The sequence below is a fragment of the Rhyacophila brunnea genome, unplaced genomic scaffold (assembly GCF_057557595.1).
Source record: "Rhyacophila brunnea isolate RB1 unplaced genomic scaffold, BYU_Rbru_1.0 scaffold_14, whole genome shotgun sequence".
NCBI classification, from domain to species: domain Eukaryota; kingdom Metazoa; phylum Arthropoda; class Insecta; order Trichoptera; family Rhyacophilidae; genus Rhyacophila; species Rhyacophila brunnea.
In genome coordinates, this window is record NW_028232796.1 from 29,118,712 (window position 1) to 29,262,890 (window position 144,179).

The following is a 144,179-nucleotide window of genomic DNA, read 5'->3' on the forward strand; positions in this document are numbered from 1 at the left end:
TTTAGACATGAATTTTATCTAAGTACTATAAGACCCAAAAAGGTTGGACGTTCTTTAATATACGACCATATATTTCCGACAAAACATTTCACGGTGAAGTGTGATACGGTGAACTGCATACGTACAAATTTCCGGATACGAGTCGTAAAGCATCGGCTATTCGGCAATCTTCGGTATTGACGAGTGAACCGAACGTGTTTAATGTGAATAAAATAAGAAACGGGACATGTGCATACACAAAAGTACCTTAAGTAGTCCAGTGGCGAAAGGTGGAGGTAGACCGTTAAGATTCGACATAAATATTGCGCACTAAACTTTGTCAGTCATACTTATTTGTTTTCGTTGAACTAAGAATACAATTTGCAGATAGTGCTGCTTAGTTTTAATTAGCTAAGTTTAAATTATTGTATTTTAAAAACTAACATACACTATCTATATAGGTATAACATACACATAGTAAAAAAATATTTACAGTTTGACTGACACTGATTAGTGCGCATCATTTATGTCGGATCTTAACAGTCTACTTCCACCCTTCGCCACTGCTAGGTACCTACATCAATATTAAAACACTAAAAAACACAGATCTACCTACCTACATATTTCTAATAGGTAGGTATATAAATTATGTTCATCTTTTCAAATGTAATTTATCGAACAAATTCCATCATAGAGAGCTGTCACTATTAGGGACGTCTAGCATATTCACTACATAACGCGTTATTCATATTAATTATTATGAAATTTATCACCTCCGATAGATCGCTTAAGACTTTCTTGGTGTCCATAATATAATCATTTTCACACGTTATTGCATGACTACATACTTTTGACCATTCTTCAGCTGTAACGATTCATTGCTGTCTCAATCCACTGTTTTTATTGCATTCTATGAATATTTTATAGTTGCCTTTATATTTAAATATATAATTTATAATATATCTACCTACTAGGGGTTTCTAGATGTAAAAGTTTATACTGTGTCAACCAAGGGCGACTATATTCAGGCCGTGGCACAAAGCTTTGAATTTTGATCGAATGGAACATGTTAAACTGTTCGTAAAAAATGGTAATACCTACGTTAATTATATTATTAATGTGCAAAAAAATCTTGATTTACTGCAAACAGGTTATCATTATACTCAAAGATAACCAATAACTAGCACCACCATTGTAACTCACAATTCAGTGCTCCGGCCGCCTGATAGTCAGCCTTGTTTGGTACCATCAGTGGCGAAGGGTGGAGGTAGGCTGTTAACATTCGCTATAAATAGTGCACACTTAACTTTTTTAGTCATATATATTTGTGTTTATTGAACTAAGACTACAATTTACAGATGGTGTTAGCTAGTTTTTAAAAATCAATTAAACCGTGCCTAAACGAAACAATAATAGTTTTGGTGTAATTTGGGCACTACGACAAAATTGTGCACACTTTTTCATTCACAGTTATTTGTTTTCGTTGGATTAAAAATACATATTACACATATTGTTGGTTAATTTTTTTAATTCATTAAGCCCTGACTAAACCAAATTATAATAAATAAAAAAAATTATTCTATTTATAAAATATTCAAAGTTATGTATGATTTAATTGCATAATTTTAGATATTTTATAGATAAACATGTATTTTTGGACTATTATTTATTATGGCTTGGTTTCTCAAGGTTTAATTGAATTTTAACAACTCACCAGCACTATCTGTAAATTGTAGTCTTATTTCAATGAAAACAAATATCTATATATGTCTGAAAAAGTTTAATGTGCACTGTTTATGAGGGATCTTAACAGCCTACCTCTACCCTTCGCCACTCCCATATACCATTACTAAAATGCCGAGTGGAAGGTTTGAGTATGTGGAGTCATAATGATCTGACTGATTTTGAGGTCCCCACGATAATATATAATAAAATAAAATTTTAAATTCCACTGTCAACGTACCTACTGCCTAATTAACATATCAATGCATTTCTCCTCGAATCACATCCTGTAACTATAAGTAGGTAATTACCTAGGTATTATTGTATGTAAACGACAATTATGATAGGTATACTTAATAGGTACATATTAGGTAGGTAGTGATTTGTCTTTTGTGTAGGTACAAGAAGGTATCTATATTGATTCTGTTTGAGTGATCATTAACCTATTCCATGCTAGTTGCTGGGCTTTTATTATGCTTTAGTTTAGCTGATAATATTTTATTATCAATTTTATGCAATATTACGGTTTTTTTAGATTTTGGTGTAATTTAATATTTAAATATCTTCTGACACTGATTAATCGGTCAATCGGCTTCAAATAAAATCGTCGCTGACAATGACTGTTTCAATCTAGGGGCGGCAGGTTATATGAAAGTATGGTGAAGCAGGCAAGTATGGTGAAAAAGTATGGTGACGCAGGTTGGTAATCAATTTGCGGCAAAATTTCCACGTTAACATATGGGTACCGTTAGAATGACCGAAGTAAATCCTTCGACATGCCCTTCATTTTTTTTATCGCGTCGCTATTTCTCGTAAATTGTTGGCTATTGTTGGCCTGCTTCATTCAGTTGTATGAGAAATCCAATTCCTTGCCCCTCTTTTAATTTAATACCTGTATGGTTTCAATGCTAGCAAATGATACCATGCCACTATAAAAGAATTGCATAGAAAAACCCTCATGACCTTCCATCGTGTAGTAGTTTGGGAACCAGTGTAGCTACTAAGTAAATGTTAATATAGCCAATATTTCTTAGTAGTAATAACTGCTCACCTGTTGAAATCTTTATTATAGGTAGATACTTATCTACCTAAGTAATACAAGGTGATGTTATAATAACATCTACCGAAACGAATAAACAAATCAATTTAATTCCATAATGATAGGTACCTACCTACAAGATGAAATTTTCACAGAGACACGGTTGGTTAATTATTTCGTGGGAAAATATCTTTTTTACTAAGCAGTTGTGGTTCATAGTAAATGGGTGAGCTGTTCAAAAATACATAGGTGCCGAATTAACAGATTATAAAACCACAATATTATAGGTACCCAGGTGAAATAAACAAATTGAACATTGGTAAATACATATTAATTTTATGTTTAGCCGAGTGTCCACACTAATTGCAGCATATTATTTACTCACTACTGACTCATAAGTATATTATAATATTCAGGTTATTCTTTTCGTTCAGGAATAGAACCGGATATAAGGGACAGGAAATAAAAATGTACAGCTTATTACGTAGGTAGGTATGTAGATCTATTATTTTCGAAGTGACGGAAGTATAAGAAGGTGTTCTTTTGACAGAATGCTATTAATCTTTTCAGATAAACTGGTATCAAGATACCCATATTTTGTGGTTTGTGAAAATACTTAGTTCACTATTAGGCATAGTATGTTAGAATAGGAATTGTTTAGGATGTGTATCGGACAATATTCCGAAAGCCAGAAGGCCGAAATCCCGGAAAATGAACATGATATTAATTATTAAATAGTGTACTTACAATTAATAAAGTCATATACCTACTTATATGAAAAGCTACTAATTTTCTTTTTTGTCTTCTGTAAAATTGACATAGCTATTGGCGCGTGTCGCGTACTGTAGGTAAATAATCATATTTCACAAGGATAAAATATTATCCTAATTATGTCCTTTTTAATAATTTTACAGAAAATTAAGACATTAGTTATTATGGATGATTGATTTATTTTCTTTTTTTAAAAGTACCTACCTAGTATTTTTTGCAATTGCAAATTTAAGCGGCGTTTAAACTATTTATCATATACCTACTTCCTATAAGAATCGTACCCTGGTACTTAGGCACTTCCATATCCAGAAGGCAATCATTATTTTTGTGTTTCTGAAGTGTAACAAATCAATTCTAGTAATTATAAGTATCTACCTACCTACACGGTGGAAAAATGCCTATATCCTATCCTTTAAATATTATTTTAATACTTATACCTACATACGTTATTCATTTTTCTACAAAAAAAACTAACGTATGTAGCTATTAACTTAACAATAATTAAAATAGGTATATATAAGCTATGCAGTGACCTCCCTAGGCAAAGTATCGACCTCAAGCAGAAGTAGAATACGATCCCCTATTTTTAGTCTAAATAGTATGAAAATTCGATAGGCTAGGTAGGAAGGTACATACATTTTATTTTTTATTTATTTCGGCAATTTTAAACAAACTTACAACAAAAATAAATAGACATCACTGAGGATTAGAACATTTCTACTAAGCTTACTCTCGGACAGCAGGTCTGAGACGGAGACAGATTTGGAGGTCTCCATTTTGAAATGTTTGTTTTAGCAATAAACCATCATTGGCCCATACAATCCAAAAATATGATGGGTTTCCATGACTTCTCATGCTTCCATTGTGTCTTAACTTATTAATATGTCGACACTTACGTCGTGAAAAATCGCCACCGACCTCAAAAGTTATACTATTCGTTCCTTCACTTACCGCCCTTTTTTATGTGTCGCCCCTAAACAATGCATATCCTGCCTACCTCCATGGGACGGCACTAAAGTTGCCGATTGTATAGTTCTAGGGACGTCAGATTTGCAATAAACGTTACATGATTTAACTAATAATTGTTGATTGACAATTAAAAATGTACCATATATGTCTCATTCATTACATAGTTTTGTTTGTCCGTATTGTTTTTTATATCTTATATTATATTGGATATTAAATTCATTTAGTTCTGTTAAGGCTCTGTGCTTTTCTCTATCATGGTACTTTTTATTAAATTAGGTATGTACGTCTTTCAGTAAACTCAGTCAAAGCTCACTTGAAAACGTTGCAATCTTAGTCTTGGGTATCTGCTCCTGAGACATTTCTACGCGTAAATAACTGATGATGCTTCACATCCAAATGTAGGGTGTCATAATACGCTCGATTAAGACCGAGTGTGGTTTGGGGCGGGTTGGTTTGAAGGGTCTATGTTTGTGTTGAAAATGTACTGACAAAACAAAATCTGATCGTTGTTAAATTTTTACGGATTAAGAACCTACCAGTAGCGAAGGGTGGGGGTAGGCTGTTAAGAATCGTCATAAATAGTACACATTAAACTTTGTTAGTCACGCGTATTTGTTTTTATTTAGCTAAGACTACAATTTACAGATGGTATTAGTTAGTTTTTAAAAATCAATTAAATCCTGCCTAAACCAAACCGTAATAGTTTTGGTACGATACAATAAAATTGTGCACACTTTTTCATTCATTATTAGGTATTTATTTTCGTTGGATTAAGAATACGTAATTCACACATATTTTTGATTATTTTTTTAAAATTTATTAAGCCTTGCCTAAACCAAACTATAATAGATAAAAATATTATTCTATCTATAAATATCCAAAGTTATGTTTGATTTAATTACATAATTTTAGATATTTTATAGATATAGGTACCTACAAGTATTTTTTGACAATTATCTATTATGTCATGGTTTTCGCAGGGTTTAATTGAATTTTAAAAACTAACCAACACCATATGTAAATTGTAGTATTATTTCAATGAAAACAAATAGTTACGTTTAACTGACAAATTTTAGTGTGCACTATTTATGGCAGATCTTAACAGCCTACCTCCATCCTTCGCCACTGGTACCTACCATAAAATTCTCTTATTTTAGTGTACTTCAATAAATCATTTTTTATTTTAGAGTTAGGTAAGTAGGTACCTATATACTATTTACCCACGCATGCTTTGTAGAAAGAAATCCGGGCGACGACTGAACTTCTAGCTCTAATAAGTGGCATTGTTCGAATCCGCCCGATGTGGATGTTTCAAACCTGGAAACGCAAAACAGACTGAATTGAAGGGCGGTTTTATCGATCGCCGCCCTACCGAGGGGAAAATGAGAGAGCTACACACAAACACAGGCAGCCGGCCGCCCACCGCCAACTATTGTATCGTATAATGCCAGGCCCTAGACAGATTGTCACACGAATCCCGATAGCTACTGTAACCAGGCCCGTCGTCATGCATTTACGCGACCTCGACTTCAAAATGATACGTTGATACACTTTCGGGATTAATAAAATCAATTTAACGATTGAATGCAAAGTTTATAAAAAGAAAACCATAAGGCCTTATCCACATGGCGCGTTTTGACTCGCCGGTGCATGTGACCTTATTGACCCGTCCACAAGCACTCGCGTCGTGATGACTATCGCGCGCGATCGAGATACAGGTGACCTCATTGAGGTGTCTACATTTACTTGCGGCGAATCGCGACGAGACACGCGCCATGTGGACAAACCATAATAATAAAGAGGAAAATAATTCCAAAATTATTTAGAAATCAAAACAACATACCTACCTACGTACGAATGTGTACGAATTTTATGCGTACGATTCTTTTTATTTTAAAAGTCGATAACGAATAAACAAAATAAATGAAAATAACGCTGCTATCATTCACATTATGCATTTTTTTTAATTATTGGTACATACACAATATTTTAGGTACTCATATCAATTTATTGTGATCGTATCCAAAAATAATAGGTAATATTTTACAAAGCATGAAAAAGATTTATTGGATGGTTTTAGAAAACGTTTTACTATTTGGGTGACTTCATTAATTATAAATAGCAGTAATAATTAAAGTAGACAACTACCTATTTTTTTTTTTAGAAAATGAGTGAATATAAATATAAAATTCCATTGAAAGAAGCTCCGTATTACTTACCTATAAAATAAATGACATACAATTTTCATCATGATGAATATTTTTTCAGTGAAAGATTCAGTACATGAGTAGATATATCATATTGTACTGCATTTGACCATTTTTAATTCATCTGAGAAAATACCCGTTCGGTATATCAATATTAGATGTTGGTATGCTTAAAATAAATGAAAAAAAACTCAAAGATTTTGTCTTAATGCCAAAAATATTTTTTTTCCAACTAAGTAGGCATCTGATTCACTTTGCCTCATGGTTCTAGAATCTAGATATTGTCTGTACTCTACAGGTATCCACCAAATATAGAAATTTTATTCATATCTATATAATGATAATTAATGAATACGTGTATTAAATAAGGCTCTAAGTACCAAAAAGTAGTATTGCCTGTAGTTACAAAATACCGAGACATTGCAGTAAAATTTCATGAAGGAGACCTTTTGAAAAATGAAGTTTTACAGTGTAAAGCAATCACGGCAGCTTCTATAATTTTAAGTATTAAGAACTCGCAAGTGTCAACACACCATCGTCAGCTATTTTATATTGAATGCCGTTGACTACTGCAGTGCTACTTACACCATTATAAATAAAACACGCCAACGGACTTACAACGTCGACAGGTTTAATTATTTTGCTGTATTTTTTTGACTTGCTTGAGGCACTTGACTATAGTTGAAGTTATTGGCGTTGGTATGTAGAACATTTTTCTATAAAAATGTCAGTTTTTATTATATTGGTACTTAGAGCCTTAATTAATACATGTATTCTTGTATCTGCTTATTAGGGAAATAAGTAGGTATGTGCATTTTTAAGTGAGTTACTCTAAAAAATGCAAGACATGTCCTATTTAAATAAAATCTTCAGTTTAAAGGGTTAATAATGTTGACATAGTTTAAGGCAGATTATGCATCTACTAAAATAACATTAGCTTAGTGAGAAATGTCTTTCCACTCCGGTGGTCAGGATACTCGGGACTCTAATCCTTACCCTGGCGCCTTATTTTCTACCCACAAGAGGGGTGAAGAATTTCGTAGTTGTTGAGGTAACTAAGTATCTATAAAAGGGTAGTAAGTGTGTACATCATATTTATTATTAAGCTCGTTTTGGAAAGGGGTGTCTAATAGGTACAGTGGTGGTTTTTTGAGAAGAATCATCGGGTGGTTGTTTCGTCAGAATGTTTGAAAATCTTAACGTTACTAAAGCATAAAATACTTAATAAAAAACCCATTTACTATTACCTACTGTAGTTATGTGTGTTTTTCAAAGTGTCGTTTAAACATGTCAGTGTCTTGGGCCTCCAGACAAAATTCATTCAAAAAATCATAATTCATCAGGTTTTCACGCGCCGTATATCCAAAATAATTATACGTATGTTCTAATATCTTCAATTTTCACAAAATTTAACAGATTGTAGTCAACTATAGGTACTGGATAAATTATTCAATAGAGTTATACACATTTATATTTTATATAAAAATCGATGTTTTTTAAAATAGATATAAAAAATATTTAAACTATGAATTAGTCAAAAATCTCTTAAGTGATGCTTAGAAAACTTAATAAACTAAATTTTAATAATAAATATGACCATAAAATATATGTAATAATAGGGTGCGGTCCGATTGAACAAATTCACATTTTATTACATTTTTCACAATTGTAAGTTTATCTTTGACTTAAAATAAAAAATATTTTTTTTTTTAATGTTTTCAGATACATAATATTATGTATTCATTAATACAGTTGAAATTGTAAATTATCAAAAAATGTGCCTCTTTAAAAAGGCTCAGTGAAGACTTCGCCTTAAGTTCCAACGAGAAGAGAGCCTCATGCATATTTTCAAGCCGCCAAAAAAGAAACATTTTATTCAAGAGCAAATTGAATTAAAACTACTAAGTAGTAGATAGAAACTCGTCTACTTTCTGTATAAAATTGTAACAAACGTCTATCTATTTCATTCGATTGTGCGGCGTCCAATTGTCCTAGTGCCAGTTGTCCCATTTCCACGCAAATATACTATTATATTTCATAACAGAAATGGGCATACATGAGGTCAACGAGAGCCATATTCTGGATTTTCATAAAAGTATGTAAAGAGCCATACCATAGTCACGTTCTCACGTAGTATTAAATAAGCACACAAATTTAATACGAGTCAAATCTTGTCACTTACCACATTTAGAAAGAAAAACTCGAGAAAATACAAGTATAATGGGGAAAAAAATACCTAAGTATATTTTTATCAAGAGATATTGGGAACCGTACCTACTTAACGGCCCACGTTCACTCCAGCAAAAGCCCAATTCCAAAAAACGTTTTTTTTCGGTTCGGTAAAATGCCAATAGAATAATGGCGTAAGTATTTGAAAAAAATACTACCTTATTATTGTGTCAATAATTATTATAAAAAATCAACATTCGTATGATATTTTATCACATTTTAATGGTCAAAGACATAGCTTATAATCAGTATCTTTATAATTATCTTCAAATGTGTCAATCGTGTCCATTTTTTGAATAATAAAATGTCTTATTCTTGTCAAATTTGGGATCACAGAAATTATAAATAAGTATAATTTTTTATCGTAAATATTTCAGTATAATATAATGTTAACAATTTTATTAATGGTTTCATAAATGCGTTTAAAAATAAATACATCTAAAAAATCTTAACACCACTGCACATGGATGTACTGAAATATGACTATATTCTAGAACATTAGATCGAGAGGTTTAAAATAATACTATTTTATGTAATAAAAATACTTTATGCAGTCATCAAATGTTAAATATAAAGGATAATAAGGCTTCAAAATTATATAAATAGATAATCTACAACGTTTAAGGAATGTCCAGGCTCTATTTTGTATTTTTTATTTACCATAAAATCTCTATTTTGACCTACGTGGGGCATGTGGGCCCTTAACCTATCGAAGAGCGTCATTTGTCCACGTCTGTTCTATAACATTGAATTTCTCAATTAGGATCCGGATTGTGTTTGTTATTAAGTGCTATATGTGGTAAAACTGAATTTAGTGATTGAAAATAATATATTGCAGTAAAATAGTATCTAGTAATAGAAGTACCTACCTATTACCTAACCTACATACAATGAATTAGGGTCCCAAGTCGCACGCGGCGTATTAAATTCAACCCTTCCGCTCGGAAACCGAATAAATTTCGATTCGTTACGCCATTATAGATAATATATAATAGGCACATTGAGCTACGAGTACAAGAAGGTGTACGTTTGTGAGAGTTTTTTTGTTTTTATAAAATTAATGGTCAAAAAACCGCGTTTCGAAATTGGCGCCGAAAAGGAACGATAAATAAAAATAATAAGACAGGCCCTCACACGAAATGATTAACTCCGATTAGTTTCTCTTCTATATTAGAAATATTTTGGATTTTTTTATTTTTCTTTACTTTATTTTTATTTCTATATCTTAGGTAAAACATATAGATACCACGCGGTTTGGTTCAAATGTTAATATTGATTATGGTTTTAAAACAATATGTAGTTATGCAATGTAATTTTTGATGTATCGATACTCGACAATTCAATAATTCAAGTGTAGTTATTAAAAAAATACTAAATACTCTTAATTTTGCTTCGAGCGCCAACCATTTGGAAAAAGTTACTGTAGAGCACCACACTGCCTTTAATCTTAGTGATAGGTAGGGAGCCTACCAAAGATTCTGGCTTGGGGCCCGCTTCGGGGTGTGGGGGCCAGGACACTGATGCTTACCATTAGGTTGCTGTCGAAATAACAATAATATTCACCTAAGCAGTGCATGGACTGCTTCCTTCTAATGTACGTCATAGCAGTGGCGAAGGGTGGAGGTGGGCTGTTAAGACCCGCCATAAATAGTGCACACTAAGCTTTGTCAGTCATACGTATTTGTTATCATTGAAACAAGACTACAATTTATAGATAGTGTTGGTTAGTTTTAAAAATTCAATTAAACCCTGCGAAACCGAGCCATCTCCATATATATAAAAATCTCGTGTCACGATGTTTGTGGTCGCACTCCTCCAAAACGGCTCGGCCGATTTTTATGATTTTTTTTTATGTATATTTGTTAGAGCCCTACCGGCATAAGAAGACCCGCCAGATGAAGCGGGGGGAAAAGAAAGAAAAATATTGCCAGGTTCAATACGTATTTTGCCTCGTTAAATAATTAATAATAGTTAATATAATAATAATAGTTTTATAGAAGTCCATTTGTGTAATAATTAAATTATAATACATGGAATTTTAACGAAATCATGTGTAGGTATTGAACGTATAAAATATTTTGAACGTATAATGCATTATTAATTATTGATGAATGAACTCATTCAAAAACTCAGAACATTACATCACCTTAAAAATGTATGTGTCCGAAAGATTTAAGACAGTACTTACATAAAAAATATACTTACCTAATTGTTTCCAAAAATTTAAGTAGGTATGAGCTTCGCCCAAGACAATATTTATATTTTACAACCCCATGTGGCATCCATGTGTATGGGACTTTGGGCAGTTTGGAAGTATTTTAGGCGATTTAAAAGGCAGCAAGGCCTCTTGTTTATTTAATTGGTATGCCGGTCTTTGTTATTGATTTGAAACATGAATTTGGTAGGTATATAATAATATGCTTTGAAATAAGTAGGTATATAATATTTATAAAAAATACTTATTTATTTGACACTCCTAAAACAATGAAAAAATAATAGCGTACATAAAAGAAATGGATATTAAGTGTATATAGGCGGGTACATTTTGTAGTTATAAGTGTAGATATTATAATTTGCGCAAGAAAAAGAAAATAGTTGGTCTGAGTGGGTACTAATACAAAATGCAATAGTCATATTAAAATACACCTTTTCAAACACTACTTAGAAATCAATGTCTTTTTGAAACTATTACAAGAAATAAAAATAACGCTTCATTTTTTTCTTTAAAAAATATCAAACTAAATTTTAAATTATTGAGTATATTTTATCGGCGTATGGCAACATTAACATATAGCAAGACCGTACATGTCATCATGGACGCTCTAAGGACAGTCTAAGAATTGAATTTTGCAAAGTGATAATGACTTGCTTAATCTCTTTTTCTTCATCGCAAAATTTTGCAACGTTATGAAACAATCTCCTTGGCAGGTTCGGGTATTGGTTTTCCAGACTTTGAAGTCATTTTGTATGAGATATTGTTAAAATACTGGAGATGTTCGCGGTATGTGTTTACTGAATGGAATGTGTCGCTGGACATGAGTGGACCTACCACTACCCCCACCTTTCGCAAGTGTTTCCTCTCACCCCGCATCATCTCGCGGGTCTTCTTATGCCGGTAGGGCTTTAGGTATGAGAATAGGTATCTCTATCCAGAAAAAAATTTCTTTTATTTTTTTGACAATTTTTTTTTGTTTTTTTTTATTATTTGGCATCAAAAAATACCTATAATACCAAATTTTCACCTTCCTACGCCCACCCTCCCATTTTTTAATCGCGGTTTTATTATTTTTGTATGAACAAATTTAACCGTCGTTCGTATTTCAAACAGAACGAAATTATTTATGTTGTTGAATGACAGATGGCGCTACGTCCGAGAAGAATTTAAGAGAAACGTCGCGTCATTTTGACATTTCATTCGGCATATCACAACCCAGTGCGTGCAAAATTTTGTACGATTTATTTTAATTTATCTATTTTTGTGTGCGTGTATTACAGTGCACAATGCCAGCAAGACGCAAGGGGGCCTTGGGACGCATTTGGGCCATCGAACGAATAAAACAACAAACATGCAAAATAGTAGAGTAGAAAAAACAGAAGAACAAATCCAACAAGATAACAAAAACGTGCGTGTGAGCATGTCGCAATTGCGTGCATCTAATCACAAGAGGCACGAGCTGAACGAAATCAACAACGACGATTGGAACGGAGCCAAGCGCGCTGGTTCGTAGTTAACACACGCAGAGCAAATGACTGACAACGCCAACAAGTACATCAAACATTTACATCCGCTTCGTTCCTTCGTCTTGCATTCGAGTACGAGCCAGATATTGAATATTCCACTCATCCGAAAGTGCTGATTGGTGCTATGTCTCCATTGTCATGCGCTAACATTCAAACATGAGTCAGCCGGGATGTGTTGCGCATCAGGAAAAGTTCAACTACCAGAAATTGAGATACCACCAAAACCATTGAACAGCTTGCTCATCGGCACGGTTCCAGATTCAAACCTGTTCCTGAAGTCTATTCGCACATTCAATTCATGCTTCCAAATGACTTCGTTCGGAGCAACAGAAATATTTCACAATACTGCGGAAAATGGTCAACAATTCCATTCTACGTTCAAAATAAAAGGCCAAGTATACCACAAAGTAGGCTTATTGCTGCCAATGCCAAATGAACCACATAAATTTTTATAAATCTACTTCATGGGCGGTGAGGACATCAATCGTGTGGATGCACGTTGCGGCTACAATAACCTCAATTTGCCTAATGCCAGGCGCATCGTCGGCAAACTGGACGCCCTATTGAATGAGCACAATGAATTATTGAAATTCTTCAAAGCACACATGCACGAATTGCAAAGTGATAATCACGCTATTGTCATCAATCCTGATAAAACACCAGCTGAAGAGCACGTGCGTCGATTCAATGCGCCTGTTGTTGACGACATTGCATGAATCATGGTCGGCGACCGCACATCGATGCGAGAAATCGTGATTCGAAGAAGAAACAATAATCTGGAGTTCATCGCTGACACACACCATTCATACGACGCTCTCCAATATCCGCTAATTTTCTGGAAGGGGCAAGACGGATATTGCATAAACATTAAACAACGAGATCCTGTCACAGGTAATTCATTCATTATGCACATCATTACTCATTTTGAACTGAGAAAATGAATGGTTGGTGTTTTTTTTGTTTTTATCGGCGGTCATCGTCTACAGCGCTCCATTCCTCTTTCTGTCGTAGATACTAGATCCCCACATACTTACGATACATTCGTTATTTTTTATTTAACAACCAAAATATTCACTAGAAATTATTTATATGGCAGAACAACGTTTGCCGGGTCAGCTAGTAAAAGATAATAGTCAAAAAATACTCGTCTACTTATCTATAAAATATTTAAAATTATACAAATAAATCATACATAACTTTGGATATTTTATGGAAAAAATAATATTTTTAATTTATTAGAGTTTGGTTAGGCATGGCTTAATGAATTAAAAAAAATGAACCGACAGTATGTGTAATACGTATTCTCAATCCAACGAAAACAAATAAGTATGCACAATTTTGTCGTATTGCCTAAAATATACCAAAACAATTATGGTTTGACTTATGCAGGGTTTGATTGATTTTTAAAAACTAACCAACACCATATGTAAATAAATTGTAGTCTAAGTTCAATAAAAAAAAAACGTATCTCTAACAAAGTTTCATGTGCACTATTTGGCTGTTGCATCGATGTTTACGCCCTTAAGCGGCTTAAGTGTTGGACTAATACGCCATGGGTCCCAGGTTCAATTCCTGGGTCTGGCAATTACACATATTGTTTTTCAATTTGTGTGTGAGTCAGGGTATGGACCTAATAGGTTGTGCAAGTGGCTGACATCCATTTCTCGTAAAAAAACAAAATCTGTTAATACAAACCTCTACTCTGTGGAGCCCCATATGATCCTACTAGGATCGGACATGGTCCAAGAGAAGAAAGAGATTTGGCTGTTGCATCGCTTTATATGTTATTCAGGGTATTTATATAGTGCCTAAAGATTCCTTGGTTGGACAATGCGTAGATATGTATCAATCATCATACAAATACCTTTTCATAATCAATGAAACCCATGTAGAATAGTATTCTATATTCTTATTGTCTTTCTATAACTTTATTATTTCGTCATAGGTATATGATTATTAAGTTTTTCATCAGCAGCCATAACAGCCTACTTCCACCCTTCGCAACTGCGTCATAGTTTTATCTCACAAATTGCTGAAGCGATAGCCTCTTGCACCTACAATATTAAGTCGCCAATGGAACAAGGTAGGTCATAACTTACACCTTAAACAGCGGTTATGTTCGTAAGAATTCAAATATGTACACCATAAACATTACCTAGTATCTGAAGGTAAATAGATAATGAAGGTGTTCACTGGAGCGAGTCAGAGAGCGAGGCAAGTGTCCGTGACGACTCGGCGTCTTCCTACTGGCTGCCCACTTGCCACATTACTGTCTGCCTATCATTAAATTATTACTACGGCGGCCATCTTGAAAAAATATTCACACGTTAGCGGCAATAAGGTAACAGTTATAATCTACCCGCGTGTTGCAATTACCTATTGCTATTGCAAACCGAAACAATTTAAAGTCATTATCGTTTCAAAACGGTGTTTGTGCAATAGCAACGATTCTAACATTATATGAAAGATTTTAAATGCCCGTTTTCAAAACGTATGAAATTTGCTGGTAGGCATCTGACTAATATTTTACATAGGTAGGTAGGTACTGTCCGACAAGAATATCTAGGCAGTAACCGGAAGTCGCTGGAGTCGAAGTGCGATTAACTAAATAGGAGGGACTTGTTAGTTCACAGTTTTAATACGTGGACAACTCGTCGATAACCGAAAGTCGTTGCAGTCGAATTGCTGTTAAAAACAGGAGGGGCTTATTAGTTCAGTTTTAACACATTGACAAGAAGATCTTGTTTGACAGTACCAGATTTAAGTGCTATCACATTGCATCACCATATTTAATCCTAAGATATCAAAATGGTCCTCTACAGGGTAGTGTGTAGTTAATATTATTATTAACAGATTTTTGTTTTTTTGTACGATAATTGGATGTTGTTCATATAGAGTTCATACTCTGGGTCCAAACACAAAGTGAAAAACAACATGTAAATTTTCCAGATCCGGGATTAGAATCAGGGACCGACGCCGTTATAAGACGGCACGCTACCCCTCGGCCATCGTGGGCATACTATACTCGATCTTAATTATGATGGCATATATATAGTTAGTGGCGATTTTCTTTGAAGTAGGTCGCAGATGACGCACACTATTTGTTATTAAATTTAAAAAGTGGCCTCTGAACAGTTCAAACCAGCTATACCTATACCGAATTATTATTTAATATATACACTTTTTAAATGATGCGCATTTCTCGCAAATTTAGTATAAAATACCTACTACCCAGTACCCAAAGAATAAAAAAATCCTTGCAACTAAATGTAATATTGTGAACGTCTTAAATTTGTAATTTGTAATATTTACGGTATGTAAAAAAAAAAATGAATTTGAATTTGAAAACCAAAGGGGCCTATACATAACCACTCAAACACATACCTACGTACCTACCTGTGCTTATACACAAATAAACCACTAATATTACTAGTTATTACGTGTCATCGCTGCCACCTTCAATAAAAAATATTTTTACTTACTTACTAATATTCTAGGAAAGGACATCCATTGGTATTTTTATTATGTATCTACATTGGTTGTTAGAATTTATGTTTTAAATATTTTTTTTAGTATCATGGGTGACTTTAACAATCAAAATCTGTTAGTGCTTAGGTCTACGTGTCCCTAAGCCCGCGACTGCATTTATCTAGAATATAATATTATATTATTATGGTGTCCGACATTGACATTTCTCCCGCGCATCCGCGTATCAAATATCAACATTTTATCAATACCTATGATATAACGTTTTACAAAGTATCAGTAGGATTTCATATTTTTAAGCTGTGTTCGTGTTCCGCTAATGACATCAATTAAGAAAAAAAAACAACTCATCAAAGACATTGTCGTTAATTGTAAAGTTAATAATTGATTTGATTGATTGATTTATGAATGTTAGATATGTAAAATATACGTAGATACATTGTGACGTATGTCAAAAATCAGTGACAGTATGTTAGAGTTTTTATGGCGTACAGAGTATACCTACCTATACTATAAATTTAATAATAAAGCAAGAATTATGTACGACACGTTTGAACAACAATATATATATATATATATATTATCTACTACAATATTATATTTGCCTACATACAACCTGAATTATTTACATCATATATGTCGCTATATTTCAAAATCAGCCTTTAGGTATTTTTTTACTGTTTTGTGAATTACTGAAGAACTACTGCTTTCTAACATTTCTGCATTATAAGAATGTCGACTTTCTTAATTTTAAATATTCTATACTCGAAATAATATAAACTTTCACCCTTCTGACTGTGTATTTGAGAAAACAAAAAGCTGTTTTTCTCCTATTCATATATTATGGACTTGGCTGATTTTGAAATCAAGCGACACATATACAATTACACGTTTGAATGTATTTTAGGATTAAAACTGTCTTTTACACTAATTTATTTAATTTGAAAACGTACCTAAGTCGGAAAAAACCTAAGATTATCATGTTTTGGGGGTAGTTATCTTTTTGCAAGTATAAGGACCATGGCCCCCACAAAGGGGGGCTGACAGGGCTCTAGCCTGGGGGCCCGGGCTCAGGAAGGGCCGGGCGCCGGCGTGGCGAATCGACCATGTAAGTGATTTAAAGACATCACATATCCTCGCAAATAGTAAAAAAAGTCGCCTGCGGTGCTATTTATCTTCAATATTATTATCATTTTAAATTATGTAGTTGTATGATACAATTTTTAATTGTGTATCGATACTCGACAACTCTGTAATTCAAATAGATGAATTCAAATATACAAAAAACACTAAATATAGGTACCTACACATTAATTTTACCGCGTACACCATTTGGAAAACGCTACTATAGAGCGTCACACTGATTTTATCTTTAGCAATAGGTAGAGGGCCCGTCAAAGATCCTAGCCTGGTGGCCCGCTTCAGGATGTGGGGGCCATGATGAAGACCCTCTATCAGTCGCGAAGTTTGGGAGGGTAGGCTGTTAAGATCCGATATAAATAGTGCACACTAAACTTTGTCAAGTCAAATGTATTTGTTTTCATTGAACTAATGTTACACTGTGTAGATAGTGTGTGTTATTTCATAAAATTCATTTAAACCCTGCCTAATCTAAGCCATTGTAGAAAAAAAAATCGTTTATCTATGAAATAGGTATCTAAAACTATGCTATTAAACCATATATAACTTTAGATATTTTATTGATATAAGAATATCTTTTATCTAATATGTTTTTGGTTAAGTAGGGCTAAATGAATTTAAAAAAGTAACCAATACTATTTGTAATAATTTGTATTTTTAATTCAACGAAAACAAATAAATATGACTGAAATAGTGTGGACTATTTTTGTCGGATCGTCCATAGCATACCTAAACTATTATGGTTTGGTTTAGGCATGGCTTAATTTAATTTTAAAAACCATCATTTTTATTCTTAGTTCAATGAAAATAAATAAGTACAACTGACTAAGTTTAGTGTTCTCTATTTATATCGAATCTTAACAGCCTACCTCCACCCCTCGCCACTACCCTCTATCCATATCTTTTGGTTCTTAGGACGGAAATATTATATGTTGCTGAAAATTCACGTAAACAAAAACAATACCTACGCCATATTAATGGCTGTACGTATTGTACAATTGAAAATCGAACACACATTCCATTCCGAGCAATGAATAATAGGTTTAGTATACCTATACCAATTGGTAAAAGTATAATTGAATCTTAAAAGCCTACCTCCACCCGTCGCCACTGCCCTCTATCCATATAATTTGATTCTTAGGATCAAGGCACATATTGCTGAAAATTCACATAAACAAAAACAATACCTACGCTATATTGTTGACAATAAGTATTGTACAATTGAAAATCGAACACATACCTATTATTCCATTTCAAGCAATGAAAAATATGTACCTAATATTATGTAGTATAGGTAAAGGTATTGCTATTATATAATACCTACACGACATTCTTATTTGTCTAATAATAATTATTACTAAAACAATAATTCGTTTTCTGTTTCTATTTTTTATATGGTAACATCAACCTTACGTGATGCGTATCGCTCCACCAGGATCTCAATACAATATTGATTGAGTCGGGTGGTTGTCATTAGTGACGTTTATTTGTGAAAACACACGTCATTCAAAATGAAAATACATATAATATAATATGCAGGCATCGATGGTTTTATAAAAGCGGCGGCTGGACGACTGGCGCGCCATCTGACGCCATGATATGTTTTCGTTGTCATCACTCGACGACAGGGGCGCTCAACTCAATTAATAATTAATTATTTCAACCCTACAAATGAAAAAAGAGCATATTTACAAATCACAGCAATCAGAAAGACCGGCAAATTTGGCCGACATTGCGTGATACACAAAATTACAAACACATACAAAGTTTATACGCACACGTGCAGACCACGTGATATTTGTTTACAAAATATCGTCCCTTTCCAAAATGGCAAATTTTGGTGCCCGTTTTTATACTGCAATGAATCAGTATGTTCCTTCCTTTTTTATTCGTTGTTTCAACCAGTTGTGACAATTTGCGAGATGTCTGTCAGCGGCAATATTTTTTTACTTTGACGCAGATTACGCAATAAATTCGTCAAAAGATTTAAAAAGTGGCCTTGAAACAGTTCAAACCAGTCACACACTTATTAAATTATACCAAAACCGTATACATATACGTATTTCTCACACTTCGAGTATTACCCAAACTATAACAAAATCTCTGCAAACAACATCTAAAGGGCCTATCTATAATATAACTACTCAAGCATAAATAAGCCAATATTATTATTATGTCATATCAGTTTCTTTTTTAATACATATTACCTAATTGTTGTTAGATATACTTAGGTGCAGGATGTAACTATAGGAAAGAGATGATATTTTCATTGTGTTGGTTTGAATTGGTTTTTATTTTTTTATCGTGATGGCATCAAAATTACTCAGTGCGTCGATACTCCACGTGCCTATGCCCAACACTTGCCGGTTAAGACCAAAATAAGGTAAATTGTCTACCGGTTAAAAACAGGTGAATCTATTACATAATAATATGATACCCACTTTAAATTCCAGAGAGTTATAATATCTAAATTTAATATATATATATAAATATTAAGATATTATTTCAGATCATAATTTATCACCACCATTCAGGTCAGGCGAAGTTTCTATATAAGTCTATTAATTTGGGTTTAGGTTTTTTTAGATAATTGTAGGTACCTATATAATAATAACGCAATAAAAATCAAAACATGGTAAAAATATTCAATATAGCACATTATAATATTACATTTGTCATATTGCAGAATTTATGAAGTAGATATTTCTTCGATAGATATCTATTTTACCTGTTCTTTTCAATGACATTATTAATGGACAACGCACTCAATACGCTAGCAAGTAAATTCGTGCAAAGCGATATTCGCACACGTATAAGTAGACGTCACGCATTTTCCATTATGCGATATCACGCATTGGGAATTTATAGCAATATCACCTTTATTGTAATGGCGTTAGAACAGTGTTTATAGTGTCAATGTTCAATTGAGCCAACCCGTTCGAACCGAACCACTCGGCAGACCCGACAAAAAAGTGAGTGTCATTTTTTTTCCAGATGCTTCGTCCATATTAATGACATTGGTTCTTCTATTCAAATGCAAGAAATACTTAATCTGCCATATAAAGTGGAATATTAATGTATGGCGTTTTCCTTCTATAGTTAACCTAAATACGAGCCTGTAACTACATCGAATGTATTTATAAAATATTTTTTAGGTATTCAGTTTTACTGGAATTAATAATTTTAATTCCGACTACTCTGCTTCCAAACATTATTTAAATATTGTGTTTGGTTGAATATCCCTAGCATAAAGCTACTACATTCAGTTAATAGTGGCAGGTATTGAAAAGTATGTTTTGTTGGTAGCCCTCTCTAATATAATACGACGGCCTCCTTCCTAAATACCCGAGTTATTAATAATATTTTAACTCGGAAAACAAATATAAATATGACCCACATCAATGTTATTATTATTTATTTATTTTTGATGTATTTTGTTAGTTTTTTTCGATATTTTGTTAACGGACGAACACCTTTTATCGACTGGATTAGATTCCAATGGACAACGAACTAGTTATGAGCAGGCAAAACAACAAATAACATGAATAGGTGCTTATTAATATAATAAATTCAGATCCAATAATAATAATTACAAGATAAAAAGAACTTTTTATATACTTACAACGTTTTTTTAATTTTCTGTTGCATCATATAAACTTGACTTGACTAGCTTAAACGATCAAAAAAAATTGTACTTGCTAGAAATAATACTGAAATGTCATATTGATTTCCATAGTAACGCACGTATATACTAATATTAATAATTTAGTTGCTAGTACCCACTTAGCAACCAATAATAGTTTTAATTTTTACGGATTTCTTCCGAAATAACTTTTCATACAAAACAGAATTAACTGAAAATGAAATCAATTCTACTTAAAGATGGCTAAAAGTATTAAAAAATGTATTTGCATCGTGTTCTGATACATTCTAAAAGTTTCAAATGTCTAGCTAGTCGGGAAGTTAGTTAAAAATCGATTGCAAGATTTGTACCGGACAAAAAACCACCGGACAAATAAGAATACGAGCTAAGTAAAACGTTGTAAAAATAGGTACGTACGATACATGCAATGCGTGGGCAGATTCACATGATTATCCACAAATATATGACCCCCTCACTGTGATAATGAAGGAATTGATAATCAGCAAAAATAATGAAAATTGACCATTTTTGATGAACAATTTGAGCTTACCGCAGATATGTTAGAAAACACAACTTTTAAAAAGGTTCTGTCTGAGTGGCTCTAGTCATGGTTTATCTAACAAAATTTCAATATATTGTATTTATTTACTAAAACCTGATTTTTGTAAATTTCTATCATAGGGGTCTCAAATCAGTTAGCGCCTACGGCATCTACGTACTTTAAACCACCGCCAATTCTAGTTAGTTAATTTGTCAAAACTCTCGAAAGAAATTGACAGAAAAATTGGATCCATGGTGGCAGTGGCCGTTTCTCATGTAGGAGACGAGAATTACCATAACCTTAAAAAGATGCATATTTTTCATAGGTGTAGAGTAGACTTTAGAGTTTAGAGTGTAGATAATCAATAAAATATTTAAAAATCAATATAATATTTTAACACTCATTGGCGTTTTATCTCATGATCAAAATTATCACAAAGGTGAGTGCCTCAGGCATCTTACTTCACCATGTTCGATCCTAAGAGAATCATATGGGCCTCCACAAAGTGGAGGTTATATTAAATGATTTTTTTTTACGATAAATGAATGTTAGCCACTTGCTCAACCTATTAGGTCCATACTCTGACTCTAAACACAAATTATTATAAAACAGATGTGTATTTGCCAGACACAGGATTCGAAACTAGGACCCACGACATTAGAAGCTGACGTTTAAGTCGCTCGGCCTTCGTGGGCGTTCACGATCAGGCATTCACGTACTTTAAATTATTACCAATGTCTCAAAGTACCAGATATCCAGGTAGCTATCATCTATGAATACAATTAGTCTGTACAAAATTTCTAACGTTATAAATGTTACATATTCCCATTGTATGTGTTATGACACTCATGCACTCATGGGAATAATATCTTGAAGAATTTCAATACAATTGATGTTTTTAACGATCTTGTACGAAGGTACCTCCTATTGAAATTACATTACATTGTGTATGATGATGCTTTGGTATCTATTTTAACGGTGAAAAATAGTCACGACCGTGTATCACTTAAAACGGTACGTCACATTTTGCGTTTATACGCTGTCAGAGTTAAATTCAGGATATTTTTCGCCCGCTATTATTTTTAATACACGCAAAAAGATACAATTTGTTGAGTCTTGGACAGATGATATTACAGAATTCAGATAATGAACAACCAAATATAGATCTAAAGGTTTTTATTACACACAATAAATCCAGGAATGTTTTAAACACGGTGATGCCCACTGATAAATAGCATATTCTACAATTTATTAGATATGTATGAGATAACTTCAGAGAAAAGAACCCATGTCACACCAATAATAAGGGAGTAATTGTAATTTGAAGCTTGGCTTTGCCTCTAAAATCAGGCATAATGCTAATTTCTTTGTACCTAATTTGATCTCGGGTTGTTTTCTAAAATACGTATTATTTATATCATCATCAGCCTGAAACTATCCACTACTGAATGAAGGCCTCTTCAAGCTGAGTCCACTTATCTCGGTCCTGTGCGTTGCGTTGCTACGTACTGCTGCAGAATTTTATCATTTCATCGATCCAGCGGTCTCTAGGTCTACCTTGCGGATGTTTTGTACCTCTTGGATACCACTGGATGATTAAATTTGTCCAAAGATTGTCCCTTCTTCGAGCTATGTGTCCAGTTCATTTTCATTTGAGGTTTTTATCAAACTCTATTACATCCCAAATCCTTGTCTGTTCCCTTATCCACTTATTCCTCTTTTGTCCTGTCGCGTTATGGCCAGCACGCACCTCTCCATACCACGTTGTGCTACTCTAAGTTTCTGGACACATAATCCGTTGTCAACTTTAAATACCTGAATTTTCGAATTACCAACTTTAGCCAGTAACAATGGCGGAAGATTCTAATGACTTTCAACCTTCGTACTTACGTGAAGAAAGTTGGAAAGACAGTCAGCACGTGAGGTGTGTACCCATAGCCCCTACAAGGGGGGGGCTGACAGGGCTCCAGCCTGGGGGCCCTGGCTTAAGGGGGCCCCGGCCTGGCAAATTTACCAGCCAAAATAAACACACATCACAAAATTGCACTAATAGTAAAAAAAATGTCGCCTGCAGCGCTATTTAACTTAAAGCAAGATTAAAAGCACAAGGTTGTGCGACGCAATTTTTGATTATTGTTTGTCAATATTCTATAACTCCATAATTCAAGTAAGTGTATTAGAAATACAAAAAAATCGCTGAAAATACCCTAATTTTTACCTCGAACACTATTTGAAATACACAACTGTAGATAGTCACACTGCCTTTACTTTTAACGATAGGTAGGGGGGCCCGCCAAAGATTCTAGTCTGGGGGGCCGTTTCAGGATGTGGGGCCATGTGTGTACCTACTGGTTTAAGCGGGTTTAAGGGGTAAGCGAATAAGTTCTTAAAGTGATATTATAATTCGTAATTCGAAAAATGTTAATATGTTGTCTTTAAGTTTGGTTCTGTATAGTGCGAGTCAATTATACGCAAGCAACGCACAGTGGTAACGAGAAGATGCTGGTTGAAGACTTTCCTCCACGTTCGTCATCGTGACGGACGATTAAGTGGATGACTCCTTTTCAATTCTCGCATAGGTACATGGGGCAATTCAATATTAACATTCAATTAAACACGCCAAGGTAAAATTAATCATATTACGTATAATTACAATGTATGGTAATAAGTAAAATGAAATATTGAAGTTATACTTCTTTAGGCGCGTTTAGAAAATCAGATCAGAGCGTATTTTTGGCGTGTGACATGTAACACATAATTTTTATTTTTTCACACAAAAAACACACTCGATTGGATTCGAACCAACGATTGTTCTGTTATCAGCCGAACGCACAACCATTACTCCACAGAATGATACTGCAATAGTGACGATTATACAGTATAATTTATTATAGTTTAGAATTATTCCGTTGCTAGGCAGCAAATTTATTATTGTCGGCCATTTGCAATTCCTTACGTAAACAAACTATTAAAGTCGTAGTGGCAGTTGTTACTTTAAAAATAAAAAAAGATAAATAATTATATAATTTAGTAATATTAGTTAAAGCGTATAGAAATAAACCAACGGCGTTCCAATAAGCGGTTCTTTTTCTTGAGTGTGTAATTTAACAAGATAATTAAGAACTAGTCGAAGAATCTAGTTTATCACAAGTTTTGTTACGCCAAAGAAGTATAACTTCTAACGCGCGTACATAAGTACACACACCGATTTTTTTATTTGTTATTGAACATCGTCAAATGTTTTTTTAATAACAACTTTAACGTTCCAATTTCCTTGTTCCTTATGTGCCTACCTATATATGTAGGCATGTAATATATAGCCATTGACGAGAACATAGGGAACATAGAATTAATGGGAACTAAAATTTTTCGGGTGTGAAGTAACGGGCAACCAATCTCGAGTGTGAAAGAATATGGGATAAACTTAAACACGTGTCAAAATACGTAATTCTAAAGTTGTACTTGTTCTGACAAAAAATGCTCCCGGTTTATGCACTGATGGTCATTGAATATTGGTGTATTTGAAGATTACAACACACAGTATTGCACGTCTGTAATGTGTGGTTCATTTTTGTATGACACTCATGCATTCAAAACCCTGCTTCAAAATGTAGTGTATTAAGGTATAATAGCCTTCCTGGATTTTATTTATTAATATGTTCTGTGATTAAATCATTAGATACTCCATTAGGTTCCCTTCCAAATATGACATCACACTATTTTTGGTACTGTTTCAACCCCTCTTCTACTATCGTCACAATATTTTCTACCCCCTGTCTAAATTATTAACGCCATTCATTAAATAATACATTTATTGAAAATTATGTACTCATTATGACGTCACATTTTCTACAGCAACTTTTCACCTTATATCAGAATCCCCCACCAGTTAGCGTGTGACGCCATATTAGGTAGTATATCAATGCAAATAGCATCAGGTTCTTCTGCGTTCCAAATGTCTCCACTTCCCATTTAATTTAATGAGACTTATTTGTGTACTGTGTACAATTTCACCATTTAAGACTCAGATAAATAGAACTCGACTACTGTGGAATTGGTATATATGAGGGATTTGACACCGCGATAAACAGAATTATTAGAAACTGGCTTTCTGCGATTCGGAAGACGGACATATTTTCCAGGACTATCCCACAGTGGCGAAGGGTGACTTTTGGAAAGAGGTAAGCTGTGGAGATCTGATAAAAAAACACACTTGTCAGGTATACTTACGAGAAATAAGAAGATAATACGATATTACTACTAATGAATAGGTACACACTAATGACAACGACACACTAATTTAATGAAAGTTCAAAAACTCACTGACGACATAAAATTAAGCGATCAGCTGTTTAAATTTCGTATTTTTTAAAACATTTATACACATCAAAAATCATTAGATAAAAGTTCTTTTTATTTAAAAAAACAGTCTATATTTGTTAATATTCGATTAAAAAAAATGTAAACTATTTTTTTAAATTATCTAATTATTAATTATTTAGTTTTAGGCTCTGAGATCGGAGCTTATCTTAGTTCATACAATTCGATAGATTGGGCAGGGCTACGTGACGTAAAGTCCATATGAAAAAAATTGAGAATTATTTTAGACATAATCCGACCTTTATTTACGTCAAAACAGATGTCGCGCTGTGGTATATTTTTTAAAACCTTTGCAGATTGTTTTGTAATTATCTATGTAATACATTCCTACACATACGGCATCTCTCGTTGGCAAAACAAATTATTTTATAGAATATATAATCAAGTGATTATATAATAAGTCAATATGCAATTATAAAATATTTTTCTTAAGAAGGTAGGCTTCAAATAATCGCCTAGTATGGAGTCGTTGTCACTGCTATCCCACTTAAATAGGTATAATATACAATTCTTTCGTATCAGCAGAAGTTTATTACTTCTGCACTTTTGCATTTAAATGGAGTTATTATAATTCTCAATAGTGAATAACACGACAGCAAAGAACTGCTTACTTAAAAGAATAAACTAGGTAAGCACCTATTTTGTTTTAATATTACTGCTAATGAATCTGAACCACCCCATTGATATATCGTTATACCGTAAGCACAAGAAGAAGAGAAATAAGCTGAGCAGTAATCTCTCACTCACTAATGATCCGTCATTAAACACTCCTCACTAACAATACACACAGAGGTAAAAAAAATAACAAATCCACTTGAGACTTGTGGCTACCTCACCTGGTGCCCTTTTCTCTGCTCTTCCCCTGCCTCACTTGCATACTAATAGGTTTATTTATTATAAAGGTAAGAGGAAAATATTAATTATTTTTTATATATTATCTACATAGTAAGTATGTAGGTATGTAAGTAAATAATATAATCCTTACCTTTATGATGACATCATTGTCAAACGTAGGCAGATCAATCCACTATTAGATGAGCTGTTTAATTAGTGATAAAGGCTCTGTTCCAATATACTCTCTATCACGACCCTCACAAAAAATAGTTATAATAAATGATCCTAAATGTCATTGCGGAAGCAACAATGGTGCTCAGGAGTCAGGACCAGTAGGTTTTAGAAAAAAAAATATAACTTACATACTGTAAATTAGTGTAAAAGGTTTGTGTTATAAATTTTGAATAGTATAGTAATTATTTAATTATAAAATCCCGTGTAAAATAATTAATTATAATTTATGTGGGTTCGGACTTTCACCCAAGTGCCAACTATTCTTGGAGTGACTCTGTCAACTCTGTGTTTAACAATAATTAATCGTAGAAAAAAAACTTCATGAGGAAGTGGCCACTGGACTATATCTACACTGGATCGGTGAGTTAAACATCTAGCTGCCCAGAAACTTGGATGTAGAGAAGAATCAAAACAATCGATAACAAGATATTATATAAACAGGGCTTTTTTGTCATGTAACGTGGTGGAACGGCGTTCCGGTACCCTTTTTCACAGTATTTTTAATGTTTCAAAAGAAATAAGACGAAACAATGTTTGCGCTTACATAGAACAAGTTAATTTTCCTGAATCATCTCACATGAAAAGACATATCCTGAAAAACTATCGCTTTTGATATATGCATTGAATTCTATTACCATTTTTTCAAGTGAAAGTGAACGGGAATTTTCGCAAATAAATCTAAATATTACCCCAATAAGAGATCCGTTGAAGACCAAAACAATTTCGGCACCTTTGACACTTTTCGATCCTTCAAAATGTTGAGTGTTGATTACTCAGTAGAAAACATTCGGCCATAGACTCTTATCACTAAGAAAAGGAATCGAGACGATTTGTGAGACGAGAATTGGACTGAACTTTGGAAATCACCATGGCCCCGAAAAATAATATCGGGGATCGACCATATAAGTGAGATAAACGCACATCACAAATTTGCTCTAATCGTAAAAAATAAATCGCTAATTTCCTTCAAGCTTATTGACATTTTTATTTAAATATTTAGTTGTGTAATTGCATTTTTTGATTGATGTTTGTTGATACACTGAATATCTTTAATTTTACCTCGAACGCCATTTGAAAAACGCTACTATAGAGCGTCACACTACCTTTAATATGTAGGGGGGCCGCTTCAGAATGTGGGGACCATGGAAATAACTATATACTTTTATTCAAATATATGATGTGAGTGAATTAAGTTCCGGCACCTTTTTTTTTAGGAAATCCCTGTATATAACTATATATATAAAGCAAAAATTAAATCAATTCGTTTGAATTATTCTTCTTCGTAGTCTTTTCTTGTAGGTGAGAATCTTGACCACCTTGAAATGCTGTCATCTTGTGAGCAACCAAGATTTTCCATACATCTCAATCTTCTCAGCGCAGAGTGAAGGTTGCCACCAGTCAGCTCATTCATTTGGTCACTCCTGCACGATGACGCTCTTCCTCTGCTTTGCCTTCCCCGAAGACTACCCAAAACTACCAGTCTCTCTTGGTTATCCAGTCCGCGCCGAAAAATATTTCAACAAAAACTGCAGAATGTATCTCAAACATATTATTGTCAAGAGCTGTTCCTTTATCTGTAGTCCCTGAATGATTGACTGTATTCTGATCAAGAAACACTTCATTTGGCGCCAACACCATACTTCGAAGGTATATATTGCCTTCCACTTCATTGTCCTCAGGGTCCATAACTCGAGACCGTACAAAAATATGGAGAACAAATGTTTGCACACGCATCATTTTCGTGCCAATTGAAATTCGCCGATCCTTATATATAGTGGTAAGACGTGTCATTAAATTTTTCGCAATCTGTGTGCGCCCTCTTATCTATGCTTCACATCCACCTTTTCCACTAATGTTTGATTCCAGACATATAAACTCGACCACTGTTTCTAGGGTTTGGAATATACTCGTTTGAATAAGGATGATAATAATATTATAATTGATAAAATGTTTTTGTCAGATAGGTGAAAAATTCTCAATTTCAAAAGATAAAAAAACGACGGTATCAAATAATTATCATGAAGTAGCAACTTATATGTTATTTATTATCTTGTAGGCGAGGAAAATACAAGTCATTTAATTTAAATGACACGGTGACTGTGTGACCCTCTCATTGCCATTGTAAACTACCTATAAAAAGTCATGAAGTTACAATACAGGAATATATTATTATGATACAATAGGTAGTAACTATAATACAAATACACAATATAAGACTAGGTAAAGCAAACCCTACAATGTTAATATTACTGACAGTAATACTGACATGGAAATGGCATCGATGTTTTATTGACATTACCCGTTCAATACCTAATACTGTCAGTCAGTGGCGAAGGGTGGACGTAGGCTATTAAGATTCGCCATAAATAGTACACACTATACGTCTTTGTCAGTCATACGTATTTGTTTTCATTGAAATAAGACTAAAATTTACAGATGGTGTTGGTTAGTTTTTAAAATTCAATTAAACTCTGCGAAAACCTAGCCAAAATAGATAATTGTAACAAAATACTCGTAAAAGTAAAATTTTAAAATGCACAGTTTTTTACAGTACATTATTAAGTTTGCTATAAACCAATCTGAAATGGAATACGACTAATAGTTAGTCTAATTATTACCATAGTTACATAATATATATGTACCTAGTGTACATATAGCTAGTCAAAGAAGTCGTGTTAAAGAAACTGTCATTATTATTTAAATAAATATACCTATCTACCCAATGTTTTCTTGATCGCATGGCCACGAGGATTTCATTGGAATCATCAATAATTCATCAGAGATATATTGTTAGAACAACAATAAAAATTCAATGACTTGCCCATTAGACGCCTAAGTAATAAAAAACTGAGTTCATTAGTGAAAAAATCAGCAAACGGTCTGATCGTCATCACAATATAATATCTTTTGTATAAAAAATGCTTTCAAACAGTAGCTTCTGTTTTTCCACTATTACAGCGGTGCCCAATCTTTACATGCTGAGAAATTTTCATCATAGTCATTCCAGATAATTTTATAAGGCATGAGCAGTAAAATTTTTATTTTCAATCGATCGGCTTGGTAGTTACTAAATTCTTATTAGTTTTTGCACATATTTCATTATGACAAGTAAGTTTAAGACAAGTGAGGTATTTTAATAATCATTTCTGTAAATATTTGACGGACTCGATGAGTGAGTGAGGATTCATATATTGTCCTTCCAATTTATAAAAATGTAGTACATATATTACAAAAGATATTGTCGCAATTAATAAATAATAACAGACCCTACTGATCTAGTTATGATTGAAGAAATATCGACAATCATTATCGCTCTTTTGTTTTGTTTTGACTACAAAACATATATACAGTGCGTCACTCATAAAATACTGAGAGGTATGATTGCTACAAATATATTATGTAAATGTAATTGATACTGTAAAATAAATTGTATGAACATAATAATATATGGCCGTATATTGAAGACCGTCTAACCTCTTTGGGTCGTATAATAGTACTGACATAATATTCATGTTCAAATAAAATATGGTTCTTGCTTGTTTACACTTTACAGGAAGCAAGCAGCGAAACATTTTGCAAATAGTCAATATACTGGATTATTTGTTAGGTTAGGTTAGGTTTCCATTTATGAATTTTGCCAAAATCAGCTATGAAAATTGAATTAATTTTCATATTGAAAATAAAATTGGAGACAATTGTAGTGTATACGGTCATCTCTCACGGCGAATTGTGCCACGGTGAAATATTTACGTACAATTTACATGTAACCAATGATATTATGTAATATTGTGTTTTTTTAAACTTAAGGGGGGACATGCTCAGCGTAGGTCAAAATGCAGCTTTTATTCCTTATGACATTATATACATGCTAACGCGCGTGTTTGATCATGTACCTAACCGAAAAAAAAACTTTTTTTTAAACGGTACATGTTCAAACACGCGCATTATCATGATCTTACTCCCTACTTAAATTATAGTTTGTGAATATATGGCTACGGCCGTATGTTGTAGCTTAACCACTGGGGAATGCCAAAAGAAATGGCGTATTTCAAAAAAACACTACCTTATTCTTAGGTCAATAGTTATTATAAAGCAATCATTATTTGTAGGATGTTTATCATACTTGAATGCTCAAAAACATAGCTTATAATCAGTATCTTTAGATTTATCTTCAAATGTGTTAATCTTGCCCATTTTTTGAATAATAAAATGCCTAATTCTTGTCAAATTTGGGATCACAGAGATTATCAATATAATTTTTATCGTAAATATTTCACTATAATAATGTCGACATAAATTAAATTGATGATTTTATAAATGCGTTTAAAAATTAATAAATGTAAAGAATCTTAACACCACTGCACATTTATGGACTGAAATATGACTATATTCTAAAACATTAGAGCGAGAGGTTTAAAAAAATACTATGTTATGTAATAAAAATACTTTATGCAGTCAGAAAATGTTTATAATAAATATAAAGGATAATAAGGCTTCAAAATTATATAAATAGATTATCTACAACGTTTAAGGAATGTCCAGGATCATGCTTTGAATATAGAAAAAAAAGCTCCATTTTGACCCACGCTGAGCACGTCCGCCCTTAACAATGTCATACTATGCAATAGGTCACTATGAATTTTTGATTTAAAAAAACAATATTATTATAATTTGAACAAAAGATTGAGAAATATTCTTTATTGAGAATAACTCTAGTTTACCTATTAGATATAAGACAACGACCACGATTATTTCGAGCAGAGGCGTAGAAATACAGTAGGTGGATTTATTTATTTATTTATCGCGTCTAAGTAGGTAGGTACATGCTTTAATTATAAAAGTGAATCTGAAGAATACGTCAATTTAAGTTTGTCCTTCGCTCTGACAACTTCTCTCGATTTATGTACTGACGCTCATTTAATATTGGTGTATTTGAAAGTTGCTAAACCTACTATTATACACGTCTATAATATTGTGTGTTTTATTTTCGTAGAACACTCAAACATTTAAAACTCTGCTTCAAAATGTAGTTGGGTATAAGCTTGTCGGAATTCTATTTATTAATCTGTTCTGTGGTTTTTTTTTAGTAATTTATCCAGATTTTATTTAATATGGCAATTGTTTTATAATTGTATTTTAGTTATGAGTAGAAAGTCGTTAAATAAAACAAATAAATATACTTAATCTGGACTATTTACATAATTTTATTTATCAGACTGTTGTGAGCATCTCGTACCTTCTTCACGACGATTATTGGTTTTTATTTATGTGTTTTTTTAGAATTTTTAACAACCATGTCCTTGCTTTTTCGTACAAGGTGGTTGTTAGTAACAACAATCACAAACACCCAGGCTTTGAGAATAATATTTTGTGAATTGTGTCCTCGCCGAATCGAACCCAGAACTCTCGGGTGGAAGGCCAGCGCCTTACGCACTGCACCGCGAGAGCAAATATTTATGTTGTTATCTACATCTACAATACAGTAAGAATGTATCTAAACTCAACAACTCACCCAACCCATGAATATGATTAACAGTTTCCTGTCAGAGGCCAAAAATCACCTTGTTCCTTTCATTCAATCATGTCGTTGTCTTTGATATAAATAAAAATAACATCAAGTAAAGTAATTCATATATTTTTTTAAATACCTACAAAATACACTAAAACTACCTTAAATATTTTTGCTGTATGAGAGAAACTTAATTATATACTTTTTAATGATATATTTTTCTTTTTATTGTTTTTATGTACGTATTGATTGACTTAACACATTTAAATTGTCAATAGATTTCAAACTTTATATTTTCCCGCTAAGTGCCTTTGGTGGGCTGAGCGAGCATTCTTCCGGATATCTAAATATTTTGAAATAATAAATTCTTTAAAAAAAACTATGTGCTTTTTATACATCCCTTTCACGAGTCGTTTCTGTCAAACCAGCAGTGCTTAAAAGGTGCTCCGTCATGGTGAATAAGAGGGCACTCTGGTTCGAGTCCGGGAAACGAATTAAAATGGCTATCACAACAACTCTTCACTCATTCGCGGATCACAATTGTCTAGACGAGCTCATCGTGACGCCTCCACCATCGCCGTCTCCAATTATTACGAATTACACCACCAAACAGTTTTAGAACATTTTTTTCTTTCTGTAATTTACTATAATATACATAGGTACACTTTTCATGATGTTTTTGAGGGTTCTATTTTTGGTTGATGACATCCCAATTTGTACGACTCTAGAATGTATGTCTCTGAGAGCTCCGGTTATTCCACATGACCGTCTGAGCCAGGTAAGTATATATCACAAAAAATATATAAATACTACTTATTTGTACACAATATATAAAATTAAATAAATATGTTAATATTTAAAAAAAAAAAAAAAAAATTGTCGAGCGCTCCGGTTCGTACAATAATTTTCCATTTCGATTGCCGCATTTAACGTTCTCCCTGACTTATAAAAAAATGTTCGATGTAGCTATGCGAAAATATGATAACGCAAAACGACATTATATATTTATAATTTAAAATTACTTACAGTGGAATTTAAGCTTATTTCACGAGTTATTATATAAATTAAAATATAGAAACGTGTGGTTACGTCAAACTGGTCTTTAATAAGTATGCACTAATTCATATATAAAAAAAACAAGCGGTTTGAATTCAGCCTACTAATGACCAATAAAAAATGTTTGAAAATAAAGATAATATTATTATATGAAGAATAATCTACCGACGGCGGTTTTATATTTCTGCTAGTTTAGTCTCTCGGTTTTGGTATATCTTCTTCTAGGTCGTTGAAGTTACATTTTTAATAGAATATTTGTTTGTGTTCACAAGGGTGCCTACCACCTATCTGAAACAATATTTGAAATTGAAGCTGTGCTTGTTAGTTTTCGCCGTAACGTAAACTCGTCTTCCTAAAAACGTGTCAATTTCAAATAAAATCAAACTGCCTCCGTCTTAGTCAATTCATTCACGTGTTGCTGATATATTATTATAATGGTAACAATATGTATATAGTTTGGTTTAAATGTCTTTATCTCACAAACTCTACATTTATTGTACTCATGGTTGTCAAATTTGAATAACACACAATATAATGCCGTGGGTAGCAAGATCAATTCCGCGACTGGACTAATGAAAATATATAATTATTGTTTTCTTTTTATGAGAAAAAAATGAATATCAAACTGAATTCAACTTTAAGTATGACTGATCTCGGACACTTTTTGGTTACAGTTTACAGGCTCCCTTCGACACTGGAATCTAATAGTTATTAAATCGCAAATGTCATTATTTGGTAGCAAAAATAAAGGAAGAAACACTACCTACATATACCTACCATTAAAATCACCATTGAAAATATTCACCCTAACTTCGTTTAATAATTGTAACAAAAATGTTTTTGACTTTTCATTTGTTCTTTCCCCTTGACTGTGAAACGTAGTGGTGGTGGTGCCGAAAACAATGACGTGCACACTAAAATTAAAAGTGGGGACAAAAAATTCTAATGTCAAATGATCGCATTCTTTATATTCAAAAAGAGATCAATGAAAAAGTCATAATTGCACTTGAATTAGTTAGAAATTTAATTAATTCTATAGAAATATATTATGGATTATTTGAATATGCCTAATACGTAGGTATTGTGTTATGTCAAATAAAATACATTTGAATTTATCATCAAATTTGTTTATAATATTAGTACACATAGGTAGGTACTACGAAAAACAGAAAAAACAATGAAAAGCACAGCGTGGGTTGAAAATAGGGGTGGATTTACCACTAAGCTAAAAGGGCTATAAATAGCCCTGGGCTTCCAAATTGGTAGAATCCTCGGGTCTGTAAAATTAAATTTAGATGAAAAGCTTTGAAACGGACGAAACAGTTGGGCCCGGTTTTGAATTTTCAAGAATTAAAAGCTCGATAAAAGTAGGTGAGTAAAGTACGTTAAATAAAATATTCTATTATCGAATAATCAATTTAATATAAGAATATGCTACTATTATACATAAATTTATATAATATCAAAAGCCATTGAATTAATAATTAACCGTTATTGAAATGCAAAATCATCATTTTTGCTAACATAAGCTAAAATCTTCGATAATTAATAGACAAGCTATAAATACAAGAAAAGATTATTTTTTGTTTACTAAATAAAATATACCTATTTAACATTTTGTAAACTGCCTTTTATTAGTATTTTTTCTTAGGCCTCCAATATGTATTAGCCCAGAGCCCCTTTAAGCGTAAATTCAGCCCTGGGTGAAGAGTTGTATTATACTGGACACAATGCGTGGAGAAGGATAAAAACGGAATAATAACACTAGGAAATAAAATATAAATTAGAAATAAACAATAAACATAGTTTGAAGAATAGACAATCGCTGGAAAAATTTGGTCACTTAAGAGGTAGAGCAATATAACAATAATTATAAAGATATAAATGCAAAGCCAGACAGACAGAGAAACATAAAATTAATAAGAACTAGTTTATCGTACCGGGTATGGTATAACAGGATATTGATCTTGGGTATGTATAAATATCGGATAAACTTAAACACTTGTTAAAGAATATGGCATTTTCAACTATATCATAATATCAATTCAAATTAATCAGGTAAACAGAACACGCATTTAATATTTGAAGACAATCAGCGCGCTTTTTATTGCTTGCAATATTTATGGTCTGACTATAATAAAGTACCCGGCTTTAAAACCTCGGTTAATGACGATTGTTTTTATATCTTATTAACCTGTTATGTGTCTCAAACCAACATTTTGAAGGTAGATTTAGTTTATAAATTAATGACGGTCAGGCGATCATAAAACCTAATATATTTCCAATATTTAATGCGGGTTTTGTTTACTTGACACACTCTTTATTGCAAATTATGATACCGACGGAATTACTGAAAATAACATATAAACACCTGTTTAAGTTTATTTCATATTTCTCTACACTCTTGCTATCCAAATGGATCTTCCCCATATCTTTTTTTGTGATTACGTCTTGATAAGAACGAGGTGGTTACGTTTTTCGAAACTACAACCGATACAAGTGATAAACGCTCGGAGAGACAGTCGATTAAGCTGAGGATGATTATGAAATCAGACCTCAGAGAAATATATGAACACTTTAACAGTCACTCTTCTCCCCGTAATCGTGCACCAATGCTGAGCACTCACTGAATAAAATGAAGTGTATTGAAGTGGTGTGAAGTGACCTGGAGAGGCGGCTGTAGAAACGAAGAGAGGTGCGCGCGTAGCACTCGACGCTCGCGGGAGCTTTTTGATTGGCGTCGCGATACCGGCGTCGCTTGCTATCCTTACACAGTCGGCTGTAAACTAACGGCTAACTCCGCGAGCTTTTTTTACTGTCTTAGCATTGGGTATTATGTACCTCTTTTTATAAAGTTCAACCTCTTCAGTTTAGGAATCCCGACTCTTATTTTTGTTTTTGATCTATTATAATTGAATATGTATCATATTAATATTATTGACCGAAGGTACTTGATGGGATTTGGATTTTAATTTTAATGGATTTAAGTTTTGAACTATTCCATTTGAGTCGTTTTTTGCGACCCAGTTTTTGCCTTTCGGCATCTTCAGACACTGTATACACTCGCTAAAAGGCAAACACACTCTGGCAACGAACACTATGAACTCTAACTTGTATAACAAATCAATGCAATAAAGTAGGTATAAAACTTTATCACCTACCTATTAAGTCAAGGGTCCAATAAAAAATATAACAAACAAATTATGAATAGTCGAAGTGTTTATAAAAAAACCCCTACCTTATCAATAATAAAACATTCGATAAGCGTATAATAAATCGTCAAAACCTAATAACAGATCATAAGTAATTATAAATAATAAAAATACTATACTCGAGAGGTGTAAAATCGTCCATTCGGGAACAATGGTAACGTGTTGGGAATTATTGGAGTTAACTAATAATGACTAATGAGATATAATATCTATGATATCAGTATTAATTTAGGTTCCTATTATAGATGTGTCGTATAATATTAGAATCTACCACCAAAGTATTCACACCCGTTAATAATCAGTAGGTACCTATGTTAAATTGTTTCCCAACAATAAAGCAGATTATACAAGAATATAAGGTATTTATTGATATATCAAGAAAATATATTAAAATTAAATACCTAATCTATTTTCATGTCTTTTTTATAGGATTTAATTGAAATTAAAAATTAACTAACACCATTGTTTCTAATAATAGCACGTTATAATTTTATAATGCCGTTAATATGTATCCATTTAACGGCTGTAAGTGTGTACTATAATATTTTAGATGCCCATTGCTTACTTCCTTCTAAGGCGTAAAACCCACTTAACGGAGCGAGTGGGGCTCTCGCGCAAAATTTCACAAGTGGCGTGTAAATCATTGAAAATACAACGTAATAAAATATTCCAGCGCACACTAGATTTGACGACGCATTGTGCCCGCCTGCCCCATGATTCATCGTTTTTTGGCTTCTCAGCGATACAAATTAACGAAAATACAACATAGTCCATTCATTCAACACGGCAAACAAAATTACGGAAGCGTCGTCGATAGACGGGCGAGAAGCCATTATTTATTAACAGTGAACTCTTTGTTTAGTTATTGCGTGTCCAATATTTCGCTGGTATAATGATGTCATCGTGAATATTAATTACAAGCCCCGAGAAATTTAATATTTTTATTGCTTTGTTATGAGAGACGCTGATAATAATAATTATTTTGTACTCCTTGAGCCCCTTACATAGGTGAAGGGTAATGCACGGGTGGGAGGGGGCCTACTTCATAGAGAGCGCACCGAGCGCCGCTTTGGTGGGATTTATGCCTAAAAGTCACTCTTTACTATGTATAACTACTTGGCTAGAAAAATCGGCGTATATGTTGTATATACCAGGGATCTCAGACATACTGGGAACTGAAATACCTTACGGGTGTGGAGAAGCAGGCAACCGATCTCGAGTGCGGAAGAATACGTGATAAAATTAAGCACGTGTCAAGAATACGTCACACGTCGAATACTGACAACTGCTCTCGGTTTATACAATGACGCTCATTTAATATTGGTGTATTAAAGGTTGCAACACACACTATTGCAAGTCTATGATGCGTAGCTCATTTTTGTAGAACACTCATACATTCAAAACCCTGCATTTAATTATTAATCTTTATTTTCTGTTCAAAAAAGGGTTTGTTGTCTAACGTGGCTTTCTCCTACATCATAATGTGTGGCTGTATGAATGAAAATAAAGCAAAAGCTTTGTGATTTTAAATAACAAGCCGCTATCGATATAGTTAATATTATTTATAATCGAAAAAATCATAATAAAAGACAACATTGAATCGATGTGCTATCATTGGACTCTTTCTTCAAAAACACTCAATTTTTGCATTCATATCTCTGATGCTTCCGTTTCAACAGAATTAAATGGCAAACGTTGATACGAAAAATCCAATTCACTGTCGGCTGGAAAACCCTCGTATTTCCATGCTAGTCATTTCCCTTACCTCACTCTGGGTAGAATATGGTGTGAGGTTTTTAACGATTCACAGCAATTGAGCGTAAAGGTTTTAATATTTTAAATATTATTTTCTTATTTCTTACAATATTTATTATTAGTGAAAATCAACTATACAGAGTAAAATAAGATAAATTTGATATAAACACACCACATAAACGTGAAGTTCGTAGTAGTTAGACCAACACTGAGCGAGATAAAACTATGTAATATGCTTTATGTATGTAAGAAGCAGTCACAAATTTAATAATAACGCTAAAAATAATTAAAATTACTCTATATAATTCAGTTGCAGTAGAAGAAATCGCAATCTGTGCAATTTCAAGGTTAAATTGTTCCACTATTGACTCTTAGTAAGTAAATAATTAGTTGATAGTTTACATTACATTTTTATTATGATTAAATAATGCTATTTCTTATTTTAATATTATCGACTACCTATATTATATTTACTAAATATTCTTCTTCTTCTTCCACAGCACTACATCCTGGGGTGGGATTTGGCCTCCTCCACATCCGCTCTCCACTCACTCCGGTCCGGTCTCTCACCACACTTCTCCAGTTACCGGGTCTTCCTATATGAAGCCAGTCCTCTTCTACGGCGTCAGCCCATCTCCTTCTTGGTCGGCCGCTTGGTCTCTTCCGTTGGGGTAGCCACTTCGTCATGATCGTTGGCGCTCTAACTTCAAGCATTCTCTCCACATGTCCCGCCCATAGTAGTCTTTGGGACTTACAGTATCTTATGATTGTTTGTTATTCAATCAGCTCTTCCAACTCGTGGTTCATTTTTATTCTGTGGTTCCCATTTTCCAACGTGAGTTTACGTGTACATATTTATTATTGCGATAGATTAATTTACACACTATTGATGCCAGTAAATCCATGCACGTGTACAGGCGCTATTATGCTCAGAAAATTATTGTTGTATCTGTTTCAATTATTTTATTGAGACTTTTCCACGTATGTATAGGTATATGACACTTGTACTCAAGGAACTTAGAAATAATGGGCACTGAAATACCTAAAAAAGTAGCAGACTACCGATCTCGAGTATGGAGAATCCAGGATAAACTTAAACACGTCTCAAGAATACGTCATACGTCGAATACGGACAACTGCTCTCGGTTTATACATTGAGGCTCATTTAATATAGGTATATTACACACACTGTTGAACGTGCAATTGGAGAGTGTTGGCGCTGGGTCATCCAGGATGGAGGAAGTTTTTGAAGGAGGCCAAGACCCACCAAGGGTTGTGGTGCCATAAATGATTATGATTGCACGTGCGTAATGAGTGTTTCATTTTCGTAGGACACTCACACATTCAAAACCGGAATTATATTTATTAATCTGTTCTGTGCCTATGTACAAATAGCTTATAAAAAGCTTTTTGACAAATTTGATGCTTTTTACTTGCTCACATCTTGTATTACTCGCATTCAACGGGATAACATATGCATATCTACCAATGATCACCTTACTGGAGCTTTCCACCCTCAAATTTTCCGCCTATATGTTATATATGCATACTTTTATATCTGACAGTTAGTTTCATTAGTATTCCGCTTTGACTTAATGACTTTTACAAAGAAGAAACATTTTATTAACTATATAGTTAAATGACTTATGGTTGCAGGTAAAAAACAGTGTAATGTATATTTTTTTTACGCATCCCTCGTGTACAATTTTCGGATTATAGTTTATAAGCCGTAAATCGGACATGCTGTCCCTATCTTTTGACGTATGTAACATTATATAGTTCGGCAACAAGAAATCGACGACAGCAGGAGGTCACAGTAGTCGCACATAAAAGATTTCTCAGTGATGTACCTGTCATGGCGGCAACGCGCGCACGACATGCGTGTTTAATTACTGTATAAGCTTATTTTTAGATGCGACTCCTTTTCTTCTTTGCAATAAACCAAAAATATACTAATAAAAATTCTAACATCACTCCTGATCGTTTTAGATAAGTATATTTTTGTTATAAAAAGCTTCAAATTACGTAAATTAATAGATCTGTACACCACGACAACGTAAAATGAAATGATAAATTTGGGGGCTTTCCTTATTTGAAAACGTAAGTGCAATTTGCTGCACTGAAGAGGATTGTTAATTTACAGTTTTAACACGTGGACAAGAAGTTCTAGTTCGACAATATCTACGTATATTTAACGTGTGGACAACAGCTGGACAAATGCCGTCATTCTGTGGTACCCAAGGGGCACTAACCGTCCTCATATAACCAATAAGATGCGTGGGAGCTAGAGCAGGCCTTCATCCAGCAGTGGATCTACCCTGACCGATGATTATAATGATGATATTTAACATATGTTACCAATGGCGGGTTTAGAGACTTAAGGGTCACATTTTTTAACAAATAAAATAAAAATCATAGTTAAATTTCACTGAACTACCAACGTACCTAGTAAAAAAAACATTGTATCTTTTCCCTAATGACAAGCTGACATAATATATCTAATATATCTAATAATATTAGTGTTTTATTTTTAAGTGTATAATTACATATCTATTTTATTAGGTGGTTATTTTATTGGCTCTTTTGACGTCAGTTTCGGGGATTATTTATGATTTGCGGAATATTTTATACACTTGAAACACACCATACCAGATTGTGGTATTATTGTGTGAATGGTTTGAACTCTTTCGAGGCCCCCTATTAAATTTTCTGGCAAATCTTGCGCCATTTACATCAAATAAAATCGCCACTGTGTTTTGCATCCATACATCAGTCAGTCACGTGAGTCACGTGGTTTAACTATAAAATTTATGACACTTTTTAATAACCTGTTTTTACTTAATTATTGATGTCAATATCAGAACACAGCTCAAGAACGCTATAAAACTATTGTTTTATAAATCGTTAAAATTAGAATGCAGCCGATGTAAAACGCTTGTAAAATTTTACAACGTATTGACAAATTTTGTAATTAGATACCAAGTGTGCTAAATTCTATCAACCACTGCGCAGGAGAAATGTCAAAGTGGGACAGCATGTAGATATATTCCAACTATAATACGCCATCCTAATTTAGATCGGTACGTATAGTCTCAAATTCTCGATGTAATCCAATAAAATAAAAAATGAGTTTATTCAGTGATGTACTCAGAATTGTATTATAGTTTATAATAATAAATGATCATTTATATTGATTATCATAATTAGCTGTGATTAAATAGATCTGGGTCCTAAGACATTAAAAATATTACTAACTTCTAAATGATAATACGCCTTACCAATAAAAAAATGTTTTAAGATGAAAATCCAGTGTCCAAAACATTGTTTTATACTAATCCTTCACGAAAATTGTTCCTGTAATCATCAGGCATGTCCAGGTTTAATTTGGATGTGATCTCCTATCCAATCTCGTATTAAAACTAGAAGTGATTTTAAATAATAATATTTTTTTAAATTTTTAATATTACATATATATTTAATACTACAACATGCCCATAAGTCCAATGACAGTAGTAGTGTATTTAGTAATAGATGTGAAACAATTGCAAAAACACCCAGGTTTTGAGAAAATCACATAAATATTTTATTATGTCCTCATCGGCAATCGATCCCGGGACTCCCGGATGAAAGGCCAGCGCCTAACGCACTGCACCACGAGACATGCACTCCTCCAGTCTCATTCTTCAACTTTAACGAAAGAGGAATTACAAATTAAACAAAAGCATACGTTTTTCATCATCACAAACAATACTAAATTTCCCACTAGTCGTGAAAATAATAAGCTTTTGGTCTTCTTTTGGACACTCAATTCAACTCATTGTCCAACTAGTCTCCTACTAAGTGACTATAAGATTTAACTATGTCTCAATTTAAGATACGGGGGTTCACTTATTCTCTTTCTCTTACAACGTGTTAGCAATGATGTTATATACAAAAATGTGTGTTAGGCTGCGAATAATGCAATACGAATTCCGTGATACGATGAGGTCACATGGGGTTTCTCATGGTTAATTTGAAAACAACTTCTATGTAACCTATTCAAGTAGATAAAAATAATTACAAGATAAAAAGAACTTTTTAAATACAACATTTTTAAATTCTGTTGAACCATATAAACTTGGATTGACTAGCTTAAACGAACAAAAAAATTTGTACTTGACATGTCATTGATTTCTATAGTAACGCACGTATATATTAATAATTTAGTTGCTAGGACCCCAGACCCCTAGCAACCGAGAATGGTGTCGAAATAAGTTTTCATACAAAACAGAATTAACTGAAAATGAATTCAATTCTACTTAAAGATGGCTAAAAGTATTAAAAATGCATTGGCATCGTGTTCAGTAAATATCAGAAAAAAAACTGAAAGTTTCAGATGTCTAGCTAGTCGGAAAATTAGTTAAAAATCGATTGAAAGATTTGTACCGGACAAATAAGAATACGAGCTAAGAAAAACATTGTAATAAGAAAATTTAGCGCTAAATATACACCCTTTTTACATTTCCACGAATCAATTTTCATAGGTATAATATTATTATCGTGCGAACGAAAAAAGTCTATTCGATGCGTTGGACGTGCAAACATGCATGCTGTAATTTAACTCATGTTGATGAATAAAAGAACCAAATGGAAAACAATTTTGATTACAAAATGAAAAAAACATACATACAAATGGGTAAATATAATCCTCTTAAATAAAAATATTGTGTGATATTTGATTATCCTTCAGCTGGTTGGCGAGACCTTGGAGTTAGCAACAATGTTCGGGTAAAATCGAAAGTTGTGGATGTGAATTACCAGTTGAATACTTCAGAATGATGTTACCAAGTCTTCACAGTGATAAGAATATCTCGGTAAATAATAGGGATTGCAATACCAAATTATTTTTTTCCGGGATTTTGAGAATAATACCTAGTGATGATTTCTGAAATTGATTAAAACAGAGTTCAGCAGACTCTTCAGAGGGGAGTAGAAAGGTATTTTAGCGACTGAGGCATTGACGGAAAATGTGTTCCTTACGTAACACAAAACTTGTGACTACTTATGCACACTAAGGTGCTATCAACCTATATACCTACAAGTTTTATATTTTATGGTTAACATTAACAGAACTAAATAACTATTGAAAGTATTTTTTAAATTATACGACCTAAAATATATTATTACGCCACTTAGGTAATATAATATAATAGCGGCTCTCGTGGTGCAGTGCAAAAGGCGCTTGTCTTCCACCCGAGAGTTCTGGGTTCGATTCCCGGTCAGGACACAATATTTATGTGTTTTTCTCAAAGCCTGGGTGTTTGTGATTGTTCAAAATTACTATCAACTACCTTGTACGAAAAAGCAAGGACATGGTTATTAATAATTCAAAAAAAAAATACTTACAATCATTAAATTAAAAATACTTGTAGGTACAATCTATGCTCCCAATATATAATATAATGGGAGGATAGATTGTACAAGAAGTATGGATATTTTGGAGACCGTGGTGCTAATTCAAACTGAAACACATCGATGACCATTATCGAGTGATACCAACATCTTGAAAACATGCATATCTTTACATAAACGGTAAGTGAAAAATAGTCAAAGCATCAAAAAAATCTTAGAAACATACCTACTGCTGTCACACTCAATAGGCGAAATTATGTTAATTTGGCCTGCAAACCTGTCAGTTCTCTAGGGAGCTCCGAATTTGTAAGTGGTTTCAAAGTAAGTAGGTATTATTCTTGAATAGTCCCAGTGAGAGTGAGAGAGATCATGCACATTTCAGGTGTAGATAAGTCGTTTATTTTTGTAGTCTTGATATATCCAAAATATCTATCGATTTTTATGAATAATTGTTTTAATTTAATATAATTAATGTATTTTTAATAAACCATCTCTTTTATTCAACGAATAATTCACAAGGTTTGAGAATGGAACATTCCATATTATATAGAACATATATAGCTTGAAAACACCCGTAGGTATATCCACTGATATCGGGCCAATATGCTTTAACCAATTAAACTACAGGCATCTTACTTAATTACGATAATTTAAATAAGTAGGTCCTACACGAAATGTTTATAAAATTGTATTATTATTGAGTAAGTTATTTCAGGTGACAATCATAATAAAAAAGTTTACCTGAAAAAATCGTGGATTTCTGGATAAATAAAATATTATGTTGGATTTTGAGATTTAGGATTCGGGATTGCAAACCCTAGTAAGTATCAACTGCAATCCAATTTGGTTGGCAATTTGAGGCGGCGTTTTGTGATCACCGTGTCTCGCTGTGCAATATTGCCCATCAATCAGAGCTTTCATTTGACATAGCGCTGCTCAAACTTTATCATATTTTATTTCATGTACCTATCATTCAAAGCATTATTTAATTTTTTAATAGTAATATTACGCGTTTAATATATTGTTGGAACCCATAATTTTTAGCAGGGACCAATTTAACCAGCCGGAGGGCCTACTAAAGGGCACTAATTTAATTGCCTCAATTTATATTAGGCATATTATGATTTTACATTTTCTAAAAAAAATAAGCCTCTAATAAACACGGGTCTTCTGCATAGTTCTAATTTCAAAAACATTATTTTGTAGTCAATGACAGATAAACAAAACAAAAGAACAAATAGCACCTAATTAATTAAACTATTTTTTTATTCATCAATAATTCACAAGATTTATGAATCTAACATTCTTTTTATTGAACATACGTAATTTATGAGAAAACCAATAAAAAAAATTTGAAATACGACACACAGCAGGATCGAACCTGCGTGTTTCGGGTTTCACGCCCACACACATTGGCAACAGTGCTACAAATTTTAACCAATGGCTCTTATAATACCCTCTGAAGCGCTTTCCAAATTGAGTTACTTACTAGCTTATTTTTCACTAAGCGCTTGGCCACAGTGGACGGGTGGGCTGCGGCGTGTAAAACTCAAACTTATAACCGTGTACGATATGCCCAAACAAAAGGCACTGTCTACGAACATTTCACATACGGTTATACGTTTGAGTTACGCAAGCCGCTGCCGCGCCGACGCTCTCCCGTGCGTTCTAGCACTAACCACTGCGTTCTAGCACTAACGTTTGCCTATAAAAATACAAACCCGTTGGTTGCGCAATCGGGACCCCATTGCGTCACACGGAGATCGAACTTCCCTCGAGTATAAACTAAATATTAAAAGATGGTGGTCAGTCTGATCCTTGACTTAAGTGCAAGCCTCAGAACCCATCCACCCTAGGTAGTAAAAAATAAGAAATACCAAATCACTGAGATCAAGGGCCTAGCAAAAAAGATAAATTGCTAACTCGAGGGAACTGGATCGAACATCCAAGCGCCGAGACCAGGACGAGGAGACGGAAGGAAGAATTCTGCAACGCCGAAAGCCGAGAAGAGGAATAACTGCGCGGCGGGAAGAACTGCGCGGTGGCCTGTGTCGACGGACGTCCTCGTTTTGTTTGTTCGAAGAAACACTTTTTTTAAACTTAGAGATCCATTAATTCAGACCTCCAACCTGGCATCGGTCGGTCGCGAAGCCGCCGAAGCCAGGTTACTTTCATCCGAAATGCTTAAACTACAGACAGCCACTCGATATAAAGGGAATAGGCCATAAAAATCGCCTAGGTGGCCCAATTAAATAGAACAATACCCTAAGTAAGTAAGTAGCAGATTAAAAATTGCGGTTTGTGAAAAAAGAAAATATTTATTCAACGTGTACCTAAGTGCATGGACTCAATGAGTGCGGCGTATAGCTAAGTAATAACTTACTATTCCTCGTAAACCAATTTGTTGTGATAACATGACGTTACCTAATTTACTATTTTTATTTTTCACTCACGTACTTACATTTATAAGCAGACATAGATGTCTATAAGCAAGGCTTATATCCGCATAGTCAACTTCAAGTCCAAAAAAATATCGAGGTGCATTTATCCATCACAGTATGAGAATCATCAGTCATCATCGCACAGGTAGTTTTATCTCTGTGTGTGGCAACACTGAATAATATAAAAGAGGCAATATAAGTGAATAGGGGGAGGGGAGGGGGGCAAATGTTACAATGAAGCAATTTATTTAAACGGGTAACACTGATAGAGCAGTATTGAAGCTGTGTGCATAATATCCTACTAAATTTGCAATCAAAATGGGAAAAATTATGCATTGTGTCGTTGATCATTTTCATGTTGTATTATTTACGATTGCTCACCTACCTACAAGTGGATTCATTTGAATACACACATATTTACCTATACTTATTATATACTTAATATAATAAACATACCCATATGTTTGGAATCTAAAAATGAAAAGCAATTTGCTAAGAACAGGACACACAATGGGTAAAAGATTTTATGTCCTCATAGGAAGAATCGATTCGCAGCTCTGCGATGAATGTGATGTTTTGAAAGACATTGTACATATAACAGTACAATGCCCTAAATATGAACGACACAGAGTACAGATGCGAATTGTGGATATCTTTGAAAATGTCGACGAATTTATTGAAAGGTGCCCTGGCGGTAAGACGGAAAAAGCGCTTGGCAAAATTGTAAAGTTTTTTTTAACAGAATTGGAGTGAGTACCTACCTGATCGGTGGATCCTTCTCTAGATGAGAATAGACGATATGACAGCAAGTCGCAGTCAAAGCTTCGATAAAATCATAAAAAAGTAATTTGCCGACTTGTTACGATAATTTGCTGTTATATATCACGATATTCTATTAAAAATAAAATGATTTATTTACCTAGAGATTATTACAGCCTTTGAACGCACGGGAATTTAACGTAGCACACGTGTACGTAGTAATAATAATATATTATGACAACTGTAACATTCAGGGAACTCATAAATATTGGGAACAGAAATACCTTACGGTTGTGGAGAAGCAAGACACCCATCTCGAGTGTGGAAGAATACGGGATAAACTTAAACACGTATCAAGAATACGTCATTTGTCGAATACTGACAGCTTCTCTCGGTTTATGGATTGACGCTCATTTAATATTGGTGTATTGAAGGTTGCAACACAATATTGCTCGTCCATAATGCGTGTTTCATTTTCAAAGGACACACACATTCAAAATTGATTCAAAGCTATTCTGTGGTAACATTATATTACATATCAATGCCTCTGTTAGTAGTTTAATGTATTATACAATTTAATTATGTAACGGTATGTTATCAATAATTGGCATTGCTATCTGTGTGCGAAAGTAAAAATGGGATAAGTCTAAAATTATTACTTTTCAAGAGAGCCAAGTGAAGATTGAGTTTTTTACAACTTTTTATTGGAATCCCTAGGCATCCACAAAACTTGTCTCATAATAAGTAGCAACGGAACCGGGATAGCATTAATCCATGCAACAGCCTACGGCTTGGTGCGTATGGCTGAAACTCTTCCTGGAAAATCATACAAGTTGCAGGACTCCACGATATGTTCCATTGATAGAGTATCATCACCATAGATGTATTAAAAGTAATACATAATAATATACATATACATAAAATACATAATAACCACAGTACTCACAGAGTGATTGAATTATGTTAAAAAATTGTGATTTCTCGAGTTTTTTAATCCTTGAATTCAAGAATATTAGATCCTGATTAGTTTATTGATTACCTACTGTAGATCTCAAAAAAATCTCGAGATTTTTTTTATTTAAGGTAGATTACGCGACAAAATTTTTGTGATTGTTCGTCGAGAGCTGTTCTTGTTCTTCCAGTTTTTCAGTAAAATTTAATCCGGAAATAACATAATTTTTCATACTTAGAGATTCTCATTTCTCGAGAATATAATATAAAATATGTTCATTATCTTGATTTCCCGACCACTTGATCTAGATCAGGGGTAGTCAACCTGGACCCTACCGTCCACTAGTGGGCGTTCCTAGTGGGCGGTGGTAGGGGTTTTAAAACATTTTCATTATGTTTTCATCAGACTTATGCTTTTAATGTGTACACAGTATAAATAAAAAGATAGATTTAACTGCAGTAAGTTGTTTCATAAAGATTTATTCTGCCAAACTTAGCGAAAATCTTACATAAAGTATTTAGTAAGTAATTATTATGTGCTTTAACTTGTTGTAACTCTGCTTTATAAATTGTATAAAGTAATGTTACTTCCCTACTTTATAAATCGCCATTACTGTGGAACCGGTGGGTGGTTAGAAAATGTTACTACCAACAGAGATACAAAATTGGGCGGTAGGTATAAAAAGGTTGACTACCCCTGGTCTAGATAATTTCTTTTAAATTTTCATTACAAGTGTACTTCTTACTTTATTTAAATAATATTATGTTCTATACCTACAGGATATATTATAATATAAATAAAGTACTTACGAGTAGGTAAACGATTTATTACAATGGCGGTATCTACTTCCACCAAATGAATGAGAAACAATGTATGTAACACCTCACTAATCACCCGCACCGTCTTTTATTCGCACCAACACAGTTGCAAAAAAATACAATTCATCAAAAACATGATTAATGCGATTTTTTTCTAGAAAAAACTTGCAGGTGAAAGTCATCAAAGTCATTAGTCAAGAAATGTTTGTTTCTTTTATGTCGCAACTGATATCTACTGACTTTTTGTTTGTAATTGAACATTGTATTTTATACTTCATACGCTAGGTATTTCATATTATAACGGTCAGCGCCCGCACTATCGCTAATTTGCACGTGATCGTCTATTGTTATGTTCAATATCACCATTACATAACAATATTGGTTTTCAATAAATTATTAAACTTTTTGTGTGTACCTACATGATAAGAGAATTTAAATCTGGCTCACTAATTATTCTTCAAGCCAACTGGATTCCATGCTTTTTATAAATATATATAAATAATAGTGGGAAGGGTCGAGGTACCGAGGTAGTCTGTTAAGATCCAATATAAATAGTGCACATTAAACTTTGTCAGTCAAACGTAAGTGTGTAGATAATGTTTGTTAGTTTTTAAATTCAATTAAATCCAAGCCACAATGGATCATGGTTTATCTATCTATAAAATAGCTAAAATTATGACAACTATACATTATATTAGATATTTTATTGATAGAAGAATATTTTTTATCTCTTATGGTTTGGTTTAGACAGGGCTTAAATTTTGTAAAACTGACCAACAATTAATATGTATTATTAATTCAACGAAAACAAATATGTATGTCTGGAAAAGTACGCAATATTTTTGTCGGATCGGCCATAGCATGCCTAAACTATTATGGTTTAGGCAAGGTTTAATTTATTTAAAAAAAAAAATGAAATAAATACTTATGACTAACGAAATTTAATGTGCTCTATATTTATGCCCAATCTTAATAACAGCCTGCCTCCACCCTTCGCTACCGCAAGAAGTCTCACTCGACTTACCAACTTCGCGGAGATTGGAACAGCTGATAGTTCACAATCTACATACGCATACTTATTCGTTTCTTTACAATGAAGAGAGATCATAAAAGAATTTTACAGCTGATTGTTCGCGGGAAATATCAACGTCATTTTAAGCTCAGGTGTCGTTTTCGTCAATGACGGATGCATGTAAATGGGGTAGGTCAAAGTAGAAGTTTATATTATTCGATTAAAATATTGAAATATTTACAAAACTGACAACTTACAACTAGACGTAGTGTTAACATATTTTAAGATGGGGCAGTTAATAGCTATACGTTAAACTCATTAAGTCCATACCTACATTGAATCAAAATATACAATAAAAAAACAGAAAATGAATTTGGTTAACCTGCAAGATACCATCAGTGACCTACAGATTTAGTTCCGACTATTCTATATTTTGTCAGTCATACGTATTTGTTTTCATTGAAATAAGACTACAATAATTTACAGATGGTGTTGGTTAGTTTTTAAAATTCAATTAAACCTCGCGAAAACCAAGCCATAATAGAAAATATTGAAAAAATACTCGCCTATCTAATGCGAATTATTCAATTAAATAATACATAGCTTTGAATATTTTATAGATAGTTTTATATAGATTTTATATATGTATATTATAGTTTGGTTTAGGCTGGGCTTAATGAATTAAAAAAATAATCAACAATATGTGTAATATATATTCTTAATCCAACAAATATAAATAACAATGAATGAAAAAGTGTGCATAATTTTGTCGTATCGCCCAAGGTATACCAAAACTATTATGGTTTGGTTTAAACAGGGTTTAATTGATTTTTAAAAACTAACCAACACCATTTGAAAATTGTAGTCTTAGTTCAATAAAAACAAATATGTATGACTAACGAAGTTTAGTGTAAGCTATTTATGTCGAATATTAACAGCCTATCTCCACCCTTCGCCACTGGTATTGAATGTACAATTATATTTTACTTACAAACGATAACTAGATTTTGTGTTATTTTGTAACATAATAAATTGTTTGTTACTTATCCGATCCTAATATAACATACAATTGTATTAATGAAAGTCAATGATAGAGAAACATGCCCAGAAAAATCTTTGAAACAAAATACAATGCCGGGCAGGACTTGAACCCGCATCCATTAGATTCCAGCCAAAAGAGATCCCGTCGTCGGATAGCTATTATTGGTACCTTGATTCAAACTACAAAACCCGATTGCCAAAATATTAACGCATTTTAATAAGCGCTTCATTATACTTCATTATATTGGTATACCATCATAAATCGTCCAGTGTTCGAATTTAGCACTAAACTTATCATAATATAAAAAAAAGTATTGTAACAAAGACATTGCACGGTGCCTATGACATGACGTTGGAGAGTAAACATTTTGACGTTTGACATAATTGTTGTTGTAACAGATGTTTTAGGAAAAACTATCAATGTATAATTAATAATATGCATATATTGTTCCGAAATGCTGTTACTCCTTTGTATTATTCCATTAATAAACACTTTTTTAGCCGAATAACATCTGAAACTTTTGTAAAATACAATACTCAACATACAACAATATCCGCCATGTTTTTTTACAACACAAAAGCTAACGATAGTGAAGTAGCAGCTTACAGTAATACCATCAGACTCTTTTTCTATTTCGTATTGCTTCGTACGTGTTCGTACGAAAATTATGATATGTTCACTCTCCAGAGTCTAATCTCTTTGTATTGAATGATATCTCAAATATTAGCATATGGCGCCCTCACTCTGCGGACAACTTATACTGCTCAATCTTTAATAGTTACCAGCAATTGTGTGAAAATAGCTGTGTTCAACCAAATTGCTTTGGATATGTATATATTTCATCTACGTGAGGATAAGTGAAGGTGGACGTAGTTTCATAACGAATTAAAATAGTGTTTATTTAGCCCATTCGGCATACTTCCATGTACTTCATAATTTTTGTATTTCGCCGTGGTAAATGCAATAGGTCGTATGTCAAAAAAATCTCAATTTTGTTTTATTTCACCATAGTGACCAGCTCAGTCATCTACACTACCTCCAATAGGTCTTATGTCGTTAGACCAATAAGCTGTCGACTATCCGAACTCTTGCAAAAAGACGAACCGACACGTCATTGATATTGGTCACGCCAAACAGTCGTACATCAGAGCTCATCATAATGATAGTAATGTTTTTGTTTGTTTTTATTCCTCGTTCTTGACTTTATACTAAAGAGTTCGTCAAATAATACGATGAAAATAATTTACCAATCACTGTTTTTTTTTAAATCTACTTTTTAATTTCATTATTGTTATTAGTTTTAGTAAAATTTTCAAGATTATTTCTACAGATAATCTAACATTACTTTTTGTCTCATTTATTTATTGCCAAAGTAATTATTTTTTACCAATCACGATTGATAGTTTTAATAAGACTCTGTTAATTTAGTTAAAAATTATTTAGTGAAAAGCTATCAAAATGATTAATGGAAGTCGTGGGCGGTACTTGGTATCTTTAGCAGTCAGCAACATTACTTCACCGGATAATAATGGTAAGAATAAATTAGATTATGTCGCCACAAACAATACGATGTGGAGTGGAGATGATATTTTGCTGAGATGCATTAACGCTTATGAAATTTAAAAATCATTATTGTCTTCAGGACCTCAAATAGCCTATGGAGTAGTAGGAACCCCTGATGATATGGCGTTACAAGTTGAACCTGCGAATGCAGTGAAACTTGAACTCTTGGTCTTAGAGCATCCATTAGAAGTCACATTTCAAAATATTGGTTCAGAAATAGAACTCGATTTTGCTGAGGTTAATAATACTTTGACTGTCAAAACTCCAATTTTAGAACAAGTAGAATCATTGTTGATGCAACCTTTGGACATAGAGATAGCAGAGAACATTGTATCAACACAATCAGCCCCGGGAGAAAATATAGATTATGATATGACGATGACTGAATATAAGTGGCCCTGAACATTCACTATCTGACATCAGTAGTGACTCTGAAGCTCTGTATCAACCTGAATCAAATCAGTCAAGCTAATCAGAAGATTGCTATGCAGTCTGACACCTATGGTGACTTACTGAGCAAGTTAATCAAATAAAACGAAAAGGGCAAAGCAATAATTGTAAAGAGTGGAAGAGGCAAAAAAAACTCTTAATTTCGACTGCTAGGCAAGTCTTATGTAGGTTTTGAGAAGTGTGAAGAGTCCGACAAGACGTATATACAGACGTCTAAAAAAGAATCTAAGACCATAGGTCCACGTTGTGGTGGGCATAGTGACATGCTCAAAATAGTGGGCCAAAAACAAACTTTAAGTGCGATACAATCAGTGATGAACAACGCAGCTTGCTATTCACATATTTTTGGAAGAAAACAAAATAAAACTACCTACCTACAAATTATTTTTCTAAAAAAGTATTCTTTTAAAACTGTTCTTTTTTCTTTTAAGTAAGTATTTACCTGCTCTATTTTTATGCAAATACTTAATTAAACTATGATATTTTCAAATAAATCTTTAAAAAAAATATTGTATGTTTTGAATATTAACTATTAATCTTTTCTTTTAAACATTGAAATTGTTTCTATACAAGTGCCTAATTAAACTGAGATTTTTAAACATATCTCCAATTTATAGAAAAAAAAGATGTTTTCATTAGTCTAAGCTTACTTTTTAAACGTTTATGTACAAGTTTATAATAATATGTCTATATTAATATAATATTATATTTTGTTTCATTCTAAATACCTAATTGTGGTGTTTTCAATTTAGGTATGTTTATATAACAATTGGACTTATGTCAACAAAAGTGGCCAACATTGACGAGCAAATAGTCGTATGTCAACCTAACTTTCTAAATATTCATCTTACGTCAAAATGATGATAACAGTCTTAACAGGGAACAAATTCAACTAAGTAAATAAATTTGTGAAAAAAAATCGGTGCAATGGGGTTAAGATGGGATAGTTTTTTGTCTCTCCTGAAAAGTTTGGTATCTTTGACATACGACCGATTGCATTTACTATGACGATTTACTCCTTTACTAATAACATTACTGTGTGGGCCAATTATAGAAGCGCTAATCCCATACTAATTCATTACCTACTTCCCACAATCATTGTTGTGCTTCCAGGTATGTTATAAACAATTCAGTTACCTTTAGAACATAAATGCGTCAACTTCTTTGACTCCATCATACAAGCATTGCGAGTGACAATTATATAGTTCGCCTCGCCTATCAATTTAACTCAATAAATTCAAACTATCTAGCCACCATAAGTACTGCGTAATCGTGAGAATGTTCGTATTAGCTGTGTAAGTGCGGGAACACATAGTCACCTCAGCGTGCCCGTCTTATCAACATCAAAGGTTAGCGCCTGGATTGAGTCCATGTAGCCCCCCAGCACCCAAATCAACTTCTTCTTACAGTTTACTAAAAAGCGTCGCCATTGGTTTAATATTATTGCGTTTTTCATGTCATGTTGTAGACGTCTTGAATATATAATTTGTAAAGTTCATTACCTATATATGGGAGGTTCACAATAATTTATGGATCCTCTATATCATATATATATATATATATATGGATATGGATATCTATAATATATGGATAGTCTATCAAAATGGATCCTGAGATACTATATTTAATTTTAATTTAATATTTTCGCTGTATATAGGTAGGTACTTACCATATTTTGATAGTACATGGATCAATTCAAATAAATAGTCGAAATGTAAGGTATATTGAGGCTTTATTAATATAAGCAAATTAGTGTTAGCAAATACCTCTTTATATCTACTGCTGAAGGAACTGTCAAAATGGACATCATTCACGTTCAATTTGATGTCTTATCAATACTAAGTATTGCCATTTATGCGGAAAATTGTAGAGCTACGATTGTAATATTAACACAATATAGAAATCTGTTTTATCTTGCCACTGAAACAAAAAAATCTAATTTTATGAAAATTGGACTTGATCCATAATTATTGTGAACCAGCCATATTATATATATTATTTATTTAGAAAAAGAGTATTACGGCATTACAGCGATTGGCCAATGCGCCATAATACATAATAAATACAAAATTATAAAAATGTCTTAATTACAAATAACAACTAATATAACAAGAAAGTAGAAAATACAGCATGTGTTTATATAATATTAAAGAAACATGATAATATACAATTATAAATTGAACCTATTTAACACGTCCGCAAACATTATATAGTTAATAAAAAACAAATAAACCTTTATGGTGCCATCAAATAAGTTAATCGCACGATACACAGCATCATGAAACATAACATCTGTTCTTCGACGAGGTATCATGAAGACCATAGAAGAGTAATATTGGTGGGAACATGAAAATTAATATATGCCAATATATTATACGGATTGTAAATGAACCCACGAAGAAGTAAAAAAAAATGCTTTAAAAGAGCAATCACTCTACTGGTGGACAAGGATTGCATCGATAGCATACCCAGAAGAAAACAAGTCGGAAAATTCATTTTATTATCATTATCATAAGGATATGTAATATATAAATAAATTAAATGAATCTAATTTTGTCGCAATTTGGCTGGACGCATGTGGCTCAATTGGAATACTACATTGACAGAATCCTTTGGATTTTAAAGATGTTTTTCAATAATAAATCTATATTTTAAAATTGAACCGCCTTCGCGTAATAATTTACATATACCTATAACTATGTAATACTGCACATTGTGCACTGCGATTCGCTTCTGAAAATTTCAAAGTGATCTCAAAATACCATTGAACGATAATATCATATTTTTTTACGACCGCACATTTGAATTTTATTACAAATTGACAAGAGCACTGTTTGCCGTAATAAGATAGCATTTATTGTAATAAGTATATAATACGAGTATTATTACGACTCTTACTTACTTAGGAGCTAATGCGAAAAACCACAAAACTGCTGCCAAATAACCCATATTATAATGTATTACTTATTGTTCTGTGTCTATCAACTTTTACTGAGGAATGCAAACCACGACATCTTACACACCAGTCTTTGATTTGTGTCCATATTTATGAAGGTTTTATGTCGTTTTAACGTAGAATACGTTCATTGGTAGGCAGTGACGTCCCGTAGGGGTAGGCAGATTGAGCGTCGCTTGGGGGCGGCAGTTACTCGAAGGGCGGCAAATCGAGGAGAATTATTTGGTATATATAGAAATAGCTACTCGTACCTAAACTGTGTACTTAATAAAGAAAATATATTTCCTTTAAAAAATCAGCTCACTGGTTGGAAAAAAAATGTATTAATTAACATAAAAGGTTAAACAGGTCTGTAATTTTTTGTCGGATTCGCGAAGTCTTGTTTACTTCCGTTGTCATTAGACGTCCTTGGTGACCAGAAATGACACTAGCACGAATGATAAAAAATATTGTACTTATAAAAAATGGGGCGGCATTATGGCGCTTCCAAGGGGTGGCATTTTGTCTAGGAACGTCACTGTTGGTAGGATCTACATTGAAAAACCGTAACGCAACGGCACACATTTTTTGTCAGTGTAGCAGCACTCGAAATGGACTGGAACGCACCGGAGCTCAACTTGCGTTCGTGAAACCCACGAGACTACCGTTCCATCTCGTGGAGAGAAAATGGCTTTATTATGACAATCATTACGTTATGTAATTTATATGTTTTATAAAAGTTATTTAGTTTTTTTAAAAACACCCACGGTGGCCGCGCGGCTTAAGCGTTGGACTATACAGCCGTGGGTCCCAGGTTCGAATCCTGGGTCTGGCAAGTACACATATTGTTTTTTTTAAATTTGTGTGTGTCAGGGTATGGACCTAATAGGTTGAGTAAGTGGCTGACATCCATTTCCCGTAAAAAAACAAAAAATCTGTCAATACAAACCTCCACTCTGTGGAGGCCCATATGATCCTATCAGGATCGGACATGGTCGAAAAAAAACAAAGTTTAATAAAAAACTTGAGATGTCGTACACATATTACTACAAATACTAATATGATTTTGTGTTGTTTTATTATAAAGTTTTTATGGGATCTTAATATGACATTATTATTATGATCAGTGAGAGTTTGGGCTTAGTATTTCAGGATTCACCTTTTGACATCTTCAATGTCTGTGGATATTGTATTATATTAGTAATTTAACTAATCAAACTATCTGAAATAATACATTATTTATAAATACAAGACAGTGACCTCTCACGAGGGCACACAAACCACACCCCGCTTTCGTGTGGCAGATAAAGTTAAAAAAAAAATATCATTTCTGACAACATATTTCATAAAAAAAATAGTTTTTATTCATCTGCGGGGCTAAAAAAACATTCCCTGTTCAAATCTTTAGTACTCTTCTGCAACAACTTTTTGGCTACGTTTCTAGGCGCTGTTTTCTACTAAATGGGAGGAGTTGGTTAGTTTATAATGGGAGTGCGGTTAAAAATGGGCGGAGCATGTAAGTTCACAGTTTAGTAGTAGTGCATATTCTATTATTACATTTGTCAATCAAAGATTCTAAGGTAATTTGGTAAGTATATAAGGTATAGGCATAACAAAAAAAAACTCGCACACTTATATTTTCGAAAAACTTTCAAGCACTCCGGTTCATAAACTCTTCTTTTTCGAGCGCTACAGTATAAGTTAGATAGGTACTATATAAATATATCATGTTCATTGCAAGCATAATTTCCGCAGTCCCATTAAATTTAATGCTTTACCTTTCGGCTACCAGCATTGTTTAACAGAGCGGGATAAATAACTAGTATACTAGGACGGATGCTAACCAAAATACGTAATATTTTCTTGTAAACAAAATGGCAACATTATTGTAGGTATATTTTTCTTATTTTGGTGCCGTCTCATATCGAAGGGTGGCGATCAACTTTTTCAGAACACCTCCTAGGTCATTGAAGTTAACGACACCACTAAACCACAACTGCCCCGCTCTAAATCAGGCGTTCACTGGGACCCTACGTTTAGTCGTACCAGTATTTTTATGACTGGGAATATCTCAGGTCAAACTGAGGTCACCATGCACTCAAGTGTGTTTTAACTGAATTTAGATGACCTCAAGTTAAGAGCCATGGGAGAGAAGAACATATATAACCAAAGTTACAAATTAGATCTTATCCTGTGTCGGTCGTATCAGATCCGTATCGACATGAACATTGATCCGCTTACGTAGGTTGAGTACCTAATCATGAAAATTTTCCTCTATCTACACTTATGTTGCTTTCTACCTTTATCTGCATTATTCCAGCAACTGCCTGCAGAAAATATGGCCGATGTATGAAGTTTTTATGTACTTGATAGTGTATAAGTCATCTTGGCTTATTGGCATGTCCATTGCCATTTGTAATGTGATATCATCATATTAAAGAATTGCATTTCTTAAAGCTCTTCTTTTTCTTAAATGATTCCCTAATTATTATTGTAATCCAGATTGATAGCAGTTGATGCGTACAATGTGGCAAACCAGGGGCGGCGTGTCGATAAAATATCATTGTACTGTCACATAAACTAATCAATCTGGGAATAACCATGACGCGCCGCTAATGGCCTTTTGTTCGGAAGCGATGCTGCGAATATATGAAGGGGTCCGAAAAGTGAGAAGGGTGAGGGAGAGGTTACGTTTTCGAAGAGTTCGGAGGTCGTCAAAATTACCAGTGTTTTACCAAATTTGTGCCAATATTGTTATAAACTTAAAATTCATGTATTTTCTGATGTTTTTGCAAGAATAGCATATACCTATAAGACATATGAGTACAATCTTTATTATTAAAATAGTGAAACTTTTAAAGAGTTAGAATGTGTTTACGCAAAATCGTCGCTTTTCAAAATGCTGCAATGAATCAGTATGTTCCTTCCCTTCTTTTTTTATTCGTTGGTACTGACATTATTATATTATGACATTTCATATCTAAATAAAACACGGTTCTTGTCGGTTTACATGAAACCAGTGGCAAACAATTTTTGAATATAGCCGATAGGTACACTGTATTATTTGTTAGATTAGGTTAGGTTAGTTAGGTTTTCATTATTGAATAATTCATGAATTTTGCCAAAATCGGATTGAATCATATTGAATCTAATAAAATTTGAAACTGTATAGTAAACGGTCATCTCTTTCCGATAGAGAGCTCACGACGAGCTTTGTTACGGTGGAATGTTTTACGTACAATTTACATGACGTAACCTTCCACTTTATAAACATACATACACACACAACTTGGCGATGTCTATCAAAATGCGTCCTCGATGTTATAGAAGTTTCTTCTCCGTTAAAATAATAATATTATGAATTCCCAAATCTTTGGAAACCTTTGAATTTTATTCTGTACGTCTATACTGTATTTACAGACTTCGTCCTCTTTTATCAATATTATTTCTAAGAGCGTAAGGAATTGTTGGAAACCACCAACTAAGCATCATTGATATTGGGTATTACGTATTTCAATCCCAGTCTCCACACACTAGTTCCAACACAACATATTATGTACAACATGAGGCAAGCTGTTAATTATTGTACGTATCCCTGTACACTGTGAGGAAAGAGATGGGTGTACAGCACTGAGATCAAAACATGACGCGTTCTTCGTAGACCATTTAGGCCACGGATAGTCAACCCAGTCCCTACCGCCCACTAGTGGGGGTTCCAGCTTTCATAGTGGGCGGTAGGGGTTTTAAAACAATTTCATTATGTTTACATAAAATTCCCCGTGACAATTTAAATTTCAGAAAATACACTATTTGTATCGCCCTGGCATGTAATTTAAACAGATTTCTTGCATATATGTATGGAAAGTATTAATAAAAAGATAGATTTTACTACAGTAAGTTGTTTTATAAAGATTTACTTAGTGAAAGTCTGACATAAAGTATTTGATAATTATTATTATATGCTGTAACTTGCTATAAATCTGCTTTATAAATTTTATAAAGTAAAGTTTCTTCCCTACTTTATAATAATAATTAATCACCATTACTGTGGAACCGGTGGGCGGTTAGAAAAATTTACTACTGACAGAGATACAAAAGTGGGCGGAAGGTATAAAAATGTTGACTACTAAAACAATAATTTGGTATTGATTGGTATCAAATATCTTATTATAACGCTGACACTATTGTCAGATATTCTATAGCTACCTACACCTTGATACTTACGAGCACCTATCAGAATTTTATATAAACATATATTTTTTGTATACCATGTCCGATCCTAATAAGATCATACGGGCCTCCATAGAAGTGAGGTTTGTATTTTTTTTTTTTTTTTTTTTTTCTAGATGCCTTTATGGATACCTCGCATTTACTATCGAGGTTTCTTAAGGACTTTGGCACGCAAACTACTCTACTTGATGCTAGTCAAATGAAAATTGTGCCGGCTGAGAGAATATGCCTTATTGAAAACTGTTCTTCTACCCGCATCGGGTATTGCTGATTTGAATTCGGCCAGGGCCTATGATACCGCCTTGCAAAAACCCTGGAAAATTCTTAGTAGCGCAAGGCGGAGGTGATTCTGATGAATATTTTGTCATATTCATTGGGAACTGAGGACTGCGATTTGTAGTCGAGTTTTTTCCCGTGGTAAAAGAAATGTCGCATTGGACTAATGTTCTAAGTATATACTTATCCTATCTTATATGATTGCAGTCACTGGATCTGAAAGGCATGAATCATCTTTACATGTCACCATTTATTATTTTTATTCTTTTTATTACATCAATACAGAAATTAAAAAGGGCATCTCTTCCGGCCTCGTTTGCCATGGTCCCCGGAAGGTCTCGAATGTCCGCATCTGCCATCTGTAATAAAAAGTTCAGGTTGTGCCGCTCCTTGCTAAAGATTTGACAATCTAGGAGTAAATGTAAGACGTCCTGGTCGCTTCCGTCGTCGCATGGACACTTTCCATCAGATGTTATTTTAAACCGGTGCAGGTATGCTCGCATGACTCCGTGACCTGTAAGAATCTGAGTCATCTCAAAACACAGTCCCTTATGCACCCTGACGTCTCGTGCTGCTAAAATTGAAGGTAAAAACTTTCGGGTCAACTCCCCTGTCGATGAGTTTATGTATCGTGAGTTCCATTCGTTTTTCACCATGTCTGAAATTGTAATTTTCGCGTAGCTCAGAGGAAATTTGTCATAAGCTACCGCGGTCTTGGGTTCAGAGGCACCATGCCGAGCCAATTTGTCAGCTCTTTCATTTCCTTCTATCCCGGTGTGTCCCCTTATCCACTTGAAGTGCACCTCGGGGTGGCGCCGTCTCAGTAGAGCGGACTCGCTGTGAATAGAAAAGACAATCGGATTAGTAGACAACGGATTTCCAATTGCTTGGATTGAGCTTTTGGAGTCCGAATAAATACAAATACTATGGTTTTCGGTGAGCTTTCGCTGAATTGGATCTGAGCCTGCCCACTCCAGAGCGCATCGGATGGCATAGAGTTCGGCCTGCATTACCGTACAATAGCTGGCAAGGCGGTACTTACGAGCCGCTATCTCACCGCCATTAATGTATGCCACAAACCCTGCACCAGTACCGCCATCAATTTTGCTCCCATCCGTGAAAATCGGCATGTTATTGCATTCGTTGCTTTCCAACGTTGCAGGATAAGAAACCACTTCAGAAAATAGTCTAGCCGGGTGTGGCAGCCTTCTATAGTCCACCGGTTTTTCGTAAAGCCTGTCGTCAGGCAGAAAACCTGCGAGGCCCTCCTCGCCCTTCTTAGCTCTGTAAATGAGAGCGATTTGTTTTAAACGTAAATCTAGAGGCATACGTCCTGCTAGAGCTTGCGTTGAATTGAGCGAAGCCGTTCGGTAAGCTCTGCATATTCGTATCGCTAGTGCTCGCTGAACCGTATTGAGTTTTTTTGCTATGTTTTTCCGTTTGGCAGCTTCATGCCATATGCTGGCCGCATACGTGATCATAGGCTCAATAGCACAAGTTCGAAGAGTTCGAAGAGCTTCAGAAGATACACCCCATGTGGGTTTGGCCATTCTTGCTAGTTTGAGCGAAGTCACCGCGGCTCTTTTGCAGATGCTGTCCGCATGCTTTGACCAATTTAGTTTGTCAAGTGAGGTTTGTATTAACAGATTTTGTTTTTACGAGAAATGGATGTCAGCCACTTGCTCAACCTATTAGGTCCGTATTCTAACTCATACACAAATTGAAAAGCCAGACCCAGGATTCGAACCGAGGACCCATGACGCCGTCGTGCCGAGCCGTCGTGGGTTTATACGATATTATTGTAATTATTTTCTTCTGTCTTTCCCCCCTGTTTTTTTTTTTTTTTTTTGCGTATTTTTAAGCGTTTATTTAGATATTTGATAAGTAGTATGACTTGATACTTACTAGTAGGTTGAATAACTGGTTCCATCCTAGCTCCGGATTGTATAAAAGTCGAGTTTAGAATGGCGTTATTTTTGGGTGTGTTTATTTAATTATATTTTATGGAAAACTCTTGCGAATGGAAAAGAAAATAATTACAAGATAAAAAGAACTTTTTATACACCACGTTTTTAAATTTTCTATTGAATCATATAAACTTGACAATTTTATGTATTAATAATTTAGGACAAATAAGGCAATTGTCAAAAAATCATTTTTTTGCTATTTTGCAACAAACAAACAAACTAATACAGAATACTGAAATGTCATTTTGATTTCCATAGTAACGCACGTATATATTATTAATTTAGTTGCTAGGACTACCCTCATTGCAACCAATAACAGTCGATTGGATTACGGATTTCTTCCGAAATAACTTTTCATACAAAACAGAATTAACTGAAAATGAATTCAATTCTACTTAAAGATGGCTAAAAGTATTAAAAGAATGTATTTGCATCGTGTTCTGATATATTATAAAAGTTTAAAATGTCTAGCTAGTCGGGAAGTTAGTTAAAAATCGATTGCAAGATTTGTACTGGATAAACAACCACCGGACAAACAAGAATACAAGCAAAGAAAAACGTGGTAATAAAATACATACGTTTTCGAAAATATTAGGCATAATAACATAAGCAATTTATAAAAAATAATAATTTTAAGGTTATGCTTTAGTGAACGTATAATTAATAGTGCAATAGATATCGCGTTTAGTAACATGGAGGCACATGAAATGTCATTTAAGATTTTGATATGATTTAATAATTGTACAATTAATTTAAACTGTTTCGAGGCCCCTTTTTAAATTCTCTGACGAATCGATTGCGTCATCTGCGTCATAGAAAATCGCCGCTGTATAAATGTATTATTTTCATCCATTTTACCACGTTTTTATTAGTTTGTATTTTTGTTTTTCCGGTACAGATATTTTCTTGTGTATCCAGTAAGTACATTTTTTTTCTTGTTTGTCCAAGATTTGTATTGGACGATTGAAGATTTTTAACTAACTTCCCGACTAGTTAGACATTTGAAACTTTTAGAATATATCAGAACATGACGACAATGCATTCTTTTAATACTTTTAGCGATTTTTAAGCAGAATTGAAGTATGGAAAGTTATTATTGTCGGTTGCTAAGGGAGTCCTAGCAACTAAATTATTAATATATACGTGCGTTACTATGGAAATCAATATGAAATGTCAAAATGACATTTCTATATTCTATAACATTTATTCAGTATTTCTATCAACAGTAAAATAAAAAGTTTTTATTAATACATAGAATTGTCAAGTTTATATGATTCAACAGAAAATTTAAAAACGTGGTAAGTATATAAAAAGTTATTTTTATCTTGTAATTATTTAAATGTCAGTACACTATTGTTTTTTTTAATAAAGTGAGAATCATACCACTCCACTACCTTACAAATGCATATTATATTTCGAGTAGTTCTCGTTTTACACTCAATTACGTTAAACCCCGCACAAAAGATCTACAACGAGGCGTACACAACGAGTGTAGGGGTGTACGTGTTAACATCGCGAATCCTCTGGGACCATTTTGACGTTTATCCTTGACTTTGCGAGTGATTGTCATTATTACGATTTTCCGAGGGACCACAAAATCAATAGGACACTGTGTATGGGAGTCATTATTCATTCATTCAACATCAATGAGTAAATATTATTTTGTTTTGAATGCATAATATGTAGTATATTATACTATATCATCAATAAACATCAGCCGAGGTTCATTTTCCACTTCTGGATGAAAGCCTCGATAGCTCGTAATTTTATGAGTTCGTTTATCCGGCGGATTTTTGGTCATCTCTGAGGTTGTTTACGTGGCGTTTTACGTGAGCGAAGTCGTGCGAAAATTTCGTAAAAGTGCGTAAATTGTACGTTTATACTCATTGCTTCGCCGACGTCGCTCACGTAAGACGTAGTGTTAGCGATGATGCCCACAGAACGCGTTGAGCGGGTGAAGTCCGCGCATGCAGTGTTTATTCATAACCATAATCACACGTCTCTCGCCGCGCATTACCCTTCACCTATGTAATAAGCGGCACATGGAGCACAAAACAATTACTTTTACAGCGTCTCTCATAACAAAGCAATAAAAATATTATATTATTTCGGGGCTTGTAATAAATATTTACGACGACATTGTTCAACCAGCGAAATATAATGACACGGAATAAAATAAAACAATGACTTCTCTGTAATTAAATAATTGCTTTTCGCCCGTCGATCGATGACGCCTCGCGCCCGCCGCCCCTGTACGACAACGCTCACAACAGCCGAGTAAATTAGAGACCGTCGCGCCCCGTTCGCTGGTCACATCCAATGTATTTTCATATTATTGTCGTGCTATGACGTCAAAAGACGCCGCACTGAACCCTGTGTGCGTTGAAATATAAGGCGCGCGAGGCGTTATGTTCTTCATACGCTGTGTATGCTCTATTGTATTCCTTGGTGATTCATCGCCCAAACTGAAGAAATGCGTGAGCGCGTCGCGCGCTCGATTGTATATGCTCGGCGCCTTAGTGTCACTTGAGTAGTACTGTATGACGGTATTTGTCCAGCGGTTATACAGTCAAGCGACATGTCTAGCCCATTTACATTCATCTGCTTGGCGACCTCTATTACATTGAGTACTCTTCACCATCACTTGGTCTCGATGCTATACTACCATCACCTGTTATCGGTACACAGCGAACTGAACACGCAGTTCCAGACACAATAATTGATTCCTAGAGTCGTCGATATAGCAGTGATTTTATTTGTCAGAATATTTAAAGGGATCCTCGAATCAGTTAAAACCAGTCATACACTTATGGGGATAAATAACTCAATCTGTGTGAGAATATTGATCAGCTATATTAAATAACTTACCGCAATTATAAATTCCTTAATATCCATTTCCAGTAGTGTCCAATTATGGCAAAATCAGTAAATAGCTTACTGCAATTACAATTTCCGCAATATCTATTTTTCCACACACTTATTAAATTATATCAGTGCCTCTAAGTCCCTAAACCCGCTACTAAATCGACATTATTTAATTTAAGCACTAAATGAATATAAATAGTGCTATGAGGCAATGTGCAGGCGATATTCACGCTACCTTCCTTCAAAATGATAATATTATTGAAGTTTTGTAAGTTTTATCATTTCCTATTCTAAGGTAACTTATTTACCTCGCACAACATTTGTCACTTTTCCACCCCTACAATGATTTTTTCTCTTTTCTTTTCCGTTTCCCTTCACACTTCATTCTATCCCTCTCCCGCCACCAAGGGGTCGATAGCGGAAGCTCTGGCTTATCCAAAAGATTTGTTTTTCTTTTGCATAAAGTTGCGTCCATGTAAAATGAAATATTGTGACATAATTTAATTTAATATAATTTATGTTAGTCATGTGATCAATCTATTAGGTCCATTCTGTTCCCTAAGCAAAGTGCCATTCATAAGCAGACTTGTAGGCCATCCATGGACTGAAACCGTATGCGGTTTAGAACCGTGTGCTATACTAAGCTTATCTTTTCTCTCAAATATATTTTCATGAACAAAAATCATAAGTTTAGTATGGTACACGGATCTAAACCGCATACGGTTTCAGTCCATGGATGGCCTCTTAGAATGCCATCTCCTTTTATTTTTAATTTCGAATTGTCTGCAATTTTTTTAAGTACCTACCAGGGAATACAGAATTAATGGGAACTGAAATACCTAACGGGTGTGCAGTAACAGGCAACCAATCTCGAGTGCGGAAGAATATGGGATAAACTTAAACACAATATGTCAAGAATAAGCTTGTCCTTCATTCTGACAACTGCTCTCGATTTATGCATTGACGCTCGTTCAATATTGGTGTATTTTAAGGTTACAACACACACTAGTGCACGTCTATAATGTGTGTTTCATTTTCATAGGACACTCAAAAACCCTGCTTAAAAATATAGTGTATTGTAGTATAACCTATCGGAATTATATTTATTAATCTGTTCTGTAGTAGGTAACTTCCTATTTTGATATTTATTTTTCGCTATCTAAAACAAACAAATGAACCAAAAATCTTTAAATTTACATATACCTCAACAATTTAATAAGAATTAGACCATTTTCATTTACACAAAACATACTTTGAAACAATGGTGATTTTAGGTACGTGAAGGTTTGTGACGCTGACAGGTTTGGAGGCACCCTTGTGAAAATTTTGCCTGAGCGATAAACCGCCATTACATTATGTATTACAATACCGAATATAGCAATAATTATTGTCAGGATTTTTTACGCTTCGATTATTTTTTTGCCAAAATATTTGAATCCATTCCTTTATTCACCGCCCTTTATAATGTCCCACCCCTATGTGTGAAACAATAAATGTATCCTGATTTGATGATGTTAGATTTTTAGGCTATGCCATAAATAATATAGGTGCATATGACTTCAGAGTAATAATATAAAGAGAGTGGCTATTGTTCGGCAAAATGAAGACGTGTTTCTCGTATATTTAACGCACAGTAGAACCATCATGTGGCTTCTCAATACAGCTACCAAATTTAAACGCAACATATTTCAAAATATTTTCTACTAAATTACTAACTAAAAATAATTACCACTAACTTTATATTTAACTCAAAAACAATAAAATTCAGTAACACGTGCTCGAAGTTTTCAAATGAATGTAATCATTCAAATCAATATTTACCGGTGACGTTTCCAAAAAATATTTAGTTCAGCCATAGATATTCTATCTCACTCTAACGCAGGGATAGTCAACCTGGTCCCTACAGCCTACTAGTAGCTAATGGTGGGCGGTAGGAGTTTTAAAAATATTTTTATTAAGTTTTCATGAAATTCCCCGTGACAATTTAAATTTCAAAAAATATACTATTTGTATCGCCCTCGCATAAGCTTAGTTCACGTTAGATTTATTATTAAATCACCATTACTGTGGAATCGGTGGGCGGTTAGAAAATTTTACTGCTAACATAGATACAAACGTGAGCGGTAGGTAAAAAAAGGTTGACTACCCCTGCTGTAATGCATATTGCGGAGATATAAGCGTGCGGAATGCTTTCTCATTCGCACTTATGGTTCGTTTTTGTTCAGGCCTTGCAGAGGACCTATTATTGAAGTTATACTTCTTTTGGCGCGTTTCGCAGAGGGTAACATTGAGAGCTGCGCGCGCACACCGTTACGAAAGTGCGACATGATGAAGTTAGCCGTGAACGTGATCGGGGTATACCCAACGCGCATGTGCGAATCAGTCAGTTGTATACAAACGCAAGATACTCATAACACGTGGTTATTGTTAAAATCCATAGTGAAGCAATTCATGTATTACATTTTATTTATATTTTATTAATTGTCAATACTTATCTATATACACAAATATATATATATTAAATATTAATTAATTATTCCCACATTGTGCAGTGAAACTTGTGTAAATATTAAATAAATTTTAAAAGTGTTTTTAAGTATTTGAGGTTAATTTTTTGTGAGTATTTTTTTTAAGTAAGTATATATTTTTATACTTACCATTTACGTCTGTGTATTGCATTATAACAATAGTCCAAACTTTATGATTTTTGCGTGGTCTTGTCTTGGCAGTTATAGAAAATAAATAATAATATGTCATGTCTTGTGGATGAACCAAAAATGAGTTTCTTGATTCAAAGAAGTACTGGTGCGCTAGACTGTTTCTCTCGCCGTAATCCGTTTATGCTTCGAAGAAAATATATGAGATTAAATTTATACTTTGCGCCTTTTCTGAAGGTAAAGCCAAGGAAACGTCTGAGCCTCCCACTTCTTCTTTACGGCGCTGGAGTGATGAAGTATTCTCAATTTGGATCATCTTTCTTTGGCCATTAATTGTGCATAACAATCTCTTGGAATATAATATTAATAAATTAATATTTAACGGGTATATTGATAGTATATACCATCTTAACAAATAAGATGAAAATCAACAGATAAATTTATTATATTTGATGCTGAAACATGATAAGATTAATCACAATGGCTAAGAGCCTGATGCATGGAATATTACGATTGTTAAACACTATTTAGTCGCGTATCAGTTGTATAACGGATAGCGAAAAATGAAAACAAATATGGTGTATGGAATTGAAAATATCCATTAAATACATACGTAAAAAAGAACTAGTACATAGTATTAAAATCAGTGACGCCCCGTGGAGGTAGACTGATTGAGCGTCGCTTGGGGGCGGCAGTTACTTGAAGAGCGGCAAACAGAGGAGGATCGTTTGGTATATAATATAGAAATAACTTAACGAAAATATCTTCCCTTTCAATAATTCAGCTCACTGATTCGAAAAAATGTATTAATTAGCACAAAAGGTTTAACAGAACTTTATTTTTTTGTCGGGTTCGCGATATCTAGTTTACTTCTGTCGCCCTACAACGTTCTTGGTGACCAGAAACGATACGAGCACGGGTGATAAAAAAAATGAGGCGGCATTATGGCGCTGCCCAGGGGCGGCATTTTGTCTAGGGGCGTCACTGATTAAAATACATCCTATTGTTTTATTAACAACGTTTATATTTAATAAAGGCGCCATACGAAATTATTGCCATGTCAATAACATACGAATCAACGTAACGATTAAATTACATATTATTTAAATACCTATATTTTTTTATAAACGAATAATTCATAAGACTTTAGAATGTATCATTATTTTTATTGAACATACATAATTTGAAAACACTTCTGAGAAATATATAACCAAATTACTTACCTCGATTTAAAATTCAAAAGCCGATTGCCATTAGTAACGCAATTTAGAAAGCGCTTCAGAGAGTATTGTTAAAACCATTAGTTAAAATTCGTCGCAATTAGATAGGATTCCTATAGTATAGTGATCAATGTACATGGGCGCGAATACCGAGAGACACAGGTTCGAATCCTGCTGGGCTTTTTCAAAAAGATTTTTTCTATTGGTTATGTTGTTATATAAATATTTCTCAGTGGTGTTTTCAAATAATGTTTGTTACATATTTAAAGTTTATAATCTTCTTCTTCTTCGGCCACATCCGCACCTTGGCTAGAGCATATGGACAGGCAGCGCCTACAAAAATCAATGTTGCTAGCCAGTCGTCTTCTTACGTCGTTCCAGATCATACCTGCAACCCGTAGCTCCACCGTATTATATAATATATATATTATAGTATATGACGTCCTCCTATTATAGAGATAGAACGCCGGAAGCAGGTTGGCTTGAAGAACAAGCAAGCTAGGTTGAGGTTCTCTTCTGGCATCTGCAGCACATGGCCGAGCCAGGTCTAACGTCGCTTCTTCACTCTGAGCGTGATGAGAGGTTGCTTGGTGCGTTTTCTTATCTACTTGTTACTCCTGAAGTCAAACGAACGCAAACCCCATTTATAATACTTACCTATTAATAATAAAAATTGTTACTTGTCTTTACAATTATTTAATTTATATTGTGCCATTTGCATACGTTTACCATTGTATTACTTAAATGAAAAAAAAAAATGGTGTTTGTCATAGACTATAGATACATCGTGTGTGTACTTGTGTACGCGCGTTAGAAGTTATACTTCTTTGGCGTAACAAAACAAAAACAAAACTTGTGATAAACTATATTCTTTGACTAACTCTTGATTATCTTGTTTAATTACACGCTCAAGAAAGAGGACCGCTTATTGGAACGCCGTTGATTTATTTCTATACACTTTAACTTATATTACTAAATTATATTATTATTTATCGTTGTTTTTATTTTTACTTTAATAGTTTGTTTACGCAAGGAATTGCAAATGGCCGACAATAATAAAAATTCGCTGCCTAGACAATGGAACAAATCTGAACTATAATATTATACTGTATAATCGTCACGATTGGAGTATCATACTGTGGGGTAATGGTAGTGCGTTTGGCTGATAACCGAATTCGAGGTTCGAATCCAATCGAGTGCGTTTATTTTTGTGTGAAAAAATAAATTATGTGTTACATGTCACACGCCAAAAATACACTCTGGTCTGATTTTCCAAACGCGCTAAAAGAAGTATAACTTCAAAAATGTTTTAAAAAATATCAGAAAACATTTTTTAAAAAAAATGACAGACAGATAGGGAACTAGAAATAATGGGAACTGAAATACATAACGGGTAAGGCGATAATATATGCATTTACGCTCATTTAATGTTGGTGTATTACACACACTATTGCACGTGCATAATGCGTGCTCCATTTTTGTAGGACACTCACACATTCAAAACCCTGCGTCAAGATGCGGATTGAATATAGCCTAACGGTATTCTATTTATTATCTGTTCTGTGGTCTAATCGTTATAGTACATTAGGGGAAAGCAAAAATGATACCTGCTCTTGATGGAGACGTCTCATACAATATTTATCGCCGGTGTGAATTGCCATACTCTCTTTGCTGTTTCGATACCGGATATAGTCCGGCAGCCTTCTGTATCGCGACACTATATCTTACAAGTATCGCATGAGTTTTGCCATGCGAAACATTTAATTTATCTAAATGTGAACTTGGTATTCGTTCTACCGATATTAGATACGTGTATCATCCTACTTAAGTCACTCTAAGAATTAAAAAAAAATGATAGACTTTCAACCATCTATCCGAGATAAACTATTCAGTTGCATGGCTACATTCCTCGTAAATGGATGCAGGTGGGGATTATAGCTATAGCTACTGGCTACATGTAAGTTGCACGTATGCAGTTCATTGTGGGATACTGGGCCACAGTACGTGAAACATGAGTTCGTATAACATTTTATCAAATGACGAGTTCTTCGTTGAACATTTGACCGTGGAATACATTTGTACGTATCTTACAAAATGCGGCGATAGTTTGCAAATAGTACTGTTCCAATTAGATTAACCCTAACCTAACCTAACCTAACCTAACTTAACCTAGTAAAGACATCTCCAGGTTTTATAGCATACGTACAAATATACTCCACGGTGAAATGTTCAACGAAGAACTCGTCATTTGATTAAATGTTACACGAACTCATGTTTCACGTACTGCGGCGCACGAATACGTGTCTTGCGGTGAACTGTTTACGAACAAATTTCCGAATACGATAGCTACTAGTCCATGATCTGTAATAATTGTGTATTATTTCTCATCTTGTCTTCCTGTGATATATATTTAAATATCTGTTTCTTTATTAAACACCACAATAGGCTGTGAAGCTCAATTACAGTGGTAAAACTCCCAGGTTTAAAAAATCCACACTACGCTAATACACTCAAAACACTTACGATGTATTATGAAACATAAATACACATTGTCGATCTTCTCATTACGTAAGATAATAATAAAAAAATATTGAGTATCAAAACTTTGTACTCAGCCCGTGACCTCCCTCAGCTTGTAGAAATTGCAAAGTTTCCGACTTAAATATTAGTTTAGGAGGCTTTGCGCCATCTTCTTACTTCGTTAAAATCACAACGTTTCTGTTGATGTAATATCTAATACCTATCCAAGCTTAGCTTTTGAGTGCCAGGCAGTGGCGTAACCAGGAATTTAAATAGCGAGGATACTCTGAGAAGATGATTACATGTTTTAATACAAGAGTTACAGGAAATTTAAAAAAATGCATTAAGGGCCCACATGCTCAGCGTAGGTCAAAATGGAGCATTGAGATTTTATGCTATTTTCAGGGCATAACCCTGGACATTCCTTAAACGTTGTAGATAATCTATTTATATAATTTTGAAGCCTTATTATCCTTTATATTTATTTTAAATATTTGTTGACTGCATAAAGTATTTTTATTACATAAAATAGTATTCTTTTAAACCTCTCGCTCTAATGTTTTAGAATATAGAATGATATACCTAATAAAAAACACATTACCTGTTTTAATTTGCAAAAACAAATTTGAAAATTCTTTTGAATAATTGCAGTGCTCATTATTACCCACTCAATTACGATATCAGTCTATCTATCTACAATCTCCTGCACTTCAATCGTCAGTAACTTTAATGACAATTTCACTTAGCAGTTTACACAAAGTTTTTTCTACTATACATTATGTTGGTGCAGTCAAAGTGTGGTGGATGAGGTAATAAATAGTATTTTTAAATACGGTCAGGTTAGTAATACAAACAAGTCGTCGACAGTTAATTTATTATCCTATGTATCTAGTTGAAGGTATCTTTTTGCTCGCCAAGATAGGTGACCAGAATGAATACTTTTACAAGTATCTCCCATACAGACTATGGCCATCCGTTTAACTCTATATCTACCTGGTCCTTTAAGAACAACGGCATCTCTTTTACTAGGTGCGAAAGACAGTCTTGATGATTTCCCGCGTCACAATTAAATTTAAAGACGACATTCGCCGCATCGGGGCTGCTTCGAACGCGGCGACAGTCTGGAGAGAAATGGCCGATTGTGCGGCTGTGCGCATGCGCGGAGTCGATATTGGCCGGACATCAACATGCAGGTTTTGGCCAATGCAACTCGACGCATGTCGCAGCGTCGCAGAGTCGCAGTTGCATCGGCCAATCTGCGAAGCTCCATTTGATAACGTTTGTTTCTTGGTTTACGATGACGTCACATCGACGAATTCGTCGTAAGACGCATGCGGCGACTTCTGATATGCAAGCCCACAAAACCTTCACCAACAGCAGTAGCGCATCATCGGCGTAGGCAATAATAGAGCAGTCGCTTGGAAGCTTGGAAGTCGATGTTTTGAGTAGATCATCGAAGAGAACGTTCAAGATAGAACCCCGGGGGCAGCCCATGCTGGTGCGCCTCTCTACCACTGTTGAACCAATTCGAAACTAGATATAAATATTTCTGAAGTAACTCTCGGTAGTCTCTCGAGTTGTCGGACATTTGAAGGATAAAGACCAGGACATACTGTCAAATGCACAATATATTGATCAAGTGATCAACATCCATATCCCGTAAATGACAAATCTGCTACGAAGCCTCTTCGTGAGTGAGTGGCAATGAATAAAAGTATAATATGCCCTCGTGTACTCTATACTGTATGAAGGAATTATGAGGTGTGGAGAGAGAATAGTCATAGTTGCGGGGATGTTTCGAAAAGAGAGTTTATTTATCGATACAGTAATAATAAATGAAGTGATACAAAATATGACGTTATTATCGTTAATATTACGGACACGAAGGTATTAATGACATTGGTGTCATTAAGAGGTTAATAAGACAGCGAGAATGGACTCGAGTGGAATGATGGTTGACTGTGTCAAGTGACCGGACTCGAGATGAGTGAAGAGTTATGGCTCACTCTTGCTTATTTATACAAAATAAGTCCTTACATTATAAAAGCCATTTTCGCAATTAAATAAATCATAATATATCTACGCTGTTGATCTGGGTTATGATTGAGGAAACTGCTGACAATCGCTTCCTTTACTCCGATTTGTTTTGAAAACAAAACATAAATATCGAAATGTGTCACACTTGTAATGCTGAGTGGTATGATTACTACATATGTATAATAATACTAACTAGATAGTAAAAATGTATTTTAAATGAATACTTAGGTAGTTACTATATTTTGTAAGCGACTGTCTTCTCATAAACATGATCAGTCAAAATACGCACGCGGATTAAAGAAAAGTATCTAAAACCATTCCTCAAAAAATAAACCCTATTAAAATAATCTAGTCTCCATAGTCATAGTCCATACTTACTATACTTCTCATTGACCAACAATGGTGATTTAACTAATTAGACTTAATACATTAATTTGTTAATAGAGATGGTATTTACTTAGATGCATTCAATTATATATAAAATGATTCGAATAAATATACACAAATAAGTTTTTTCTAAATAACTATTCTAGTTATCACACCAGTAAAAAGAGTAGATATACCTATTATGCAAATAAACGATTATTTTGTCAATAATTCAGTAAGTTTTAAGTTACAGGAAGAAACTAAATCTTTTTTCATATTCGCTGTAAAGGATATTAATTTTAAATATAAACTACGTATTTTAATTTTCAAATTGAAAATGTTATATTAAAAAAACAAGCTTTTATTCTCTGACTAAAAAATATGAATAAGTAGTTCATTTCATACCGGGAATGAATTGTTTGGTATTCAACTTTCATGGCACGGGCGCAGGTGGTTTAACATAATAATACTAATTCAGTCTTATATTATATTATTTAAAAATGCTTTATAATTTATTTCGCCGTTCTTTCATAATGTGAATTATTTTTTGTTTGAATTGATGAAAGCAGATTGAAAAGACATAATTTATTAGGTTCGGTCGCACATGCAAAATCATCTCGACTGGGCAATATATGCAGCTCTCTTCTATGCACAAAGGCGAGACCATAAAAGCGGCTTCTGTACATGCGCCGATGCAACATTTTGCTAATATACCTGTAGATCATGTCAAATGAAATTTATTACATACGAGAAGTAATGTTTTTTTATTTACAAAAAAAATATGTGTGGCCGTCATTAATCGTTCAATTTATGGTGGCAGTACATTCAGTCACATCGACAAATTCGACGTATTGCAGTCGAGACTAGTTTTTATGTGCGACTTGGCTTAGTGTCATTATTAAAATAGCCATAAGTGAACTTATTAGGTTCGAATAAAAGATTCATATAAGTCCTAAGCGATAGAAAAAGGCTTTGAAAGACCTTCATAAAGCAGTAAATAGATAGACATCGGTGTAATGATTATGAAGTGGATTATCGTTCCCTTATACGCCGTACTATTTATTTTATTGTTACGTTGTTACAACCACGCCCACAAACTTCTGTAATTGCCATTAATTAGGTCCTCCTCTGTAGTAACTACTTACATATCTCATCTTAAATCGTATTTATACCAAAACTTCAGACACATTTGACGACTATTTGTGTTTTGCCAAAATCAATTTTCTACTTGTTGTACCTACCATCCATTATCGAAGAACAATCTCCATCAGAAAAATCCTCGCTTTATCGTCTACTACTCGGAACATTTTGGTGGATCTGCAATCGTACCAATCACGTACCTACAGTTTCATAAGTCAAGAAATGCAGCGTAAACTTTTGCTATGTAGCTACATGTCATAAACTATTGATACTCGGATAATGAGCTGGGAAATGCTGTACTTACATCTTCTCATAATGTGGTGGTTTTCCATAAGCAGTTGTGTATGTCGTTTTACCAGAAAGCACCAGAATCGTAAAAAGAGGCGGTATAACTATTACTGTATTTAAATACTAAATAGCAGTAAGGCGGTATGTAGGTATATAATTGTATAGGCAAAATATTAAATAATTTCAAGGGGGACTCCAAACCTATGAGAACATCTAGCCTCCGCGTTCCTAAAAAGGTATATCATTAGGGATTGTATTAATTATTTGCAATCTGCGTAAAAATATATAAATATTATTTTTCTTTATAAAAAAAGATCAATTTGAAAACTACTTCAAGATGTATGTATGTATCCCTTTTTTAATTGACTATCTTGACGTATTTTTACTAAATAATGTGCCATTTAGTTGGTTTAAAAGTCCGATAGCGATCAGTATCAACAAAAAATCGTCATTGTGAAGTTAGATGATTTTCGCCTAATAGCCAACCGCTATAATGAAACTTAAAGATTTCGCAGAAGATATAAGAAAAAAAATACCAAGGAAGAAACGCATTATGCTTCCTGTGTAAATAATAATACAAACGGACTTTGAATGGAGCTTAGGGAAACTGTTTGCCAGAGACGAACTGAGGAAATAAATGGTACAAGTCGGTTATAGGAAAGCCAGGCGGGAACCGCACTAATTGTCATAACCGATTTTGCCAAAATTCATGAATTCAAGAATGAAAACCTAACCTAACCTAAACTAATCCAACCTAACAAATAACCCAGTATATCGGCTATTTTCAAAATGTGTTTGCCGCTGGCTTCCCCATTACCGACTTGTACAAAACAAATTAATATGGCCTAATTAGTGCAGTTTTTAACGTTTAGACTTTAGATGAAAATAAATAATAGCTAATTATTTACCCGTAGTATTCGCCACGCTTTCGCATATCCCTCGACGAGTGGACAACCGCTGGACAATAATGCCTTCATACAGTGGTACCAAAAGGGTACGAAACGCCTACAGAGATACCCTAAAACCAGCTGGATAGACGAGCCAATAATGTTCGATGGATGTATGTGGCAGCAAGGAACTAGAGACCGAGAAGAATGGAGAGAGCCATAGGAGGCCTTCATGATGATCGTGATTTCTCAGTAGCATACAAATTTCTTTACAACACGTATTTTGCTCGATGAACTTTATAAAGTACGACTACTAAAATTTATGTTACATTTCCGGATACATTCTCCATACCCATAGACTTGTAATATGTTCTAGTTATGAACACATCATCTACAGCTATCTACATGCGGTTATCGAATGCGCTTGGCTTAATGGTCATAATTATTATAATATGTAGTTAGTGTCCGTTTTTGTCGTCAGAGCTGTCCTGTCTTTTAGATATTATGCCGCGTCAGAATATTAAATCAAACATTGAGTGCATCAGACGGTTGCACCATTTCATGAGTGCCGTGGGACACATATATTGCGTATCGTAGAATGACGTTGGAGGTAGTGCCAATTCGCCGTTCGACAGTGAAATCATCTGAGCCACGATCCTCAATCGTGAGGTCCTGACAAAGAAGAATAAATACTCCATTCACATAAATGATTTGCCTTTTTTTAACCTAAATATGAAATGTCGTGGGTCCCACTTCAAATTCTTGGTCTGGCAAATATACATAGGTATGTATTGTTTTTCAATTTGTGTTCGGATTCAGAGTATGGACTAACTCTGAGGTATGGACCTAATAGGTTGAGCAAGTGCCTAACATCCATTTCCAGTAAAAACAATATTCTGTTGATACAAATAATCTCCATTCTGTGGAGACCCATATTATGATCTTATTATGATCGGACATGGTCTAAAAATATATATATGAGGAGTATTAGAAAAGGCAGTATAAAAAGAGCATAAAGAATAAATACAAAAATCGATGATTAAACCTTATTACAGTCTCACCCAGAAGGCACCTCACCTCCCATTATTGTTGTGTTTCCTGCTCGCGCCTAAGTCCGCGTCTTATGTTTACCCAACGGTCACTGAACATAGTGATACGATAGCTATTTTATTCTTTTGTATGTTGCAGGATTAGGCTCCCTCGTGTGTTTTGTTAGCGCTGTCATAATCCGAACCTTCCCCCAGATTATGTCGATCTGTTGGCCTGCCCATTATTGTCGCACAATAGCAGTTTGGCGGATTAGTGGCGACACCTTTTCGGTACTTAGTTGCTTTTTACATCGGAAAAATTACCTAATTACAATGTGATACCATGTATTATCATTAGTGTAGGTAGGTAAGGTACATATTTAATACACCGTAGATCGTGATTTGGATCATCTCTCGGATAATTATTACCTAATACATATGTATCATATTTTTCATTTATTGTAATACAATAATATTATACTGCTTTATAATCAGGCTCGGTCTCATGGTGACCGATTTGGCCCAATCGAGCCTCGTGCTTAATAATGTAGGGGGTTAAGGATTTTTATACATTCTGACAAAGCAACCGCCACGTTTGCTTCATGGAAACCATTGCCACTGACATAAAAACATATTATTTATTTGTTATTCGGTGAGACGCGTACATAAGTGGGGGAAGGGAAATACAATATATTTAGGTGAATTATTACTTCTTCCTCAGAACTTCATGACTAAGGATCGTGACTCGGATGATTTGGCCTTCTCAACGGGTCAGCCCCACCCTTCTCACCATTCTACGACAAACAAGGCCTCTGGCCACTTCAAGGCACGTGTCATTCGTGAATTGGTGCAAGCATATGGGAATCCAATTTTTGCTTTGACATTTTGATGCGAGATATTTAAACGACAAAACAGTGCAGATGACAGAAACGGACACTAAAGATTCTCATAATTACATACGACCATTAGGTCACACGCATTTGATAACCGCTTGTGGCTGCAATAGGTCGCAATAAACTATAGATTATCATCCTTACTTATACCTGCAAGTCAGGTGTTAATTACTAGACTCTATATGTGGAGTGTCTGGGTATGGGGATTATAGCCGGAAGGACGATAATACGCTGTGCTAGGTAAATGCGAAAGTCGGTGGCATCTGGTAGATTTTGTTAACCCCGCCCGAAATTATTATGGATATTTTATTCAAAATGGACCCCCAAACCAGTTTTCTATGTCATAAATATCTAAATTTTTGTTAATTGTTAGAAACTTTATAGTTTAGGAACGTGCAACAAGTAAAATAACAGAAAAGATTCTATTAAGTGCCCCTATAAAGTTGGCACATAATTCGATCTTTATTTTTTTACCACTGTCAAGGTAAATGTCTTGCGTATAGAAAAATATTATTTCCACCTAACGTAACCTAACCTAATGATGTCATCCAAATGGAAATGATGTCTCCTAAAACCTTCTCATAAATCTTTTTAATGCTTTTCAAAATGTTCTCCATTATTTTAAGGAACCACCACGATACACGTATAATTTAATTAATTCTTTTTTTTCATTGCGTAATACAAATTATTTTATTAATATTTATTGGTTTTGTTCACCTGTCACACTTTAAAATAATATTTTTAAAACTTTAACTGTGCAGAAGAGCCGCGCCCATTTCAGAAGCATTTTATTTTGGAAAATGTAAAATTATAAAATAATCTATGTATAGGATCGAGAGTGCAATAAGTTGGTGTGTAAAAAAGTACCCCCAAGTTTACTTAATCGTAATTTTATTATGTTCTAGAATTTAGTAAGAAAAGTAGATCATAGTTGACATTGACAAGTAGCTGATTGTTATCATCTCTTACCTAAAAGGGAATTGTGTTTACATCAACAATGGTTAAAAGATTAAGCAAATCCTATTTCTTTTATTATATCAGAATTCACAGAAGGCACTGGCATTAGGTACATACATATATCCCCTAAATATGTATCTATATATTTTTATTATTAACTATTGTAAAAATATTTGACACTTTATTATATACTATAAGAATGTGAGATAATATTTTTGACATTATTCCATTTATATTTTATGGATATACAGAAAGTGATAATACTTAGTATCTATATATCAATACAATAGCAAAATAAAAATAGGTGTTATGGTGATACATAATAATTCTAGGTACCTATAAACTAAAAAAAAAATAGTCAATTATTTCTCTAAACTCGTCTTGAAGGACAATTTGTGAAAGATCTTGTAAAATGCATCGACGTAAAGAGGTTAGGAAAAACGCTCAGGTGGCTTGAGAGGTTGTATAAAATTTATGCACAGATCTATAGAAGTAGAAAGTTTCTCTCTTCTATATTTAGGGCTTGAAATGTACCAGAGCGCCGTTTCTGTTCATGAAATCCCCAAATCTATCGCTCCGTCTAATGAAAAAATATTTTGAACATTTAAACTAGATATATTATGCCATATAACAAAAAAAATCATATAATTAATATAATAAGTATAGATAAATAGCTATGTTAATATTTTCAAAAATATCGAGCGCTCCGGTTTGTAAAATTGTTCATTTCGAGCGCTGCCTATATTGTTCAGTCATTGGCGTTATGGCTAAGTAGAAGTATTATATGCGTCATAACTTTGCACTCTTGCATAACTTGCTCTAGGGTGAAAATGATGTTATATATTATTCAAAAAATATTTATTTTACATAAATGGTATCTATTTATTCACTTAATAAGTACTACGTCTTCTGATGACTGCCAAATCAAAGGGCAGCCCACAGAACAAGTAAATAAGATACAAATAAGCCAGCCATACGGCTTATTAATTTATGTAATAATATGCCTCTTCATGCAACTCTCACATAGGCACACTTAACTTAAAGTCATGTAAATTTCGTCAAAGCACATTTGAGTGCATAGTGACCTTAGTCTTGGGTAACGGCTCCTGATACATTCCCAGTCATAAAAAAATATGCTTCACATCAAACGTAGGGTGCCGTGATACGCCCGATTAGGACTGGGTGTAGTTTGGTGGGGCCTAGCGGAAAAATACGAAGCTTGCAATTTGAGACAGTTTTTTGATAATTTACAATTTCAACTGAGTTAATTAATACGTATGTAGGTATCTGAAAACATTAAAAAGAAAAACATTTTTTATTTTAAGTCAAAGATAAACTTACAATTATTGTAAAAAATGTAATTAAATGTGAATTTGTTGGTTCGGACCCTATCTTATTATGACATAATATCTTTGATGGTCATATGTATTATAAAAATTTAGTTTATTAAGTTTTCTAAGCATCGGCTAAGAGATTTTTGACTAATTCATAGTTTTAATAGTTTTTATATTTATTTTAAAGAATATCGATTTGTATAAAAATGTAAATGTGTATAATTTGGAATCCTTTTTATTTATATCAAATTGAGCTTCAATATTGGGACTAGGGATTCCGAGCTATTTTCGATACCTATGAATCCCGGGATTGATAAACATAATCCCGGGATTTCGGGATTGGTTTTTTTATCAATTTTTATGCAAAATAAAATAAAAGCGAAAATATAACAAAAAAAATACTTTTCATAAAAAATAACTACATTAGACATAAACTGAGTTTGAATGAAGTTTGATTTATACCCATTTGTAGGTTGCCGATTCATTTTATTTTTTCACATAAGTAAATTATTAAAAATGAGTAAGATTGGAAAAAAACAATGCTTCGCACTTTTAACAAAGTAATTCCACCATGATATCATACGTTTTACGGCAGTTTCATATTTGGCTGACTAATTAGATTTATGAAGCGGAAAGGCCATAAGTACGCCATGATTATTTGCTTTACTATTTTAAATCTCGCTAATCCATTCATCGTGTCTTTACTATCAGAAAGAGCAATCTCATATTAAATTCACATTATTATTTATATTACAATATTATTTACTCCATTAAACTTGTGTAGATATGCCCAAAATTGAACGTATACAATATTAACAATAAATGTCTTAAATAGTATAAATTATACTAGATTTATTTTTGACCGATTTTATCAATGTCATTTGTAAATATAGAAATTTTATATTACCAATGGAAAAAAATGCCAATCCCGGGATTGTCAAATTGTAATCCTGAAATCCTGGGATCAGAATTTTGGCTCGGGATTGGATTCCCTAATTGGGACCATACCTAAATATAATTTGAAATTAAAAATTTTATAGAATGAAAATGATGTACTTAATATATTCTAAAAATATATTTTTTACATAATTTATTTTCTTATTAGGTACTACATATTATTATTATTATGTAATATATTAATACAAGTGAATATCATTTGATCTAATTTTATGCGAGGTAATCAGGCAAAGAGGCAAAAAACCAGTGTAGTATAAAAGTGCAAAGTTATAAAACGTAGGTATAAATACTCTACATCCCTACATGAATAATTGAAATTTAGGTAGGAATCGATCTTTTCAAAACGGATTATTCACAAGATTTAAGAATACAACAATCTTCATTAAATAAAGATACTTTTGAATAATTTCATAAACATACGTGTACTATAATATATCCCTGAAAAAATCTTATACGTACCGAACGGAACTTGAACCCACAATAATATTTAATAGACAGGGAAAGGAATGCGTCTTGTTTTCTTTTTTATTGTGGCATAATTTTCCTGAGTAGATCAAAGTAAATGGCCATTTGGACGTCCGTGCCCGCAGAATGTTACAGAATCGTGGTGACCACAAAAGTGGCAGAGGATTTACGACGTGGTTACCAGAAGAATAACAGTCGCACTTCATATTTCTTACCATATGCCATACTTACTTCACAGACTACTGTGCATCGGGGTGGACTCAAAATTCACTGAAAAATTCCAAAAAGATATAAGTACTATTTTCACGACATGCTTTTAATTGTACAATGTTTTTTTAGATTCCCTAATGTAAACATTAATATATATGTACCTAAATGATATTTACATGTATATCGAAAATATATCTAGATTTCGTCGTTATAGGATTGGTTTGTGGAATATCCATTTTTGTCAAAATCGACCTTTCAATGCGAAATGATTTTTTTATCTAAATGGACCAGAACCATAATTTTCTTTAAATTGCTTTGTAATGAAAACAGCATTCATTTGCTGTAAAAACAACAATTTAAATACCTCCATGTATTTAAATATAGGATAATGAAATTTGTTTTTCGTCTCCTGAACATTTGACATTTGGTCTATTCGACAAACCAATTTACAGCGACGATTTGTTGATACCTCTCACCAAACCTTAACATATAACTTTAACGGATGTGCTCCATATATTTACCAGGATCCTTTCAATTGATCTTCACGTACTGGTACGCTGAGCCTCTTCCACAGAACTGAGTTCCCTGGCCTCTTAAGAGGCGAAGAGGTAAACGTTGACGACTTCCAACTCACCTCGCTTTCGTTCTCGAATAATCAATCTTGATTGTTGTATTTTTAAAACTCAATGATTCAAATGGTTGTTTATCACATAAATAAAATTTTAGCAGTGATTTTCCATGAGGATAGGCAGATCATGAGTTGCTCAGGGGCAGTGAAATTAAAAGGGCGTCAAATTAAGGAAAACATGGTAATAATACAACTTTTTATAGTAGAATCCGTGAAGACTATAATATAGCTATTATGTTTGCCTGCGGCGCTGGCAACTAGGTATTGGTCGGTTCATTCTTCAGTGGATTGCATTTATCTATATAAGATAACAACGAATAAATAAAAACATTTTTGCCTATTATTGCGAGGGATGGTTTCCAATACAGGTGTCCTAAAGAATTTGAATTTAAATGCGCCTGTCAATTAACTACGTGGTCGCAGCCATGATCTATTCTGGGTCGGAGGTCGGAACCATTAGCGAGAGGTGCAAGATTAGTCAATGCGCTACCCAACGACAGACATTTTCAGTGACGAGATATGTAGTTTGATTTCGAAAAAATATTTTTTGGTAAGTATGAAATTAAATGTTTTTTTTTTTTTTTTTAAATATTACCTATATTTTCTTCTTCTCTCTTGTGAGGGTAATATTTGTTATAGGTAGGTACTTAATATAAATGTCATGTTGTGAACGTCTTGTATTTAGGTTTTTTGTGTCCACAATGTTTTGTTTTATTAATTAAATAAATAATAATAAACATGTAGTAGGGAAATAATTCAAATAAGTACTTAGACAAAATATGTTAAACCTTGCTGGTGGCTATTTGAGACCGCACAAAGGCGGCGGCATTATGACTATGAACGACACTGGATTTTTGCAATGTGTCTCCAAGCCTATCAGTGCATCGGACTTCAACGTACCAAAAACAGACTCTAGGATTAAAAATCTTTATACTTATAGTTAAGTATTAATAATTTGATAAATATGTATTTATTAAAGTTGTATTGACTGCACCCGGCCTTGTGGTGTAGATGTTACCTCAGCAGTTCTTTATTTATTAGTAAAGTTATGGAAAGCACATTGTCACCTGAACTTGTGGTCGTGCAATAAACTGTGAAACTAATTGGACACTAAAACATATTGAAGTATCTTTACTGATGTTTACAGTATTGTGTGAATATAGACGGACTTGGATCTAAGCGTACGTTTTATTATACAAATAAAAGCTATTATCGATTGAACTACCGTTTATTTAGTTTATCTACCAATGACTACCGGTTGTGATCGAGAATTTTCGATAAATTATGATTACTCTTTCTCGGAAAAACGATAATCTTTTACGTTAATGTTGAAATCACCCAATGAAGTTTGATTTTTTCATTTTGCTCTGGAGATGCCCTTTCGAGAGGAAATAGAATAGTGTTGACATGCAGTTTGGACTCACCGGCATCATAGTCCGTGTCCGGAAACTTGTACGTATGCAGTTCGCCGTATTACACTTCACCGTGAAATGTTGTATCGGAAATATATATCGCCGTATTATATTAAAGACCGTCCAACCTCTTTGTGTCGTATAGTACCTACTGACATAAAATTCATGTCTAAATAAAACATGGTTCTTGTCAGTTTACACTTTACAGGAAGCCAGCAGCAAACAAATTTTGAAAATAGCCGATATACTGGATTATTTATTGGGTTAGGTTAAGTTAGGTTAGGTTAGATGAGGTTTTCATTCTTGAATTCAGGATTTTTGCCAAAATCAGCTATGAAAATTGAATTAATATTCATATTGAATCTAATAAAATTTGAGACCGTATAGTATTCCGTCATCTCTTTCCGATAAGAAACCTCACGGCGAACTGTGCCACGGTGAAATATTTTACGTACAATTTACATGTAACCGCCATAGCAATATAATATATAGGTACATATTATAACCTCATTGGCCGCAAACTGTTATATACCAATCAACTGGCACTTTAGTGGTTGCATTATTAATGTCATTGTTGCATACCATCTACTACCAATTGGCTGACCAATGAACTACCCTAATCACCTTATGACGTTTTAAAATTGTGTACCTACACAACAAAATGTGTGTAAACCTATGTCATATAGCATTATCTAGTAAAGTCAATTGGCTATAAACTCATCTTCAGAACTGTCGACTATAGTTATATTAGTATATACCTATAGGTACTCGTACCTAGCAAATACGCCGTTGGTCGACTTTTCAAGATCGTCATCAGCCGGGATCGACTCATTGTAGGATGAAAGCCTCCTCTAGCTCCTTTCATTCTCCATGCCACGTAGATACGATTAACTTGGTGAGCTCGTCGATTCAGCGGGTTTTAGGGCGACCCTGTGATTGTTTGATGTCCTTTGGGTGCCACTGTACGACTGCTTCTGATTCCACACCGCACCACGCCACTTCCTGTCGGTTTTCTCACTGAAGGGTGGGGAGACCTGGTAGGTGGTGGAGGGTATGTATAAGTAATGTATCAATATTGAAAATTGAAGTCTTTTTTATTTCAAAAATTTGATTCAAATTATTTCGAGCCACTACAAACCTGCTTCCCCGTGCAAAATACCATCAGCTTTATCCTATTCCCTGTTGTTTTACGCGCCCCCATCTCCCTGTAAAGCCCTTGTTATGAATGAGTAGATTTAATCCACGTCGACCACAATATAGTGTGGTTTGGCGCTAATGGACCACCGGATTAAAATCCCCGTTCCAACATTTTACAAAGTGCAATGCAAACACAAGGCGCCAAATTTAAACGTGCGCACTCGACAATACCGGCTACCTGTTGTATCAATACCTACGTCATTATGATGAAGACTTGAAGAAGAGCTTCTTTTATATATTTGGAGCCTAAACATATGAAAATGAGGCAAAGAGGGAATTCTGGGATGTCCTATTTTCATTCAAACTCTGAGGGTTCAAACGCGAAGGGTGAATGTAGGCTGCTATGATTTGACATAAATAGTGCACACTAAACTTTCTCAGTCATACTTATTTGTTTTCATTGAACTTAAAAAAACAATTTACACATTGTGCTGGTTAGTTATTAAAACTCAATAAACGCTGCCTAAACCAAACCATTATAATATATTATGTAGGTACTATGCTAAGGGCGATCCGACAAAAATGGTACTCATTTTTTCAGTAATAGGTGCTTATTTGTTTTCGTTGAATTAAGAATACATAAAGTAACAGAATATGGTCTTGGTTAGTTTTTTGTAGTTCACTAAGCCCTGCTAAATCAAACGATAATCGATAAAAAATATTACCTACCTATCTATAAAACTTCTAAATTTATGTATGGTTTAATGCATAATTTTAGATATTTTATAGATAAATGATAAATGAATATTTTTTTACTATTATCTACTGTGGCTTGGATATGGTAGGGTTTAATTGAATTTTAAAAACTAACAAATACTATTTACAGTTTAGGTACCCATTATTGTCATAGTTCAATAAAAAAAAAATCGTTTGACTGACAAAGATTGCTATGCACTATTTATGCGGGATCTCAACAGCCTACCTCCACCCTTCGCCATTGTTACGTATTATAGGAACTGGATACAGAACAGATTAATAAATATAATTCAGATAGACTATACCTACTCTAATATACCTACTACATTTTGAAACAGGGTTTAGAATGTATTGGTGACCCACGAAAATGAAACACACATTATAGACGTGCAATAGTGTGTGTTGCAACCTTCAAATACACAAATATTGAAATGACGTCTTCTTGACAGGTGTTTAAGTTTATCCCATATTTTTCCACAATCGAGATCAGCTGCCTGTTACTCCACACCCGTTAGGTATTTCAGTTCCCATTAATTCTGTGTTCCCTGGTAGTTACTGAACATAAAGTAACATAACATACTTATATATACATATTATTATATAAAGAAACTTTTTCAATTCAAATCAAAAAAATTACAGATAAATATAGTCCAGAAATATCTATTTAATAATAAACTGCTATTTTTTACTGCTTACCGCGCCTCGTCGCTTCCACCGCGGACCACCAATATTTCCCGGGTACATTTCCCATGACCGGACATAACCACTGGTGGGATACCTGCGAGTCACTGCTGTAGGGTAACGGCTTTAATTATTTAGAGCCATTAGTGCCTTTTTGTGTCATCCGCGCCACTCTGTCTCATGCCTCATAGCAATATTGAAAGCAAATATTTATTTTAATATCACCGCGGTAAGTAATGTTATACATATTTTATATTCATTCTTAAGGGGAGGGGGAGACCGGATCCGAGGGAGGATTCATATGTTGTAGAATGTAAATAATGCCTTTTAATGTTTGTGTTGGTTATTAATAATGTTTTTTTTTATTTTTTACGTGTATATGGAATGAAGTAATATTTTCATCAAATTGACTTGAAATAAAAACTATATTTTTATCTACCTGCAATTTCCATTCAGGTGTAATTCCAGTTTTACCTTTCAACATTTATAATACTAATTATTATACCTATTAATAGGTATGAAAACTATAAATACCCACCTAGGTAGTTCGTAATTCGCAATACCTTATTATTAATACATTCCTTTTACATTACAAAGGTAGGTAATACTATCATTATTTTATATAATATATATGTACCTACAGGTACCCTTTATTGAGATAATGTCTCTCTATGTCTATACCAATTAGCTTAGGTCGTTTTACAGGCAAATTTCGTTCGCACGGATGAACCAAAATGTAGGAAGCTCAACCTAGAAACCTCGAATTATCCGTCAAAGCTTTCGCAAGGCACGATATTTGATACGTTGCTGCTGGAGCGAGACAGGGCCGAACTGTGGATGAGTTTTCCCCGGGCATTGCCAGAGGCTATTTTCTTCGACCCAGATGACGCAATCTATTTATCAGAAGATTTAAAAGGGCCTAGAAACAGAACAAACCATTTATTAAAACATAAAATAATCTTTAAAAGATGCGCATTTCTCACAAATTGAGTGTAAACTCTTATCCAAATCATAACAAAATCTCCGCAACTAATAATATTATATATTATCATGATTGTGTTCTTCAATAATAATTAATTTTAATTAGCCACCTACAGAATGTAATTCTAGGAAAGAGATACGTTGATATATTTACTTGGTATGTTGGTAGTTGCAATTTATGGTTTAATTCAATTTTTTTCATTGGGGAGGGGTTCAAAATCACTCAGTGCCTCGGGCCTCTACTTCTCCTAAGCACTCTCTTAGAAATTACCATTACTAAGGCCATTATAGTGCTTTTTAGCTAGCGATGAAAGATTATGAATATTTCATTAGTTATAGATGTGTGAAATATTTTTGTTTCTTGTCATACTAGTAGAGCTCTCAAAATAATGTACTCATCTAAGGGGTCGTCTATATATGATGTCATGTCATACTGAAGGGGGGGAGTCTGATATAATGTGACGAATTGTGACGAAGGGGGCAAAAATGTCACAAAATCAAAATAATATGACGAACTGTAATCGAGTATGTTCAACAAAATAGTTTTTGAACGGATTGGGTGCTCAAAAATGTGAAGTAATGTAGAGACGGGATAAGGAAATATGACAATGTACTTACTTACTTAGGATAATGTGCTTATACATTTGGGCCACCTAGGCGATATTTATAGCCTATCCCCTTTATATCTAGTTACTATCGGGAGCAGGGCTCGAAATGGACCGGAGCGCACTGGAGCGCACTGGAGAGCCGTTTCGGTTCGTGAAGTCTGTTAAGTTATCGCTCCGTCTCGTGGTTAAAATATTTTGACCGTCTGAGCTAGATATGCCATATAACAAAAAATCTAGCACATTTATGTTTATAAAATACCCATAAAATTTGATAACCATCCTAAATTTTTGAGCGCTCCGGTTCGTAAACTTTTCCATTTAGAGCGCTGATTGGTAGTGTGAGCATGATTTTGTTGAAGGATGAGCCTGGCTTCGGCGGCTTCGCAACCGACCGAGGCCAGGTTGGAGGTCTGGGTTAAAGGATCTCTAGTAAGTTTTAAAAAGTGCTTCATCGAACAAACAAAACGAGGACGTCCGTCGATGCAGGCCACCGCGCAGTTCTTCCGTGCAGTTGTCCCTCCTCTTGGCTTCCGGCGTTGCAGAATTCTTCCTTTCGTCCGTCTTCTCGTCAGGGTCTCGGCGCTTGGATGTTCGATCCAGTTACCTCGAGTTAGCAATTTATCTTTTTTGGTAGGCCCTTGATCTCAGTGATTTTGGTATTGATTCATTTTTAATACCTAGGGTGGGTGGGTTCTGAGGCTTGCACGTATGTCAAGGATCAGACTGACCACCATCTTTTGATATTTAGCTTACACTCGAGGGAAGTTCGATCTCCGTGTGACGCAATGGGGTCCCGATTGCGGTTGCTGAAAAGAAATGAAGATCTGAAGGGAATATGTGATAATGTATGTTGACAGTGGGTATATTATATTCTAAAAATCCCAGAGGATTTATAAACTATAGAGAGTATTATAGACCGGTAGTCAAGAAAGATACTATTCAACAGTTTATGTTTTTAGTAATTATTGTTATATTATTATGTTGTTATAAACGGCGAATAAACGATAGAACCAATCTAAAGAAATATAATATATTATATATTTTTAATATAGTTTAAAAAATATTAATAACCAGTATCTCATAAAGATTTGTTTGAAAGTGTGTTATTTTGCCGCTCTCTAAAATAAAGCGTATTTACTTAACGCACTGTCCTATAATACGCTGAAAGCGATACTGTATCTTGCCCTTCGCGCAGTATATAGTTTACGTTCACTCAGTCATTTGATCCCAAAATTAGAGCGAAATTACACCGACGATGTCTTTCATGTTGTCAAATTAGATGGTAATTCCAAATTGTTTTGTGTAGCGGAGTGAAGCACGGCGTCTGTGTTCTGTGAGACTGCCTCATTACTTTGTGACTGTCGTTTCTTTGAAAGCCACACGATACTACCGTGTGATGCGGCCCGACTGGAAAACAGAGAAACTCCAGAATGAATAAACCTCATTTTGTAGAAATGGGAGGAGGTAGGCTATCTAAATTAAATTCAAGAGTAACGACTGACAAAGACCAGCGTTTCTCAAAGAGAAGTTATAACAATTGATTTCCAGAACTGTGAACAGTGCGAGAACGCTTTATTATTTTTATTCATTACAATAATAAATTAATTAGGTACCTACCTACTTAATGATTTACTTCACCCTGTCACCCTCCAACATTGGAGCAAATGACCATTTCTCTTGGACATGATCAGGGTCGACTATGAATCCGGTTACATGTAAATTGTATCTATCAGCGCTCGGAATGGAAAATTTCACGAAAATATTTACATAGATAAATATATAAATACATGGTATTTAATATTATATGTATTTTATAAAAATAGGATTACAAATTAGTGTTTTTTTTTTGTTATAGCCTATTTTGGCCTAGCTCAGTTGGTTCAATTAGTTTTTCAACGAGACGGAGCGATAATTTTGGGAATTTCTCCTGTCCATTTCGAGCCCTGAATTGTACGTAAAACATTTCACCATGGCACAGTTCGCCGTAAGCTTTCTTACCGGAAAGAGATGACCATATTATACTATACGGTCTCCAATTTTATTAGATTCAATAATATGAATGTTACCTAATTCAATTTATTTTCATTGCTGATTTTGGCAAAATTTATGAATTCAAGAATGAAAACCTAACCAATAATCCAGTAGGTATATCGGCTATTTTCAAAATTTGTCTGCTGCTGGCTTCCTGCAGTGTTAACCGTCAAGAACCGTGTTTTATTTAGACATGAATTTTATGTCAGTACTATAATACGACCCAAAGAGGTTAGACGGGATTTTCGTGTATAATAATTCTGAAAATTGTTGTTTTGGATAGATTGAAACTTACCGATTTCAATTTGTTTTAACCGAACATTTTCCATAAGGGCATCTTCGATTTTTTTAAATACCATTTCATGTATAGTGACGTTGCTGGCCTTCCACAGTGGTCATCATCTTATAATGACTCTCTTCTTCTTATTATGCCATACCCTAGCGGAAGTCGCCCACCATCAAGACGATCTTGGATTTGTCGTCTGCTACCCGGAACAGTTCAGTGGAGCTGCACTCGTACCTTGTTTAAATAAACGTGACCATTTTGTAAGTCATGGTTTTACCACAAGAAAGAGTACCATAAACCAATTTCATTTTTCATTTTGGATGGTTTCCATACTTTTTTCCAGTTTTATGAGGAATTTAATTACTGCACGGAGCTCAATAGTTATTAATTGACATTTAAAAAAATATCATAGACTTTCATTTATTTGTTCTTTTGAATATTGGAAGCGATAGAACAACCAACTTGAAATTGCACAAGTATACCTAAAAAGGATTACCTAACAATAAAAAAAATCGGTGTGTACTTATGTATGCGCGTTAGAAGTTATACTTCTTTGGCGTAACAAAACAAAAAATAAAAAATAAATATTATTGCAGAGTGAACCTGCTTTGGAAGAAAAAAATCTCAAAACCTGTGCATCATCTTTGCACTGCTGATGACAATAATAATGTATCACAAATCAAAAGTAAAGCATAGCTTATGCCCTATTTAATGGTTTAACTGAAACGCGATATTAGCTTATGTGATGAAACATAATAATTATTATTGTCTTCAATAATTATAAACCGCTAATAAATAAATTGACATGGGATATACGACAAATTTAATATTATCCTAAGCTGTAAAAATATGTATTTTTGTGTATTAAGTGTCTAAATATTGTAAATTTACAACTTACCATTGTTTGAATTATTTACCAACTCAACATTCACAAACTTTATTTTGTCTTTACCCAACCGGCCCAAACCACAGCCCTCAATATGACAGCTGAAAATTACAAACCTCCAGCATTTAGAACACCCGAACGTCGCCGCGCAAAATAAATTATGTTGCATCGGCGGGCAAAACTTCCGTCCCACGCCAAATTAATGCGTTACATTTGCGCGTGCAACTTCGTCCCACAACAAAAATACACTCTGATCTGTTTTCCCAAACGCGCCTAAAGAAGTATAACTTCAAAAATATATTTAACCTTTAACCCCAATACTTTCACCACCATTCCGCGAAATTATGGAACTCCCCTCGCAGTTACATAATATAATATGTACTGTCTGGGTAAGAAGTAGGTAGGCGAGGTAAGGTAACTATCGACAAGCTTCGTCAATCCGGTAGATGGCAGAGGGCTGGTGGCCTAAGATCCAACTGATTTTCAAAGCAGAGACCTTTAGGCCAAAACACGACTGTCTACAAACACGAACCACCAAAAAATGTTGCGTTCCACCCCTCGCTCGCCTGTCAACAATTTCTCTTTAATTAATGTAGAAGCCAGTCGGTGCGGTATACCTGCGCAGGTCATAGAGGTGTCATACATAAATAACCATGCAACCACAGACTGCGTTAATGGGAATTGGCTCTAATATGAATAATTGTAAGTCTCAGAGTATAACAATGTTATTAAGGAGGATGACATCAAAAATTGATATTTCATAGAGACATCTATTACCCGAATTGCAAAGCATATACGAAAAATTATTATTGGAATCTCGTTCCAATTGTATTCCAATTCAAATGAACCTTCGAGGCATCTTAACTAGATGTCTCCGTATTATAAATTGATGAAAAAAATCTAAAAACCGGTGTTGTAATTACAGTTGTTATGGTTGCAATGGTTTTATACTTGTATTGCACCTCGCTTTTAATATAAAAACATTTTATATTAATTTAAAGTTAAAAATAGTAAAGGTAATTGGATATAAAGGCAAATTTATAGCATTGGGTATATTAATAATATACAAAACAATTCATCTAGTGCCACAAATTTTCTGACAGAATGATAATAATTATCCTTATACGACGCATGTCTTCTAGAATCTGATATTTTATGCCAGCGCTCCATTGGCGAGCCAAAAGTCCGAGGACAATAAATCGTACGATTTGTCTATGCCCTGCTACTGATCAATGAACGAATAAATAAGTCGAGTTTTCAAAAGTAAAAAATTGCGATTATCGTAATGTCTTCTGATAACCCTATAATTTTGTGTTATTTATATGTAGACTTGCGTAAAATAATATAGCAGTGAAAACAACACAAGAATTACGTTTTCTTTTATGAATTTCATAAATACAAATAAAAAAATAATTGGTAAATCTCTCAATATATAATGTGTAAATTAACAAATAAATCAATGAAAATGTTTAAAACAATTACAGATTTTTTTGCGGTTCGAATGATTGCGTATTAATGTAAAATCGAATTTGCATTGCGATCGACGGACGAAGTCTGGCAACTCGGAGGTAAAATATCAAACATGTTTGAAATCCAACGAGCCTGGTCTGCGGATTAAAAAGTCCGCAGACCTGGGGTGCTCCACGCGAAAAAAAAGTCCGAAGACTGTAAATCGTCTGACTTGCGTGCCAATGGAGCGCCGGCATTAGACAGCCAACAAGTAAGAGCTATGCTATTTTGGATTGTGATTTGCGGAAATTTATTTTTTTAGTCTGGCAGGTCTATTTCCCATCAGCTGACAACATATACGAGACGTCCGTCCTCCATGTTGATGTGATTGTCAGATATTTCGTAAATAAGTAGGTAGTGTTGTTTTGAGATAAGTTACTAAATATGTTGGGGGTTCGCTTGAATTCCTTCAACGACAATGCTTTGGGCGAACCTGAACAAGATGCCAATTCAGCGTTAACTGAATTAGATAAAGGTAAATTTAAGGACTTTACCGGGCTATAACCTCAAAATCGTTCAATAACAAACATTTAACATTAAGTTATTATTACTTTCTTAATAGAATTAATATTCATGCGGTGACGAATATGAATTACCACTGCCACAAAGGGGAGAACAAGCTAGGTATACGTAAAGCTGAAACGAATACCGGCTAAAAATATATTAAATAATATATTTTCATTTTAGTTTATCCCATCTAGTTTGATAAAAGTTGTTACAAATCCGAATAGGCCGGATTGCGTTAATTTCGTCTACAAATCTATTATGAGGGCTAATCTATTTAAGACCTGGTGAATGTTTTCAAATAACTTTGTGGTAACTTCATAGCATTTTCGTGGCTTAAGGTGTTCTGCTAGCTAACCTGACACAACCTACTTATATTTGGGTTACAGTAGGTTGTGTTAGGTTATGGTTTGCTTTTTGATCTTAAAATATCTCGGGTCACAAAAACGATATAGAGTACTGTATCTTACTACCTACCAGAATCGTTACTCTTTTGGCGTAAAGAGGGATAAACAATCTGATACAATTACTTACATATTCTTCAACCAACCTGTTATGGCTGTGATTTCATAGTGCTGTATGTACTGTAAATATTGGAAGGTAGTATTGCGGCATATATGTATGTGAAAGAACGGAGGGATTTGTAATTCTGCCGATACCATGATATTGTAATGGCAAGGCTATTGGTATGTACATTGTTTTACCATACAGGATAGGTATTTAGCTAAATTCGCACATTTAAAGTATACATAATTTCTGGCAGTTCGTAAGGCAATCAGGGTTGTTCATTGGTTGGCCTATTGGTTCCAGCCAATGAGGTGTATGGTGATTAGTATGAAGCAATATTCAGCCAATGAGAATTTATATCTTTTTATTTTATTATTTCCTCTGGGATTTACACTTGATCATGATCAATGATGTATTGTCATCTGACATCCTCACGCTATACTGCCCTTCTAAGGAAGAAGGCAGTAACTGACTCTCACACACTTTCGAGATAAATGACATAATGTGTTTTTTTTCATACTTTAGTACTGTGAATTGATAAAAAACGGTGATAATTTTTATTAGTAGGATGTTAAAATACAAATAAAGAAATAATAAACAAGCAGTAACTGCAATAAATAGGTGCAATTACTGGCTTTTTGCTAAGAAATTTGTATTATTTTAGCAGAGTCCATTTTTTCACTAAGGATTTTAATGGTATTTTAGTGATAATACTGATTTTAAAGTGAACAGAATATATAGCTTTCAAAATTAGCTTACGATTGGCATTCATAACTCAATTTCACAAATTTGCTGTATATTGCAAATTTGCAAATACTGCCTTCTTCCTTGGAAGGGCAGTATAAGTCAGTATTAGTTAAAGACCATTAAATATTTATGCTTCTTTTTGTTTTCCAGGATTACGATCCAGCAAAGTCGGTGAACAGTGCGAAGCGATCGTTCGATTTCCCCGTCTTTTCGAAAAATATCCATTCCCAATCCTTATAAACTCATCATTTCTAAAATTAGCCGATGTCTTTCGTCTTGGGAATAATTTCTTGCGATTATGGGTGTTGCGAGTATGCCAGCAAAGTGAAAAGCACTTGGATAAAATCCTCAACGTTGATGAGGCGGTTAGGAGAATCTTCAGTGTTATTCACTCGAATGATCCTGTAGCCAGGGCTCTCACCCTGAAGACTTTGGGTGCTCTCGCTGGTATCATGCCTGAGAAGCAGCATATTCATCATGCCATCAGAAGAGGATTGGACAGCCACGATAGCGTTGAGGTGGATGCGGCCATTTATGCTGCGTGCCAGTTTGCCGCTCAGTCTAAGTGGGTAACTCAATTATTCATTGATTTGGAGTTTATATAGCATAACTTGAAAGTCGTTGAAGAAAACCTATTTATAATCCGGAATACTAAAAATGATTCCTTGAACAATGATTAGGTTAGCTGCACGTCAACATGAAAGTTTTCCCGACAGAGTTCTACACAGATATTAAGGCAAAGTGCAGTGCTACAGTAATTTTACTATGGCATGCTCGAAAAATTCTGCCTCCATATGAAAGTATTGTATTACCTCAATGGCATGAAAGAATTGTAAAACTCCAATGATTTTCTTCTTCTACTTATGTACGCGCTTTAGAAGTTATACTTCTTTGGCGTAACAAAACAAAATATGCCGTTATATAATATTACAGTGGATTAGGTTGATGAAAACGTACGCGATTCATCTGTATCTCATATAGCACATGATAATTGTAATTATTGTATCGGGCCGAAACTCATCTTTGCCATACAGCGGTTATACCCGATTCAGAAGTGCCCATGATGAATTAATTAAAAATCAAATTTTAATATATTTTTTGAATTAATTACCAACTCAACATTCACAAAATTTATTTATTTATTGATATATAATTTTAGACATAAATAATACTTTATTATGACACAATATTGTTTATGTTTACAACACATGCTCTTTACTTGGTTGTATTGAATGACTGACTAAATGACACTATGCGCATGTGCATGTACCCTTGAGACCGAAATGAATTTTATCATAATAATAAATTATGTGTTACATCGGCGCATGCAACTTCATCACACGCCAAAAATACACTCTGATCTGTTTTCCCAAACGCGCCAAAAGAAGTATAACTTCAAAAAGCTTTAGATCTGGATTTTGCATGAAATTTATTTTAGAGGGAAATCAGTAAGTAATACAGAACAAAAAAAATTGGGAAGACTTTTATAGTTTACTGATAATTTACATTTTGAAGCGTTATAATTTTTAATCAATACGTTATATTGAAAAATATTAAAAAGAATTTAATTTGATATCCTTTTTATTTATATCGAATCATGCTTCAGTTTTGTGATCATTAAAAGTCTCAGTATACGCTTAGTTACAGTGTTCGCAATTTATCATGACTGTAACTAAACCATTTGACAGGACATTTGCAGTCTCGATGTGCAACAAAATATCAGAGATGATCCGCGGCCAAGCCACCCCGGCTGGCATGAAGTTGCAGCTGTTGCCAGCTCTCCGGCACATGCACCACGATGCGGCTGCAGCTGGACCTGTGCGAGCGCTGCTCACCGGCCTCCTTCCCCGCTTGCCCGCTGCCCCCTTCGTCAGGATGATGCTGCACACTCTTACCGACTTAGCGGCCGCCACTCTCATTGATATTCCAGACCAGGTAACAACAATAAATTTTATCTGAATAACTTTCCTTATAGAGTTTGACATGACTCCTACCTTTTTTATTTATTACTTGAATAGTATTAATTATTTGAACATGATTCATGTTGGATTTTATTTTTGATTAGTATATAAATTGACTTTATTAACAATTATGGATGTTTTCTTAAATTTTTTTTGAAGTTATACTTCTTTTGGTGAAATCAGATCAGAGTGTATTTTTGGCATGTAACATAATATAACACATAATTTATTTTTTTACACGAAAAAAACGCACTCGATTGGATTCGAACCACCGATTGTTCGGTTATCAGCCGAACGCACTACCTTTACGCCACAGTATGATACTGCAATCGTGACGATTATACAGTATAATATTATAGTTTAGAATTGTGCCGTTGTCTAGGCAGCGAATTTATTATTGTCGACCATTTGCAATTTCTTACGTAAACAAACGATTAAACGTCAGAGTAACAGTTGGCACTTTACAAATAAAAACAATGAGAAACCATTATAAAATCTAGTAATATAAATTAAAGTGTATAGAAATAAACCAACGGCGTTCCAATAAGCGGTCCTTTTTCTTGAGTGCGTAATTTAACAAGATAATTAAGAGCTAGTCAAAGAATCTAGTTTTTCACAAGTTTTGTTTTTGTTTTGCTACGCCAAAGAAGTTTAACTTCTAACTCGCGTACATAAGTACACACACCGATTTTTTTGTCTATGTCCGTTTCTAATAAGATCATAATATGGGCCTCCACAGAGTGTTAAATACTCGCATACAGTATGTACATTTCTTGTAAAAACAAAAATCTTTTAATACAAACCTCCATTCTGTAGAGGCCTATATTATGATCTTATTATAAGTGGATTACATAAGCGTGAGGTTTTTGAATTTCAGATGGGTTTGCCTGTTTTCGGTTAGTTACGAGAGCGGTTAAGAAGGCAGCAGCCTGTATTACACTTAGAAAACCATTAAAATTACTTTCAATATGAAATATTAAATTACCCATATGATGTGTGTCTATTCTTAAATCGTTTGTCCGGTAAGATTCTTCGATTTTTATCACATGCTGGCGACATTTTTCCATTCTTTCGGAGTGTGATTGTTAAGGGATAACCGATCAGGATTTTTTTTTGTTTTTCGGCTAAATTCCCCTTATTCATTGTTGCTTTTTGAAACCATAGACTAAATTTGTCGCTGTGACAGTACGGGACCTGCATCTCAATATAATCACAACTTTATTTGCCTTGTACATATATATATATTCTAGTGTTTCCGATAAGTCAGTTGTACATTGCAAGACTTTGATATTTTAGGTGACATTACTTCTTGAGCAATTGGGTGCGGCGAGAGCATCAGTCCGTATGGCGGCGGTTACTGGACTCACCCGCCTGGCTGGAGCCGGAAGGGCGAGTCTGTGGCCTTCTCCCTCCGCTCCCATGCTTGCGTCCAGAGCCCTGACTCTCTCACACTCAGATCCTAAGACCCTGGCCCGATGTCTCGGCGTCATTGAGGTAATTATTTGTTTCTCCTTATCATATTCCATTCCAGTCCACTATGACTGTACAGTTCAGTGATTTTAAACATTTATGGTTTTGCAAATTTGCAAAACCCTTAGAGCACTTTGTAAAATCTGACCAATACGTAGTAAAGTCTAGATGGATATACATGCTCTACCATCCTTCTCCGTACACCACTGGTGAAGGGTGGAGGTTCGCTCTGGAGATCTGATATAAATAAATAGTGCACACTAAACATTGTCAGTCATACTTATTGCTTTTTTGTTGTTCAATGAAAACAAATAAGTATGACTAACAAAGTTTTGTGTGCACTATTTATGTTGAATGTCCACAGCCTACGTCCACCCTTTGCTACTGCCATACACTGCCTATTGGGTTGATGAATGCTTATTAATGCTTCTGGAATAAATACTATTCAAAAAATAATTATTAAGAATACCTTTTTCGTAATATTTTGCAAATTCTCATGGAACCCCGGTCGGGTGTACTCTAATACTTTAATAACATGCACAAACGTATTCTGTGTCAGTTGTGCGTTTGCCATTTGTGAGTGTGCATGATGCCCGAAGATGCTGAAAGGTGATACCCGGCTCGTGAGAAATAATTCAAGTGAAAAAGTACAAAACTCAATTCGGTTAGAATTTGATGTCTTGTATCGTTTCAGATCCTGATGAAAGAACCTCTGATGGTCCAGGCAAATATGCACCCTGACTCTGAAGTACGGAAGCTCTGCTGCCAGAGTCTGTACAGCGAAGATCTCCTCATCGCTTCAAAGGCGGCCCATATCTTGACAGTCATTGCTGTCCATTGGTAATATATACAGTTGATACTCTTATGTTGACAATAAAATGTCTGTTATTCTTTTGCCAAAAGCCACTCTATTTTTTATACAAATTTTCATACAATACTGAATGATTTATCTTCTTTCTGGCGCTGCAACCCTATGTGGATTCTTGGCATCCAGGTCTGTCCGAAGCTGCTTCCTTCCAGCTTAGGATGACCAGGGTTACGACACTATCCCTCCGTCGAGGTCGGCCAGGTGTTCCTCTGGCTTTTTGAATGTTAGCTTCTTAGTCGTGCGTGACTCGTCCATTCTGTGTATATGGCTCAATTTGATGTCCTGTACGATGTGCGAGCCCTCATAAAAAAGCATATAGCTCATAGTTGTATCTTCGTCTCCATTCTGATTGTGTATCATTGATGGGTCATACATGACAACAGGTCTTATTAGTGTTTGGCTGAACCATAATATTTACACCAATGCCCCATAAAGATATGATATATCTCTAATTACTGGTTTTGTATTATTTTTACAGTTACCAAGAGTCTCTTCCGGTACACGACATTGAAGAGTTGATGATTGGACTGGAGTCATTGATCATAATCACCGGCTTAGGCGAAGATACCGATAGTAAACTGTATCAGTTGAAACTCACTCTGAAATGTGTGGTAAGTTATATCAGTTTTGGAAATGTTATTTAGTCACAGAAAAAAAAGTAATTTTAATAGAATAAGCGAAACAAAATCTCATTTTACTGGAAACTTTTGCAAGGAGGGAGTTGTGTTGTTATGGAAGTGTTGCCAGGATTAAAAAATTTGGAACTTGTACCATTATAAGAAAGAATATGTAATCAGTTGGAAAATCTTTGTTAGGTACATACACATATCTGTACCTCAGAAGCAGACGGATGCAACTCCGTTTTTGGGGAAAATGAGTTTTTTTAAGAATCGTCATGCTAAAGCCTTTATCTATTAGTGGCAGAGAGATGAAAGTCCTAGTCCAAGATATGCATAGCATAAAGATGCAAATGCCATACCTACCTTAGAAGCAGAAGGATGCAAATCCAATAATCCACTAAGATAAAATTCTCTCAAACCGTCTGCAATATGTACTAGACGAGAACCAGCCAGGAGAACGAGCTTTAGAGGAGGATACAGCACTATGGACCATATTATCCAAGTCATCAGAGAAATCAGAGCGGTAACAGGAATACAAGCTGCCGCTATCCATGGGTTTTATAGACTATGAGAAAGCGTTCGATTCCACAAAGAAATTTTCAATACTCGATGCACTCAGAAATCAAGGAATCCCCGGGCGCTATATAAATATTTTCAATATAATATACAGTAGCACAACAACATCTACATAAACCATCGCGCATTTCCGATCAGCAAAGGAGTCCGACAACGTGATACAATCTCACCTAAACTATTTACAGCTACATTTGAAGACTTATTTAGACAACGCAACATCTACGCTGTGCCGATAACAATAAATAGTAGTTTGTAAGACTCAAAAGGCCTCCAAAGCAGAATGCAGTAACTCGCTGGAGTAAGCAACAAAGTAGGCTTGAAAATAAATGTATCAAAGAATAAAGTCATGTTCAATGGCATTCAGCTCGAACAGGTGAAAAACTACATCTATCTGGCACAATAAGTGTCTATAGATGGATGTATATTTGATGAAATTGTTCGCAGAGTAAAGCTAGGCTGGAGTGCTTTTGGCCGCCTGAATAATTTCTTCGAAAATGCCTAAAGTGCAAAGTGTTCAACCAGTGTGTACTTCCCGTAATCACATGCGTGTGAAACATTGAGCCTAAGTAAAAGAGAGATCCAGAAACTTAGAGTAGCACAACGTGGTATGGAAAGCTGCATGCTGGGCATAACGCAAAAGGACAAAAAAAGGAATGAGTGGATAAGGGAGCAGACTTGACCAGAGCAGTTTGCAAAAAACCTCAAATGGAAATGGGCTGGAACATGGCTCGAATAAAGGACAATCGTTGGACAAATTTAGTCATCCAGTGGTATCCAAAAGGTAAAAAACATCCGCAAGGTAGACCTAGAGGCCGCTGGATCGATTAAATGATAAAATTCTGCGGAAAAACTTGGCAACGCAACGCACATTAACGAGAGAAGTGGAATCAGCTTGGAGATTAGCGAGGCCTTCATCCAGCAGTGAATAGATTCAGGCTGGTGATGATGATGATGAAATAATAAAATTAAAAAAAAACATTATTTTTGTTATATTTATACCTATAAATTTTTTTAACTTATAAATTGTTTTATTTTGGCTAGGTAAATAAGATACAAATCCACATTAACAAAATATCTTTAGAGGCAGAAGGATGCAAATCCACACTACGTTTTTTTTTTTTTTTTTAGATATAAAATTGTATTATATTTATTCCTTTCTTACATATTCCAGAAGTAGTTTAATTGAATTAGAATAAAAAAAATAATGATCATTCTATGTATATTTTCTTAGAAGTTATGAGTATTCGTTTCAAGTAAAAATTGTTTTTTGGCTCTCCTGAACAATTGGGTATTTGGATTTGCATCCGTCTGCCTCTGAGGTACAGATATTATGGTAACATCTAAATTCGTCTCGTCTACAACATGTCAAATATGTCGATGGGACGTCATCGTTATTCACAAAACACGTTGCCAAATGGAGCTCCGCACATTGGTGGAATGTGACATTTTAGTTTTTAAAAAAAAACATCTAGTATTGCTAGCAACAAATCGCATGCGTCTCGGGCTGCGAGTCGAAGCCAGTTTTGCGGTTACGCATATGAACACGCTACGAATTGGTCATTCCTGTTTAGACGTTGATGCTTGTTGGTCGCCACATCCCATACATATCCACGTTTCGAGAGGTTACGCGCGACTGTTGCTAGGCGCCAATGTAAAGTTTGATTTATGGCTGTGCAGCAGATGCGGCGAGTTTAGATGTGTGAGCCGGTTTAATGTGAAATTATTTATACCAGTCATCCCAGATATTTTTTCAACCTTATTTATAGGCTGATCAAGCCCTAATTTATATTTTTATTCTTCTTTATGGTAACACAACTTAAAAACTTTTGCATTCTCTCGGTTAACCTTACCAAATTTACACTAGCTTATAGAGTTGACACTACTATTTGAATTTGTAATATTCCAGGTGCAAATATGCACATGTTGCGGTGAACAGTGTGCCAGGCTGGTCAGTTTACTCGGAGGAGAGTTGGAAAGCAGCAGAGGGCGGCGAGGCGGTGCATTGGCAAGTGCCTTGGGCGCTCTGGGAGGTCGGAGACCAGCCCACGCAAGGAAGGCTTTGCCGCAAATACTTCGAAGATTGGCCGCATCTAAGCACTATTTGAACAAAGATATTGAGATGACTGAAGGAAACAGGTTGGTGAATTATAGCTGATTCTTTTAATCTGCGTGGTGCATTTATAGGCATGATTTGTCCTTCAAGAGATGTTGTCTGCCTATCCCCATTTGAGATCCTAACCCATGATATTATTTCAGCCACTTCTATTTATTTCATTACGCATTTATTTTTCATTCTTATTGATAACAATTTTTTAATACAGGTAACCCTTAGATGCATGGTGTTGTCTTTCGGCAACAAACTATATTAATCATTATATTTTTTGTGACAATGAAATTTTATTTAAACACTTGCAGTTTATAAAATTGTTTTAGTTTTTGTTCATAGGTGCCACTGTTAATAATTATTGATAATACTTTAAAACATAAAATTTGATCTGTTTGAATAGTAGTCAAATTAAATTTACATACCTATTATAGTCCTGGATATACTAATCGTGTTGGATAACTTCTCAGTGAACTGTATACATACCATCAGAGGTGAAGGGTGGAGGTTGGCTGTTCTGAGATCCGAGATCCAACATACATTCTTCTTTCTTTCTTCTTTTGACCATGTCCGGTCCTAATAGGATCGTATGGGCCTCCACAGAGTGGAGGTTTGCATTAATGGATATTTTTTTGTTTTTACGAGAAATGGATGTTAGCAACATGCTCAACCTATTAGGTCCATACTCTAACTGTATTCATGTACGTACTCTGATTTGTAGTCTTGGTTCGATGAGAACAAATAAGTATGCCTGACAAAGTTTAGGCTGATTTTCCAGTCACACTGACGACGATGCGTAGCTGCTCGGCGCTAACTGTTGCATACGGTCGACGCCGACGCTATTTAGTGCTGAGCAATCAGCTTTGTTAGGAAACGCTACATTGTGATAATCCATAATATTCGCCTATCAGCGCCGAAGGTCAGCGTGACTGGAAAATCAGCCTTAGTGTGCACTATTTATGTCAGATCTTTTCATCCTACCTACACACCTTGCAATGTCTATGTGTCTGATGAGAGGGGTTATTATTTTTCTTTTTACTAATTTCAGGCCAGCAAAACCAGTCAAAGCAGAGGAAGACAGTGTAGAATTAGACACTCTGGTAATTCTTTGCACAGTAGTCTTTCAAGTGGTCGCAGGGTACGCCTGGCCTCCTGAAGTTGTGTCGGCCATCTATGATGCAGTCAACGATACTAATCTCTGGGTTCAATTCAGAGTCGCTAGAGCGGCTATGAGGTAAGATTATTGTAACTACCTACATATTATGACCAGTGGCGGCTGGTCTAACATCATACAAGTGCACTGCACTGCTTGCATTGCTATGAAACATCGTTCAACATCGTAAATCATTTTTTTTCTTCATAGGTTTTTAATATTATCGCTCACTTATTGTAATGCAAACCATAAACCGATGTGCCCATATTGCCAATAGGCGATAATACAGGCACTATACACCGTATATGTCATCCTCACTGAAATCATTTACGCTCCGGCAATATATTTAGTTTACTTAAAATGAACCCAAAGCTTAGTATGAACTAAAGTCATTATAAAACAACTTAAACCGTGCTAATCGTTTTCGCCATGCGTAAGTTCCAGAATATCGTGCGCCGACCGGGTAAAATGACATCATATTGGTCTGAGTAGAGAGCAATTACAGATTTGAATTATGGTTTGTTATTATAGACGCTGCAGCTTACTGTTCACGGTCAAATTATGGTTTGTATCATATTTAGCAATCTCGTATGTAAAATGCCTGTAAAACTAAAAACAATAGAATTCATTATTTTCTAAATTTAAAATCGGTAAGAAATACAATGTCAGTAAGATATTTTGATTTATGTGTACTCCAATTTAAATCAGTGAAGACAAAAATAATTTTGCTACCTACCTCATTTCTGGAATATTAATATTTAATTATCCTGTGTGTTGACTAAACGCGAAATGATGTTGGTTATTTATAATATAAAACATTATTAATCCATGAATTCTAGTGATAAGCTAATAAATCTTAATACTATTTCACAAAGTGCAGTTTCATAATAATCATTATTCATACAGTGTACAAATTGCTAAAGATGTACTAATATACAATAAGATGGCTTCCGTTAAGAGGTATTTATCTACTATAAGAGATACAAAAATGGCTGCAGTCCACGAACACACAAAATGCATCCAACAAAATCAGACGTGTTTAATAATTATGTAGTCAAAATCCTATGTCATCATTATTATTAGCCCAGATCAATCCACCATTCTTCTTGGTCATGAGTATTTTATTGTCATTGTAAGTTTCTTCCGTAAAACTTGTCCATTTTGTTGATCCTGTAGCCTCTACCTTTCGGACATTTTCTACATCTCGGATATCACTAGATGACAAAATCTAGACTAATCTACAGATTAATCAATGTTTCTGGATATCTCTTTTATTGAGGGTCCATGTTACGTACACATCTGATTACATGAAGTACACACTGGTTGACCATTTTGCGTTTTAGGCACAATAAGATGTCACTTTTGAAGATACAACACGCCTGATACGATTATTATCAAATGTGTTGTTTTGTAACTTGTATTATTTAAGTACATCAAACCTCACATTGAAATCTTACCTTGTTGTCTTCTACCAAATCGTGGAAGGTGACTGTGAATTTAAAAGGTTGCATTATGTATCACAGTCCTTAACTTTTGATACATAGTAAGGATTTGTTAAGCTATAAGCTATCAATAAGTCGTCAGCTTATACGAATGAAATATCTATTTATCCGTTGTAACATAAACCAAACTTTTGATTGTTTAAGATACGGTCAACATGCGGTGGGTGCAGAGCATCTTGCAAAAGTAGCAGGCAGCGCGGGAAGTGAGTTGGCCCATCACTGGTTGGGCGCTTTGCATTGTGTGGCCAAAGCTGAGGCCGCTCTGCAAGCTGCTAAGCCGAAAGAATTGCCGAACAAATTGAGAGAGGCCACTACGCTCTATCATCAGGCAATGGCTGCTTTGAAGGTATTTATTATTTCATTATCACCATTATTGACACTACAAGCTAATGTGGGTCTTGGCACCCTCCAAGAGACGTCTGCACTCCCCTCTTATCCTCAGGGATGCTGTGTCCTCTTTACAGCCTACACAGCCTCTTTGGTGGTTGGGTGTCTTCCATCTTTGAAAAATGGCCTGCCTAACAAAAATCACCCTGCTGTCGCGTGTGAGACGACGGAGGGATAATCGCACAATGCGTATAGTATAATGCTTCGATAATCTTTCTAGTGTTTACTAGAAAAAATTTTACTTATTTTAGAAAGTTTACAAAAACAATAGGAAGTATATATGTTACCTTCTGGGTGTGTTTGTAAGAAGGTACGTTTCTCGAGTTTGGATACATACTTTTCAATATTTGCATCTCCGTCATAATATGTATTAAAGTTTGTCACGTAAACACAACGCATATTCAAAAGGTTTTGAGGACATTCAGAGCGGTTTCTATTTCCTGTATTTAATGGCTTGCCCCTCATTGAGTCAAACCAAAAAAGTCTTGATCTATGGTGACTGGCTTTCTCATTTCTAATTTCTATATACATATTCTGTTCTGTAATATATAATATTTATTATTCTTTTATAATGTTCTGTGGTACTTACGTTTCAAAGATGCAGGAAACAGAAGGCATCTTAGTTAGTTACAACAAGATATATAGTAATAACTTTTATGATGAATACATATCGTCTTTACAGTCTATGTCTGCTCGTTAGTTAGACCATATGGTCGGAGCAAAAGAAGTGTCATCTTCTGTGATATTCACTTGCAAGTACCTTGATGTTCACTTCACCATTGATCGAAGGGCAGTTTAGATTAGGGTTAATGTGATGTGTGCACATAACATTTGTTTTCTTTGTGTTGAATTCATGCCAAAGCAATATATGCATGTAATTTAATTTATATATTATTTCAGGCAGGCTGGTCGGGCGGTCAATGCGCTTCTTTCCAATTCGAATGTATCCGTCTGCGGGGTGAGTTGTTAGGGGCCCTCGGCAGGATCCTGGCTTCCTGCAGAGCTTTCTGCGCACAACCACCTCCCGCTATTGCGCATTCGCAGGCACAGGTTAGTAATTTGTTCATTTCTGGCCTTTTTTTATTTAATTAAAGTAAAATTAGCACTCAACCGGAACAAAACAGAAGAATTAGTATGAACTTCGGTAGTTTTGACAGAAAATAAGATATGGTCAGGGCGACACTGTGTGAGAGAAAGAGATGTACAGTAAAACCTCGTTAATACGAATTATGAAATGTATGGAGGAAAAATATTAAAATTTTGAAAAAAAAAAATTTTGATTTTCATTAATTTTGTTTCTGATCATAGATGTGCCTACCAAATTTGGTCATAAAATGACAGGATTATTTTTATTACCTTCTTAAAATAAGTAATTTTTGATTTTTTAAGAAAAGTCTCACAATTTTCAATGACTGGCTCATGAAATAGTGTACTTTATTACGATTTATTGAATATTTTTGTATGCCAGGGACTCTGAAATCAATTCGAATTACGAAATTCCAATTAAAGGTATGGTTTTATATGAAAATAATGTTCAAGGGACTTTTTTTTCGAGAAAATTTCGAATTACGGCGAATTTGGAATTATCAGTGTTCTTACTAACGAGGTTTTACTGTAAAAGGTTTGATGTGCTCCGGAAATAATAACTGTTCAGTTGTGATTATATTGAGATGCACGTCGTGTACTGTCACGATGTCACGGCAACAAATTTAGTCTATGGTTTCGTCATTTCGCAGAATATTTTGAAGATCACCACCTCTGTAAAATGATGGAGCATGCCAACTCTAATGTATTAGTATTTTGAATTATTATTCATTATTCATGCTAATTTTAATTAATTTCACCAATTACTACGTGTGCGTACATAAAGTTTATAGGCCATGTGAAAATATATTTCAATGGACAGAAATCATAAGCTTAGTATGGCATATGTTTCCAAATTGCATACGGTTTCAGTCTATGGATGGAATCTTAGACTAAACTAGCCTTATGAAATATTAGTACTATAGCATCTTCAAAATGTTTTTAGTGTAGTAGACTAATTGAATTATTTTTCAATGTCGGCGTACTCAAACATGTTCGTCTTTTGCAGTTGGCGTTTCAGAAATATACTTATATAACATACAAGATTTTAGCGGTTGTTTATCTCAATATTTATAATAATTATAGTTGGGAATATTTGGTTTATATCATGTACAATAATGCAAATTTAAGTATATTTGAATTAAAAATTGAATAAAACCTTATGGGAATGAATGATAATTCCAGCTTGTTTCATTGGAAATCATACGTATGTATTTCAGACAAGTCGTGATGAATATCTCCGCTGCGGTCACATAACACAGCAACTGAGAAGAGCTGGAACGGAGCTGCGAGGACTGGCTGAAGGATATTGCAGACTCTACCAAGCAAGCTTCGATGCTGATCCACCCACACTCGACCATCTGCAAATGTAAGTCTCAAATAAATATTTCTTTAGTTGACTACAATCCGATGTGGGATCTGGGCCGCCTCACAAAATGGTTTCGTAGCAGATTTGTTTTTTTTTCGAGAAATGGATGTTAGTCACTTAGACCCATGCTTTGAGTTGAAACACATCTTTTAGAATAATAAATTATATTAGTACATTGGCATGAATTTACCAGCACCAATAGTGGGTAAATTAAACTATCGTGATAATAACTGTTTACATGCAAAAGTGCTGACTGTCTCACCAATCTCATTCTTCAAGTGTAAGCGAGACGCGTTGTTTTCATTGTACGGTGGTATTTAATAGGTTGTGAAAATTGGTCAACGTCAAAATGCTTTGTACAGTGTATTTTTCCGGCAGGTTCACCACTATAGTTCTATTTCGCAGGCACAGATATCACACGAGTTCCAACCACTGAACTTTTTTGATACATGGATGTAATCTTGCAACCTGCACGATAATAAGTGTTCACACTTGTATTTTATCGTTATGGCCGCGATAAAACAGACGGAACGTCATCAGTAAACCCATGCACTTGTAAACGGGCTATTATGTTAATTCTAATGGATTTAAATTCAAATTCCATCAAGTACCTTCGGTCGATAGTATTAATATTAGGTTTGTTAATGTTTTTTGTGCACATTTTTTATGAATGGTATTTTTTGCAGTTTGCAGCAAATGTGTTCTCTGATGGCACAGTCTTTGGAGAGGGTGTCCACATCTACTCTTCAGGACCAAGCCATTCCTGACTTCCTAAATGCCGAAGGTGGTACATTGATTATTGCTTCCCACATTACTGAATTTAATAATAATATTATGATATATGAATTGCATAAAAGAATTTCACCTGGTTGCCAGTCCATCAAGCCATCCGGATTCCGGTGTCCTAGAATGACACTAAATACCTTCAACATGATGTATATTATGGTGGAGCTACGGGACGGTGTAATGACCTGGAAAAATGCAAGAAGACTGGAGATCGACAGGAGATTCTTGGAGACACCGCGTGGTGTCCATATGCTCATCTAAATAGCAGACATGGTCAAAGAAGAAGTAGAAGTTTTATAGAAATTCTCAATGCAGAAGCTTTTCTCAATTTACAGAGTACAGTAAAACCTCGTTAGTAAGAATACTGATAATTCAAAATTCGCCGTAATTTGAAATTTTTGCAAAAAAAAGTCCCTTGAACATTATTTTCATATAAAACCATACCTTTAATTCGAAATGATTTCAGAGTCCTGGCATATAAAAATATTCAATAAAGTAATATAGTAAAATAATCGTAATAAAGTACACTATTTCATGAGCCAGTCATTGAAAATTGTGACAAACTTTAGAGGCACAACTGCACTCCACTCAAAGGAAAAACAATAACTCACATGTTTCAGGGCTGTAGGTATTTACTTGTTGATTGTTTATTGGATTTTCACATAGTTTTACTGAGAACCAATGCCAAACATTGTGTTGACAAATTGGAAAAATAAAAAATATTTCGTATTTTTCTATAATTCTAGCTAAGTAGGTACTTGGTAATTTCAATTTATGGATTAATGACACATGGTATTTGCACTGATTTTAGTTTGAAAGAATTGTATCGGAAATTTGGTAGGCACGTCTATGATCCGAAACGAAATTAATGAAAATTCAAAAAAAAATATTTTTTTCAGAATTTTAATATTTTTCTCCCATACATTTCGTAATTCGATTTTTTTTTCGATTTTTGGTCCCATGGAATTCGTATTAACGAGGTTCTACTGTAATAATAATGTAGTATATAATTTCTATTCTTTCAGATTTATCGAATAGCTGTCTTGAATCTCAATTGTTGATTGCAACTTGTCAGAAAATAAATGAAATATCCGCTCAGATGGGCGATGCTCCTGACATAAAACCCATCATCACCCATAAGGTATGTCACCAGTACCAATGTTACCTATTACATATAAATGATGTAGGATCCATGCTAAATTATTGACAAAATTAATCGATACAGGAAAATTCTATTAATACAATACAATTTTTTGTTCACTCGTTGAGCGATATACTGGTCCATTACCATTTCATTAGTTTGGCAACCTTTATCACATTGCAGATTCGTGTCTACCTCCTTATCCATTGGTTACTTTTGTGGTATTTCCGTATTATGCCCAACGTGCATCTTCCCACGCTAGGTTGCGCTATTCGTTTTTCTATTACATTAAAGGTCTATGTTTGGTTGAATACTACGTTTTGTCCACAATGGGAGGTAATTTTTAACAATACCATACTGGTGCCCAAATGCAGTACAAGTTTGGTACCTACTGTGAGTGATCCCGTCATACATACCTCTGTTAATTGACATTTCTTGTCCGAGATCGACGTACTTGTTGACCCGCTCGACTTGCGTGTCATTAATGAAGACGTTTTTGGTTCAAAAAATACACTTTATCATTACTTTTGTCTTCCAGACATTTATCTTTACATCTACTTTGCGGCTTTCAATTGCAAGCTCTCAAGGCGCTACAAATGTTGGGCTTCGTCTTGCGTACTTCCCGGGTCTTTTCAGATGTTACTGTATTAAAAATTCTTTATAATTCCTTAGTGAGAAGCCGGCTTCAGAGTGGGTCGATTGTTTGGGCCCCGCATCAGTTGAAATGTGACCTTATGGTGGAGCGAGTTCAAAAGAAATTTTTGAGACTCCTTTATTTGAGGTTATATGGATACTATCCGTGGCTTTATCTAACTGACTTTCTCTTAGGTATGCTTACATACTGTAGTTTAAGTGCTAGAAGATATCAATATTTGGCCACATATTTTTTTTGACTTATACGTGGTGTGAATGAGAACTCTGCCATTCTTAGTAGTATTGACTTGTGTGTCCCTGATAACTATCTTAGAAATCGGGAGCATCAGTTGTTTGTTCTCCCGAGGAGCAGAACTAACCTGCCATTGGTGATGCCAATTGGGAGGGCAATAACTCTGTTCAACCAAATCGCTTCGGATGTTGATATATTCCATCTACGTGAGGATGAGCATAGGTGGACGTTATTTTATAAATTCTTAAAATAGGGTCTGCTTAACTCATCCGGTGTACTTCCTTGTACCTATATAATTTTTTGTATTTACACATTTATACTGTAGAATCTATCTCTTTTATTATGTACCTAATATGGTTTTAATAATATTTCGTTGTTTCTAAATTTCATGTTGTGAACGTCTTAAACTTATAATTTGTAATGTCCACAATATGTTAAATAAATGAAATGAATTGAATTGAATTGATTATCCTGTCTTGGGGGTCTCTTGGGTCTTTCGCAAAAACAGCAATGTTATCTGCTAAGCACAGATGACTAAAGTATTCGCCATTTATGGCGATTCCTTTGTTCTCCGTGTCGAGTTGCCCTTATCTTCCAGAGTAGTGGTGAATAGTTTAGGTGAGTGCAATATGTATGTTCTTATTGTTTTGTGTTATTTTTATAGCAAGTGGAAGGTGTTTGGCGGCAAGCAGCTGCCATGTGCTGCGGTCCCCTGCCGTTGCCCCGGTTCCTTTTCCAGCCTCTGCAAAGCACAGTTGTGCGACTGGCCGTCAGTCCACAGCCCCGACCGCCCGCAGATCATCATGCCGTGCCGCATAATCATCACCTCACTGTCATGGTATGCAATTCTTATGATTGTCACGATTAGGCTAACTGTAGGACAGTTTTTCAGAAGATGAGGAAGGTTATGCTCTGACTGTAACCTGTTTTAATTGACGATATGGGTGTTTATGACACTCTTACTGTTATTTTTCTACTCATAAAATAGAAAGATGGTAGGCAACGAATCCTCCCAAAATACGTGAATAATCTTCTGCTTACGTGGAGTGTAAGTGTACGGCCTGAGTGGATAGAGTTCGGCGAGGCATGAGCGGTGTGCACAACTCAAACGTATAACCGTGTGTGAAATATCCATAGATATTGTCTTTTTTTAGTTATACGTTTATACGTCGCACGCTGTCCACTCAGGCCTTACACTAAGACATAATATGTCACCTTCGAATGCATGTCTTCTTGCATTTTCTCAGGTTAAGCCTTGTGGATGGTTTTTAGTATTTTACCAGGATGCTGGACTCCGGTTGGTTTGAAGAAAAGACCATGTTTGTGACTCTTTGGAGGCATTTGTAGAATATGGCCGAGACAGCTCGAATATCTTATGTTAGATGTGATAAGAGGCTGCATGGTTTTTGTTCTCTTTTCATTTCTGATTATGTCATATTACTGCAAACCCCAGTGCGGCAAGTATCCATTCTCAAAACGCAGACTATAATCTTGCTCTCAGTCTCTACAGTAAGATAGCAAAACATTGATAAGTTTCGTCTTTATCTTATGAGTCCTTGTAGTTGTAACTGTCTGTGACCAGGTCATTTTTTGAATTTACAGTCTGAATGATTATAGATGGACGTAAAAAAACTGAAATTATGCCCCACAAAAACTAAGTAATCCATGGCCTGAAAAAAAACGAACCATAAGTGCGAATGAGAAACCATTCGGCACTCTTATATCTCCGCAAAATGCGGTAGAGTAAGGTAGAATTTCTACAGCTAATAAAATATTTTTTGGAAACGTCGCCGGTAAATATTGATTTGAATGATTACATTCATTTAGAAACTGCGAGCATGTGTTGCTGAAATATATTGTTTTTGTGCTAAATATTGATAGGTATGGGTTTGCGGAGGGTGTTGATTTACACTTTTCCACTTATTAAAAACACCGATTCAGGGACATTAAGTAAGTATATTTCGCTTGACGATAAACAAATAATTGTTAATAACATTTGTAAAGGCGCGCTGTGGCGCGAAAAAGGTAGCGAATTGTATTTAGAGGCGACGTAAGGGCTCAACGGGGGTAGGTAGCCGCCTGGCCGTACCTACCCTCGATCCTTCGTTTGCCTAGAAACAGATAACGGTAACGTACTTTTTGTTTGTTTCGCTGTGCATCATCGTTTAGCCTTGACTCATTTACAGTTACAATAATATTATCATTATATTCTCAACTCTGTCGATTGGAAGATTGTTGATGGGGGATTTAGGCATTATGATATTTGGTAACAATATAAAGTAACTATTTTTAGGTAATTTAGTAGAAAATATGTTTAACTATGCTGTGTTTAAATTTGGTAGCTATACTGAGAAACAACATTATGGTATAACGTTTCATATTTAAGTTATTAATATAATAATAATATTGAGGTTTTACTGTGCGTTATACGCGAGAAACATGGCTTCATACTGTCGAACAATAGCCACTCTCTTTATATTATTACTCTGAGAAGTAAAGTGTAAAAAAATCTACAACAGAAAAATAACAGTTTTTATGAACTTTAAGCCCTTAAATTCAAACTGAATATTGCCTCTTGATCTTTAGTATGTTACCAGTAAATTATTATGTATATTTTTTGTTGTAATTCCATCACCAGGTGGAAGGTGTAATTCAAAGTGGTCCTCGAGCAGGATTATTCAGGAAAGCAGCAGCTGTTCAACTTACTCTAACGGCGCATCTTCAAAGACCTCCGGATGCTAAGGTATGTAAATACATTTTCCATAACCAGCTTGCATTGTTATCTAAGCTGTAAGAACCGAACCCCGGAACCTTGAAAACTACATAACTACTATTAGAACTGGAAACATCATTTCCTGTTTTTGGAAGAAGAGTGTATGTTCTACAAATTTCTCATGTTTTTAAAGACGTAGATTAAAATGTCCTTTTAAAAGATGTAAATGTTTGACTGATTTTAATATTGCTTATTAGTATATTATATATGAAATTTACTATACCTAAATTTTGACAGTGCTGATAAATCATTGTTTCGTTATCCCTATGTATAGGGCGAACCTCCTGCCCCATTTATAACGTTAACCGAGCGGATGAAGCCGGCTCGAGATTTCTTCTCGGCGCGTCTCCTGGTGGGGTTAGCGGGTGCGACTGTGGCCAATCCTGGCTCCGGTGCCAATGTCCTTCTCGTGGTGGAGGCAGCCCTGCTAGACGAAGCTGGTGCGCTTTGGAAGACTGGGCCAAGACACACTGTGAACGTTAAGGTATGGTAATATGATATAACATATTACTGTAGAAAAAAGCATGTTTTTCAGATAAAAGTAATATGTTTTCATGGTGGGTACATCGTACTGACAATGTTATATAGCACGGCCATCTCTAGTATACAAGCCATACATAAAGATTGCCCCGAAAACTCTGTGGTCCTATTTCACAACTGTCAAATAAATTAATAACTTTTTTAATGTTATTAAATTATTTAAATAAAGCACAAAATGGTACTTACTCGAAATGTATTTAAAGTAAAATTGCGGCATCTAAATTATTTAATTTCTAAATAACAAATATATGAAAATTTTCATTGTAAATTGCCTAGTAAGGAAGAAGTATTTATGGATAACAATAGTTTGCCATACTTTATGCTTGATCTGTATACTAGAGACAGTGACCAGTAGTGAAGGCTGAAGGTAGGCTGTTAAGATCCGCCATAAATAGTGCACATTAAACTTTGTTGGTCATACGTATTCTTTGTTTTTATTGCACTATGACTACAATTATTTACAGATAGTGTTGGATTGTTTTTAAAAATCAATTAAACCCTGCCTCGACCAAACTATAATAGTTTTGGTATATTTTGGGCGATACTACAAAATTGCGCACACTTTTTCGTTCATGCTTATTTGTTTTCATTGGATTAAGAATACATAATATTGGTTATATACCTATATACCTATTGTTGGTTAATTTTTTTAATTACATAATTTTAGGTATTTTATGAATAGACAGGTAATTTTGACTATTATCTATTATGACTTGGTTGTCGCAGGGTTTAATTTAATTTTAAAAACTAACCAAAACCATTTGTAAATTATAGTCTTATTACAATGAGAACAAATAAGTATGACTGACAAATTTTAGTGTGCACTATTTATGTCGGATTTTAACAGCCTACTTTCACCATTCGCCACCGTAATTAATATGTACATGTGTTGCATTTGTTTCTGCAATTCCACCCAGTGTCGCCAGGCCCCAAAAAACTTTACTTCCGGAACGGGGAGGTATTGAACATGTTGATAGATGAATACAACAGAGTATTTTATGTATTAAAATCACATAAAACTATATTTTAAATTAAGTATGTCACATGTAGATCGTAGGTATTGTTATCGATTGACTTTTACATTATGTTTAGGTGTTAGAAGACCCTGCGGCAAAAAATGCACAAACCCAAGCAACCAGGCGATTATAGCGTGAGTTCAAATAGATTTCCAATATATGTAATTATATATCTGAACCTGAGAGGTAAACTGGGTTAATCGAAAAATGCATAATTTTCAGTTGAGGCAGAAAATGACAGTATGTTACTGTTTTTGTCTACTAAGAAATTTAACTACCCGAGTAGTAGGAACCTTTTGTATTACAACATTTGAAAGTGATTGTAGAACATTTTTAGTAAATTGTGAACTATAGAAAAAATTATAATCTTTGTGTTGGGAGCATTTTAACAAAATGGTCATTGCTTATTGTGATGTTTTACATTATTTGCGATTTTTCATCTAAAGAATAAGGGTTTTTTATAGTATAAAAATATTTTTTCCAACACTAAAGATTTTTTTTTTAACTCAGTCCACTCGTGTTAAATAAATCTCAAATCTCAAGATTGAAGCTAGTTACAAATAAATCTGCAGTGCGAAATGACTTGCAGCTAAATTAATTGTTAGCCTTTCAATCGCCTTTACCTATATAAAAATTCCATCTTTACAGAAGACAGTTTTTATCAAATATTTTTGTTATGCAATTTCTTACAGAATAAATGTAACACGATACGCATTTTAATGAAATTCGCATGAGTTTAAATGAGATCGTTTTGTTTTTTGACTCGACTGAGAAAGTTGCCGGTTTTCGGATAACCAGTTTACCTCTCGGGTCCGGATATTATTTATGGGCTATACATATTGTGCACTCTCCTAACATGGATCACATTGTATATAATACATAGATGTGCTTTAATTTTCATTTGCTCATTTGCATATATATATATATATATATATATATAATATAATATAATTGTGTTGTAATTAATGTTATATGTTGGGTATCGTCGAGGTTTTAGTGAGAAATCTTACTGGAGGCGGCGTGACGACGGTGTAGAATTTGTCAGGGCTTTATGAGATATTGCCAATGTTAGTAACGCAGTAGTGAAAGGTTTGCCTTTTGTTTTCTCAAAAAGTAGATTGAAAGATAGAAAAAATGATTGTTGCATAAGAAACGTTACCGCTTAACCACGCCTCTAATGGCGTAAACTGAGCAACCGACATGGCCTTTTCACCCCGTCACACTTAGTGGACTTTGATATACATATGTTCTATTTCGGTTGAGTGGACTCACAAAATTGACACGTGCGCCGTCGTTCCATCGCCATCTATAGGGTATGTGCCGTAGGGCTACTTCGAAATTAAAAATCAGTAAATATTGTTGTATTTTATTATCGCGAATACCGAGATAGAAAATGGTGGAATTCTCTGATTTTGGGAATCGCTTGATTTTTATCAGAAATCTATATTATATTATCAACTAAGCATAACTTTGAAAACAGACAGACAGGGGTACATATAAATATATTTATGTAATATGTGCTTCCTTGCTTTAATTTTAGTAAGTGCATTTTGTATTTTATAATATGCATGGTATATTTGCCTCATTTAATTTATTTATTAATTTAAAAAAATATATATATTGAGTAAGTACAACAAATTATAAATTCAAGATGTTGACAACATGACATTTATTCACAAAACACACGTTGCTCAAATGGAGCTCCGCAGATTGGTCGAATGCGACTTTTTTATTTGAAAAAATCATCTAGTGTTGTCATCAAAAAATTGCATGCATTCGAAGTTCGCAGTCGAAGACACCAGAACACATACACACACCGACGAATTGTCATTCCTATACCAGCTTGCCGGTTACCGTATCCAAATATCTATACGTTTCGAGAAGTTACGTGCTATCGCTAGGTAGATGTGCGCGGTCTTCATATGCTATATTGGAACGACGTTCCTAGAAGGTTTGATTTATGGCTGTGTGGCAGACGAGGCGAGTTTAGATGTGAGAGCCGGCTTAGAATGAAAAAAACAAGCCAACAAATATATAATATAAAATAATCATATAGCAAAAAACTAAAATAAAAAACAACAATGAATGATAATTTTATAAACTAAAATAAATTTTAGAAAATAAACAAATCAAACAATAAATTAGAATTTTAAAAACAAAATACATAGCACATTACTAAAAATGTATACGTCTTTAGGAAGCAGATTGAATAACCGCACAGCCCTCGCAATTGGTGCCTGATAAGCCTGACATGAGAAAAGAGTTTTCATCCGAAAGAGGTCATGGCATGTAATTGATGGGTCCATAAAAATTCAAATTTTCTAGAATATCAGTATTGGAAACTATTTACATATAGGTAGTACGTGAGAGCAGAGAAAAATGCTTTAAAAGCAGAAGTGACGTACAACCTTCAAGAGAATGAAAGGAAAGCATGCCTTGAAGAAAGCTGGTTGGAAAATACTCGTTTGAGAAATTATCAAAAGGAAAATAGTTATATACATTGAAATATAGATGTCGAAGAAATTTCTTCTGGACACACTCTAAAATAAGTTTATAGGAAACCTCACAAGGACTCCAAAGAACCCATATTCAAGAATACTCTGTACTAACGACACGTTAAACAATGTACGTAAAACATTTGGATTCTTGAATGGCTTAGCTTGTCTCATGATGAATCCAAGAAACCTGCTTGCACTTTATATATGATTATTCGTGAGTCAAACAATATGCCAAGATCTTTGTTCTCAGATTGATGCTTCAGTATGCTGTTTGACATAATATAGTGGAGATCTTGAAAAGCTAATACAGATCCATTTGTCAGTATTAAATTCAAGTTTTTGATTCGACCGAATACAGAATTTTATTGTAAAGCATATTAAATTTTAAGAATTTTTAATTGTGCCTAGTAGCAGAGAAAAAACTTAAGTAATTCGCTAGAATTTAGAAGTTGCATGTGCTTATCCTGTCGTTTAGCTTTTCTCTGTCGTAATCAAAATCCAAATAATTCGGCTAGCGAGGCTTTGTCTCTGTCATGAGTCGGTAAGCTTTTTTTGGAAGGAGTAAAAAATAAATTAATTTTTTATGACTGTCAACACTGAAAATGAGTTGCCATCTAGTGTTGTAATACAAAATGTTCACAGGTATACCTATAAATATTACAGGTATTTTTTTTATCTGGTAGTTGTTTACTAATACACTAGAGATAGGAGTATATTAAATGGCACCTTAATTGAATCAAATAATCAAAAGCAAATAGAATTTATTTCACTATCTTATCTATCAAATTCTATATTGTTGATAAGACGAAATTCATAGTTTGTCCAGGGAAGTTCACATTACATGGCTGGAATTAATATGATAATTTTACATATTGTAATTCAAGGCTATTTAGGTAGTATCTCGAAAAAGTACGGTTATAAGTAATTTTACTCATACAATCTTTGTCATTATTGAATCCTGTATCCAACTGTAAAACTGGTGTATATAAATTCAATTTTATTGTGGAGTTATACCCCGTTTACGCATGCATGGATTTACTGCTGATAGTATGTTGTATTACCGTGAAAGTTGTAAGATTGCATGCATGGATCAAAAAAGTTCAGAAGCTTCTGAATTTTCACGCACAATTGGACTGTGCGATATTGGCAATTTCATTTTTATCCTTATCAGCTTGTCAGCAGAGCATTAGATTTATGGTTATTGCTGTACATGTAACGGTTTATTTATACAAGAAGGGGGGGGGGGGGGGGGATGAAAACAAGAGTATAGACAGACACTCTTGCCATGGATATACTTATGAATATGCTAATAAATACACTTATAAATTGGTTTATTTAGGAATTGATCCCATGTAAGGATGTTGAAAAAAACCTTTTCTGAAAGATGGAGCCAGTGATGCCAACCGTACTATAATTATAGTACAATACTATAATTTTAATTCTGCGAAAAATGTAAAATACTATAATTTTACGTCAAACATACCAAAATACTATAATTTTTAAGGATTCAAGACGAAAAACGTTCCTGACTATATATTTTTTTGAAATACAGTATAACCAACCCCTATTTTACGTTTTTTAAGGGACTGGGAAAATGTAAAAAGGGGGTATTGAAAAAAAGAACATTTAAATTTTATGTTTCTAAAAAAATAACGTTTTATTAAAAAACAACATTCAATTTAAATTTTTATTGAAAAAATCATGTATATTAGTTTGTTGCATTTTTGTTTTTTTGTTATGTAATTCTCTTTCAAGACTATATAAACATTTAAAAGTGTCATCTTGAATATCAGCAAAGCTTGTAAAGTAGGTTTTAATACCCTCGGTGAACCTCATTGCTTCTTCTTTTGTTGGAATATCAACCTCTTCTTCATCAGACAGTTCTTGAGAAGCGCGCGTAATTCGCATATTTTGAATATCTCCGACGTAAATCGCGGGAAAGAAAAACGTAAATGCGGGTATTAAATGTACTGAAATAAAATAAAATAAAATAAAAAAATCACACGCAATTGCCGGGAAAACGTGAATTCCAGGCACGTAAAAACGAGGTTATACTGTACTATATTTTTTACGCCTTTGTACTATCATCAGCATAGCAAAAGATGGCAACACTGGATGTAGCCAAAATATATAAAAGTGAAGTTGAAAAAGTCGACTAAAACTATTGTTTAAATTGACTGACATTTCGTTATAACATATTATTTATTTGTATCTGGCAAAGATCACAAGCATTTCAACACATTTTTGGATTCTATAGTCATTGCAGGTTCACTATCGTTCACATGACCTAGCTCATGGCCCCCACATCCTAAAGCGGGCCCCCATACCTATCGCTAAGGTTAAAGGCATTGTGACACTTTATAGTAGCGTTTTCCAAATGCTGTACGCAGTATAATTAAAGTGTATTTTTAGTGACTTTTCAATACATCCAAGTTGTCAAGAATCGACACAATTAAAAATTGCATCGCACAACGACATATTTTAAAATATTAACATTATCGAAGTAAAATAGCACCGCAAGTGACTTTTTTACTATTAGAGTAAATTTGTGATGTGTGTTTATCTCATTTATCTGGTCGACTAACCACGGCGGGCCTCCCAACAGTCCCCCCCGACCTTGCGGGGGCTAAGACCTATCTAGCGTTGTTTCTTAATCTTAATTTATTTGAACTGCGCTGCAATCTCTATACAGACTGTAAACCTCAAGCATTGCGTCTTTCCCTCCAATTGTTGCCGTCCCTGATATTATAGTGGATAATTTTTCTTTCAAAAATGTTCAGGGCTTGTTCATTTCAAAGAGTTAATGCCCAGATTTCCGATTGCTTTTATTTCGGTGGGATTTAAATATTGCGCAATAAACAGCACATACCATTTGTTTACTGACACAATTTTCTTTGTGGTATATTTTTATGTCATAATGTGTAGGTAACATATCAGTATTTTTAATTGAATGATATTACTTGCATATATCCTTTGAACTTCCCTGTGTTTTGATAGTACATACTACACCTTGTAAGAAGTTTAGTTTTCTTTGTTGAGTTTAATTTTGAAAATGAACCGTATTCTTTGGGTAATTAGAGTTCTACTGTTAAGTTTCACGATCCACTCTGGCAATACAGACGTGGACGTTGGGAAAAGATCATTAATTGTTGGATCTCTGTGTTCTGATGTCAGTTTTTCTTGTGAGTGCTTTAAGTACAGCAGTGATGTTAGTCATCTACCTGTCGTCGATATCAACTGTTCGTACATGAATTTGGCAGCTGTCACATTGGAAATGACAGTGCCTGAATTTACAGAAACCCTCGATTTTTCTGATAACCGAATAACTAATATAACAAATAATTCATGTTTGAAAAGTGTAACAATGATAAAATTATTCCTCAATAATAACTTAATTAACGATATTGCAATCAGTTCTTTTGATGAGCTCCCAAATCTAGAAGAACTCGACTTGAGTGATAATGAAATTACAACTTTATCGGCTGGAATTTTTCACGGAATATACAAATTAAAAATTCTCAACTTGGCATCGAATAAATTACAAACGTTGCCACAGTACACATTTCAATATCTTCCAATTCTTACATCGTTAAATATAGACAACAATGATTTAGGTCCTTTCTTGATGCATAATGAAAACATGTTTGGACCTACAGGACTGTCGGTTAACCCGAGATTGGTGTCATTATTTATGACGAATATTAACATTACAAATGTGCCCGCTGGATTTTTTAAACCGTCATATAATTTAAGAGAATTATCATTGGCAAGAAATCATATTGAAATATTCCCAGAACTGCCGTTTACTTTGGAAGTCTTGGATATATCTTCGAACCAGATTTCAACTTTAAAACCTTTGGATTTTATCAATTTACCCGGCATACAAAAACTTGTCTTGAATCATTTGCCAAATTTAAGAGAAATCGGCAATCATACATTTCATTCGACGAGGAATTTAAAGCAGCTGATAATTGAGAATTGCAAACACTTGAAATACTTCAGTCCGTACGCGTTCGGTGTCAATGTGGTGAGTGACGATGGGAGATCTTACGAGTTTACTCTTGAGAAGCTGAGTCTCTTGGGTTCAGGTCTTGACACCCTCGATTCGAGATTGCTGCCGATATTCTCTCGGCTGTCCATTCTGGATCTTAGAGGGAATCCTTGGAGATGCGACTGCAACATTAAATGGATGTTGGAATTGAAAGTTCAAGAAGAGATGAAAGAATTCATAAGGTTATTTTAATTCATATTCGCACTATAAACATACTAACATAAGTGTGAAGTTTGATAGTTTTGATATACAGACGGTCCTCGACTTTTTTACAAAAATGGTTCCTGAAAAAATTCATGAATGATGAATGTACAAAAGTAGAGCAATGTAAAAAAAAACATCAAAAAGTGTATTTTAAAATATTTTTGACAATGAGCAAATAAATTCATTTGCAGCATCTTTATCTGCATTGGCAACTTCTCCAGTGAATTTAATATTATATACTAGTATTATAATATACGAGTACTTCAGTTTAAATTTGTCGGACCAGCCTTTACTTGCTTGAAATTCCATGTTACAGTCTTCTTTTAATCGAGTCTTGCAATATTCATATAAATTAACCCTTTCAAAGCGTCAAGGATCCCTGCTTTAATACAATAGAGCGCGTCATGATTTTAAGTATTGATAAATCACAATAAATGTCAGTCAAACATGTACAAATACGTTTAAGCGTTCAACGGTGATTATGAACAGTCGTAATATTTTTAACGCGTTATACAAAAAGCGTGTGACTTACGTTTTAGTCGCCATTTTGTTGACGTGTCGGCGCCGGACGAGTGCGTCGATAACAGAATGATGTTCAACTCTTTAGTTTTAAGTTAATGCAAACGTAATCCCAGACCATTTAATAAATTATGAGAAATCCTTTTTACACCCTACTTGATAATAATAATTAATTTTTTGATAACATGACAAGACACTATTCGCTAAACAGAACACATAATCCACATAGTTTCGAATGTTATTAATATATAAATTTCAACATTGTCTGAGATGTAAGTAGGTCATTTTAGTATTTTTGAAACACTTACATATTTTAATAGTTCACCTTTTCATGATATTCTCTAAAGCTTGGATACACGCATAATGGCGCATTACACTCGGAACACATGTATCTGGAATATTTGTTGTTTTTTTTTTGTATTCGCGCAAAGATGACACACTGCAAGGATTTATCCGTTTATTTGCGGGAGGAATCATGTCCGGCATATGCTTTGCCATCGCTCTAGCTGATAAGCGCAGTGGGTGGTCGACGGGTTGCTGTGCGCCGGATGTGGCTGGAACTTGATATTTTTCAAATATTTGCCTGATTACTTTTAGCTGAAAATATGCTAGACCTGTTTTTTTGCCTGTGATGATACTAAACAGAATACATGAATTTAATAAAAATAAATCTATGATGTGGAAAGCCACCTTTTTGTACCATTTAATTGATTTACGTATACAGCTTGGTGTACTTAACATCATAATATCAGCTTTATCTACAGATCCCATACATTTGTTATATTGGATAACACATGTAGGTTTCTGTATAGGCTCTCCGGTCTGCCTATTGAATTTTCCTGTGGGTGTAAATGAATCATTGTGCAATGTGGTCAACATATGGACTTCGCGCCGGTCGTACCATTTTATAGCCAATAGCGAGCTACTATTTTTTGACTCCACTTCCTTCTCACTCCTTTCTTGAGCTTCCTAAATGTTGGCATATTTCTTCGATTTTTTTGGACTGTTCCGCAAGCATTTGTTTTGTTATTGTGAAGGTGTTTAAATAAGTCTGGGCTTGAATACCAGTTGTCAGTCCACATAGTATGACCTTTACCAAAATATTCGTTCATTAATTTTTCCGATACAGAAATTTTCGATTGTGTGAAAAATGTTTATTAACTTAATTCAATTCACTTACGCCAGCAGAGAACCTAGCGGAAAAATTCGAAGCTTGCAATTTAAGATTTTTTTTTGATAATTTACAATTTCAACTGTATTAATTAATTAATATGTATCTGAAAACATTAAAAAGATTTTTAATTTTTTTTTTAATTTAAAGATAAACTTACAATTGTAAAAAAATGTAATTAAATTTGAATTCGTTGCAGGGTCACATCTTATTATTACATTATATTTTAGGGTCATATTTATTATTAAAATTTAGTTTATTAAGTTTTCAATTTTTCGTCTTTTTATATTTATTTTAAATATTTTTTATATTTATTTTAAAAAACATCGATTTTTATAAAAATGTAAATGTGTATAACTTGAAATCCTTTTTATTTATATCAAATCGAGCTTCAATATTGGGACCATACCTAAAATAAAATTTGATATAATTTTTAATTTAAATTTAAATAAATATTTTTCGGGAGCGTGTCTTGGATAAAAAAATATCAGTCATTTGTGAATGAATGCTTTTGGAGATTGCATTCATTCATCTATCTGCTAGTATATTATCCGCGAGTTAATAGTTTCGGAAAATAATTTGAACAAGGTGTAATTTAAATATAAGAGTCCGCGATTTAATATGTCTCTTTGTTTATCGTTGATTAACATTTTTAATACTATTTTCTAATTATACTATTAGGTGAAACGGACAAAAGTTGTTTATTTACCTTAGTTATCAATCATTTATAAAGAAAAGATATGTTAAGGGGGAGAGGCACGCCAGCAGAGAACCTAGCGGAAAAATACGAAGCTTGCAATTTGAGATTTTTTTTTTGATAATTTAAAGATAAACTTGCAATTGTAAAAAAATGTGAATTCATTGCAGGGTCATATCTTATTATTAAAATTTAGTTTAAGTTTTTAATTTTTCGTCATTTAGATTTTTGACTAATTCATCGTTTTAATATTTTTTATATTTAGAAAAAACATAGATTTTTATAAAAAATATAAATGTGTATAACTTGAAATCCTTATTATTTATATGAAATCTTATTTAGGTATGGTCCCAATATTTAAGCTCGATTACTCAGTACCTCTTACAGCCACACGCAGAAGGTAACACACTTCCCATTATTTTTGTGTTAGTAATATTTGTTCAACAGGCACACTGGCCGAGTGGCTAATGTGTCGGCCTATAATGTCACGGGTCCCAGGTTCGAATCCTGGGTCTGTGGCTTACATCCATTTCTCGTAAAAATAAAAATCATTTAATACAAACCTCCACCCTGTGGAGGCGCATATAGCGATTGTAATACTGAATGAAAATACCAATACCGGTATTCGTAAAATGATTGGAAAAAAATATAATACACATCAATAAATATAAAACATGTAAAAAACTTATTAAAATATTAATATTTTATAGCATGTGTCGTCGGTAAAGGGCCACAGAAGTAAACGAGACATTGCGTAACCCGACAAAAATATTACAGTCCTGTTAAGCTTTTAATGTTAATTAATACATTTTGTTACGACTTTCAATACTGAATATGTCGGTATTGTCTGATATTTAATACCGGTTTTTCGGTATCAAAAAGTACTGGAACACTGGTTTTGAAATAGCGGTATTGCAACCCCTAGGCCCATAATATATAATCCTGTTGGGATCGGATACGATCAAAAGAAAGAAAGAAGAAGAATATTATGATTTATAATTTTGACATGAAACTGTATTAGAAAATTAGGTTTAGCTTTGCACCAACACAAATGCTAAAGAAGGGAGGTTTTCAAATTTCGCATTTTCTTTGTAAGGCCCTGATTTGTTCAAATCAAATTTATTTATTTTACATAATGAACATAACAAATTTCAAATTCAAAGCGTTCACGACATGACATAAAATAAGAGTGTTAACTATTTTTAAAATAAAAATACAGAGAAATTTGAGTTAATAATACAATATGTAATAAAATAAGAAATAAAATAAGAAAAGAAATAAAATAAAATAACAAAAATAAAGTAGATGGAAGCACACAGAGTGAACTATTGATAGACTCTAAAGGTTGAAAACTTATAAAACAACGTCCACCTAAATTCACCTCATGTTAGTGGAATATATCAATATCCGTTCCGAGAAGCGATTTAATTAGACATGGTTATTGCCCTACCAATTGGCATCACTAATGGCAGGTTAGTACTGCACCTTGGGAGAACAAACAACAGATGCCCTCGATTCCTAAAGTAATTATCAGAGACACACAAGCAAACACCACCGAGAATGGTAGAGTTCACATTTACGCCGCGTATAAGTCGGAAAAAATATGTAGCTAAATAAAGATCCCTTCTAAATTTTAAGCTACAGTATGTAAGCATACCTAAGAGAAAGTCAGTCGGATAGAGCCACGGATAATATCCATACAGCCGAAAGTAAAGGAGTCTCAAAAATTTCTTTTGGACTCTCCAACATAAAGCCGTACTTCAACTGATGCGGGGCTCAAATGATAGACCCACTCTCAAGTCTGCTTCTAACTGAGGAGTTGTAGAGAAATTTTAGTACCGTAACATCCGAAAAGACCCGGGGAAGTACGCAAGACAAAGCCCAACATCTTTAGCGCCTTTTTACAAATGGTATTTATATGACCATTAAACGTCAGTTTACTGTCAAACGTAATTCCAAGATCCTTTTCAAATGATATTTGCGAGAGAACTCTGCCATGCATCGAATACCGGAAAAACAATACTCGTGTGGCTTTATATTTTTATTATTTATTAGGCTTTATATTATTTGAGGCGATAAAACATTATGGCATTTATCAAAATTGAAGTCCAGTTTGTTACGCCTGCCCCAATCTAATATATTATCTATATCAAGTTGGAGTTGACGACAATCGTCCAAGGTGACAACTTCCATGAAGAGTTTCAAGTCATCAGCAAACAACATAAACATAGCATTTTTAATTACCAAATGCTATGTCAAATGCTGTTGTACTTTAAAATCGTTTTTAGCATTATAGATAAAAATACAGCTATTATAGAAACACATGCAAAAATTTCAATTGAAGCTAAAAACTATGTCTAATAACTCAAATTGAAAACAAAATTTTTTTTTTACTTTGATTCCAGTTGCTTCAGGCCGTACAAGGTAGCTGGTAGACTGCTATGGTCCTTGGACCCTGATAAAGAGATGCCGTGCAGATTCCACGCCACTGTCATCCAGTATGTTACGTCGGTGGCCCTGGTCTTTATGTGCATTGCTCTGGCCGCCCTGGCCACCTGGCTGGTCTTGCTATGGCCTAGGAATAAAGTCAATCCGAGAATCGTTGGAGCACATTCTTCGTATGAGCCCGTTACCTTAAATATTACAAACGGTGAATGAGTTGGGTGTCAGTGTGAATTCTCGTGAATAACATTAAAAGACTTAAATTTGTTGTTGGCAAGAATCTGTTTTCTATAATGAATACAGTTGAACCCTGATTTTACATTTTTTAAGGGACTTGTGAAAAATGTGTACATTTATTGAAAAATGATAAAAATTGTTCCCTTTCTCTTGAAACAAAAAAAAACAACAAAACATAAAATGAATGGAAAAAGAATGAAAAATGTTAAAACATTAATTTTTAAGCAAGTAATTGAATTTAAAACTAACCAATTCCATTTGTAATCTGTATTCTTAGTTCAATGAAAATAAATAAGTATGACTGACAAAGTTTAGTGTGCACCATTTACGTTGGATATCAACAGCCTACTTTCACCCTTCGCCACTGGTATGTAGTGTATTAGACGAAAGCTGAGGTCAGGGTATAGATTTGTTTTTAGTTCAGTCGATCACCGCTAAGATGTTCACGTCCGCAGCCATGATATAATATGTAATGATATTGTTATATTATTGTAAAGACTGAAGGTCAGACACTGCCAACTCTATGTCTTGACTTATTTTAAAGAATAATCAGTACTATTATTATCATTTTCTTCCTGGAGCTACAACCTTATGTAGGTCTTGGCCTCCTCCAGTATCTGCCTTCATCCAGGTCTGTCCAAAGCCGCTTCCCTCTAGTATAGCAAGTCCAGGACCGTTAACCTTTTCTATGCCTTACTAAAGCGAAGCCCTTACTAAAATCGCTCTAATACCGATAATTTGTTGCTTAGTATTTAATAATTATTCAAACAGATGTCACTGTGTTTAATTTTTTAGATTATGCAAATCTATTGACAGTGGCTAGTAATTTGAGTAGTCGAACGAGGTAACTCGAAGGAAAAAGGAAATTTGTATGTTCGGCCTGTCGATCACGGCCTCATAGAGCGAGAAAACTTGCTGAAGGCATAGAACTGGATAAATCCAACCAGTACTTATAATGCATATGCGTGTTTATTTAATTGTATTCAATTTTATCAATAATTGTTATTTTTATTATCTGTTAGTTTTCCCATTTTATTTCAAAATGTCAATAATTCTCATGAAATGTATATCTTAAAAATATGATAGTCTTTTAAGATGGTACAGATATAACTATTTTAGTTTTTATAAAAAACCATTTAATTGGCTCTTCGATCCGTTGTGGATATTTTCACCACCTCACGAAGAAGTTTCTTAACAGATTTTTGTTTTAAGAGAAATGGACATTGAAATGTATTACAATAAAATGATGATTTTTTAAAGTGTTCGTTTTTTATTTGCATACATCTGTGAAACCACCTAACTATCCAAAGATATTGAATATTTTCCCTGACGGAGACTTCTATTCTTTCCACATGAGTACCATTTTTTTATATGGAAGGAAGAAACAATAAATAATGCATATTGTCAAATAATTGTATTAACTATGTATTGGTTGAACACTACCTACCACTTCTACCGGTCATGCGAGTTAGAAACTCCATTGAAAAAATTACTGACTACAAAGTATAATGTAATGTTATATTGATACCTACTAGTTTTAGGGGCATGGAGGCCCCCTTTGAGTAATGTAAGTCGAGCGAAGGTGACGCCCTCTCGCCCTACTAGTATGATAAAATAGCCTGTTCCAGACTGCCTCTCTCCGCTTTCGACCATATCCACGGACCGGACAAAGAAGAAGTAAGTATGACTTCAATTTAGACCATGGGTGGCCAACCTTTTCAGCAGCCGGGCCAGATTCTAAAAATGAGATTTCCTAGCGGGCCGCACAACCGTTTTTTTTTATTATACAAAACAAAAAAGAAATATGTATTATATATTAGGTAATAAAATAAAACAAAAATGAGAATCAAACATATTTATTAGATTAGACTTTTTTTAAATAAACAAAATAATAAATTTTAGTGAGAAGTTTGATTTTGTGTGGCAGAACTAAGTGCATCAATATCGATATCGAGTGAGATTGTTCCTAAACGCAAACAGTTTTCCAAATGCACATCAGTGATTCGTGTTCTCACTCGGGATTTGATATGCTTCATCCGACTAAAAAGCTGTTCACACGTGTAAGTGTTTCCAAATAGCAAAGTCATCATTAGAGCATGTTTGTAAAATGCAGGATATTTCTCCTTGTCCAAATATGTTTTGTAAAACTCTTCCAAACCAACCTGATGGAATTTTTCCTTTAACTGTTCATCGCAACATATTTCACAATATTCCATTTGTAAATTTCCCGGTAATAAATTCACGTCTACAGAGAATGGCGTTGCAAATTCACCAAAAAGTACACGGTGCTTTTTAAAATTTTGAGCCAAAATCGAATCTAGCATCGAATTATCGAAATTAGCACATCTAGCGGCAGCATTTGATAATATTTTTATTTTCTCACTGCTCCACGGGCCACAAGTTGACACCCAGCGGGCCGCGGGTTGGCCACCCATGATGTAGACGAACGAATATGACCTGATTTCATGTAATTAAAAGGTAAAAGTAGGTAAGTGCAGCAAGGTGATACTTTCTAGAATATGTCATCTCAATTGTATGCTTTTAATGTTGGTTACTTGCGGCTCTCGTGGTGCAGTGGATAAGGCGCTGGCCTTCCACCCGAGAGTTCTGGGTTCGATTCCCGGTCATGACAAAAACATTTATGTGTTTTTCTCAAAGCCTGGGTGTTTGTGATTGTTCAAAATTACTAACAAACCACCTTGTACGAAAAAGCAAGGACATGGTTATTAATAATTCAAAAAAAAAAAAAAAAAAATGTTGGTTACTTGTAACAGGAAGATTGGTCACAAGAGAATGAGTCACTTGTAATCGGAACCCGGTAAAATCACTACGTAATAATAATATCTACGTACGTAAATAATAAATATTAAAATTTTAAAATAGGAAGTTAAAATATTATAAGGCTTAATAACGGCCACGAGTAGGTGCACGTTTGTATGAGAGATGTTAGTTATAATTGTAAAGTTTAATCTGATAAAACAATTCGTAATTTCTAGTTTATTAAATTAGAAAAATTAAAAGTCCAAATTAATAACGCGCGATATAGGATCGGGCATCGACATGACAGTGCAAATAACGATAGGTAATTGTAATGTAGCAACGTAATATAATCATGAAACAAATAAGTAATAAAAATAAGATGGACCGCGGGCAAAATCTGCTTGTATGGCTGCATACGTTATCGAAATTAATTAGATCGCGCTCGCGGCACACATGGCTCGCGCGCGAAGCTATGGGCCAGGTATAGACTCGCAGATGAAATCCGCTGGGCCGGCCGACTAGGGAATAATTATTTTTGAATAATTAAATTTAACTTCATTACGTTTCACATACGAAACGCTACCGATCGGTTGTAAGTATTGTGGCCTTGACAAGGGCCATTTCATAAGTTTTATCTTTGGTCGAGATCTTTGGTATCGGGGTTGGGCAGGTCAGGTCATCGGCGGCGACCCGGTCTTCGGCTGATACATCGCTCGGGGGGCAGCAGCAGGCAGGCTTTGTATAGACGTAATCGGGCTCCCGGCTGAAGGTCCGCCGCGAGGATGATGAGGAAGACGAAGTCTCATTCGCGGATCGTCAGTCCATATTGGCGAACACCTCGGAATAGCCAGTGTTCTAACATACAGCCGCCCTCGACGTCTTGGGGTCTCGTTGTCGTCGTTCCATCTCAAAGATTCGTCCGCTAGTGTGAGAGCCGCTTGCTTGCTTGGGATATTGGCATAACATATGGGACGCTGACTAGAACTAGCCATCCCCGTTATATCTAGTGTGAATCTGTGGTAGTGCCTTTTGGGTTTTTTATTAACCTCTTCTGAGTTTATTGGGCCTTGGTGGTTTCGCGACCGATCCGAGGCCCAATTTATGATCTGGGTTGGTGTGTCTCAGGGTATTTAAAAAAGCTTGGAGCATTCTTCTTCCGTCCGTCGATTCCGATCAACTTCCGCACCTACGCAGTTGGGTAGCTATCAACCATCTTCCGTCTTCTTGTCCAGTTCTGGGTTTCAGGAGGTGATTGGGGAAGTTGATTTTCGTTGTCTTCCGTGTTCGTCGTATCCTTCTGGTCGTCGTGGCTTCAGCTGTTGGCGTCATCGCCTCTAGGTAGGCTAGCTCTGTGGTTCCTCCATGGCTGCGCGCAGCACAAGAGTTCAGGGTCTCGGCGATTGGATGATTGATACAGTTCCTTCGAGTAGCAATTTATCTTTTTTGCTTTGCCCTTGGTCTTTGTGATTTGGTATTTATTATTTTTTAATACCTAGGGTGGGTGGGTTCTGAGACTTGTACTTAGGTCAAGTGACAGACTGACCACCATCTTTTGCTATTTATATTATACTCGAGGGAAGTTCGATCTCCGGGTGTCACAATGGGGTCCCGATTGCGGTCGCTGAAAAAGAGTGGATTGGTCTGTAAGGAAGTAAGGGATGTGGAAATCTAGGGGGGCATCAGTAAAAGTACCTTTCTAGGGCGGTCGAATTCTGTCTGTGCGTGGATGTCATACTTTTGTAAGTGTGATATTGTAGTGTTGGGATGGTTCAAGATGGAGCTGTAGAATTGCTTCGTGAGCTTTGAAGATGTGGGTTTGGAGGGTTTCCAAGTTAGGATCGCTGTGTTCCTAATGAACCAGGGAGCATTGGTGATAGCTCGTACCGATTTGTTCTGTGTGATTTGCAGTTTGTTTAGAAACTAAAGGCCTGCATATGCCCAGACGGGGCATGCGTAGGTGATGATCGGTCTGACTATGGCTGTGTATAATAGCAACTTGCTGCGATAGGCAAGCTTGCTCCTATGTCCTATCATCGGTCTTAGCATGGCTAATACTATATCGGCTTGGTGTTTCTTTTCGGTAATGTGTTCTGAAAATGTGAGTCTTTTGTCTAACGTAATACCAAGATATTTGTCCGGTGGACCAGGTGGACACCTGGTTGGCCGACCTTTGGACTATTTCTGTAGCTCTGTTTCTTCTTATTGATTTGGACAGGATGGGTGTATCGTCTGCATATTGCGCTGATATGCAAGAATCTGCTGATGTATCTATTGGTATTGGGATATCCTGAGTGTATAGGTTATACAGGGTCGGGGCAAGCACGGATCCTTGAGGGACTCCGGCGATTACTGGTTTGATTGAGGATTTTGCTCCGTACAGTTTGACTGCGAAGCGTCTATTGGTGAGAAAAGAATTCAGTATCCTGATTGTGGGCTGATCTTTTTCGGCCTCTGAGAGCTTAACTACGAGTCCTTCGACCCAAACTTTATCAAAAACTTTGGCAAAATCTAAGAACAAGCCAACAGTGTAAGTGTGGTGATTAAAACTGTCTGTAAAGTATTCAGTGACACGCAGCAACTGGTGATTAGTGGCGTGACCGGCCCTAAATCCATGTTGCTCGTCCGGAATGAGTTTTTTCTCAAAGATAGTGATTTGAAGTCTGGAGTTTATGATTCTTTCAAGAATTTTGCTCATCGTAGGGAGCAGACTTATCGGCCTGTGGTTCTCGGGTAAGGTATGGTCTTTACCTGGTTTTGGAAATAGGATGATGTCCGCTAATTTCCAGTCATCTGGAAAGTATTGTGACTCTTAAACAGGCATTCGTAATCCCTGTTAAGGCTAATATGCCTTTCTCTGGTAGTTTCTTTAAGGTGAGGTTACTCACCCCATCATTGCCTGGCGCTTTGAGATTTTTAAGTCGCTTAATTAAGTATTCAACCTCTTGAGTAGTGGTTGCAGCGCTCGAAATGGAAAAATTTACGAACCGGAGCGCTCGACAGTTTTCTGAAGATTTTTACATAGTAAAGTTATCAAAGTTTATGTGTTTTTTTTCTTCATAAAAATAAGTGTGTTAGATTTTCTATTATATGGCCTATCCAGCTCAGACGGTCAAATTATTTATTCCACGAGACGGAGCGATAATTTTTCCGATTTCACGAACAGGAACGGCGCTCCGGTGCGTTCCAGTCCATTTCGAGCCCTGAGTGGTTGGTAAAATCGATGTCGGTGGAGGATCTATCCTATCGTGTATTATTGCGCTGGCTCTATCGAAAATTGATTTTACGTGACATCTGATTGGTCTGTTTGTGTAATCTATTTCATTAGGTGTAAACTGACCTTGTAGGCTGTCCGCAAATACCTCGAATTTCTCCTCTGTGTGTATACTGTCTTAGTATGTCCTTTCAGGGGGTTTATAGGGCACTTTGGCTTTCTTAGGGCCTTAGAGACCTTCCAGAATGTGTCGCTACCCTTTGTTAATTTTATGAGTTTGGTGTTCCAGCTATCCTGGGCGTGTTCTGTGTTATGTTTCCTAATGCTATTCCTAAGTTTTTTATACTTGGCAACAGAGGGTTCATCTCCCTAGATTTGGGCGATCTTCCTGGCGCGGTTTTTCTCTGTGATTTATACTCTAGTGTCTTTAGGTAAGTCTAGTCTATGTAAATCAGCCGAGCTGATTGGTGTTGAGGCGTCAAGTCCCTCACTGCGGCGTCTATTTTAATTGTGGATGTAAGATCTGATGCTAGGGTGTGGTGTTCCTCCAAGTGTAATCCGAAGTCTTCCCAAGATACTTTATATCTTGAGCTGTCCGGTGGCGTGACTAGCGGGTCTAATGGGTCCCCGAGGAACGTTAGTACCGGTTTATGGTCTGAATTTAATTCATCTACCGTACGAATAATGGGAAAGAAGTTGATATTACGGAGAATGGCGAAGTCTATGATGCTTGGCGTCCCTTTAACGGGGAACATAGTTGGTGAAAGGGGTGCTGCTATAACTGATTGAGTGTCCTGAGTGAACTTTAATAATAACTCTCCACGGGGTGTCGATTTGTAGTTATTCCAAGCAGGGTGCTTGGCGTTGAAATCGCCCGCTATTATTGTGGGAGTATTGTTAATGGTGTCCAGAAGATTATCGTATTCTAACCTGGTGGGAGCCTGGTTTGGTGAGATGTAAATAGCTGTAAATTTAACTAAGCCATAATTCTTAGTGGTTATTAATATCGAGGTTGACCCTATGGCCTGACGAGTGGCGCGCGCGGGTGGCTGCAAGTGTATTGAACAGTGCTCGATATTTGATTTTACAAGTCACCTTTAGTTGGTCTGTCGTTCCTGTGGATAGTGTAGTTTGGTATGTTAAATCGATGGGATGGTTTGAGCCACGTTTCATTGATAATCAGTATATCAATGTCGTGCTCCTCAAGGAAGTGTCGGATTTCATGTTTATCTGTGAGGAGTGAAGCTCGTGCGTTCCAGAACGCAGTCTGAAGTGACGTTGGTTTGATTCTAACGGCCATGAAGGGTTTGAGGGAAAGTCGCAAGGGAGCCGGCTCGACACAGCTCTTTATAAATGAACACTGATGTTCAGATAGCCATACGTTGCGTCATCTCGAACAGGTCGACCAATACCCGCTGTAGCTGACCTGCTCAACGTTCGGCCGGAGAAAGTAAGGGTAGAGGGTGAGCCGAGCTGAAGAGCAAGTGGATGCGGGGGTGGCGATTCCCAGAAATGCCACATATGCAGAACACGTGTGAAGCTATCGCGCTACGATGATGCGAAATTCGGAGGTCGAAACCAAAATAATTTACAAATATTAGAATACGCAATATTAAAAATAAAACACAGAATTGTTATTTAATGAATTGACGTTACGTAAACGATGTAATGAGCTAGGCATACATGAAATTTGTGAGCGACTTATAAGACGAATGAAAAGAACCTAATTTTAATTAATACAATAACAACAATTATTAATGAATAAGGACTACGCTCGAATGCTATTTCAAAAAATGTAAAACTGATAAACCAGGTGAGATTAATGTATGACACAACGTTAAGAGAATTGAGCGCTCGGTAGCGCTTGCGATTCATTACGTAATAATTGTAAATATAGAAATCTTGTGTAATAGGTAGGTATAACGTCAATTAGATATAAAGATAAAGCCACCATCAAAGTACACAGGCCGTGAATAACGGTGTACGTACAGGATAAATGTACGCGATACAATGTGTTGTGTCGTGTCAGTACATTACGAGGGTGGGTCAATAATTCCTTAGAAAAAAGCATTAAAACAGTTTTTATTTCTGTATTTTTTTTTTATTTCTCAACATAATCTCCTTGGAGCTCAATACACTTGGTTAGACGTTTCTCAATATTTTTTAAACCGTCAGAAAAATAAATTTTCGGAAGGTCCTCAAAATAAGCATTTGTCCGATCGATGACTTCTTCATTTGAAAAAAAACGTTGTCCACTTAGCCATTTTTTTAAGTTTGGGAAAAGGAAAAAGTCACTGGGGGGCTAAATCTGGCGAATACGGTGGGTGGTCGACCAATTCGAACTTCAATTCTTCAATTTTAGCCATTGATCGTAAACATGTGTGAACACGGGCATTGTCCTGATGAAAGAGGATTTTTTTCCTGTTTAAATGAGGCCGTTTTTCTTCAATTTTGTTTTTTAGCTGGTCCAATAAAGATGCATAATAATCCCCTGTTATTTTTTTTCCTTTTTCCAAATAGTCAACGAAAATAATTTCACGTGCATCCCAAAATACAGTAGCCATAACCTTACCAGCTGATTTTACGGTTTTCGCCTTCTTTGGACATGGTTTGCCTTCGCAATCCACTGCTTTGACTGTTCTTTCGTCTCGGGAGTATAGTGGTGTATCCATGTTTCATCTACAGTCACAAAGCGACGAAAAAATTCATCCGGATTGTGTTGCATGAGCGACAACAGGGCTTTAGAGGCCACCACCCTATTGCGTTTATTGTCGACTGTGAGCAAACGCGGCACCCATCTTGCAGAAATATTTTTCATGCCCAATTTGTCATGTAAAATAGAAATGACGCTACCTTTTGAGATCCCTGTAACCTCAATTATCTCACTCAACTTTAATCTTCTGTCACTTAATACCATATCGTGGATTTTATTGATCATTTCTGGTGTAGTCACCTCTACAGGACGTCCTGAGCGTGGTTCATCCTTTGTTGATGTACGACCACGTTTAAATTCATTTAACCAGTTATAAATAGTTGCAAGTGAAGGAGCAGATATGCCGTGAACTAAATCCAACTCATTTTTTATTTCCTTTGCTGTTAACCCTTTTATATTAAAATGTTTAATAACAGCTCTAACCTCAATTTTCTCCATTTTCCACAAGCAATTTTTTTTTTTAAATGTACGAGAAACACACAACAACCCGACCAATCTGATTGAAACTTCGCAGCATACTGAATCGGTAGTGCCGCTGCATGAAAACAAACCGCTTACAGTACTAGTCGCGCCACCTGTCGGCTTTTCTAAGGACTTATTGACCCACCCTCGTATATATAATAGTTGTTACACTTGGCGTGTAACGAACGCCGATCAATCGAACCGGACGTAATACTACGCGTGCTTAATTAATATTGAATTACGATACCTAGCTGTACTGTCATGAAAAGATGAACGACCCCTATCAACATAAAAACCGCGCTGTTTCATGCAGACCAGTATAATTAATAAAGCCGCAGATTTCAGCGCGCCCATTTACATATCCTCATATGAAAGTTGATCGACGTCGCCCGTCGCTCGTGAATTTGAATTGATTCCGGCCAAGCCCTGATTGGACGGACGTAAGGGCTGAATTGGGCCAATGGGGTGGAAAAAGACGGTGACGGAACTAGTTCTCGGGAAGGTCAAAGGGGGATAGATAGAACCTTGGCCAGTGCAGCGGCGCCATATACAGGGATGGATTTTGATACCGATTTAGAGACGCCACTCTCAGAAATCGATGACGCAATTAAACGAGTACGTAGAGTACTTGCCGCGATCCGCGGGGTTCAAAAAAAACTAACATGTTTAGGCGGGCCGCGCCCGCTACTGCTATCGTACACACTTAACGACGCTCGAACCAGTGGTCCACAATCTTTACCTGTTTTGGCTGGCGCCTTACCGGACACCGAATCAGAAAATAATCTCGTATTGACTTTAACATCAACGAATAAAATACAGTGCGGGGCCGGACTCTTAAATTCAAATCTTAAAAACAATTTTTTCTTTTTTAAATATTTTTTTTTTTTTTAATTTACTTTTTGAGTGCGACCTCTCCGCTACTGACTACCTGGTAGTACATCTACTTAGGTAGAACGCGATTTCATTACGGACAATAATTGAAAGTAATAATAAAAATAATAGAAAACAATTATTGTTTTCTATTTTCAACAGACTTTGAACAAATGTGCCATCACAGTTGAAGTGACTCCGTGAGTTCGGAACATTTCGTCGTCAGTAATTTAGTGACAAACTTTAATGTGAAATCTCACTAGTTTAATACTCCTGACTTTTGCATCGAGTCGGGTGACCAGACTTTCGACAGAAATTAATTATTTTTGATTTCATTTATAATTATTTCAATTTAATTTTTCTACCACCATATTATAACGTGTGACCAATACTCTTGAACTATACAGGACCTTACTAATAGTGACCCTGCTCATAGATATCTGTGTCTTTAACATTGTTTACCTGAACTTCAAGTGTATGCTGTTAATTGTGAACTTTTGGTGATTTATGATTAATAAATGGAACTTTTGTGTCTTCAACGAGTGTTTCAATATCGATCAACTATCATCATCATCATCAACCACAACTGCCTCTGACTTCACTGTACTGTCGAGTAACCCCACTGACATGCTCTACCAAACCCAGCTTCCTTTGATGACCCTCAAAGTTAACATCTACTGAGCTAGTCCCGAGGGTGGAAGTTGGTCGCGTACGACAACATCTGTTACACGCCTAGACCACCAGCGCACCAACATCAGTGCTGAATACCATCGGGTCTACCAGAGTCCTGTGTGTGGTGATTGTTTGGCGTCAACCACGCTGTACATTCCCCATACCCAGAGACGAAGGAAGTGTCAATATTATATAAAAAGAAGATATAGGGACAGGTAGAGTTGTTGGAGGAAGCCAGTAAACACCCTGATCTGTCACACGGCTGGTAATAATGACCAAGAATTGACAGTGTTACCATCTTCAGTTATTCTAAAATTAGATAAAGTTGAATGCACTTGTAGTTAAGAGATGACACTACTGATCATTCAGGCAACTGTACAACCATGAGCTCTGTCCCTGCCAAGTCAGTCACATTGAAACAAGCATCGAATGTGGCGGGTGTCGGCGGAGGAGTTAAAATGTAAAACATGAGTCATATATTACTCATGTATTAAAAGCCTTTTGAAAATTAGGAGTATGTAGATAAATAAAACAAGGTAATCGTTTTCAGGTATGTTTTATTTTTATAAATACGCAATATAAAAAAGCTACCATCTAACTGCCTTAAGTTAGAATATAAACTTTGGAATACGTTCTTTCTAAATAAATATATTATTCATTAGAGCTAAACCTTCGTCGTGGTTAATAATTAATTATTATTAAGTCGATACGAACATCTTTGAATTGATTTGAGACTCGTCAATTGTGCAGTGTCGTATTTAGTTTATTTTTGAGGCACTGAACTAGCATATGCGTAAACAGCACATCGAATATAAAATACAGGCACACTTCAAGATAAAAAATGCTATATGCAATTATTCAAAACAATAACAGGCTATCCATGACGTAAGTGTTACATACAAAAGCTATCATACTGTAAGTGTCAGTAATATTCATTTAAAAGTAAGATGAGTCGTAAGTGCTGTCTTCTCTCTCCCCCATTCCAACTCTTTCGTGCCTTATTGCTGGGCTTTCGGTGAAGTCACTTTATTTAACTAAGTAGGCAACCACACCTTACTTTTATTTATACAAAATGTTGCCAGTTATTGATGTCAAAGATTGTATTGTCTTCATTGAAAATACACAAATCACTATATTTTGTTTTGTAAAGACTGATAATTACAAATTAACCATTGCTAAAATGGAAAGATATTTATTTATTACTCTTGATTAATGATAAAGGAATATGCAAAAAAAATATATTAGGCATTTATTTATATGAGCAAATTTGCAACATTTGTAAATACATGTTTTTTCAAGTGAGTTTTTCATTTCGAGAATGAATATTTACTTTAGTATTTAAATCTCAATGGGACCAAATTAAATAATTTGGAAAACTACTTTTGATAGTTAGCTATTAATTTCATCACAGATCTAATAACAGATAAGATTATGAGAATAATTTCTTATTCTCAGAATTTCATTAGCTGTTACACAGACACATAATATCATCTATCACACTTTTCACAGTTGCCATATCTCGTGTAATAATTACCACAATTATTAGGAAAATGACATTCGAATCCGCTATTAAATTTTTGTGTACAAATTTATTAAAAAAAAGCTCTATTTAACTTGTTGACCGTGGAGCATTTAATTACCGCATTTAAATAACATGCTAATTATATTGAATGGTCAATTAATTAGTGTACAATAGGTTTGCTGTCCGCATGGAAAGGATTAAAGCTGGCTACAAACACAATTATACACAACGGCCATAGTCGAAGTGCCAGTTTACACTTGAATTATCCCATCAAAGAAAAAACCAAGTAAGCATGCACGAGTAAGGCATATAACACTTAGTCAATTCACACACACTCACATGTGGTTGTTCAGTTAAATTGCCGTTATGTTTGTATGTTAGCTGGCTTTAAATTAAACAGTTGGCATATTGCAATAAAAAAACGAATGCATTGAAACACTAAATAAACAGTCATGGATAGTTTCATTTTGAATAAATGTATAAAACAACTTCACAAAAGCCACTTAAGTTTTTTACATATTATTAATATTGCAATTCAAATAATCAATAACTACTTAATGAATAGTGATTATTTTTATTCTAAATTACGCTCCTACATTTATTTTATTTCACATTAGTGAGACAATATATCCAGATGTCAAATTACAATTTTATTCACAATCTGGACACTATGCCATTTATTTATACAAATTAATTTACTTTTAGGTATACTTAAAACTAGAATAGTATTTAACGTAGCACTGAGTATGTTCTTTCTACAGCTGTTTTTATCGTGTATGAATATTTTGTAAAAAATATTTTATCACTACGTGGGATTACTTTAACTTAATATTATAAAAAAGCGTCCACGATTCTATCATTTTTTAAAACAAATGATAATTATTATATTATGGTGATGTAAAAGGTAAACCATTATCTTATTATATTTAAGAACATTTACTTTACATTGATATGCACCAAATTAATTTAAAATTAGCCTATATGAAATCTTTGTAAAATATGTATCGAACATTCACACTAAATTTTAAAATTATTTCCAATAGTAGGTACAAACATTCGTTTAATATAAAATTATCGTAAAAGAAAATAATAAATAAATTATTATAAAGCTGCCCGAAGAGACAAATTAAAAAAAAAATGGAATGGTAAAACAATAAAAATCTTTCCATTATATGGAAAATAATAATATAAGAATTATAAAAAAATAAATGCATTGATGACAAAAATGTGTATATAGAGTATAAACGGCTAAAATACTGATAACATAATATGTACATTATATAAAATTGTAAAATATTTTATAAACGATTAAAAAACGTAGAGAATCAAAATTCCTTAAGTACATAATCCAGAGTACGGACCCAATGGCCATCAACCATTTCTTGTAAGAGAACACTATATGCTCCGCCTTGGAGCAGAAACCAGTATTTTAATAACTATTCGAATAAAAAATTAATTTTCATTTGTGTGATACAAAAATACTGAATGAAAATAAATTGATAATTTTATTAAAATTTGGACATTTCGAAGAACAAAACAAAAAAATAAAAATCACTTCCTAATCGCACAACCTTTAAACTGAGAATGAGTATTATTAATTTCGTATATTACGTAAAAATATTTAGGTCACTGGATTTAGGGTTCAACATTTGTAAATTGAAAGTAAGTAACTACTTGGTTAATCAACGGCAAAGGCAAGTTGCAATAATTGGCAAGCTTAATAACCACCAAACTATGTACAGTCCTACAAACTTATCTGAAGAACGGTCAAAATGGAACTACAAACTACCATAATATACGGACGCCATATTATTCGAATGCCAGATTCTGTCCAGTTGCGAGTCTTGATTGGGTAATTTTTGAGTGTGACTCCCCCATCCATTCTTGCCATAAGTTTGTGGCACTGTAAGTTAATTTTTTTAAAAAACAAAGTCCTTCTATTTTACCTACATATTAAATTCAAATCATTCGGTACATTTGAGTAAAGTTAATTCTAATTGTTCTAACAAAAAATAGAAACAATGTAGTTAACAGAGTTCACAAATAATTGTGCTTTTGTTTATAGTTCATCAAAAATATTTACAAATCCCTAGTAACTAACCTAAATTAAATAGTACAACATTTAGATTCACACATTAGTTATTTTATGATATGAAAAATACAGATTTCTAAGTCAGTTACATACTGAACGCCAATTAGTACAAACGATTTTAAATAGACTAATAGTTCGGGTAAAAATAATACATACATATTCAACTTTTCTTCTAGCAAATAATGAATTTAAATCATACAGCAAAACATTGATTATGCGGTCATTTTTTATATTCGATGAATAGTTTACCTATAGAAAGATGAAAGGATGAAAATGAATACGTTACTTATAGGCATGAATTACACCGACTTGGATTTGATAAAAAAAATCACAACGCCTATTATTAAAAACAACGGAAATTATAATATTGAGTATATTTCATATTTCAGTCTTCTCTAAATGCATTTTAGATACATGGATTTAATAACGTTTTAAAAAACAATTCCAAAAGTTAAAAAACACGGCTATTTCTGTAACACTATTGATAACACCGATAAACCTTTTGGAATTCAAAATGGCAGTGCGTTACAAACGGGCTATACATTGTTATTAATTATTTACTGTGGGTTATTTATTGAAGGGCAAGACAAAAAGTTGCAGCAAATTGTTGACATGGCGATTTGGTTATGCCAGATGTGCACATCATCCAACTTCCAAACCGACCTAGTATCCGCATCAACTTGCAGTAGAGAATGCTTAGTAGGGAATTGTCTCTATGTTTTGTAATAATGATTCGACAGTACCAGGTCGATTAAACATTATGAACAGATTGTCTTGTAAGGTTCAACGCGGGCTGAATTTTACTTAGATCAATATATGGCGGTTCTCAACAGTGTTATCCTATTTTTATACTATAGTCCAGTGTTTCCCAAGCTTACAATATGCTAGTACACCTTGTTTTCATGTCAAATGTAATTTTTTCAATATTCATTGTTGATTTTCTTTCATATGAAAATTATGGTCTTTTTGACTACTTTTCTATACACATATATAGGACTTTACTACGCGTACAAGTACGCATACTAAAAGTATAGTATGAGAACTATACAGTTCAAAAAACAATACTAATGCTAAAGTCAATATACGTAATATAGTATATCTACTAATACTCATATGACAATTACCATAAGTGCCCATACGCACTTGCGGCAGGCCGCCTATCGTTTTTTGTATGCCGGCTAACCGCAGCGGCCTGCCGCATATCGCACTTTGCATACAAAAAACGATAGGCGGCCTGCCGCAAGTGCGTATGGGCACTAATTATAGCAAGTACTTGGAATGCAATTATTGTTATAATTATAGTATGGTTGGCATGAAGTCAAATTTTTGCAAAAATAAAAGTTCAACTGCATAACCAAACTACGTTCACACTTTTTGCATACCATCACGAGTACGCATACCATGGGAAACACCGCTATAGTCTGTTAAGTACAATGCAATGATATCATTTATCGAACAAGTATTGTATCAAACAAAACTGTATTATTGTGCGGATGAGCGTCGAATACCATATTTTATTAATTTTCAGTCTGATAATTGCAAATTTTGAGCCCGGATTCACAACAGTCGCCGCAATTTGACTTTATCCATCAGACGAGGCGGTGGGGGGGAGCGGGCGGAACCGCGGGTCAGACGGATGTCTCCGAATTGAGCCGCAGTACGAACCTTTCCGTAGCCGGGTCCGGCAGCTCCTCGGAAATGGTCAGCTGAGGCAGACGACGCACGCAGCAAAGTAAGCACACGTCGCCTTGACGCAACTGGAATATGTGACCATCGCGTAAGGGAGAGGTAGGGGCCGCGGCGCTTTCCAACGCCCATGACTGTGGACCTCTGCCTTGCGGTAAAGCCACAGTGCGGCCCAAAAACGGTTCCAGGAAGGCTCTTGGGGATAAATCTCTAGCGAGGCATCTGGCCAAGTGGCCAAGAATGGAATCGACGGAATGTCTCGGCTGCTGTCTGGTGACTCGGAGATACTTCTGTAAGGCTCTGGCCAGAGATGGGAATACAGCCTGAGCCGCTTCGTGCGATTCTAAAGGTCTTGCGCCGTTGTTGGCATCACCGCAGTTTCTGACCCGTTTTACATGTGCGAAGGCTTCCTCGGCGGCTGTCAAAAGTCGCGCCCGTCTCTTCCTGACACGCCTTTCATATTCGTGCTCCTCGTAGAATCGTTCATTATGTGCTGAGTCCCGGCGGCGGGCCGAAGCTGTCAGAACAGCCCTGTTGAACAAAGAATAATGTAATTAAGATAATTAAGAGAGAAAATTTAGTATTTCAATTAGCGCGGTAACTAAATGAACCAGCAATAGTTGAGTGGTAACATATCCGCTTTGTAAGTCGTGTCTTGGATTCAAATCCTGGGTCTAATGAATTCACATGTTGTTTTTCAATGTGTTTAGATCCAGAGCATGGACCTAATAGGTTGAGCGAGCGGCTAATATTCTTTTCTCGTAAAAAATCATCTGTTACGATACCTTTTGTGAAACGGCCAAGATCAACATCGTTTTGTAAAGCCAATGACAAAAATAGCTAACTATGTCATACATTCTAGAACCATCATTTCTTGGCTGCAATGGTAAAGACTTCAGGGTCGGGAGCGGTTCAATATACCTGAAAGTGTAGGGGTATCTGTGGAACTGCAGATTGCCGGTAAAATGTCTGCAGCCATAGTATAATGATAAAGCTATAGTAACTAGTTTGAAAAATCATAATCAATATAATATGTTTCCCTCCATACAGACTTGATGACCAATCAAAGTTGACAGCACGGCAACATATGAGCGATCGTTGGTGACTGGAGTCAACCATGTGAAACACTCTCAGCGTAGGTACTTGATGGAAATTCAATTAAAATTTTAATTGATAGTGTGAAGTTTTGTACTAAGTATTTCACAGAAGTCTAATTATCAACGTATGGTAAATATAAAACAGATCAAGATTAATTAAAGTTTCTTAGTGTTTCTACACGGAAGAAGATAAGACGCTGTTTGAAAGTTTAGAAGGGATTTGATTTACTCACCTCGACTGCCCTGACTGCATGGAATTT

General features: G+C 34.7%; 3 protein-coding genes across 4 annotated transcripts in view; 1 reads left to right on the forward strand and 2 right to left on the reverse strand.

Annotated features, from left to right (window-relative positions):
- Positions 1-5,750: 5,750 nt before the first annotated feature.
- LOC147075840 (uncharacterized) lies at positions 5,751-61,866 on the reverse strand. The gene is made up of 2 exons (XM_085942380.1): positions 61,242-61,866; positions 5,751-5,797 (listed from the first exon to the last, which is right to left on the reverse strand). The coding sequence occupies exons 1-2, from the start codon at positions 61,864-61,866 to the stop codon at positions 5,751-5,753; spliced, it is 672 nt and encodes a 223-aa protein (XP_085798506.1).
- Positions 61,867-93,333: 31,467 nt separating this feature from the next.
- On the forward strand, positions 93,334-128,090 carry defl (Integrator complex subunit 7). 2 transcript variants are annotated; one of them, XM_085942159.1, is made up of 18 exons: positions 93,334-93,497; positions 94,931-95,345; positions 96,469-96,715; positions 98,038-98,235; positions 98,906-99,051; positions 99,558-99,690; positions 102,182-102,411; positions 103,428-103,613; positions 105,179-105,380; positions 106,322-106,471; positions 107,725-107,873; positions 108,560-108,657; positions 109,685-109,800; positions 111,351-111,524; positions 113,325-113,429; positions 113,734-113,943; positions 115,092-115,149; positions 126,561-128,090. In XM_085942159.1, exons 1-17 carry the CDS (start codon positions 93,407-93,409, stop codon positions 115,146-115,148), a joined length of 2,907 nt encoding a protein of 968 aa, XP_085798285.1. In that variant the 5' UTR covers positions 93,334-93,406; the 3' UTR covers position 115,149; positions 126,561-128,090. The 2 variants fall into 2 exon arrangements, with proteins under 2 accessions (XP_085798285.1, XP_085798286.1); XM_085942160.1 differs by lacking the exon at positions 115,092-115,149.
- A 13,991-nt stretch (positions 128,091-142,081) lies between these two features.
- Positions 142,082-144,179, reverse strand: part of Vang (Strabismus domain-containing protein Vang) — a 5,170-nt gene continuing 3,072 nt past the window's right edge. The window contains exons 3-5 of the mRNA XM_085941804.1: positions 144,153-144,179; positions 142,531-143,353; positions 142,082-142,278 (exon numbers count right to left, since the gene is read on the reverse strand). The exon at positions 144,153-144,179 is cut by the window's right edge and continues 927 nt beyond it. Of these exons, the coding sequence (XP_085797930.1) occupies positions 142,765-143,353; positions 144,153-144,179 (616 nt within the window). The 3' untranslated portion in view covers positions 142,082-142,278; positions 142,531-142,764. The remainder of the gene's footprint in view (positions 142,279-142,530; positions 143,354-144,152) is intronic.

Coding starts and splice junctions, on each gene's coding strand:
- LOC147075840 (XM_085942380.1), bottom strand. CDS start 61,866: ATGGCCAAACCCACATGGGGTGTATCTTCTGAAGCTCTTCGAACTCTT. Junction 5,798..61,241: donor AAAGCTCACCGAAAACCATA/GTATTTGTATTT, acceptor TTGCGTTTCCAG/GTTTGAAACATCCACATCGG.
- defl (XM_085942159.1), top strand. CDS start 93,407: ATGTTGGGGGTTCGCTTGAATTCCTTCAACGACAATGCTTTGGGCGAA. Junction 96,716..98,037: donor TCATTGATATTCCAGACCAG/GTAACAACAATA, acceptor TTGATATTTTAG/GTGACATTACTTCTTGAGCA. Junction 99,052..99,557: donor ACAGTCATTGCTGTCCATTG/GTAATATATACA, acceptor TTATTTTTACAG/TTACCAAGAGTCTCTTCCGG.